This window comes from Xiphophorus maculatus, chromosome 17 (genome assembly GCF_002775205.1).
Source record: "Xiphophorus maculatus strain JP 163 A chromosome 17, X_maculatus-5.0-male, whole genome shotgun sequence".
NCBI lineage: Eukaryota > Metazoa > Chordata > Actinopteri > Cyprinodontiformes > Poeciliidae > Xiphophorus > Xiphophorus maculatus.
The window spans coordinates 17,206,451-17,350,629 of NC_036459.1; the positions used below are offsets into that span (position 1 = coordinate 17,206,451).

Here is a 144,179-nt window from a genome sequence, read left to right on the forward strand (position 1 = left end):
CTACTCTGTTTCTGCAGTACAAATTAAATCTGCAGTACACAGGGAAGTGGTTATTTCTGTTTTGAATATTCATTAGTGCGGGAGGTTACATTACTTCATAAATTAAATCATTATTTGAAAACTCCTTTTATATAAATGGATTATCTATGCCTGATTAAAAAAAAAAAGTTTTTGGTTATCTGAAATATTTAAGTGCGGCATGATAAAAACACGAATAATTTCATTGACACTGAAACGTTGCAAGCTTCTACAAGAAGTTAGATGAGGAGTAGTTTTAACCTCCATGAACTCTTGTTTCTAGCTAGTTTTTTATTTTTTATTTATCTACTAGAAATACCCTGAAATAAAAAAAAATAACACAACTGAACCTGAATTTCTGCTGGCTTTTGTTGTTTCTATACAAGATAGCACTACAACGCAGCCAGCTGCTACAGAAGATTAACAATTTTAAACCTCAATGACTCCTTGCTGGTATTAAGGAGGAAATTTATTAGGTTAGCTTAAATTTTGAAAAAAAGCATGGCTCTCTTTTCCTCCTGTTAGCCCGGATCGCAAGCGGATGCCGTCACGGCTGGAAAAAACAGACGGCGAGGCTCAATGACGTCACAGAGATACAGAGTTTAATTCAATAGAAAACACCGTATGAATTTAACAAGAAAACTTCAGAGTACAAAAATACATTCTTTACCTGAGACAAAAGAATTAAAAAGAACAAAGGATCCTTTGGAGACAGCTGTTGCTTAAAAGCATAACAGGACAGTTGTCTGAATTTTATTGTTGCGCATTCCCTTTTTCTAGGGAAGGCGTTTCTCTTTGTTAATATATGCAAATAGGGCGTACCTCTGTTTTGACCAACCAAGAGCGACCTTGGAAAAAAACTTAGACCTTCCCCTGAGTTTTAATGACAAATATCAAGAGTCATTTTAGTTATTAAAGTTATAAGTTATTTTCACAAAACCTATCTTGCTCCTCTGCAGTCAGCTTCTCCAAAGATTTGACCCTTTGCTTTATCACAAACAATAATGAGATAGAAGTCTTTTTAACCTGTAAAACATAACATTCAAATCATTCTCTTTTGATTCCGATATTGTCATAGTTAGTACATTTTCAAATACATTCGATTTACTAGATTAGTACTTGTAGCTTGGGTAATATACTTTAATCTAACACACTATTACTACCAATATTAAAAGGTATATCAGAAATTAAACCTTAAGTGTTCCCAAAATTCCTAAGTTGTGATCAACTCCAGATGCAGCTCTGAGCTCCTGGGAAACCCCTGACCTCTGACCTGTGAGCCGGGGAAGATATTCTTTATGGCCTACTAATTTAAAGCCTTTCAAGAGCATAGTGTTTTATTGCTGCTCTAAGTTACAACCCTGCCAGGAGAATGTTTATCTCTGATCGTTTAGCTTGCCTCAGTTTGTCCAAATAGGAATGTTGATCTACTTAAACACACATGGCATTAGCTTAACTATATTAAACAATCAAAAATAGCCATATTTCCTTAACACTGGAAAAGCTAGTTTTACAAGATAGTTATGTATATTTTGTTTTATGTTGGTAATATTCTAGTAGTAAAGGGCTGACATAAAAACAATGCAACTGAACCTGAATTTTTGCTCGTTTTAACAAGCTAGCATTAGCGCTATAAAACAGCCAGCTGCTGCAGAGGATTAGAAAAAGAAATAGCAGTAAAAAATCTCGATGGCTAGTTCTACAACATAGTTTTATATTTTTGTATTTCATTTCGGTACTTTAGTGAAACCCTGACATAAAATAAAAAAACACAACTGAACCTGTATTTGCAATATTTAGGTTCCGGCGCTAATGCTATACAAGCTAGCAGACCTATCTGCTACAAAAGATTAGAAAAGAGCAAAGGTCGCAGTTAAAACCTCCATAAACTTGCTGCAAAAGCATTGAATACTTCTGCGAATCACTGTTTCACTTATTGAATGATTGGAATGACTATAATTGGGGATTTATATAGTTTAAACGCATTTAAAGTCGACATTTTTCAGCTTTAGCGAGTTTTACTGGGAAAACACGAATATCAGCTAATTACATCACAGAGCGGCGAAAGGAGGCATTTCTGCACACTGCAAAAAACAATCCACCTCTTTTATTTAAACTAGGCAGGAGAAAGTGGTAGTAACATGAAAGTTTCTCCTCCTAGTTGTGTTTTTTTTTTCTTTTACTATAAAAACAAAAATCTAATTGCGTTTGGATTAGTTTTCTTTTTTTCTTTTTTTTTCACCAACGCTAAAGCGACCCGATCGTTTGAGAAGAGTTGGTGTTTTTTTTTTTTTTTTTTTTTTTTTTTGCAGCGTGTAGAGCGCCGTCGGTGCGCGAGGCAGCCTCCACATCACCCAGTTGCGTAGAAGAGCGCGGAGCAGCACGAGACCAGGCTCACAGCGCCTGACGCATCCCGCTTAAAGCACAAAGCGATGAGAGCCGGAGCGCAGGGGCCGGGGCTCCTGCTGCTGGACGGGGGACGAACCGGGCAGAGCTCCGGTGTTTAACGGGGCGGGGGGCGATGGGGAAACCGGCGGGGGTGATGAATTCTGCTGCGTTTTACTGCAAAACCCGGCAACTTTCAATCCCGGTCTGCTACTACTACTACTTCTTCTTCTTCTTCTTCTTGTTCTCTTTCTCCCACTCTGTGTGTATTTGAAGAAGCGCAACAGCATGCAGGTCTCCCCGAGCGAGGACAAGATCCCGGTAAGCAGCGGGGTTCTCCCCCATCCAGCGACCCACTCCTCCGCTTCCTGTTTGAGCTGCTTTTATTGGAGTTAAAAAATAAAATAAAATTAAAATAAACACCAGCAGCTGTACTTTTAATCTGTCTGTTTTCACTCCTGGTCGCCTTCTGATAGTTTCCCTTTAAAAAGTCCTTTTCACATTGTAGTTCGTAGTTGTGGTTTCAGCGCTGTGAAACGGTCCCCTCCGCCTCCAAACAAAATACTAAATAGTCTCGTAAATCCTAAATAACTAGCAAAAAGCCCATTAATGTATTTATTACCGTGGGTGTAAATTAAATACCGAAATAAATAGGAACATTGACTGGAACTAACAGTAAGCATAAAGACATGCTCTGATCCAGGATTTTTGGGTTCCGGTAAAAAAAAAAAAAAAAAAAAAAAACCCCAACTGTACAAATAGAAATTTCTGCTGATAATGCAAATTTTCTATGTAGAACGTCTTTAAGTCGATATTTCGCAGATGTGTTTATTTATGTTTATGCATTGACACCTCGTCATTTTTTGCCAAAAGTAATTTTTTTTTCTCTCTAAAGCATCTTTTCGAAAGAAAGGTGGAGATTTTTTCTAATCACTTCTGTCAATATGAGACTTAAGCCACTATTTTACATAGGTGACGATATTTTTATGATCTATTATGTTGCTCCAATTGCTGTTGCATTTATATTCGCAGCAGAACCAGAGGTGGTTCTAGACCAAATTCACCAGGAGGCCGGGGTCGAGGGAGGGGGGGGGGGGGGCAATGTTTTTTTTTTTTTACATAACAAAACAACAAAACAAAAGAAAAGGGGTAAAATTTCATCGTTTATTTTTAAGAGAGCCAAGGAGCCACTTGTTGCTCTGGAGTTGATTAAATTGTTTTGTTGAAGTTGTAGATTTCTCTCTATTTTCTAGACTGTACACATTCCTACTTTGGGTCAAAGTCTTCCAAAAGGTTCCAAACTTTCCCAAATTCTTTGTGCTACACGGCAGATGAGAGGCTAAAGCTAAAAATAAATAAAAGAACTGTTATTAAACCTGTATTACCATGATCTGACGCAAGAATGATGTCAGTTTCATGCTAAGCACTGGATGGGGATACTTCTTACTTTCCTCACTTTCCTTTGTTCCGGTTTTATATTCATTAGAATACTAACCAAAAAAACCCATGGTTACTACAGACCATTTATGACGTAATAAAACATAGTCCTGCTGTGGATCATTATGGGGGCCTTTGGGGAGCCCCGGGGGACCCATCTCCAAATTCCCCTGAGAGCTCCTTAAGCTTTGGCTAAGACAAACATCTGTGCCTCATAAGCGTTCTTGGTAACGGCTAGATCAGTCCTAGTGGGACTCTTCTCAGAAGTCTGCTTTACATATTTCCAGAAAAGGGGAACAGAAGCGTCAAACAAACATAAGGCCTCAGGGAAAATTTCAGGAGCTCAATTATGGTGGCAGCATGCATCCTGCACAGATGGCAGTTTTCGGCTCAGTGGGCAGAGCTCATTAACATACATATATGTTTGGTTTTTTTTAAATGCATTGCATTTAAATTTGAAATTTGAACTTCTTGGCTGCCAAGAGGAATGCCCAACTTTAGATCCAAATGTATGTGGGTGACATTTATTTTTATCCAGACCAAAACTGTGCAGGAACCATCTTTAATTCTTACATTTGTTCTGCAAATCTAGTTTCTTTAACTTATAGCTAAATCAGCTCGACATTAAAATCATATTTCCAGTTACTTGGTCATTAAAATGTTAAGAATTGACTTTCTTTTAAATTGTTGTATTGAACTTTCTATAACAAATAAAGTTGCTTACATTTTCAACCTCAACTGTTTACATGAACAAGTTTGAATTAGGAGTTTGTAATCCACAGGACGCTCACACACCGTTTCACATCTTCCCACATTTATTTTTGTGTGTGTAAAAGTGTGTAGACTTTAACGCACACACAAAAGCTAACATCAGCGTAGATACAATTTTGGTTGCTCACAACATTCTTTCAGAACTCCACACCTAAAAAGAAACAAAAGTCATCAATTTCATTTTATTACATTTTTTTGTCAAATAAAATTAGGGAGCTCAGGAAACTTAACCTCACCCCTGGAGACCCAATAGGCAAACTAAAAAAATACAACTAGACTTGCAAGAACGTGTTAAATTCAATGTCTATATAGCCCAGTTGGAACAATAGTAATAATTTCAACCAATAAGGTAGTTTTTAAATTTTCCTTCATTAATCATTCCATAGTCCAACAATCCAGGGATATATTCCTCTACAACCTTGTGACTAAGTAAAAATCCTTACATCAGGCTGGTGTCTGTAAATTTATACCTCCTGCTGCTTCCACGTTTAGTCTCCCTCTATACTTCCCCCTGTCTAAATAAAGACTAAAACAGGCAAAGGTGAGCTAACTGCCCACTCTGCTGCTGAAGGTTCTCACTTCATTGTTTTTGAGGATCTGCCAAAAGCCACTTGTGTCTGCCTGTGCTGACACAGCATCAGATGTTTAAGTTTGTTCAGTTATTACATAACTCCCCCGAAGCCTAAAGGTTTGGTTTTTCTATTTTTGAACAATTTGTGTTTGACTTGCACGCCTCATTACAACTACATCCTGACGGAGCGATAGCTTGGGACTGGCTTTACTGAGGCTCTGACGCGTCTTTTCACAGGTTGTAGACGCACCTTCAAGCCCTCAAGCCAGCAGCAAAGGTCTGTACTTCTGCGATGGCCTGCGGAAAGTGGACTACGTTCTGGTTTTTCATCCCCGGCGGCACGGCTCCCTGCGATGCACCGGCACTGCCTCGGTTTCGCAGGATCAGCTGTCCATCGTGTCAAACGGCAACTTCCCTCCGCCGTCGGGCTCCTCCGACGCAGCGGCCGGACGAGGAGCCGGCCTCCGCAGGGAGGAGGCGGCGAGCGTCGGGGAGGTGTTCATGGAGCTCGGAATGGCGAGGGGCACCGAGCCGATGGAGGCCGCCGACCACGAGATGCATCTGATCAGACAAGAGTTTGAGGCCAGCCTCCTGGAGGCTGGTCTAGAAGTGGAGAGAGATGGAGAGGTGGGTGTCCTGCTAATGTCCGGTTTTGGTTTTTGAGAATCTCTTGGAAAGATTCTTGCTCTTCTGTCCCTTCCTGTGTTATTGTTGTGTTGACACTCCTGTCTTGCATCTGAAACTGATCCTAGAGTGGCAACCAAATTGTGTTCTATTTGACATAACCTAAACTTATTCCTTCAGAATGTGTTTTCCAAAACTATTGGATGATTCAACATTGGGTGAACTAACATCAGCATCAACATCAGCCTCCCTCTACTTACAATAGTAATGGATTAACCCCTGGATTAGGGACCAGCGGACTGTACCATCCTTGATGTGCAACATCATGCATGGCATGGTCCTGTGCTTTCCAGGTCTTGTCGGCAACTGTTGCCAATGAAAACTTTATAGAACCTCACCAACCAATCCTCTCATGTGGTTAGAGCAACAGTCTTCTTGCCACATCAGTTCTTGAAGCCTGAAACCAGGTGTTTGGTTTTTTCTGCGTCACGTTCATCCATTTGCAACATTTAGTCAGATTATGCTGATTACAAAATGTGCTTAAGACATTATTTTTGGGTCAAGTTTAGAAGTTTTTTGTCTACCAGAGCAGTTCTGGTTTTTATAGGTCAAAGGTTTCAACCAAATACAGGTAAAGGCGTATCCTGGCCATACATGATGTCGGTCTGATAAATGTCTTTCTTGCTAATCGCTCTGAGCTGGAATATGTTTGAAGGCTTTCTTGCATCTGCAGTCGGTTTTTTGTCACCTCATGGAAGCTCTATTGAAGATCAACCTGGGCAGTCTGTGTCTGATCATAGAAGCTTTCCAGAGACTGCTGTGGGTTCTGTAATGACAATTTAGAGTGCTAATGACTTCCTTTACCATTTTGCAGTCTGGTTTCATGGTGAAGTTGCTTGGATAGATGGACCTGAGCATGTTGGTAGTTGTTTTGAATGTCCTCCACTTGAGCTCTTTGGATCTCATTAATGATGTTCACTCTCACTTGGGTGCTCTAACATTTTTCACATGAGTGTAAATAGCTTTTAATGCGATGAAATCTGGGCTGACGGTGATGATACGGGGCAGATTGTAATTTCAGCCAACACAGCTGCTGTTCGGACCTCGTACTGTCGATTAACTTACTCAGGCCTGAAACGGGTAATCTTATTTTGACAAGATCGCCTTCTCTGTGGTCCATTTTGTGTGTCTCTATGCCCTAACTTGGAACAAACGGTAAATAACACAAACACACTTCTTGTGAAGGTTGAGTGTAAATGGACCACCTCTGCACTCAAAAGTGAGTCATGTAGAAAAATTAAGAGTAACTCCCTTAACATTAGCATTTCATACCTGTGCTGCTAAACAAATATAAGTGTGTGCATGTCTAGAAGTATGCCGGTGTTGGCCAGCAGCCAGTTGGGAGTGTGTGTACTCCCCAGGGTTGTATTAATCAGACTGTTGACATGGCTGCTATGGAACCAAAGCCAGTAGAAGATAAGCTGACTGACTAATGGCTCCTTATCTCATCTCATGGATTGAGGTTTAGATTAGGTCTGTCATTCACAGTAAAGGAATACTTTCATTCTATTGTCTTTCATTTGCATATGGGAAAGGTAGCATTACAAATTTAGTTTCATGTTTATTTATCGGTGTTCCACCTGTGTATACTTATTGGATGCTCTGTAAACAACCTTGTGAGGAGTCGGGCTGCGACGACGATGCCAGCGATAAAATGTCTTAAATGTTGCTCTTTCTCCGATTTTAATTACTCAATATTAGAGCCAACACAGACTGAATGGCTTTGTTAACTTTCTCCACTGACATTGCCAAACTACAACCTTAGAGAGGAAGACAATTATAAAGACAAGGTAGAAAATCAATGTGATCATTCACGATTTTTCTTTCTGCTTGCTGACTGGCTCGGTTGAAGTTCAGCCAGAGAAATCCAGCTCAGTGGGAGAAATCCCATCGAAAGGAGATGAAAATCAAGTGAATTTGCATAGAACGCCCATGACTAGGTTAGCTGTTGGCGCTAACTGCTGTAGTTTCACTTGCTCCTCTCTGCTTTTGATTTGCCTTTTCACATCCCTTATCTGCCTACTTACTGTTTTTAATAAACAGGAATAGTTGTGTCCTCATCCAGCCGTATTTGAAGTCTTGCTATGACTGCAAATATGAGCAAATTGAGGTGATTAGCAATGCTAGGCAATCTTGTCTTCCCTAATTTTGAGAAATCTTAAAATAAATGTGTCGCGTCATATTTGTCCTCCGGGGAAACAAGAAGTGATTTAAAAAAATAATTTGAGTTCCGTTTATTTTTAAAGAACCCTCCCTACTCTATTAAATTAAAGTTTGTATTCTTCTTAAGTGTTGGTATTCCTACTGATATTAATTCTAATTTTAAGTAAAGGCTTTTTAGGCATCTTTATTAGGGAGTGTGTCAATAAATGTGGAGGGTGCTTCACTATTATTGCATTAATATATCTTGCTCCTGTCCACTCAAATATAATTAGTGGAAACCAACAAACCAATAGTAAATATATTTACATCACATTAGCTGCTGTCTGCTTAGCTTATGTTTGGTTTAGATGCATTTTAATAACCATTTTAGTTCCGAGGGATTAAGGTTAATCATAGAGCTGGGTCACAACTGTGTGGTTTAATGATTCTAAAATCGGATTAACACAAAAACAAGGAATTTGAAATATCAACTGCAGTTTAATTGAATGTCTATGCCTCAAATTGAGGTTAATAAATTAATAAATTAGAACTATTACAAAAGAAACAAGTCTTTCTTTGTAGCAGAGGTCTAAAGACACATCCCAAGGCAGAAAAACACACATTATTATTAATGAGTAATGTAGATCGACTTAAAAATTAAACAGGAAGCTCCAAGGATAATGCTAACTTTAACGGGATTAGCAGCTAGTGGTTAGCAGTTCAGGATTGTCTCATTCCTAAAAAAAATAATAGCATTTTATCTGGCATACTGTTTTTTATTCTACCTACCTGGTAACTAAAACGTTACCAGTTAAATCACCTAAAAGGAACTTTCTTAATCCTGATATAACCCAAAGGTGTTAGCCATCCTGAAGCTGGTGGCTAATGCCTTTAGCAGCTACTGGCTGGTGGGTCAGGATTGTCTCATTCCTCACAAAACAATACTTTTTTTTTTATATATATTTAACTCTACAACTGCTTGCCTAGTAACACGCTTTAAGTTTAAACTGGCTTATGAAGTTAAAAACCGTTAGCTTAGTAACACGCTGCAAAACATTTGAGCTGCCTTTAGTCGCGTCTACTAACTTCTCCTTTACGTCAAAGAATGCTCACAAAAAGAATGGATGTTGAACTTAAACGTGCGAGTTTGTAAAAGATTAACCTGCAGTAGTAAGTTGTCAACTTTTTATTCATTTGGTCATATCTCCAGGAAGTGAGTAAATGACAGAAAAACAGAATAAGGTGAATTTCTCAGATTATTAATGATGACATAACATCAGAGAAAAAAAAGCTGAGCAAGTAACCTCAATGTTTGTTTACTTGCCTGCATTATGGTTTGCTTAAATGAAACAAGTCGGCTTTTCGGTTGTGTAGTGTGTTTCACTCCGGATTAATACGGATACTGAAAAACCAGCTGGCACCACTTGTTGACAGAACCTGTGGATTAACACGATGACCTCTGCTCTCCCAGGAGCGTCCTCCTACAGATGAAAGTTAATTAAATAATTAAGAAGTGGAGCTTGGACTTTAATTGAATGCTTGTGGCTCAAATTGAGGTTAATAAGTCCAACCTGTTGGGACTAGAAACAGAACAAGTAAAGAGGAAATGTTTGCTGGGACTCATTGTTCATAAAATGTTCAACTAGTCAAGTAGGACTGTATATAATTAATAATAGCTAATAAATGATGTCTAATCTTAGGTACTTTTGTTTCTGTAAAGAAAGTGATTTGATTACCCTTAAAAACTGTGGCTGTTTTTGTGATTAAAAGGATAAAAATAAATAATGTGTTTTATAGCAAACAAAAATGTATATTGGATTTTCAGCCGGTTCTTTGTGCCATAAGTGTACATTTTCCTATTATTTAAGGTCAGATGTTTCCATATGTTTCACTATGAGATTATGTAATTGCAATATAATCTAGGTTTATTTTCAATGCTTTTTATACATCTTTTCCAGGGATAATGATAAATGTGGGAAGCGCTTTAATGTGTAAAGTTTGAGGGAAAAGTCTAAAATTCATTAGTCTTAAAGGGGCAGTATTATGTATTTTCCAGGGACATACTGCCATTTTATAGCACAATCAGTTCGCTTCAATTGTTATAAAAATACTATATATGCAATATGACAAAAGAATTGTGACTTTGTAATTGAACACCTTGAAATTGGGCCTGTGTCTCTTTAAGACGCTCCTGCTCTTTCTGAAAGTCTGCTTTGAAGAAGTCATCACAACATGGCTCCTCTATTGAGAGAGCGATGAGGGAGGGAGCAAAATTTAAAAGCGAAATTAATAAACTGATCAACCAGGTGCTAATCTTTCCCTTAGTAGATCAACACAAATCAAAGGAAAAACATTTTTATATTTAATCGTAGGAAGTACATGCTAGTACAGCATATGCTAGTCAGGGGAGTGAATCCTACACAGTACACAATACTTTCCTGCTAACATCGTATGTGTATGCACTTCCTCCATTTTGCTTATAGAGACCAGTTATCAGGCACTAAACGTAAAATCAAACATTTTCTTTGACTCCTCAGTAGCACAGCTGTTGTTGTTGATGCAGGCAGGTAGAGTGCGTCACCTCGGCATGCTGATTCTTTGTTTTTATTTAATATGAACAAGAGAATTCAGTGAAAGTGCAAAGAGATGATTGAAATAGACGTAATCATGATAAGATGCTTTAGTCACAAAACTACTGCTTTACAGAACAACATGCTCCTTTTTAACCACAATGCAAGGGTGCAAATTTATTCAGAAAATGGTGTTATGTAACACCTGAACTAGGAGCTCAGCTCACTAATCTTCAGTCTGGATATTTAAGGACAGTACTGATGCTGTGGTTGGCCTTAACTGACCCAGGGTGGAACAGTAAAGCAGCCAAACACGAATGCCTGATTAACCCCGGGCTGTCTGGACTGTTTCCAGGCTAACATTAAAGCTGCAGTATGTAACTTTTTACATAAATATGTTTTTTTTTTTCATATTCAAACTGTCAATATGTGACGACAGTTTGGTATGAGACAGATAATCTGTGAAAAAATCTAACTTGTCCACCTTCTCCCTGAGCTGATATTACTGTTTGAAGAAATGCAGTGTTCCTGACCAAAAACAACCAATCAGAGCCAGGAGGAGGGGCTTAGTGTTGTCAATCAACCTCCTGTACAATGTGGAATGTGCTAATGGCAAAGCAACAACTTACCATTACTGGAGAACTGTATCAGTGGCCCTGCTAACTGGCCTTAGCATTGGTGGAAAACTATGTTGTGGTGAACCAGCGATAGCTTAACAGAGAGCAAAAGGGAAGGGTTGAGCATAAGAGTGATTGGCAACACTAAGATCCTCCTCCTGGCTGTGATTGGTGTATTTCTGCAGTTAGTACTGGGAGAAGGCTTAGGAGCTCTTTTTTTTTCACCGATCATTTGTCTTTAATTGTACTGTCGCAACATAATGATAATTTTAACAAAATAATATGTACAAAATATACATATATTTTTAAATGAAAGTTGCATATTGCAGCTTTAATGTCATATGTTTTTAAGAACTGTTTGTTACATTCAGTGAACAATTAAATGATATTTGACACCTTAAAATTTGTCTGACTTTTTAAGAAGCTTCAACCCTTTCCGACACTCCCGTCATTATGTCATTACCAACAATGCTTCTCCATGATGCTGTCTAGCAGCTCAGAAGACACGCAATTCCACTAGGTGTTTGCTAATTGCTGCTGCCGCTAGTCTGGCGGAGCTTTGGGTAAATATGTGGCACGTTGCTTGAGCAAGTGTTCAGGCTTCCCTGACTGGTTGCCATGGGAGATTCAATGATTTCTCAAACATACATGAGACATTCAAGGCAACATTACAAGTATGATTTTGATGAGGAAATACAATCATAACATGATATTAAGCTTAAAAATGTTATTTTTTTTATAATACCGCCCCTTTAAGAGTTCTGTTTTGCAGGGTTCTCCTCATGAACCTTTTGGTTCCAACATCAGACCACTGGGATATACATTGTTTACTGACCCAATGCCAGCTTGCACAAGGGTCCACAAGTTTCAGCATTAACATTAAAGCCATAGTACATCAGGCAGTTACCAAAGCATCCCACAGTGAATCAAAACAGTAACTCCACAGGTAGCCATTGGCTCCAGCACTGGAAAATGCTCCCTTACAAATGACCCAACACTGTACACCGCTAATGCAGGGCAGTTGCAAGAAATGCTGTTTAACAACAACTTCCAAAATCACATCGTACAACATCCAACCCAGTCTCCACACACCCCCCCCCACACACACACACAAGCTGATCACCTTGTCATACTCGATAAAAAACACTTCCACATCCCTGGCTGCGGCCTAGTTACCCCCCCGGTCCTCCCTCCACAGAGATGAAGAGATAATTGGAAATCATGACGCTAATTAACCTTCTCCAGGGTAAGGGTATTTATATCCTCCCCTTTTTGACGGAGCGACCAAGAAAAAGGAAAATGAGGGTGAACGGCAGAGCCGGGCCGGGCCAGGCGAGATGAAAGCTGATTAGGCAGGTGGTAAGAAATGATGGGAGAAAATAGTTAGGAAATGGGAAGAAGGAACCAAGTTAAGGAACATCAATAATTCATTTCCCGTTGCCTAATTTTCAGATTTAAAAGAGGAACGAGCAAATGAGTCCGCTCCCGACTAGAGGTTCGGACTCTATAAATGTACAGTGGTACCAGTGGGTTAAATTGAAGCTGCAAGTCTTTTTGTGAGGAGCAAAAGAATTTAATTTATATATTGATTTATGCTGACTGACTAAAGAGCTTTTAAACTTGACCACATTCACATACGTTCTCTATAATGTTTGTGAATTCACGTGCATGAGTTGTATGTAATTCACATGCAACTCTAGAATTGGGTCCAGATCAATAGTTTAAGTAGTTGGTTCTGTTGACAATTGGGATTTATTGTGAAAACCATTAACTCTAATTAAAGATGTTTTGCTAACAAGCATGGACCTTAACAGATACTCTCCTTCCAGTCTGACTGAGATTGAGAAACTTTGCAATAAAGAAAGGACAAAGATCTCAGGCTCTGGATGTGCCAAACAGGTAGAGACATAACCCAGATAACTGGCAGCCTAACTGCAGTGAAATATACGGCAGCCCAAAAGGACAAAAAATAAATAAATTAAAAAGCCACAACAGCAAAAGCCACACTGGAAGCTACTTTAAAGGGTTTGTTGTACTAAGATGGAAGTTATGCTAAAACAGAGATCATGCTAAAGTGGATGGAATGCTAATATGAAAGTTATGCTAGTATGGAAGTAGCACTAAAACAGAAGTTATGCTAAGATAGAAGCTATGGTACAACAAAAGCTATGCTAAAACAGAGGTTATGCTATGCTAAAGTGAAAGTTAGCATAGCATACTCAGGTTATGCTTGCAAGGCTTTTTATACTTTCCATAAATTCTATTTTTGTTTGGATTTTGCTATTGTGTTGATGCTTTAGCATGTTGATGACCTGTCTGGGCCACCGTAGAAATAAGGCAGGACTGTGTTTTGAATTGTGGGGAGCTTTTGAGGGAGTGGTTGGACGGTTGTAATACAAGAAATATTAGATATTAAATTATATTAATATTAAAAATGTTTGTGACATTTTGTTTTTAGTCAAAACTTTTGACTCAATCCAAGGGGAAGAAAAGTGTCAAATCAGACTTTATTCCAAAAATCAACTTCATTCCAGAAGTTTCTTCCCTTTGGTCATTCTCAAATTCTTGTCCAACTTTCACAACATTCGTCTCAGTTGTGTTTTGTGTGGTGGTGAAGAACAGGCACATGCACAAAATGTACCTTTCTTTCAGTTCTAGCTTTGGCAGGAGGCAGAAATTGGTTGCTACTGGTTACAGATTGGTTAGAGCACAATAACACACTTCTCAAAATAGCGAAGTGCAGGCATCAACGCAAATAGCAGACTCCAAGCATTCACAAATAATAGTTTTTAGTTTGATCTGTGGTCTCCATCCGCCATAGATCAGGGTTTCTGTGCTTTTAGAGATTCCTTGTACTGAAATGATCCATAGAGGTGATTTTATATGAAGGGAGAGCAAAGTGAGCAGGCTCCCCATGTGGGACAAAAGAGAACATGGTTGTAAGTGAGAGAGATGTTAAGGGAAGGTCAGAGGAAGAGAGACAAGCAGTCAGTCATGAAAGCAGCAGAAAGCAGAGTTTGGGGAGGTGAAAGATCTCAGCAGAGAAGGAGTCCTGAGAGGAGAAAAGAACCCGGCTCAGATTTCCATTGTCGGCCATGCCACCTTTCTCCTCTCCTATCACTCGGCCCCTTCTACAGAAGCTGGAGGGGGTCTGAGAAGGCTAAGGTTACCTGGCCGCCGTCCCCCACTGCCCCTGCTGACTTTCATTTCTGCTTAGGCTCACAACCAAGACCATTAAAGCAGCGGCGTAGATTTTACAGGATAAACTTTCAGCACTGAATGCAGCGAATGCACACCACACTCTCTCATTATATATCTATACCCCACGGCGGAGCGCCGCTATTCAATCATGCACCTCTGTGGTCCTATTTTAGGCAAATAATTGTCACCTTTTGTTAATGCGTCTTATTATAATGACTGTGTGGGACAGACAGTTATTCATTAGCAGAAGAAGAAGCTAAATAAAAATGTGTGAGGAGCGGACTGCAACAGACAACAGCCTCAGGCGGCTTGGCCACAGCTGTCAGTCATAAATACTAGAGGAACAATTGCTGGGCAAGTTTGGTCCGCCAAAGAGTTGGAGTGGGTCAGAGCAAAGACGGCAATTCAGTTCAGTTCAATTTAATTCAGTTTAATTCAGTTCAATTTAATTCAGTTCAGTTCAATTTAATTCAGTTTAATTCAGTTCAGTTCAATTTAATTCAGTTTAATTCAGTTCAATTTAATTCAGTTCAGTTCAATTTAATTTAATCCAGTTCAATTTAATTTAGTTTAATTCAGTTTAGTTCAATTTAATTCAGTTTAATTCAGTTCAGTTCAATTTAATTCAGTTCATATCAATTCAGTTCAGATCAATTCCGTTCAATTCAATACTGAACTTCAGATCAGTTCAGTTCCAGTTAATTCAGTTTAGTTCAATTTAATTCAGCTCAGTTCAGTTTAGTTCTGTTCAGTTCAGTTAAAGCATAAGTTATGTATAGGACAATGAAATATTGTCATAACTGATCTCATCCCAGTATCTTCGTGGAGTTGCTGTTCATGCTTCAGCTTTCAGCACCAGCTGATCTAAATAAAGTTGCCCAGAGAGTTTTGTCCTGCAGGTAAGATATTACCTGCTTCCACCTCCTGAAGAATTCCTCTCAGCCGAAGCTTCAGTGGTCAGACATGAACTTGGAGCAGCAGGAACTTGAAGTGCATTGCGTTTTGTATTTAGGCCTCTTGCTAAAACAAAGTCTGCTATTTTGGAAGGCGAAGCAGCATTGACAGATGGTCTGTTAAGCCATTTCTGAGCAGCAGTTGGTTTCAGCCAAGCAGGCTGGTATTATATTTCACAGAACAGAAAAGTACATGCACACAAATATTTGCGAGGAATCAACTGTTTTTTGTGGGGGGAGGGAGTTTCAGCTCTAACGTGTCTGGGGACATTTGTTTTTTTTTTTTTGTTCCTGTCCAGTTTCTTTTTCAGCTCAGTTCAAACGTGAAACGCCTTCTTCTCTTTTCTTTGTTCCCTGTCGGCTTGGCAGACGAAGACCCACGGGCCCAGCTTCACTCGGATCCACGCGCCGTGGCCCGTGTTGTGTAGAGAGGCCGAGTTTCTCAAGATTAAAGTTCCCACCAAGCAGGTGAGACTCAGGTACACCTCTTGACGCAGACCGGATTCTAAAAACACGAAACCGGCGAACACGAAATGAACTTCCAGACTTCACATGAAGTGTTGTACAGTCATGATTTTCACATTTTGTCACATTTCAGGCACAAACCTTCACATATTTCAACTGGAATTTATGCGACTGACACAAAAAGAAGTGCATAACTGGAAAATGATACATGACTAAGTTCAGTTGAAATCTTTTATTTAAAATAAATGTAATTATGTAAAGTTAAAAAAGTTGAACTAAATGGAATCCATTAGCATCGACAAGAGCATCCAGGAACACAGCAGGCATCTAACTAACACAGCCAAGTTCTGATTTATGTTGGGATATATTGTATTTATATTTTAGATTATATTATTTTATACTTAATATTCCTATCTATTTATAGTTAGCCACAAGTCACATAGAAGAGACTTCAAACGTGTTGAAGAAAATACCAAAAGAGAACAAATGTTGCGCGTCAGCCTTAACACACCGTCTCTATAGTGAAACATGGCGGTGGCAGCATTATTCTGAGAGGATCCCTTTCTGCAGTACATCATTAATAAATAGTACCTTGTTTTGGGAACACAATGTTTAGGAGCTGCGAAAGACTTGAGAGCTTCACCATGAGGCAATGACTGCAGTAAACTTTTTAATTTGAATAATGAACTAAACTTAACGCACTGATTGGTGACTAGGATTATGTATATGATCAAATTTAAATAATTTTTTTCTAAAGTTCCTCGATTCGACTTTTGCTGTGAAATGGAGCCTTATAAATAAACTGGATTGAAAAAACATTACTTAAATGTGCTGATTTGTGTTAGTTTGTCACATAAAACCCCATTAAAATACATCCAACATTTTGATTGTAACTTGCGTTTAAATACTTTTGCGAAGTGCTGTCGATGTAGGTGACGTGTTGTTAAAAGCATTCTTATGCTTAAAGATAATTGAGCTGCAGTTATGTTTTATGGCAGAAAACGTGAGAGCAATTTTAGAATCCGATCCATAAAAACCCCCAAAGAAACTAGAAAGAAACTGTCTGATAAAGGACGATTCCGCTCAAGTACTTCTAGTGTCCAACGCTGAGTGACCAGCGTTTCTGTCGTCTTGGTTTTTCTCAGAGTTACGAACTCAAAGAGGAAAGTGGTTTTGGGTCCAGTATGAGCTCAGTGTGGAGGAAACTGAACCAGCCCTTTGAGCCCAAAGTACCACACCAGGACCACGGCAGCACCAAGTTCCTGTCCCACTGCTTCTCCAGAGACAAACTGCACATGTAAGTCTCTGTCCAACTGTCCGTCCGTCCATCCCTCTGTCCGTCCATCCCTCCATCTGCTATGTTTTGTTTGCCATATAGCCACAGTTGCATAGTATTAGTTACATTTACTGAGCTACATTTACTTGAGTAACTTTTAGGAGTATTTTTACTACATTGGACTTTTTACTTTTTTCCTCGAGTAATTTCGTTATGAAGTATTTCTACTCTTACTTGAGCAGCATGTCTGGATTCTCTACCCACTGAATAAAACACAAACATGTTTTAACCAAAAATTCACCAGATACAGAGACACACAGGCAGCTTTTACTAAAGTTTTCTATGTTTTTTTTATTGAAAAAAAACCCAAAAAACATAGGAAACTATGACTGTCTTGACTCTCCAAACCAGTCAAGAAACTGGTTTTCTTGACTGGTTTTGCCTGATTCTGTTATTTTTTTCTTACTTATATGAATTATTGTCATTTTGGTCCTTAAAATACCAACATTTCCACTTAACTTTATATTTTGGTCCGTTTGATGATGTAATTTTTAAATATTAAACAATTGATAAATTGATCAGTTACTCAGTTGAGTCATGTCTCGATCGGCTACTTTTTACTTTTACTTGAATGAAAACATGTTGAAGTAGTGTCACTTTCACTTGAGTATAATTTTTCGCTACTCTACCCACCTCTGCTTATAACCAAACATCGCCACGTTTGGATTCATCTCTTCGTCTCCTTAGCAACACCTGGTTGCTACGTCCTCCCCTAAATCTAATGGAATCAGCAGAAGTGACAAAACATCTACTCCGACCGTTTCTGATAGTTGTATCTAGTGACTGCTGTGAGGAAGCTTGAGCAGCCAGAGGTCAAGGGTTGAGGTTACTGAGTGAACAAGCAACCTGAGCATCAACCTGGACACTTGTTCAAATAAAGTATTCAGGACAAGCTTTGTTTCAGGTCGTCCTTTTGGTAAATCAACTCCTCTCTGCGTTTCCTCCGTCTCTGCACAGGTTTGAATTTGCTGTGGACGTATTTTATATCTGATTGGATATTTAAGGTGGCCCTGAGGTGCAAATCACTGCAACATTAACGAAAATGGAAAGGGTATGTCCCAGTTGGAGACCTGAGAGATCGCTGATTGGACAACAGTGCTTTTGAACCGGAAGTTGTCGCTTAAGCAGGTCGGCCCGTTGTTGCGATACGTTGTAGCGTCCGCCATATTGAAAGTGGCTTATCTACCAGCAAGCTAATACAAGTAAATGGACCGAACTTCGTAAAGTGCCGTTCTGCAAAATATTTCAAGTTAATGAATGCCACTGACACAATCTCTCACACATTATTATATAGGAATGAACAAAAAACAAAGGACAACGTTTCAAACGTTTTGATGTGATTATTTCATTGTTTTGGGGCAGAATAATGACATTTGATACAGCTGATTCTGATAAACCGTTTTTATTGATGGACACATACACATACCTTTACAGTGATGTATTCATGAACATATTAACACAGTTCCATAATTCAATGTACATTTGCTATTTCAAGATATGAATTAAAAAATGTAACGTAAAGGCAGTGGGTCCACTTTGTACAGTAAAACCGTTGAAGCTAGTCCACACAGCAGGTTTTCTCCACTGCCACTTTCAAGATGGCAGTGACGTAAGTAGGACTCAGTGTATACGTATTCATACCTATTGTCCAATCAGCGATTTCTCAAGTCTCCAACTGGGACATACCCTTTCCGTTTTCATTAATGTTGTAGCGCTTTCGTTAATGTTGTAGTGGTGTGCACCTCAGGGCCACCGTAAATATTTGACTGCTGCTCTTGACAAAAATAGGTTGAGGTCAGTTCATTTCTCAGGTTTCAAGGAGAACTTTTATGAGTTTTTAAGCATAGTCCACGTTTTCAATGAGGCTGAGAGGAGGCATTTGGGAGAATGTTAGCTTCCCTTATCCATTTCTAAAACCAACTTTCTTGCATGTTTCAGAATAATTTTGGAGCATCTAGGTAGGTCCAAATTGAAGTCATTTGATCAGATGAAAATGAGTTAATTAGGACACTTTTACCCTAACCCTAACGCTTCTGTAAGGAGGACAATGCTACAATCTCACTGGCCCTGTTTCCATCCAATTGTCATTTGAATTTTGAGTGAACTTTTAAAATGTCGCAAAAATGTAAGTACAAATTAGGCCCATTTCCATCTACTGGTTTGGGTTGAATCAACCAGGCTACACAAAGTGCAATTTTGTCTGATGTTAACGCTACGAATGACTTTAATAAACAGGAAGTAGAAGTTGCTAATTTAAAAATGGAGTACTCCTGCCTATCCTGGAGGTTTGGGCCGGGAAGGTTAGCTACGTCATAACTCATTCGGAAAATCTGACTCCATCTCCCCTGTGGCGTATTAACTCTTTTTCGGAAAAGCTAAAATCCACGTAAAGTTTTTTGCGCTTGTCTTTTTTAATGCACTTTGTAAAGTACCACGTTAAAGAAGGTTAAAGGAAACGGCAAACTTCAAAATAACTTACTCAATTTCGCAAAATAATTTTTTACATGAACGCTTGGAGTGTTTCTGAAATGAGTTAAAGTGCTAATGGGGAGATGGCAGCATTTGATGTAGCAAATGACTGATCCATGATAGTTAGCACCCTGCACTTCCTGTTTTGTTACAGCCATGCATTGCGTCAACATCTGACGAAATGACGCTTAGCGTAGCCTGCTTGGTTTGTTCCAAACCAGTAGGTGGAACATCGCCACATTTTAACAGTTAGCGATCGTATCTAAACGTAGCTGCTGTCACCGATGTCCAGAGTGGATGAAGAAACGAAGACAAATGATTACTTCCTGTTTCCTAAACTCCATTTGGACACAACTGGAAGCTCCAACAGGACAGGGATCTTAAAAAATGCCTCAAAACATGATTTGGAGTCTAAATCAGGTTTACTTTAAGCTTCACAACTTCAACTCTTTTCCAGATTTGTGGACAGAGAATGATTTAAATAAATCACATCAGACTCTACAGGTTCTGGTGTGGTGTTTTTACGTATCTATAAGTTTTTCAAACACAGCTAGCTTTGCTGTTGATTGACTAAATACAGTTTCAGATGAAGGTAATGGCACCTTATCTTTTTTTTCTTTCTTTCTGACTTCTAATTTGGGCTTGTCAAAACGGGATTAAAAGGCACGGAGAAATGCTATGAATGTTTTTAAATGAGCTTTAACCGTTTGACAGCTTTTTTTCTTTTCTTTTCTTTTTATTGTTCCTTAGTTGTGAAATGAAAATGGTTCCCCTCAGATTGGCACAGTACATTCACTCCTCCTACATAAACTCTCATCACTTGATTCAGGTGATTTCAGTACAAAGACACTCATCCACAATAACCTGATGGCTTTTATCTACCGGCTGTGTTTACTTCAGGTACAACATCACATCTAAGGACACGTTCTTTGACAACGCCACAAGAGGCAGAATAGTAAGTGTGTCTTTAATGAGTTCACCATGTGTTATAATCATTTATAAACCTGTGATGGAGTATAAAGGGTGAAGTGAAGGAAAAAAAATCTGTGGAGAACAGAGGAGTAAATGTTCCACAAAAAATTTAGAAATTTCTAGATTCATTTCACATATTTAGAAGAAAAAATATATATATACTCAAATTTGAAAAGTTGTGCATTTGCATGAAAAAGAGGCAATTTTCCATGATTGACGGCATCAACTTGTGATATTCCAACTAAAATGTTCTGTGATGTAAAATCAAAAATTTACATGAAAAGTTTTTTATGGAAATTCGTGCAAATTTGTTTATTTTGAAGTTGTGTTTTTTTTTTCCAATATCTGATTTTAAAATATTTAAAACGTAGTTTGTAAATGTATGCCTTCAGTCACGGAAAATTGTAATCTTTTTCTTCTCACGTTGGAAAATATTCAAGTTTTTCCCCTGAAATGCATTAAATTAGTCTGGAAATTGTAGAGCTTTTGTCAGAGATGTACTCCTCTGTTGCCACGTTCTATTTTTTCCATTACCCACAATGACTAGCTCTTTATGTATTTCCAAACTTGAAATCTTTTCCAGGTCTATGAGATCCTGAGGCGGACGGTGTGTGTACGAACATGTCAAACTGTAGGTGAGGAAGCTGGACTGACAGATGATGTTACTTTCCTTTGGTAGCAAAACGCTTAATGAGAACACCACCGCTTTGCTAGAATTTAGAGTAGTTTTCTGCCACAAAGCAGAATTAAAAAAAAAAAAACCTTTGTGAAGAAAGATAAAGTCTTGGGTACCCAAAAGTTGATATTTGAGTAAAACCAAATGAACCCAAAGCAGACAAACTGTCTTGTGATGTCGTTGCATCACAACCACAAACTGGGTGTTTAGTGTGACAGACCAACACGACCAGCTTCCCTGCTCCTGCATCTCCACATCATGATGCTGCCACCACTATTTTTCTAAAGTAAATACTACAAAAAATATACCACACTCTATTTAGATTCTGATTTTTATTTTACTTTTCACCTCCATCCATCCAGATTCAGTGTATTCAATCTGAAACAAAAGCATTCCCTCAGCACGATGCTGCCACCACCATTTTCCTAAAGTCAACTTTCTCATTTTCCCTTTACCTAAAATGCATCCCCTACTTTGTGTTGGTCTGTCACTTAATACCCTAATGAAATACCTCAGTATTTATTCCATTTAGCTGCATCTAGAGCTAGGCTAGGCTAGGTTAGCTGGGAATATTTCTCCCTGAATATTTCTATGCAAACAGTTGCTCGGTACCAACACCTCAGTTTTGTTTGACTCTCCACAGAAACACAGCAGCTCCTTAGATGTTCCACCAATATCAGGACTGTGATAATTATAAATATAATAATATTACCTTGCCGTTAGTGTTTGCTGTTGCTAGCAAAGCAGGAAAAAGCACCAGCTCTCCCAAGCAGCCGTGCTAGGAAGCGGGTTAGCTGCATGTATGACATGTACTGTACTTGGCGTTGACGTACTTTGTGCGAGCCGTGGTTCCTCTGTGGAGATGAGCTGACACCCTTTTCATGTCCAGTGTCCCCCATATGTCTGGTTGGCTGGCCCATGGCAGCAGACGGCCTCAGCCAGCAGGTTCTCACAGAGCTGCAGGGGAGGAACGGTAGAGAAAACAGAGCTTCATCTCTCTCTGACCTTGCTTTTCCTCTATTCCCTTCCTTCCTCGGCGCAGCAACACACACACACTCTGTTGCTCTGAACCATCTCCTCCACAAGTGGGTCACACTTCCTAGGTCAGCTAAAGATTGGAAGCAGGGGCCCCTGGGAGATGCGGTTGTTTCTGGCTGGCTGAGTGTGTGCTTATGCGTGAGGATGGGTGTTTCCTGGGTGTGGTGTTTGTTAACCACACAGGTGTTCTCTGCTTGATAACGAATCCCCTACCATGGACTAATAAAACTTACAGTGTCTTTGGACTGTATTGATTTTGCTTTGGATTTAGCCTGACTTATAGTGGAATATTTAGATCAACACATATTCATGTAATAGAACATCTTTGTCAACACCCAGACCGTCTAAATCTTCATCTAAATCTTATAAATAATATGCAGTAAAACGTGAAAATATATGTTCTCACCTAATCTGCCGAGTTTGAAATATTTTGCACAGAAGAAAACGACAAAAAAAATATCAAACATTATCCCAAAAAAACATAGCTATCATTTTAGTAACAAGTAGTCAGAGGTGGGAACATTCCTGCTAACCCGGTAATATGCTAATAGCAGAGCTAATTTTTTGTTAAGCGTGTTAGCTCTTTTGCCAACTTTGAAAACATTTAGCGCGCTGAGCTTCCACAAAATTAAGTTGTCCAAATCAATTCTGAAGTTCTATCTTACCTGACTGTTTTTGTACACTCTCAGTTTGATAAAGTTCAAAGCTTGTGTCAAAATTTAGGTTGTCTTCATGTATTTAGTTGGACATTCATGCTCTTATTTTGAAGTGGGTGCTTCAGTTCTGTTTCCTCACCTCATGTACTCCCCCCCCCCCCAAATAACTTTATTTCAAACAAACGACACACAGAAATAATATCTTAAAGCGATATATAACATATAAATTATGATGTTAAAATTAAATTGGTGATTGACAGTTGCAGTCTTTCAAGGGCAGAAATGACCTGAATTGAAGTTAGCACTTTAGCATTAGCTTCCGCTAAATACAGTGTTGGTTTAGCGCTTTAACATTAGCAGAACTGTAATTTGTACTGCCTTGTGGATGTTTATCACATAAAATTCCAACCAAATATACCGAAATTTGTGTTACTAAAGTTGAGATATAAACTCTTAGACTAGCGGTCTCAATCACTATTATGCAACATTAAATTGTGTTGTTTAGACAACATTACAGTGTTTGCAGATATCACAAGGTATGTCACAATGTGACTTCAGTTCAGTTCAATTCACAAATCTCCGATAGATGTGATGGAGTATCAAATGCCCTTCTGACACAATCATTTCTACATGCATCAGCTCACAAAACCCAATAAAATACAACAAGTCTTCTTTGAAAGCTCTTCAGAGATTGGAATAAAAAGTTGCAAAATTCAAAATATAAAGACGTGTCGAACTTGTCGACAAAGGTTGACATTTACATTTATGGACCGGGTCATTCATCGGACCGCGCCTGAAAAGCTCAATTAACAGAACTGCTTTACTATCTGTTTTTCACTCTGACCAGTGGTCTGAGTTTCTGATTTAAAACCTGCTCCTTTTAAAACAAAACGTGAGACGTGATGTGACCTGACCTCACCGACGCCCCTCCTGTCTTTTCCAGGCATCAGCACTTTGATAGCCAAAGGCGTATATGACGCCGCCTTCCCTCTTCATGACGTAAGTGTGAGCCGTGAAGTACTGACTTCAAAAACAATTTTCTATATCTTGCTGAAAAACCACATGTAATTCAGTTTTCTCTCATTTCAAGCGTGCTGAGATCGGCAGCAGAAACTGCCGGGTGGGATTTTGTGATTTTGCCGTGAAGGCAGAGAAGATAAATTCTTTTTCACAGATTATCTGTCTCATATTAAACTGTCACTATGTTGTGACAACAAGTATCTAAAAGGAATATTATTATAAAAGTCAACATATATTCCAATTTTTTCTTGTAAAAATTTGATCATTTCTCCTGATTGCATTTCTTGTAAAATAAACTATCAGTTTACATTTTTTGTATTTGCATTTGGCAGATTTCCTTCCTTCATGTTGATGTTTATTCATATAGATTTTTTTTTTCCATTAACAATCATTTGAGCTTTTAAGTGTGATTAGTTCTATTTACGGTGTTCTGGTGTTTCCTCATGCTTGTCCTTTTGCTCCGCAGGGCGACTTTAAGGTCACTGGACCCCTGGAGGAACGCACCGACAGACAGGTGCTGCCGCTCCGCTTTCACAGCTCTGCCTTTTCGTTCAGTTTGGCTTAACTCTCCGTTTCCCTCCTCCTCCCCTGTTTCATCTGCCCGTAAAAGAGACGCTAAACTTCGACACCGAACGTCGAACGCGACCCCGGCTGGGGCCCGCGGTTGGCCGCTCGCAGCTCGAATCCCGGCCCCGCCGGATATTTAAGCCTCGGTCGACGGAACGCACGGGCGTTTCCGAACAACGGCGGTTCTGTTCTCCTTTCGTTCGCATTCGTACGTCGTCCCATCTGCCTAACACCGGCACAGATTGGAGTTTAAGGCGAGCAAACGTTCCTCCGAGGCAGAGAGAGAGAGAGAGAGACGGTCTGTTGACTGTTGAAAGTCCAGACTGGAAATAAACCCGCGGTAAATAAATCTGTCCAAAGTAAACCACAACATAACAGAACAAGCAGGGATGGGAATGTAAATTAGGATAAACAAAACCTTTTTGAGTTGCTACAAGGGCTTTCATTTCAACCCAGCCGGCGTTATGTCTTAGATTTCTGCCTCGGTTTTAGAATTTAACATTTATTTAACAACTTAACCACCATATTGTTTTTTGTGCTATGAAGCTGATTGTAAAGAAGAACGAACGATTAATGTACCTGCTTTTAAACTCATAAGATGTATTATAGCATGTTTAGTTAGTATTAATATGATACTATTTCAGTTTTTTCTCTGTTTTCTCATGTTCTGTTCTAATGTTTTCTGAACATATCTGTGTTGAATTTGTTCTCAATCAACTGACCTGGTGAAATAAAACTAATTAAAAAATAAAAATGAAGGATAGCCCAGAGAACAGAGATATTTTACATACTTTGTATATTTAAAAAAAATATCCGATTGATACAGCACAAAAGAAAAGTTATGATCTACTTTATCGATGTTTTTGGCCTAGGTAGAGAAGACGGCTAACTCTGGTCTTTACTGGTTTGGAGGCCACGCAACCACAACTCCAAACAAATGTCTCAGATCAAATGGCCTAATCAAATCCCAGACCTGAATCCTACTGAGCTTTATCAGAAATGTCAGTGAAAAGCGGAAACTCGTCAAATGCGTTGAATTTTGTGGCAAAAAATGGCAAAATGGTTTGATCAGTTCAAGGTTTGCCATGGTTAAAGCCAGAATGCTTCTCCTAGATGCTGCAATAAGGAATAACATCACTAAGTGGATAAACCTGGAATATTTTGAAACACTTGCATGTCTGCTTGGAGGAACGGAGAAGTAATCACAAAGCCAAAGTGACTGTAGCTTCACTTCTCTCTCTGCGTTTCTGGGCGTCAACACAAAGCGTTTCTGGCGCTCCGTGTGCGGTGGATGCAGTCGAACCCGACACCGTGTTTCTGTCGGGCCGTCTTCCTCCCACCGTACCGGGTTTCACTCGTCTTCAGGATGGAGTTACTTACACTGCAGCTCCTCCGAGGCCCAGCTCGGCCAATCAGGAGGCGCCTGCCTCCGTATCAGCTGTGCCTCCGAAAAAAAATAAAAAAATGTTTTTTGACAACATACACCCACATTGACTTGACTCTGAATGTTTCTCTCTCTCTCTCTCTCTCTCACTCACTCTCTCTCTCTGTGTGTGGGTGTGTGTGCGTGCTGTCAGGTTCTCTTCGAAGAGTGGGCAAAGTACTCGGCCTTCTACAAGTACCAGCCCATTGATCTGGTCAGGTAATGTTGCAAAACAGAAGAGCCGGCTACACCTCTGAACAGGTTTCAGCTCATCCTACCAACTAGGAGGTGGACTGTCTAACTACCACCGTTTCTATGGTTATAGAAAGTACTTCAGTCAGTCAGTTGATATTTAATCATACTCAGAAATGCATAATTAATGTTTTCCCAACAACTAGCTAACTGGCTATTCCTCATACATTTTGACTTTTTTTCCAACTGAGTTCAGGTTTGTGACTTATTCTATTTATTTTTAAAGCTACAATCTGGAGATACGTAAAAAAAAAAAAAAAGCAGCTAATGGAAATGTCGATATTTTTCATGGGAAACTCAGACGTAACAGTCTTTTTAGTTCAAATGCGAGTTTATAAGTCAAATATTTCTTTAGCTGTGTTTCCGTTGACCATGTAATTGCGCAATTCGACATTTTGAAAATAAATCCACTTGATGAAAATGCGCTAATTTCAAAAACACTTGTTTTATGATCAAAGGTTATGGCTCTTGGATGAGGTGTTTTTTGTGTGTGTGTCCATATTGAAAGTGGCTCATTTGGCAAAATTGAAATGGAAGCACTTTTTTTTACATCACATGAAAAAAGCTTTGTGCAAACCATGAAGAAGAAGACGACAGGAAGTAGTAGGGAGGATGATGGCGTGACGTGTTTTTTTAATGACTTATCAAAAATACAAACAAACTTTAAGTCCGTTTCTTATTTAATTGCAAAATTGTGTTCTTTCGACATTAGCGGAATATTGATAAGGTTTTGATGAATATTTGTAATGGAATCACAGCTACTGACTGTCTATGCATTAAGCAGCAGCTTGGAAACCCATCAAACAGACACCCTACCCTAGGACTTAAAAGCGCTCTGTTGCTAATCTAGCTTATCTGAAAGAGTGATTGTTACAAACATTTTGATACAAAAACCTGAAATCTTTTTGGTATATTTACTTCCTGCTCTGGTTTTGACCAGCAGTGTTGCTGGCATGTGCACTTTTATCGCTATAAACACTGACAGACAAAGATCCGACCAGTAAATTCAAACAACATTCCTCCATGTAGAAGAAAAACAGAAGTATTAACAGAGCATGATTTATTCTTGATTTGTCCTGCACTGTAGAAAGATGAAACCGTAGATCACCTCCTCGTTTTACTCTTGGTTTTTTTTTTGTTTTGTTTTTTTGCTTCATGTAGATTTTTTTTCTTTCGCTCTTCCAAACCACCGGTCTTCCCTGTCCAAAATGCGAATATCGTTCTCTTCCAAAGAGTGTTTCCTGTCTTTGAGATATAGATGAAGCGTTGAGCCTCGTCTCAATAAGCTGACTCCTTGGTGAACAGTTCTAAACCGAAAACAGAACGCTCAGTTAGTGGCATAATTCTCACCCATGAACTGAGGAAGCCTTTTGGATGAAGGGTAACAAGAGGAGAAGTTAATTTTCCTTCCATTTAGACAAATAGTACATTTATAGGAATGCAGAGGTTTGCAAACTCATCCCCGTCTCACGTGAGCTTATCCTGTTTTTCCGCAGGAAGTACTTTGGGGAGAAGATCGGCCTGTATTTTGCCTGGCTCGGTGTTTACACCCAGCTGCTCATCCCGGCCTCCATTGTGGGAATCATCGTGTTTGGATACGGCGTGGCGACGGTGGACACCAACATCCCCAGGTACACTGCGAAAACCTCGAGTCGTTCTCTCGCAGATTTTAGTCGAACGCGTAAAACTCTTCCGTAAAACACAGGAAGAGTCTGAAAATGAGGGATCTCTTTTCAGCGAGCGCTCATGTTCACGAGCCACACTCACACACTCCACTAGACAGGGATTGCCCAGATACCTGCTGTATCTGGCTTTAGTCACGGCTGTGTGGGAGGCACACAGAAGGTACGGCTGGCAGTGTGCGCGCGAGTGTCATGGATTCAGCCCACACCGACTATGAACAGGGTCAAAGTACAAAAGCTTGTGTGGTAGTCAGGAGTTAAAAGTCCCATTCATTTCTTGTACGCACATGTAACAGACACGAGCATCTCTTAAAGTCTTTTTTTTTGCGGGGATTGTAATCACGGTTTCGTTTTCATGCTGCGCACAATAAGCGTTGGGACGCCTATCGGCGGGTTGAAGTTTACGCCCTTCCTTTCCTGCCTCTTTGCAGTTTGGAGATGTGCGACGAGCGTCTCAACTTCACCATGTGTCCGCTGTGCGACGGCGCCTGCGACTACTGGCACCTCAGCACGGCCTGCGGCACGGCCAGGGCTTCGCACCTCTTCGATAACCCCGCCACCGTCTTCTTCGCCATCTTCATGTCTCTGTGGGGTGAGGTTTTGGGTTTGTGTGGGAGTGTGAGGGAGACGAAAGAGGACAGGTTGGGTGAACGTGAAGGTGCTCATAAATATCTTACGTCCTCTCTCGCCTCAAGCGGAGGCGGACGCCTGTGGCGACAAGCTAAATCGGCACGGGAGTAAAGTTTCAGGAGTAAAAAAAAAACCGCACACAGTAAAAATGTACAGTTGAAGTCAGATATTTACATTTACTGTTTGAAAATACACCTTTTTAAAAAGAAAAAATCAGAGGTTTACATAAGCAAAGATTGCTGTGTGGGTGTCATTATTCTCCAGGAAAAACTCTCTGCACCCACAGGGGCTGAAATGCCACTCAGAAAGGAAGAAGCCATGATATAAAAACTCAGGTTGCTGTTTGCAGACAGACTCAGGGAGAAGAACTTACATTTTTGGTGATACATATAGTGTTCTGATGGAACTAAGATGAAAGTGGGCGATGTTTTGGTTTTGCCAAACAGATGTGTTCAGTTCCATAACAACCGGCATGGTTGTTATGGAACTGAGGCAGATTTTATTTACTCTGCAGATCCGATGGAAAGCACATATTGGATAAGTTATTTTCTATTTAGCCAGAGTGACTGGAAAAGCTACAGAAAGTTGGTCAACATCTGTAAGAAATAATAAATATCTCTCCATTTAGTATTGAAGATGATGTAAAAAAAAAAATTATCTGCCATTTTAGAACCTAAATAATAGACCAAACTTTAACAATGTTTCAATATCTTTTGAGTGGTCTGGAAACAAACTTTTTGCTTCAGTCATAATAAAATTAAATCTAAATTTGCTCGGGGTATGAAAACTTTTGGGCTTAATAAGAAGTTTAGTTTTTTTCCCATACTTTTCTTTTTTTTTTTAGCAGTAAAATCCTGTTTTTTAGTTTGTAGGCAGCAGAGTTTTTGATATAATGATTGACTGAATTTCTCTGTGTGTGTGTGCGTGTGTGTGTGTGCGTGTGTGTGTGTGTGTGTGCAGCTGTGTTGTTCTTGGAGCAGTGGAAACGGCGACAGATCAGCCTGAGTTTCAGCTGGGATCTGACGGGAATCGAGGAGGACGAGGTAAAAAAACCAAACAAAAAAACCACCAAACCATCTAGAAACTCAGACGTAGACATTCCCATACAGATCAGCTCAGATCTACAGGGATATTTGATGAGAACAGGGAGTCATGTGTGCGACTTTTATTACTAAGCACTAAATCAGCTGCACAGATGCATCATGGGAATGTTGCTCCGTAAACCAGCTCCCGTTTTGTTGTCAGGAACATCCCCGGCCAAAGTATGAGACTATCCTCCTGGAGAAGCGACAGAGGAAGCGGCAGCAGAAGAAGAAAAAGAAGAAGAAAAAGAACGAGGTAGGAACTTTAAAACATGATCGGAAAAGAATTAAATGTTTTTTTTCTCGTTACAGCCCCATTTTTTCAAGTACTTTATGATAGACACAAACCGCATAATTGCAAAGTGAAAGGAAAATCCTCTGATTTCTAGCAGCTCTCAAGTTCCGCGTTCCTTTGCATGAGTCCCCTTTACTCTCACACCACCAAATAAAAGTCCAACCAGTTGCTTTCAGAAAACGACCAAGCTGGTGTTTTATTATGCCACTTCTCATTCAATACTTTATAAAAATCGCCATTTTGACGCGAATAGTGCTGCAGGTCTTTTAGGTCTGGGGTTTGACTAAACCATTTCTAACACAAGAATATGCTTTAATGGAATTTTCTTTCCCCTTCACAAATACACTCCAACTTGTCTGCTTGCTATTTGGTTTCCTTAACAATCCCTTTAAAGGAAACCTAACTCGAGTGTTAAAGAGGCCAAGAAGCCATATTTAGGGCATCATCTATCAGCCAATCAGAAGAGACGTCGGTGTCTTATTCAAGTTGGAGCAACAAGCCCCGCCTACTTTGGTAGCGGCTAAGTATTTGGTGTTTTGGGCAAATTGTAGTCAGACATTTTACATAAGAGCTATGGATTCAACAGGTTGGAATGACACACAGCTTTTTCTGAACTGTGTGACGCTGTGAGGTCTCTGGTGGAGCCAGCTGCACATTGCCTGGAAAAAACAAAAACAAACCATCATCCTCCTACCACTCCCTGTTGTCTTCTTTGTCGTTTCCGGCAGCAGCAACATCCGGCTGTTGATCACGTAACTCGTGTGATGCGAAAAAATGGGTTTCTACTGTATGGCCATTTTGCAACATACATCGAGTTTGACACGTTTGAAAAACCACCACATCCCAGTGCAAGAACCTTCAAGCGAAAAAACAGAGTTTTGTTTTTGAAGTTGTCGCGTTTCCATTAATCAAATTTATTTTCATAATTTTGACTTGCGCACTTCTGTAGTTTGTGGGTGTGGGTTAGGGTTAGGATGAATAGGGGATGCCCTGCGGCTCAAACCTGGCCCCAGTGGCTGATGCGAAGCCATATTTGTGTGTTTGTGACTCGTCCCTCTGTCTCGTAGCCAGAGAAGCAGGAGGACGGGACAGTGACAGGGAAGGACAGATGGAGACAAAAACTGCTGTCTGCCATGGCTGCAGGAGTACCGGTAACCCTCCCTCTCTCCTCTTTTCTCCTTAGCATGCCTTCCTTCTTTTCCCTCCTTTTCCCCATTTTCCTCTCCCTTCGTTTCCTTTCCAGCAGGCTGCTGTCTCTCTGTTCTTCTCTTCCTGTCCCATCCTCTGGCTGCTGTGGTTTCATCTGCTCAGGTATCTGTTTCCTTTTGGGTTTTTTTCATTTATTATTTGGTTAACCCATCCTGCTGATGGTCCTAAATTTCCTATTTATCCTTTTGAGTTTTCAAACTTAGTGTTTTTTTATTTTCATGCAACACATAAGGCAGCACACATGTAGCCTGATGTTGTCAGTTGTTATTGAAGCTACCCACACTTTGATAACTGCCCACAGGCGACTTGCTCACTTACGAGGCCGAAGACAGTTTAAAATATCAATTCTGTAATCAGAAATAAGAAAAAAAATCTGAATTTGCAAGTTAAAACTGAACAAAAAACCCAACTGAGACTGAAAGTAGGGGTGGGCATTAATCATATTGTATATACTGGAATTTTCTTTTATTTATCATGACAATAGTAACTTCCAGTTAATGTTTCAAAACCTCAAAAAAAAACTCACTGTATTTACATTATCAACAACATTTCACAATTTGATTTAATACAGTGACTTTGTGTGGCTCAGTGATAAGATTCACATTTTTATGTCCTGAAGAAGTCTGTTTAAAATGTTAAGCTCTTTTTTTCCAAGAGGAATAGTTCTGTTAGTTTTTTGGTCTGTTGTTGGTAAAAGAAAAAAAAAGAAAACTGCAAAGAGGTAATATAGTTTTTTATCATCATCTTTATAGTCACAATAGCATCTTAAAATATTATGATAAAATTTTAAGTCCACATCACCCAGCCATAAACTGAAAGCCACAAAACTGGTTGGCGCATCTACATTTCGGTATATTCTGGCTGCTAACCAGAGTTAAGAAATATTTTTCGTAGAGGCTACCAAGTCATGCTAGGTTCTTATTATTGGTTGGGGACTCAGAGTTAGCTATTTTTGGTAACAGGAAGATGCTTAAACCGTCAGGTTTTTCAGTCAAGCTGCTACACTAGAGCAGGCAACTTTTTTATTACCGCGGACCGGTCAAGATTTGGCAATTTTCCTGCGGCCCGTCAGATAAGCCTTATTTTTTGCTATTGTTTGTTTTGTTTTTTTTGGTGGGGGGTTTGCCCCAATTTTCCCTTTATGACAATCTTACAACGTCCTGCAGTGTGTGGCGTGTTACGTGGTGGTGTGTTGAATATGCCCGATCAAAAATCGGGCATATTCAACATTGTCTTGGCCCTTTAATCGCAGCCTGTTGAACGTGACAGGTAGCCAATCAGAAAGCGCGGTGACGTAAGAACGGAGAGGAACCTCAAACAGTTGACATGGCAACTGAGAGTTCGGTGGACATTGGAAGTGATATGTGGAAATGTTTATTACTATTACTTACTACTAGTAATGTTTATTACGCGGTACCGGTCCGCGGCCCGGGGGCACTAGAGAGCTTAGCTTCAGCAGATGCTAATCGTTCAGCTTCTTTGCCTTTTCAATGTAGCTAAGTTTAGTCGTTTTTTTCCTCACACAAAAAAAAGCCATCAACCTCATTAGTTTGGACCCACTTGAGTGATATTGCTGTGATAGTGCTGTGGTGGCGCAGGGGGTTAGCACGCCCCACATTTGGAGGCCTTAGACCTGCGGACGTCGCGGGTTCGACTCCCGGTCCCGACGACCTTTGCTGCATGTCCTCCTTCAAAAATGGCGCCGGCTCAGCTGGCTGCCTGCAGACGCAGCTCCCGTCGTGTGTGTGTGTTAATCTGTGTATAAAAAATTCTTGCTGTAACTGCGAAATAATTTCCCTGCTGGGATGAATAAAGTAATTCGTCTTCTTCTTCTTCTTCTTCTTCTTCTTCTTCTTCTTCTTCTTCTTCTTCTTCTTCTTCTTCTTCAGGTAAGCATAAGTCAAAAGAGGTGAATTGACATAGTTCTGCCGTTAGCAAAATACTTTACAGCGAACCTGTCTATATTTTATGCTTTTGTTTATTCAGTCTGTGTTTTTATTGTATGTTCTGAACTAGAAAATGTTGTCAGAGTTCTGATAGAGATTCTATTAGTATGAAGGTCTCTATTACCTGGGAATAGCTAAACCACAAGACTCATGTTTATTGCTAGCAGTGCTAACCATGCTAATCGAGCTAAATGCTAATACAACAAGCTAGCTGTTAACTAATTTCAATTTAAATCGATTAAATGAAGACAATAAAATTAAACAAAGGTTAAAAGTAAACATAAAATCAAGTGCTAATATAAATTAATTAATGGCAAGAAGGTTAAATATAATTTTTCTGAATGCTGTAATTGGGACTCAAGCTTTTTTCAAAGGTTATTCAACTTGCCACTTTGTGAACATACAGTATATCACCTTACAGCATGTCAGTCAATGCTTATTTGTGTACAAAATAAAACAAAACAATAAAACAGAGAGAGATACAAGACAAAGAAACACAAAGCACAAGAGACTGAGAGGCTTGGGGAAGTGGAGGTAGGAAGAAAAACAGAGGGAGAGCGCCTGAGTGGGAGTGATGCATGCTCGGCAGGAAGCCAGGGGTAAGATTAGTGACCGTCACTATGGCGACACACAACTCTCCCTCTCACGCACACTTAGCAGCCCTTGTCTTTATTACCTGAGACACAAAAATTGTGTTATAAGTTCAAACCAAATTAGCTTTCAAAAGTCAGACAGAGCTGCATGTTTCACCGCTTTGTGGAATCAGTGCAGAACATTTTCAGCACTCAGTACAAATAAAGCCAGCCATCTATTTTTGGGGTCAGTCCAACTCATCTAAAGACAGTATTATGTTTAAGACAGTGGGGCAATTTTTTCATTCCAATTCACTTTTGCTCATTTTAGTGAGCAGAAGGGATTAAAGTTCACCATTCTAGATGTAAAGGGTGTTTTCAGACCTGATAGTCTGATGGACTTGGTTTGATTTATTAGCAAAATTGTAATACTTGTTAATTTATTAGCTGGTACGTTTTACTTCCACACTTCACTGAGTGAAATGAGCCAAACTACTTGAAAAACATTTTCATCCCCCCATCTGTGGTGGTGCTGCACAAAGAACTACTGAAGGAAACGACACAAAAACCTCTGAAGAAGACACTGAGCACAACTTTCTACTTCAGGAAATGCAAACAAAATGGAGTGGCGTCAGATTTTAGCGCTTGTAGGATTTCTCTTTTGTCTTTGGTGAAACACCACCAGTCATTTCTCCCGCTAGTGCTAGACTTGTTTGTTTTTGGTTGTATTTGCCCAGAATTCCCTGTGCTGTAGTCCACTTCCTGCTTTCAGAGCAGTCTCTGATCTTCTCGGCGTTCACATATGCATTCAAACCGCAGCGGAGTTCACTTCAACCGAGCCGAGACCGAGGTTTGTAGGTGTAGAGTTCGCTTTTTTTGTTCCACATCAGTTTGATTCATAACTTAAACTCTCTAGATTTTCTTTTTAGACTTTCAAAATTATGCATAAAAAAAATTTTATACTCTCAAAAACCAAGCATTTTGATATGCGTTTGTGCGCTTGTGAGAGCAACTATTGGTTCAAAATTTGACATGCCGGAGTGGTAGATGAAACAAATCTGCCCCCCAAACCCCCAATGAAGATTAGCAGATTTCTGTTAGGTCTCAGGATGAAATAAAGCAATTGTTTAGTGTTTACATGATGAAGGAAATGTTTATTTTGACTTCCTGTTTTGCATAAAAGGCAGCGCAGGAGCAGGCTGGTCAGAAAGAGAGCTAATAACAGAGAAAATAAAAAGCTGTCCCTGGGTCTCCTGGCATGAGAACTTTGTCGGGCTCTCCTCAGTGGACTCCACAAGCCAAATATAACACCTGACCTAATTTACTACCTCCCCCGCTGATGGCTGTCCCCACCACACACACATGCTCACACACACTCGGACTATAAATTTGTCTTTCCTCTCTTTTGACTTTGTCCTCTTGTGCCAGTTTCTCTTGGTTGTGGCTTGAGGATAAAAAAAAAAGCAAAAGCTTGAACTTCCAGTTTCCATTCAAATTCAATATAGCTGTTTACGTCCGTGTGAGGATGCTCTTCTGAGTGACAACCAGGCAGCTTCAAGTGCGGGTTGTACTGTCCCTTTATGTTCACTAGATGGCGGCGTTGCATTAGGAGTGATCGCCACTTGCTTGCTATTCCTGCTTATTATTATATATATATTATTAAATATGTGAAATTACTCCATGATGTGAATCAGGTCACATAAGTTGAGTTGACTTGAAACAAATTATGACTTTTTTGTTTGTTTTAAAGAAATTATCCCCAAATCCTGCAAATATGAGAACATTCTGTATTAAAGTAATGGCAATAGAGGCTCAGTTGAGACCTTTCTCTCTTGTTTCTGTCATTTTTTTCCTCATTATCTCTTTTGAAGTTACTTTTTATTAGAACTACGTCTTTATTTAGTTCTATATTTACCATAACTCTAGTAAGTACATTTTATTTACATTCCTTGACTTTTCTTCCATCCTTCCTTTACCTTCCACTTATCTAGCGCCGATTCAGCAAATAGAGGTCTGCGCTTGTTGGTTTGATTCTTCTGCATTTGAGCTGTGTTTTTTTGTTTTCTTCACTCCTGATCTTCCAGTGAAGTTGAACAACCTTGACCCATTGCTTGCCAAACTGGGAACTCTCTCACTCTTTTCTCTCCTCTGTCTCCCTCTCGTCTTTTCACTCAGACGGTCGCCGAGAAGTTGACGTGGAAAGACCGTCTCCCTGGATACTTCATGAACATTTCCTCTATCCTTTTCATGGCAAGTCGAGTGCAAGTGCTGTGCTGTCTACAATACACTTCCTTGGTATTCACCGTACGTTAATTAATTAATTATCAAAGCATTTACTTCTCGCTTTGCTGTCAGTTTGGACTGACGTTTTCAGCAGTTTTCGGCGTAATCGTCTACCGCATCACAATCTCGGCCTTGATGGCGATGAGCCCGGACCCCGAGACCAAGTCCAATGTCCGGGTGACCGTGACGGCCACCGCTGTCATCATCAACCTCGTGGTCATCCTGATCCTGGATGAAATCTACGGCGCCGTGGCACTGTGGCTGACTGAGCTAGGTACGGAAAGAGCCGCTGACCTCACATCTAAAGCCGTTTTCATTGGTGTAAATTCTCAGTTATGCAGGACACAAAAATCCTACATGTTTAAAATCAGGGCAACTCAGAAGAATCACACAAATATGGCTGTCTAGGTGGAGCATTACAGCTTTCCATATACCGTACTTGATATATATATATATATATATATATATATATATATATATATATATATATATATATATATATATAAAACCTGAACAAAAAAAATTCCTTTGAGTTTATTTTGAACATAATGGGCACAGACACAGAAAAAAACGGGGGGAAAAAATTGAGAAAGGTGGAGGAAAAGGTTTAAAGGGAATGAAGGAGATGAGAGTAGAGGAGAAAAACAAGAAAACACTGTACAAGTCTGCTTCTACATGCTTCCGATTTTAATATTGCTGTTATCGCCGATAACCAGTATTTACCAATATCATATAACGATATGATTTACCTTTTGACGCCTTAAGAATGGACCACACTGCTGACTTAAACTGAGTTTTATTTATCGGGCTGATACCAATATGTTAAAAAATGGCTAATATCAGCCAATACCGATGTTGGTGACAATATATCCAATATATTGCGTATTTTTAGTTATTTTTACTTGAGTAGGAGGCATAATTGGCACAAGTGGGAATCAGGATCAGAATAAATATTGGGGCGCGATACAAGATTTTCAGGAAATAACACACAATTTACTTAACTTATGCTTGGGAGTGGGTCGGTTTTCTTGCTGCTGATTGCAGTAATTCTTGAAATGACTTATCTACAGAGACCAATAAACTCTGACATTTTTTAAGAGTAAAAAATGTAAGTTTGAAGGGGTGGCCAACTGAACTTGAGCCCCAGAGGGACTAGTTTAAAAAAAATCTTAACACACACGCACACTGCAAAATATGTTTTTAAACATTTGTTTTACACAGTGAGCATGTGTCTGCATATTTGAGAGAAATGTAGTTTTTTTCTCCCGTCCTCTTCTTCTTCTTGGACAGTGTGATAAAACTTTGATGTTTTCATGCTCCAGCTCTCTCACCAGTCGTCCCCAGAGGTTTCTACGACATTCACATCGATATTCCCAACCCCAGAAATAGAGGCAGAATTCAGGCGTGTAAAGAGGGGGTGCGCTCGCGCCTGTGTGTGTGTGTGTGTGTGTGTGTGTGTGTGTGTGTGTGTGTGTGTGTGTGTGGAATCAAAAAGAGAAGTGCCAGTACGCTAACCTACTTCCACTGATGTGTGTGCTGCATCCAAATTCACCTCTGAAAGGTTAAGAGAGACCCTAAACCAGCAGCTCCGGCTTAAAAACCTCCCTAATGTCGGTGAATTAAAACTGTTCTCCAAAGACGAGTGAGGCAGATGGGGCTAAAAAGCTTTATTCACAAATGAAATAAAAATATGATTTGGGGTCAAGTTTTATCTTCAAAAGTCAATGTGCATACTAAAGTACTGTCCTCTTAAAACTTTACACAAACAGTAATATTAACTTTTTGTTTTCAGAGATTCCTAAAACGGAAACCAACTTCGAAGAGCGCCTCATCCTTAAGGCCTTCCTGCTCAAGTTTATGAACGCATACGCTCCCATATTTTATGTGGCTTTCTTCAAGGGACGGTAAGACACGAGTCCTCATGCGCACGTTCCTGTGTGTAGTGTGACATGATGTTGAGCTGTGGGAACCGTGTATTCATGCAAAAACATAAATTATTAATAAAGAAAAAAAAAAAAGGCCTGTCTTTGATTTTTAAATATTTATGTCATTCCAAGAAGAGTCTTTTCTTAAACAAGAAATATGTCTTATTTTTTTAAACATCTGCAAATAAAAGAAATGATTCATTAATTTTGGTAAAACAACAAAAACAAAATGCCCCATGAATGTTATCTTTTGTTTGCTGCTGTAGGTTTGCGGGTCGACCTGGAAGTTATGTGTACGTCTTCAATGATTATCGCATGGAGGAGGTTTGTTCCTGTAAAACCTTAGCTAAGAAGGTCAAGTATACGAGGATCCTGCACGGTTCTGGAACCGACCCTCTGTGTTTCCCTTAGTGCGCACCAGGAGGCTGCCTCATCGAGTTGTGCATTCAGCTCAGCATCATCATGCTGGGCAAGCAGCTGATCCAGAACAACATCTTCGAAATCGGGATCCCGTGAGTCAACTGCTTTCTTTTTGCTTTCTGCGGCATCGTTGGACCCGAGACTTAGAAGTCTGACGGTCTAAACCAGCCAAGAGGGTAGCTGTGAGACAAAACCTATGCAGAAGTATTCACAACGGACCGTTTTCACATTTTGTCACTTTACAACTACAAACTTTAATGCGTTTCATTGCGAAGTAGTGGATAACTTTTAAATGTAAGGAAAATGATCCAGCCATCCATCTGCTTTTTTGCAGTTTACATTTGCAAAGTTGCTCAAACTTTGTCAGCTTTAATGAAGACAGTGTGTGAACAACAGTTTCCAAGTCCTTCCACATATTCTCAGTTGGATTTAGGTCGGTACTTTGACTGCAACCACTCTAACACATGAAGATACTTTGACTTCAAGCACTAAACTGAAGCGGTGTGTGTTTAGTATCCTGTTGTTTGTCCTGCTTGAAGGGATTTTTCTATTTAAGTGCAGGATTCCACTGTATGTAGCTTCATACATTTTCCCATTAGAGCTAAACATCTTCTGTGGCTGCAGACGAAAAGCATCCTGCCACCCACATCATGTTATTATCATTGTTGCATGTTGAGGGTGCTGTGCATTTTAAGCTATTTTTCTGCAAACAAGACTTAATATGGTTTTCTTTCAATGATGGCTTTCTTCTGGCCGCTCTTTACAGTAAATCATCTGAATTTCAATAGCGTAGTCATGTTGACCTTTTGTCCCAGAAGGTAAGTCCCCATACACCAAAATGGATTCCGGTGGATGACTTGGGGTTCAGTGTTTTGCCAACAATCTGGACTTGAACTCAAAAACCTTCCGACTGTTTCCCCAGTGAGACAGAACAACTCAGTTCCTCTGCGAACATTAGATTCTAATACTTGTTCAACAAAAGGAGAAGATGGAACAGCTCTGTACCTTTGGCCTCTTGGCTGCTCTCCTTAAGGCACTTTGTTTTATTTTGTGGTATTCAGAGTAAAATTGTGTTTCTGACTGTAACACAACAATGTCTCTGTTGTTTCTGTGCACTTACCATGAAGCTCCCACTCACTCACCCATGCTCGATCACAGTATTGCACAAGATTCCTTCTAATAACATTTCCTCTGGGTCAGAACGGAGGTGCACCATTTTGTCTAATTATAGCTCTGTTTTTACAAGCAGATCCAAAGGGTCGGAGGTCAGCTTTGTTTATAACAGCACCTGGCCTGAGGCAGCCTTGTTACTGTTGCTATGACCCTGTGACCTGTTTGATTGGCCTCATCAAAAGTTCTCGTACGCGTGGTCAACGAGCCGTGACACACGCAACACGACTTATTACGTTCCGTCAAGTGGTCTGTGTCACATTCATATGCTTCAAAGTGTTGACGCCTGGTAGGCATCCAGTGGTTTACTGAGGAACTCAACATCAGAGTTCTGGTTTAAGAGGAATTCAGGGGTTATAGTTAAGCTGCTCAGCAAGCCTGTGAAGTCATGGCCAAATGTTTTGAGGCTGAAAAATGTGTCCTCTGGCTATAAAATGTTCAAAATCTTTTGATTTATTCTAGAGTATTTACTGGAATCTTGTTCAGAACTTGGATTTTACTCTGATGTGGTTTATATCATCTCCACCAAATTCTAATTAATGGTGGTCACTTCTTGTCTGATTAGAGCTCGGACTTGAACACGGTGTCTTGTCCACTTGAATTTTTAGGACTGACATGTTGTAACGTATAAGCACTTAGGGTTTGGGAAGCCAAAGATCCAAAATTCAAATGCTCTAATATTTGAGCCACTGATGAAAGCTCCACAAGATGATGCTAGTACTATTGTGTTTCAACAAAAGGATTGTGTGTTTTGGATGATGTTTAGAGTTAGTTGACCTGCTAAACAGTCACGAAGTCAAGGCCAGTTCTTCTGAGACCAAAACTAAGACGGCACCCTCCAAGGCTCAGAGCAAAACCAAACCTTCAAAAACCAGACCTTCCAAGACCCAATACTCGACATTCCAAGATCAAGATCACAACCAGACCTTCCAAGATCAAGACCGGATCTTCCAAGATCTGACCTTCCAGACCAAGTCCAAGACCGGACCTTCCAGGATCAAGAACGGACCTTCTAAGACCAAGACCGGATCTACCAACACCAAGACACTGGACCTTTGATAAATCAAGACCAATACCTGACCTTCCAAGATAAAGACTAAGACCAAACTTCCCAAAAACAAGAGCAGACCTTCTAAGACCAAGACTGAACTTTCTAGGACCGAGACCAGACCTTCCAAGACCGAGACCCTATCTAAGGTCACCAAGGTCAGGCCTTCCAACAATCAAGACTATTACCCAACTTTCTCCAAGACAATGCCAAACTGATGGCAAAGAGTGAGCTAGAGGAGAAGGATGCAAACCAGGTCTATTTTAGCTCAAGGGCAGAATTTTGAGCTTGAGCGTCCTGTTGCTAAATTGAACAATTATGAAAGAATGTTTCTCTTACATCAACACTTGAAATACACACCTTGGAACAGATTGTCTAAGACTGGAAGACTGAAAAAATGTTTCCTTCGTCAGTGAGTCTAGCTTTCGGCTGGGACATTGAGATGAGGCATTTGGCAAAAACATTATAACACTATGAATACATGTTTCCTTGGAGGTACAATGTCAGTTTTAGATGTCCAAATGTAAGTAAAAATCTGCATCTTAATAATCTATTGAGTTAAACAATGCAGTCACCATAAAAGCCACAAAGTTTTTAAGCAACACAAATTACTTTGCGAGTTGAAATCTTTTAACTGAACGTCTTGGTTTGACAGCTTCTAACAACAGATTCCCTTCACAGAACACAAATAAGGGAGAGTGTATTCTCAAGGCAACATATGGTTGCTAGGCCAGGCCTACGTATCCTCCCAGAGGATACATTTCTGTGGAATATTCACAGTGACGTCCTTCTGAGACCCAACATGGCTCTGAGATTGACTAACTTAAAACCGCCACAGTCTGATGAATGAGAAAACAGATGAAATGATTCTCACAGAGCCTCAGTTTCTCCTTCTCCTCTGAGAGGGATATAGATTGATCGTTTATGTAGGCACTGTAAAAAGAACAACCACACATTTTTCCACTTTCACTACAGGTTTTACAAGTTTCAAATTGATACAAACACCCAACCACACACCCACCATACAGCCTGCACACAATGTCAGACTTGTGTGACTTTGCACAGGGATTATTCACACTCAGAGAGAACACGTCTCTACTGTTTGCGCCGTTCAAATCGGAAGAATCAGAAGTAATGAAACCCCCCGTCTCCGTTTCCCCTGCTAATTTCTTTTGCACTGATTCAGGTTTGCATGTCTGATATGAGCCAGTCTTCCTGCCGTAACTTGCCTTTAGAAGCAGTCAGCCTCTGGTTGTTAGAGCGATGGGATTCCACTGAGATGTTTGCTTCTGAGGCGCTGTAAACATTTAGACTTAGCTCATGACGGAGTGCTGCAGACCTGCTATGATTCACTGAAAATAATGTCGTTTTACAGTTAATGCAGCATGTTGACAATGTTGACTTGAGCAAAAACACACATTACATGTTTTCCTGTTACGTCTCTGCTTTTTGAGTCAATTAATGTTCATGAATTTGAATACAAATTTTTCTTAGTATCTTGCAGGATAGGTTCAATCCACTAGGAACATACTTCAAAACTGTCAGAATCTTACGACAGCACTAAATGTTTTCTGGCCTTATGAGTTTTGTGCCTTATTTTCATTCTGTTAAAACGCGTAATGCCATGGCTGCTAAAAGTATCAGGGAAAACGAACCGTCACGGCTTTTTATTACTAAAACATTGTGTCAAAATGTGAAGAAAGGAAGTACCATCAAGCCCTGTTGTGTCTATGAGCTTTAGCATATTGATTGTGTGTCGTGACGAGGAAAGGTAACATTTTTGTCGGATGTAGAGACTGAATTAATATTTGCAGGGACATAACTGTTCATTTTCAGAAATTAAAAATGGCTTGACCATTTTGGACTCAAAGTTCAATTTGCCATTTACAGCTTGGGATTGTTACCAATTGGTCGAAATTGTTGAGGTGAATCAGTGTGAGGTAATCCTGACTAATATGGTTGATTTTACCGATTTAGCATGTTAGCATTAGCCTCCGTTAAATATGTGTTTGTGTAGGGCTTTAAGGGTTAACAGAGCTAACGTTTGAGTTAGTGGTATGCACAACTAAATTACTCTCATTTTATTTCATTTTCACTCGTAGCTTCTCGTTGTCAAATTGTAAAGGTAAATCAAGGTGAGTCAATTCTCACTAACGCGGCGATTTTATAGGATTAACGCACTAGCATTAGCTTCCGTGTAGCGCTGTAATGTTAGCGGAACATTCTGTTCATGCTTAGCGCTTCAGGGTTAGCGCAACTAACTTCATAGTTTCATAACTAACGTTTAATCGCTTTCACTCTCAGCTTCTCCTTGACAAAATGTAAAGATACATTTTTACAGTCACTTGAAAAGAATGTAAACGTTTGTTAAGTTCAGACCTTAATGAAATATTTGACCACTGCAAAGTTTCAAGATAATGTAATCAATCAATCAGTGTCAGTGCAGTTAGAGCTTCTGCATAGTCTCGCATGAGATCTGGTGATGTCATTAGCTATAACTGCAACATATATTACGTCACAAAGCTGCCGTTCTCATTACACAGGACTTTTCCGATACATTCAAACATTTTGCGGCAGCCTGGCTTAAACAAAGATTAGATTGCACATCCTACATGCCACATATAGCTCTGGAAAAAAAAAACTACTAAGAGCCCACTGCAGTGGACCACATTGAAAACCTCCTGGTTTTTCCACCAAATATTGATTTCTGAACACTTCCTGCATTCAAACATTAGTATTGTTGTTTCCAAATGAATATTAGCGTGTTTTCTCTGCATTAGTTGAGGTCTGAAAGCGCTGCATCTTCTCCGTTATTTTGACCATTTCTCATTTTCTGCAAATAAATATAAAATTTTTGCTTGGAATTTGGGAGACGTGTTGTCAATAGATCATAGGATAAAAGAACAATGTTCATTTTACTCAAACATATACTTATAAAAAGTAAAATCAGAGAAACCGATCATTTTAAGTGGTCTATTAATTTTTTCCAGAGCTGTATCTTCAGACACCATTGGAATACAAAGAGACACAGCAGCTTCATTCAGGCCACATTTCACCAAGCAAAAACCCGTTTTAAGAAAAACTGAGCTTCTTGACTCCTTTGGTTGCCGCAGGAAACGTCCTAAGCTACTATATTTCGTGCAAACATCAGTTCTCATAAAACACTTTACATAACATTCGCTTTACAAGTACCAGACTTTTTGTCATTGAACTTTTCTTTTTTAAGATGGCAACATCTTTAAGTTCCAAGATAATGCTAGCTTGAGTCTTTTATGAGAATTTCCATCTAACTGTGTGGTCTTACAGTCAGAAATACTTAAACCTCACAGGGAAACACAGAATCCCTGCAAAGCGGCATAGTTTTAACACTTGCGTTGAACAGTTCTCTATGTCGTTGGCTCAATCTGAGCAGGAAGTTGAAGAAGCTGATCCACGCGCTGAAGGAGAAGGAGACGACTCAGAAGGAGAAGGACGAGGAGCGGCCTCCCAAGCAGTGGAACCTGGACTACGCTCTGGCTCCGTTTGATGGCCTCACACCAGAGTACATGGAGATGAGTGAGTCTGCATTCACACACACACGCACACACACAGAGAGAGAGAGGAAACGGCCTCGGGGACAATGAGAAACCAACAATCATTTTAATTGAGTTTCCCTGAAGATCACAGAGAACTCTTACATAATCCGACCTCCTCCACACACACACGCGCACCCCCCTCGCTCGTAAACACACGCCGTCGGACCGAAGAGCTTATGGATCCAGGATGTTCTGGAATTGTTTGGATGGGAACCGCTTTTGAAACTGATGGAAGTTGTTTGGATCTCATTTCACTAAGCAAATGGTGAAATCTTCAAAAAGAAAAAACAAAGAAAGAGAGAAAACGGTAATAGATACTCAACCACGTATATGTGCTGCTTTCTGGAAGCTCTAAGTGAGCAGAGAGGCTCGGTGTTTACACCGAACCACAGTGTGTCCATGTCAGCCAGAAACCGCAGCGCATAAGCACAGGCAGATAAAAGCTTTCCTTTCCCCGATGGATACATGTTCATTGAGACAAATGACTTAACATCTCTCTAATGTTAGTTTTCACCCTCATGGTCTTGTTGTTAAATAGTAAATATGTGTTTTTTGCTGTCATTTGAAAAGAATCTCAACTTTTTGTTCAGGACAGACCTAAAAATAGTTTCGGTGAAAAGTGTTTTGACACTTTTTATTTTTGATCGTTTGCCACACTCAAATAATGATCAAACGAATGTTGAATTTTAACAGTTTATTGTTAATACACCTTTATATAAGCAGATAAAAAAAAAGAAAGTAATGGAGATTAAGATTTTCTTCCACAAAGGTGACCTGGTTGAGAAAGGCAGCAGCACACGGATAGTGGGCAAAGACAAATAAACTAACAATATATAAAGTGCAAACAACAAACAGAACAAAGCAGTTTCCATCTCATGATTCCATTTATAAAGACCTTACAATTGGGCTTCTGTCTCTTTAAGAAGCTGCTGATCTTTCTGAAACTCCGCCTCACATCACAACACATCAAATCACAAGTCATCACAACATGGCTCCTCTATTAACCCTTTAACATTTTTACCAGCGTTTCACTGACATGTGAAATGTTCAGCAGATGTGCAGTTCCACCAGGTGTTTGCTAATTGCTGCTGACTAGTCTGAAGGAGATCAGAGGAGGAGCTTTGTCTAGAAGGCGGGGCTATGTCCTCCCAGGCGTTTTTGCACAGATGAATGGTTGCCACGGGAGATTAAGGATTTCTCAAACATGTATGAAAGAATGAAGGCAACACTCCAGGTATGTTTCTGATGAGAAAATGACATCATAACATGACGGTAAAGCTAAAAAAAAGTCCATTTTATATAATTCTGCTCCATTAAGCAAATTTATTTTCATTGTGGTTTCACTGAAGTCCAAATCTTTTAGAATTGATTAGAAATTAATTTCTTTTAAATGGTGTTCCATGAGATGAGATCCTTGATCCTGCTGCATGTCGTCAGACAGGTTCTATTTAAGTAATTTCTGGAATGAACAGGTGTGGTTAGAGGCTAATAAAGATTAGCTCAGCTTTCCTATCTCATTGTTGATTTAACGATGTTGGTAATTACAGTTAATCCAGTGAAAGTTTTCAATTTCCAAGATGAAGGCATCATTTTAAACCTTATTCCATATTTGGTCTGGATGTTTTTGTCTGATATTAAAACATTTTTAATCTGAAACACTTAAGAGCTAAACAAAAGCCCCCCCCCCCAAAAAAACAGGAAATCCGTCAAAGGGTAAACACTTTTTATGTGTCTGTGTTTTGAACACAAGCCAAGAAAGTATTGCGATCTGTCAACAAGTATCCAAATCTCATAGGTTAACAGCATTACAAGTAACAACATGCAACCAAAGACTTTAGGAGGATCAGAAGAAGTATTTGTCTTCTCTGGGAACTTATCAGTCTCTGTTTGTGGAGGAGTTTCAGCCAACATTGCTTCAGTTTATTGAGGTTGAAGGTTATAGATTTCGGACAGTTTTATTCTTACGATCACACTTTCACATGATTTTTTTTATTTATTTTTTACATTTTTTAAGCCTTTTTTTGTAGAGAATCTGCTATTCTGTTGTTCTGCTATGTGACTCAGTTTGGACAAAGCTTTACTGTTTCTATACCTGCAGCTGCTGTTTCCTCAGAAATAGCCTAGAGGAATATAACTTGTTTGGAAGGGTTACCATGAGAACGCCTCATTTCATCAAAGATGAAATGTCAGAAATACCAGAGGAGACGTTTAAAAATGCTGCCCAGCTTGATTGCCGTAATGTTATGAGTTTTCATATTGTTCGTAAAGAATGCTGTAAATAAAATTCAGCCTATGCTGTTAAAGAGTAAATAGAAACGGATTTTTGAAAAATGATGCACCTCGTACTGGGTTCATTTGAAAACTTGACAACTGTGACGTGGAGTTGCAGTTAAATGAACCCCAAAACACCAGCAATGAAGTAAGAACGAAGGCCAAATTAGGGAGTCTTCTTACCTGATAGTCAGGTAAACTAGAACAAACTCGGACATTTCTGTTTCCAAAATTGAAAAATGTCACGTTTTGAAACTCAGAAATGTCCAAGTTTTTTCCTCGACAATTTCTGAGATTAATCTAAAAATTTCTGAGCAACTTTTTTTGACTTTTCAAATTCAGAAATGTTCTTGCTTTTTTTTTCTAGAACATTTTTTCTAGGTTAATCCTAATATTTCTGAGGTTTTTTGGGGTAAAATTTACTTCTTCTTTTTTTGTACAATGACGCCTGACTATCCTGTTGTGGTTATAGGTGTTTTTTGAGGGTATCTCAAGTATTTGTGGATTTGATCTATTTCTTGACAGCTGTGGACACAAACCTGTGAATATTGAGGGGTCAACTGTAGTTCAGTCATTAGAAGGACAATGATAACGAACACGGCAACAGCACAACCAACCAAGAAATGAATGAAGTTGCTACACTGTAACAGTCAAAGTCCAAACCTCAACTCAGCTAACATGCTGTGACCTCAGTGGACTGAAGGAATGTTTTCAACAACATAAATCCTCTATAACATTTCAAGATGGAGAATGACTTCTTCATTCAGCAGCCGGGCAGGATGAAGACGTTTGATTTAGTTGAAAGACGTTAAAACGGAGCGGTGACTGACGGTTCCATGCTGTCACGTTAAAAAAAAAAAGACGCCGCCACAGGTTGATATCTTTGATGCTTTTCTCCATGCTGATGGGGGTCAAAGTTCAGCAAAAGGACAGCAGAAACATCTAAATGTAAATTGGTGTTGTTGTTTTGTTTTTATTCTCCGAACTACAACGTGCAAAAACCTACAAACCCACGTGGCGAGGCGTTTTGTAACATGGGAACGTGGAGGTATGAGGCAAACGTTTCGGGTCTTTTAATTGCATTAAACATTTTACAGCTTGAAAAGTCAATTTTATGTGTTGAAAAGGGAGATTTTGTTTGACACAGCAGGGTGGGAGGAAATCCGCCTCGGGGCGCATCGCAGAATGTCAGAAATGTCTGCGCTCCGCATGGAAAACACACACACACACACACGCACACACACACACACACACACACGCCTTCTCTCTCTGACAGTCATGACTATGAGCGGACTGTTGCCGTTTGCAACAGTCGTTCTTCTACGTGGGGCCTGTCTGTTCCTGCGCCGCCTTTGTGTGGCTGGGCCGGACCCGGCGACCTCGGCTCAGGTAGACGGCGAGGTTACTCTGAGCCTGCCCCGTAGCGCTCGCTGCGCCGCTGCCGTATTCTCTTCCCGGCCGCTCTTTGTCTCGGCGTGGTGTCCCGAGGTGAAGCCGTCAGTCTCCGGCTCGCTGGAAATCCCCGTTCCCACACTGCTTAGGTTCCAGCGCTCCGGTCGCAGCAACGCGTCGGGGGGGCCCCGGCTGTCCGACTGCTGCGTCTGTCTCGGGTTTCCTTCTGGGCATTCTTAAGACGGAGGGGAACCGATCGTTAATCAGCCGAGAGAGACACAACGTTCTCATTGATCAGACATTTTTCCCCCGTTGGCAGCAGATGCTAAATATTCACGTTTATCATGGTGAAATCTAGCACCTGATATTTACCAGCAATATTCTCCAATCACTGGCAAGAAAGATCCAATCTTTTTTGCTCTTTGAGGGAGAACTCGGAGGAAACAAAACATTCACTTGTTTCATTTTGTAGCAGAAAAGAATCACAGATCCAACGCAGAGTTATTTTAATTTACAGCTGAATGTTTTTCCTTAAAAAACAAAACAAAAACGGAATCGTTCACATCTAGAAAGAAATCATGTAAAAATAGAAATTAAGCTTTTACTTTTTCTGTTCAATAAATTAGTACTTTATTGAAAAGTTAATTTATTTCAGGAACATTTTCACACATTATATAGATTCATTGCACACAGATGGATGTTGAAATGCCTTTATGCCTGCTAATTATTATAATTTAAAAATCAGAATTCATTTAAAGTTGAAACGTTACTTCAGACTAATGAAAGTAATATTTTGAATACAAAAATGATTATATATTTTTTTTAAATAAAAAAATATTTTTAATACCTGCTTAAATGTTGTCAATTTCTCAAAAGGTTATGAGCCTCTTCAGGACACATTCTGATTTATTGAATATGACGATGAGTGGCATCCTAAACATGTTCATGAGGGGTGTGTGTGTGTGTAGGTGTGTGTGTGTGTGTGTGTGAATTGTATCTGAATGAAATTCATAATTCTAATTTGGTGCTAATCTCTAAAGAGCTATTTCAGTGTTTCTAAGGACAGCTTAAAAGAATTTCAGGACCATAGACTGCAGAAAATCCATAATGTTGGACTTATGAAAAATATGACGAAGCAGCATGTTTTAGAAAATGAATCCTCCCATCTTGTTTCAGTGTTTTCATTTTAAATTCTTTCTTTGCGTGTTTTCTCCAGTGGAATAAAAGTTTCATGGATCTACAACTGTCTTTCCCATAACACAGTGAATTAGTTTTAAACTGTTTTAACAGAAGCAAATAATTATTGTTTTGTTTTGTTCTGCGTCTCTCCACAGTTATCCAGTTTGGTTTTGTGTCTCTGTTCGTGGCGTCGTTCCCCCTGGCCCCGCTCTTTGCCCTGTTGAACAACGTCATTGAGATCAGGCTGGATGCCAGGAAGTTCGTCACAGAGTTACGCAGGCCAGTCACTGCACGGGCTAAAGACATCGGTAAGCTCATCCAACTTACCAACAGACTGGTACCAATGTGTAAGAAAAAAAAGTTGGAGTCAAGCATAAACTCCCATCAGACCGTCAGTTTCGGGAACTGACAATCTGATGGGAATAATTCAGCTTAAACTATATTTTTGTCATAGAACATCCTAGTCAAAGGCCAGTCCTAAATCCAATTCCAGTCTGTGGCGATACTTGAAAGCTACTGTTCACACACACTCTTTGTAGCCTCCAAAGAGAGAAATGTTTTGGCTTGTAAGCAAAATGAACCTCGTGAGTTTTTCGTTGCGTCAGTTTTTCATATCGGTTTTAGTTTGCATTATTTCAACATTTTCATAACATCTCTAACATTTGGCCCAGTTCCACGTAACCGAGACTAAACCTCCGCCTGCGCGTGAGAGCCTCCTCCGAGCGCGGCTGACCTACTTACTACTCATTAATACTTCACACAACCCCACTTTAGCAGAAATATCTCTCAAAGTTTAGCAGACACACACTCAGAGAAACCAAGAACATTCTCGCAAACAACTTAGAAATGATTTCACCTGAATGAAAATACTCTAAACGATGATCACGCTGCTGTAAAGCTAACGTCACTGTTCTTCTTCTGCTGCTTCTCTCTCTCTCTTCTCCAGGCATATGGTACAACATTTTGAGCGGAATGGGCAAACTGTCAGTAATAATAAATGTAAGTATGAACATAACTGCAGTATTTTTATTAACAGTTAGTTTATTAAAGCTCTGGAAGCAACATCTCTATCACATAATCATACTTTAGCTTAATGCTATTAGCATTCAGCTCGCATTCCTTCCCAGTTCGTCCAGTCTCCAGGTTAAACAAATTATTTTCAAACACAATTATGCGATGTAATTAAATAATAAGAACTTGGGAGGAATCTCTCTGTTTTCCCACATGACCTGCTGGTAAATATTCTTAGTCATCGCTTCTTCAGCCAATGAGTCTCCCCCCCCCTTTTTAATAAAAAAAGATGATGATATTAAGAAGCTTAATGATCGAAACGTAAAATATCCTGAAGAACCAAATCCAAAGTCCACTAATAAAAGGACTTTGGATTTGTTAGTTGATGGTGATTTTTACGGATTATAAAAACATCAAAAAACCAACTTTGTGGCCAAATATTGAGCTCAGATTGGAGTAAAATGCATTTGCCTTGGAATTCACAAGTGGGACCATACAATAGCTAACTTCTGAAAGTGTGAGTCAGCTAGTCACCATTTAATATACGATGCTCTCCTGCTGAAGCGTTCAGAAATGTAAAACTGCTGAGGTCAGCTTTGGGCTGGGGATTGTCCAACCAACCAAATCCTTTTCTGTTTACTTTAATACTGAAGAGATTTCTGAAGGGTTCCAAATCAAAGGACAGGAGTTTGAATAAGGTGGAGAGATGGACGGAAGGACTGCACTCCTTCGTAGCGCTGTAAAAACAAGGAGATGGAATGCAGTGGAAAGGGAACGCAGGTCATCCGTCTACATTCAAAGTCCATTTAGGCTTCAGCAAATTTCATTTAAGTGTGAAGGTTTTAGTTTTGGAGCCCGTTTCCTTTTTTATTGTCGGCAGCTAATTTGTGCAGAAGACTTTTCCAGGTTGTGTAAATGTACTATTCTCCTTCATAAATCTTCAATAAGTGTCTTAAGTTTCCTATTGCTTTGAGCATTGCTTAAATTAAAGAGAGCCACAAGAACACCTCTTTTGGACTGGCAAAGAGAAACTGCCCACCATCAAGAAGTTGACTGGCCTTGACTTGAAGTGGCCCAGTTCAAACAAGACAGTGGCTGCGCTTCCATTAACCATAAAATTGCGTGATTTGACATCGAAAATAAATTTAATAGAAACACGACAACTTTGAAAAAAAAAAAGCCCCTCTAATTTTTCCAATAAAAAGTTTTTCGTTAGGATGAGGTGGATTTCTTTTGGTTTATTTGGCAAAACTGCATCGCAGGAGTCATGTGATCAACAACCGAATGTCGCCACTGGTGCAAAACGTAAAGAAGACGACCAGAAGTGGCTAGAGGATGACGACACGGCATGTTTTTTAATGACTTGTCACGTGAAGAAGCTTATTCATGTGTGATTTTTAATTGCGTTTCTTTTTTAACAGAAACACAGCCATTGCAAAAGTGAGTTTTTTTTTTTTTTTACATTAGCAGAATATTGACAACATTTTGCACAGATCTGTTATGGAAACCCAGCTGGTCTAGATAAGATCATGTCTAGTCAACGTTTTCAACTGGAAGACTTTTTGGACATCTTCTGGACACCAACGTGTTTTAGTCTCTATCATACTTTCACATTGGCTCTGTTGTGGATAGCTTTGTCCGTATCGTAACTTTAAAAGTTCTCGACCTTTTCCATGACTGACGCACAAAACCAGCCACAGATCAAATTCAATCCAGACAAAACGAAGAACCTCCATCCTCCATTATATTTTTTTTCATACAAATTTTGTCAAAATGAAGCTACTAGCAAAGGAATCACTACAGGTAGTTTGGTATGTTTGGGTCCACTAGGGTGCCGGTGCCAACTTCAAGATTGATTTAAGATTTTAAAGGAATAATCCCATAAAAAATGAAATAGTCTGACTGAGTTTTTTTCTCTGGTTAGGCCTTTGTGATCTCCTTCACGTCAGACTTCGTCCCTCGGCTCGTCTACCAGTACATGTACAGCCAGACGGGCACCATGCATGGATTCATCGACCACACGCTCTCCTTCTTCAACGTTTCCAATTTCAAGCCTGGCACCGCGCCACACAGCTCGGACCAAGGAGACATCACTGTCTGCCGGTACGAATCCCACTCAGGCCTCTTGTGTCTTATCAAATACTCCCAGTCGTTACAATGTTTGCCGTTCAGGAACAAAACACTCTTTACATGTATGACAAAGATCTTTACTTGTATTGTACCTTCAACAAAAATAAATATTAGAAATAGGTCAGTTCATAACATGATTATTAGCCATTCTAAAATAATGAGGAGTAGACGATGGATGAATGAATGTGATGACATGTTGAAAATGTAATTATCTTGTTTCGGTCGAGGGAGGAACCTTTTCTTAGTATTTGGAAGCGACTTTATTCAGAGAGACAGTTACGTGTCACAAGGAACCTCCAAGTCATTCTGTGAAGAAAACCTAAAAGTGATACTAAAAGCAAGGAAAATCTCGCAAATTTATGTGTATTCTGGTGTATTTAAAGGGCAATCGTCATAATCTGCAGTCCAGAACAGCTTTGTGCAGATGCTGAGTTGTCTAGCTGGTTTAACTGGAATTCAAATATTATCTAAAGCACATATTCATTGTACTTTAATTTTGAGTTACAGATGCAATCAATAAAAATAAACATGCATTTATTTAGTTTTCAAATGTTTATTGCATTAAATATACTTTTTATTTATTTATTTGCAATTCTGCTCTTTGGAACATAAAATAAGTACAACAATCTGCTATTAATTAGCATTGTTAGCTTCTCTGCCAGCTAGATGCAAACCACTGCTTACATGACTTTGTAGTCTTTGTAGTTTGTTTACTGGAGTTTTAAATTGGTGTCACTTTAATGAAAGTGGTTTGTCCTCCTTTAGCTCATATCAGTTTGAGTTTTATTGATGTTTCCTAAAAGTGAGGGAACAACGTCAACCCTTCATTCAGGCAGCCGACAAGCAGTGCGCAGCAACAGGTGGGGGATGGAAATGTTATCAAAATGACTTAAAAATGTCTGTGGTAACAGAACTCCAGGAAATTAGAATGTGCAATTCCCTAAAAACAAGATTATGACACTTTTGTTTTGTTTTTTTAACCACCATAACTTTTCTCAATAGTCTTAGAGTTGGCCACAGACCCGATGCTGCCTGTGTGAGCTGCTTGGGAGAAAATAACAACGGCATATTTTTGGAATGTGATGTGTATTGTGTTTTATATAGAAGCTGTACTTCACTATTTCTAAAGCTACAGTTATAATCCTGTAAGTGTTGGAACCTGAACTTCTAAAACTCAACCGGAATGTCTACTAATTTAATTTGCTGAAGCCCACTCTCCATTGTTAAGTCTCATTTATGGTTCAGTTCCAGCCACGTTGGGTGCCTCTCCACTGGCAGCGTATCCCTCACTATGTGGGTGTGAATACTTATAGGAACTTGGGCGGGAATGTGGGAACTTGAGCACACAGGATCTGTGGTCGAGACTCTTGAAGATGTCATTTTGCGTCTGTAACTTTGGGCGGCCAGTTTCTGAAAAGTCTCTCGCTATAATTGTTCGTTGCGAGTTGCTCCGTCCAGTTGCAACGAGCTATAAGTGCCGCCTTAGATCATCCAATCACGTAAATCCATGAGCCAATCAAGGAATGCAGTCTGCTGCCAATCGAATCTCTTGCGCACAATTCCTGGCCAGCACCACAGGTAGTTCCAACAAACATGGAGTTTAGCCTTGGCAGCTAGAGTCTAAATATGGTCTAGACCCTTTTGCGGAAAATACACACCGGGTTTATTGGGGGGTTTTCACCATAGTTTCTTCTTCGACTTAAAACGTGACTTCTAGCAACTTTCCACTGATTCCTCGGTTTTCTTTTCAGCTACCGACAACTTTACATCAACTGCAGATGTAACAAGCACCTTCTACATATGAAACAGAAAAGGTTTAAGGTTGAAAACACCTTACTGCCAACAGTACAGCTTTTTGAATTCAATAATGTCAATAACTGCCAAATACAGTCCACCATTGTATATTCCACACATTTTTGCTGGTGCCAATGGCAAGAATCTCCTTTAGAATGTTAAAATAAAGCACTGTAGTGGGAAAGGTCACGGATGATAGCGGCCACAGACAGCCAAGGCCGACCTGCAGTTACATAAGTCGACGAAGCAAGAATACCATCTTTGTGCTGGAGCGCCGTGATGCGTCACGCCAAAAGTATGACGAGACGCTTTACGCCTGTAACGGTTATTAGGCGTGAAATTGGTAGCAAATGTCCCAAGAAGGGTTTTTTTGTGTCCAACATGTTCATCTCTGTGTACAGCAGCTGTTTCTTGGTTCAAGAGCCAGTCATCCAGCTCTTGATGTCAAAAACTCCATGGAGTTAATGTCTTTTTATATCCCTTTTGTCGTCCCACGTTGATGTTGTGATTGTGGTTGTATGGATGAATATATGTCACAGGACAGGCGAATGAATGGATGCATGGTAGTGTCAAGCTGCGTAGAAAGGAAGGGCGAGGGGGCTGACAGCATTGATGAAATGATCAGATAAGAAGGCAAAGAAACTAGTCTTCTGTTATAACGAGGAAGAGATTAAGTACGATGGAAAGATACCGGCGTGGCAGAGAGCAGAGGAGGGTGGTTTTAAAAAGATAGCCGGTGTGACAGAACCGTTTCAATTTTTAATCAGATTTAAAAGCAGCAGTATGACAGACTAAATAATCATTTCCGCATCAGTGGACCGCACATCTCTTCAGTAATGTTGTCGTCTGAGCTCCAACGTTTTGTATTATTCTGGGATTTCACGTGACATTTTAGGTGATTTTTACGTGACGGTTGGCACAAAGTAGAAAGAAGCTTCTTGTGGCTTGAATTCAGTGCCGAAGGTTTTTCTAAATAACCTTGAGAACTGTTTATCATTTTTCCTTTAACTTCACAATTATACTGTCCTTTGCAGCACTCCCACAAAAGATAGGGAAAAATGTTGTAAGAATAAAGGAGTAGAAATGTGAATAATGGGGAATACGAGAAGCCTAACTAGAAGTAGGTCTTCTTGGAAAAAGAATACTTAAAGTCGTCATCTGAATCACGGAGCTAAGCATGGTGTGCTCCATAAGCCGTGGGCGTCACTCAAACAGCCAGTTACTTAATTTGAGTTAGTTAAAATAGATTACAAATGTGCACGTGTACATTTTAGACCCAATTAACCGCTCCGTGTGTGTTTGTGTGTGCTCAGCTTAAAGAGAGCTCTGTACTTGTAATTCTTCACTACAAGTTTTAGTTGGTGGTAATGAATCTGTAGGTGACGTTCATCCTGATTAGCTTAGAGCTACTTTCTAAATTACTGACAAACTGTTAGTGCGTCTGTGTACGGTACAGACTTAGTTAAGCTCATCTATCAACACTCTGTCTTTGAGCTAATTTACAATCGTAACAAACACTTGCCCTGTGGTTTGTGTTTTAGAAGGTTTTGTGCTCAGTTTGTACTCAAGTATCTTCAAGTGAGCTAGCTTAGCAATAGCATACCGAGATAGCATCGCCCATCTTCTCCATTTACAAGAAGCTAAGGATTTTAATATTCTTCCACCTTCTGTTCTAATATTACATGGAAACTTTGCTAGTATTAGAGGCTAAGCTTAAAAACTACATCTCAGAACCACTGAAAACAGTAGACCCAACCAAGAAAATAAAGACCCAAAGTGCGCAAAATGTCTAGAAAAGACATCTCTTAAGAGTTAATGTCACTAGTGGCTAACAGTTAGCAAGCCTCAGTATTTTTGCGATGATTTTACAGCATTCAGATGCTGTAAAAACCAACACAAAACAGAAACACATCGTTTTGGTCTTGTAGCTGTGTTTAGGAGTTCTTTCAGCTTGTTACTTGAGACATACATTTCTGTTTTCGCTCGCGCGTCGTGTCTGACAGATCTTCTGGGATTTATGAAGTAGGACGTTTGAAGGCTTCCCAAGAGTTTTATACTGGAGTTCTCATAAAGTGCGAAACATCCTGACCAGAAAGAACGTTGTTCTGCTTCCCACTGCCTCGAACGAAAGAATACATTTCTCTGTTTGGTGGATTACAAACAGGCATTTTTGCCCTTTTTTTTGTTTTGTTTTGTCAAGTATCAAAAATACTGCTACACAAATAGTTTAAAGCAGTGGTCCCCAACCATTTTATTACCGCGGACTGGTCAAGACTTGACAATTTCGCTGCAGCCCAGGGTGGAGGGGGAGGATACCGTCAGAAAATGCTTCTGCATGTTGGTGTTCCCGCTAAAGCCTTTTTTTTTTTTGTTGCCCCGATTTTCCCTATACAACAATCTTACAGTGTCCTGCAGTGTGTGGTGTGTTTTTTTGGTGGTGTGTTGAATTTGCCCGATTCAAAGTCAGACATATTCAAGTGGTTATGTTTAGTCAGTTAAAATGTTAACTACGAAAAAACATAACTCTCCTCCAAATCATAGTGCAGCAAATAGAGCGGCTGCTCCCGCCGTCTTTTATCAAACGCCTTTTCTTTTTATTACATCTTTTTTTGCTTAAAATGAGCCACAAACTATCACTGCTGCTTCTACATCGTCATCCGTGTTTGTTTACTCTAAATTTGCCTATGGTATATTGGGGGCTTTTACTGGATTGTCTTCAGGAATCGGGATGTTCGTGAGTGGAACCGGTTCGTGTGGTGTGTTGCTCCTGCCGTGTGGCTGGACACACGAACCGATCGAAGCTGTTGGACTTTTATCGGCTCTGTGGTCACTGAGGTTTGGAAAATCGGCCGACAATCCTTAAATCCTGCCGTGTGAACCAGACCTAAAACTCACAAGCTCTACTCCTCTCACCTCGTCTCGACCGCTGCCCTAACGCTCTCTGACTCTGGTCGCTATGGTAACATTTACATATCCCCTCAAAATATGATACAGATGGGCCACAAAAATTAACATTTTACTTTCGTGAAAATTCTAACTCATGATAACGACCAATGGGAGCCCTGAGCTTGTTTCTCTGCAACGAGACGGTTTCATTTGGGAGTGATGAGAGACAATGACACCGGAAGTGTTGCTTATGCACTGGGTGCTTGTTCTCTAGTGGAGAAGCAGTTTGAAGCTTCATTGCCTCATTAAAAGCCGGTCACCATGTCATGCAGAGCTTGGAATGTGGGAATCACCTGCCGGGATAAATCCATCCTCCTGTCTCTTCTCTGGGCCTTTTCCCTTCACAAAGAAACTTTCCAAATACATCTGATCTGTTTCTTACTCATTTTGCTGCTTGTGGCTCAATGTTGGCGCAAGACGTAACCGAGAGAATCCGGCTAAAGGATTTTCAAAATAAAAGATTCTCCAGACTCAAATAATACATAAAACGGAAATATTTAATTACTTCTTGCGCAGCCCGGTACCAATTGGTTCACGGACCGGTACCGGTCCACGGCCCACGGGTTGGGGACCACTGGTTTAAAGCATGGTGGGTCCTATTAGAAAATTTTTGCAAATGACCGTGTGTTTTTGGCAAGCAACTGAGATAGAGCTGTATAGCAACTTATGAACTGCTTCCTGTTTTCAACAAAAGCTTCTCCAGCAGATACAGGGTGACAGACACAATACAAAGTCCTTCCTGAAGTTTCTTCTTCTGGCTTCGTCGACGTCTATAAATCATTGTGTAAAGTTCGCTGCTCTGACATCAGGCTGCCTGTGTTTATGTTCTTATCGCCCTGAAGTCAACCGAGGGCCAAGCAGCTCTGTGAAGGATTATTGGGAGGTTTATTATTGGACATCTGTTCTTTGTGCATCAGGCAAAAATATTTACTCTTCATCTCATGAGCTGCAGAGATAAGCTCTGCTCAGAAAATTATTACCGCAGAACTAATAAGAGGGAATCCAGTAGGCATCATACCGCAGATTTTGGATTTTGCTCGACTTGCTAAATTATTTCCGCGTATGTGACATTTTGACGTGAGTTATTTACCCTTTTTCACATCCAAAAACCCCAGCAGTCAGATGTTAAGGGTTCACGTAACCCGTTTTCCTCTTTTTAAAACCACATGCTTTGTTGTTGTTGTTGCTGATTTGCATTATCTGAGACTGGCAGAAAATGGATGTCTGCCTTTTTCATTATCCACAAAAACACTTGTAAGAAGGCTTTTGGAATTAATCTGCAAACTCACATGCAACTTCCTTCAATTTGAACCTGGTGTTCACTTAGAGTTACATTTATGTTTTACAAATCACTGCTGAGATGAGAGAGGAAGCACGATATTGTTGAAGATCATCACTAGAGAACTAGGGTTACATTAACAAGGCCTCAAAACCTGCATCTCAGTATGGGCGCCATGGGGCATCAAGTAAGGTGACACAAACGAAGCAGAAGAAGCACCAGAAACTACGACAGCGTATTGTAGTTAGAAAAACAAGAGGAGTGCATTTCTGTCAAAAGAATCTCTCAAATTTTCTAAGAAAAACTTAGAAACGTCTGAGTTTGAAAAGTGGAAAATTGCTAGAACAAAACTCATAAGCTTTTAGGTTAATGTAAAAAAAATGTTTTTTTTTTTCAAGAAAGAAATGGGTTGTTTTTTTTCCAAGAAGAAACATTTGTAAATGTCTGAGTTTGAAAATTTGCTAAATAAACAAAAAAAAACAACAACCAAGTTTTCATGAGGCCCCCAAACTGATTAAAATGCTATTATCAAATAATAATAATAATTTGTGGGAAGCAAGTAACCAACTTTTTTTTTTTTTTGCCTAAAATATCTTTTGAAAGTAAATAGGTGGTGATTTTTTTCCCCTCCAAAATCACTTTTGGCAAAAATGACTTAGTCTGTTACTTTAGGAAGGCGACAATAATCCATACAGGTCTTAGCAAATATTTTATTTTCTAGTTGTTGGTTGTCCCTCCCCTTTCTGCTATCCTGGGCGACTGCCCTTATGGCCCACATTAAAAACCACCACTGGTCACAGAAACCGACTTGAATAAAATGAAACTGGTCAATTAATGTAGACCGTTCCCAGCATTACTAAATAGCTCGGGATTATCTTTCTTTCCTCCATCTACGTAACTATGGCACTAGAGCCATGAAAAAAATGATCTTAAAAACTATGGGACCATAAAACAGTATGGAGCATTACCTGTGTTTTTTTCTCCTGTCCTAATTCTGCTCTTTTCTTTTTTTGCTTGGAAAATCTCTAAATAAGACATGAGAGCGGATGGCAGATCTGTCATACCAAATGAAAACTCCATGCTCATCCATCAGGAGACGGAATCAGCCCTGACAGAAGCCAGGCATTCTGATAGGGTGTGTGTGTGTGTGTGTGTTTCTGGGATGGGAATGCTTTGACCCTTGTTTGTCTGTAAATATATTCTGGGATCCCAGGAGGCACGATGTTGGAAGCAGTAACTCATGAACACACACACCCGCACACACACATGAGATTCACACATTTGACCTTTAATCCATGAATTATAAAAACCCATAATCACATTTCAATTCAGTTCAAATCAAAAAAGTACTTTATTAATCCCAGAGGGAAAGTAAATGTTGTTACTCTTATTATACAATTATCTTGAAAGAGTTGTTACAGACGCTGATGGCTGTGGGCAGGAAGGATCTGCTATTGAAGTCTGTACTACAGCAGCTCTGAAGAGGCCTCTGACTGAAGACACTTGTTATTGTATGACAATTTCATACAAAGGATGGTCAGGATTGTCTGTAATTTTCTTTATCTTATGAATAATTCTTTACATTCTAAGAAATGTTTCTGTAATTTGTATGTCACCTCATATACTAAGAGAGAACTGTAAAATAACATAAAGCAGACACACATTTTGTTCTTTTTTACAATATTCATTACAATGAAAACAGATTGAATACTTAGCTAAGAGATGAACTCCAACAACCGAGCTGCAGATCTTAGCAATGCAATGTTCAAATCAAAAATCTCAGATAGAAAGATTGAAATAATATAACAGATGATGCATATTTTAAGCTGTTGTGGGGCGTCCTAATTCTTCACATCACTGTAGTTTGTGAAATGACATTACATTCCACAGGTAGCGGGGACACTTCCGCTAATAGGCTAAAACGCTAATAGCACTGGCGTTTTTTTGTGAACTTTTAGTTGAATAAAGGTCAACATCTGTGTTGAGGCGTGTTGAGGACTAAAGCCCCTTCTCTTGGCAATAGAGAAGGGGCTTTAGTTGCTTCTTCTGGTCACTTTCATTGTATCAGCCAATAAATCATAAAAATAAGACATCAAATCTGTCTATAGATACTTTTTGACTCCTCAAGAATTCCTCAGTGAGGCAATTTGTTCACATTCACATTCGTTCCTCCAATTGAATTTCAAGCAAAAAAAACCCATACAGGTCCAAAATGAAACACAGGCACCAGAGAACAAAGTATAGACATAAATACAACATCTAAGGACATTTTAGAACTTGTAAATTACGTCAAACTTAAATTGATTGTAGTCTTTTAGGGCAGATGGAATTTAAATTGAAGTTAGCGCGTTAGCTTTAGCACACACCAAATGCCGTGTTGGTGTATTTCTTTACTGTTAGCGGAGCTAATATTTATGATTAGCGCGTCAGGATTAGCATAACTAGCTTTTTAGTTAGCGGTGCCCACCACTCCTTTTGAGTTAGCTGTCTTTATAAAAAAATAAACAACTTTTAAACAAGCATGTTCAAAAGAGATAACTACAAAACCCAACGTCTCACTGATTCGTCTTATGAAACAATACGGAGTGAGATGCCCCAGTTGCTGTGGAAAACCTCTGTGATTGCGAAAAACACACAGATAGTCCTATCATTTTTTTCCTAACAGAAACATATGCATTTCCTCTTTAATTCAGTTGAGACAGTTTAGCTTGAAATGCTAGGAGAACGACAGGAAGTGAAGTCCAGGTCACATTAGAAGCCGACCTTCGAGTAAAACACTGTAAAATATTGTCCAGTGAAAGATGAATAGATTAAAGGAGAAAAAGAGGGGAGAGGAGCTCAGTCTCTCAAGAAACATTCCTCATTTATGACTGTATAAGGAGAAGGAGTCAGCCATCATAAGACCCTGCTACGACACACACACACACACTCTCACACACACGCTTAGTGTTCATCCTCCTCTCTGTTAGCTGCGTCCCCTTCATGTCGGCCTCAGTGAGACTCCTCACTCAGAGTGTTTTATCTTCAGAGGAATTTTTGCATGGCAGGGTGTGTACATGTGAGCGACGCTCTACGCTGCACCATGATCCGAGCGCTCACATTAATGTGACGTGGTTAACTGGTGAGGTCAGCCGCTTCCTGTGTTCCTGTCACCACAGCCGACTCTCGCCTAAAGAGTCTTTTAATTGTTTGCGTCGTGAGCGACTTTGTCTAAACCTGATGCCGCTTCATGTCGGGCCGCACAACCTTTTTTGGGGGGTTTGTTTTGGAGAGAATACGCTCTTGATTTAATACATTTGAGAAACGTGATTGATGGATGACAGAAGAAATGCAGGAGCTCTGTGATGTAAGCTGAAATGTTTGACAGTCATTAATCCTTAAAAGGGAAAGTAGTCCTTTTTTTTTCCTGACTTGGCTTGACAGGAAACATGAGTAGCAATAAAAATGATTGGAAACATAATTTTATATTTTAACATTTAATTCAAATCCTGTGCTAATGCCAGTGTAAAACAGTGAGTTACAAAAATAGATTATACAAGTTTATTGAGAAGAACAGCGTGAGAGTATGAAACAGTCCATTGCGGCCAGGTCGCAACAGGCCGGTGATGAATCAGTCTCGTAGTAAACAAGTGTGTGTACATCTAAAGCCCTTCTCCACAGATGTGGCTCTAACTGGCTCTTCCTCCGTCAGTCCCAGTCAGATTCATCTACATTTCCGTACATTGAGTGGCGCTTCTACGTTTTTAGGAACCTCTCCAAGACGTGATAAAAGTCTTGGAGACGCGCGCAAGACTTTTGCGTGATTGGTGCAGACTGCGTTCACTGATTGGCGTGTGGACTCCACAACGAGCCTGCAGTAGTTGGCAAGATGACGCGCTGAAAATCGATAACTCCATGGTCAAACCTCGAGATCCAGACCTTGTTAACAATTATGGCGGAAGAATGCATCCAGCGTCAAATTGGTCGACCAAGGGTACACGTAAAATGCCACCAACCAATGGTCCTGCTCTCTCATGGTCCCGCCCACATCCCCGCCCATATTCACGTCCTCATGGTAACGGACACATTGCCAGTGGAGACACACCCAACTTGGTTAGGACTGAATCAGATGTTAACCACCTTGACAATAGTGAAGCGGCTTTAGTTGCTTCTTCTGGTCCGTCAGGAGTCACTTTCATTGTATCATCCAATAAATCATAAAAAAAAGACATTAAATTTGTCTATAGATACTTTTTGTCTTGTTCGGTGGTGGTTGGGTTTCAGCCCTTCTTACCTTGGTCATGTCTCTGAGCTGTGAACATCTTGTATTCCAGGTAGTTGGCAGCTCTGGAATATGACAGAACTAGAATGTTAATGGCTTCTGGTAGCTTCACACTTGATTCTTCTCAAATCCTTGGCAGTTTGTTTGTGTCTTTTTTTTTCTCTCGATAAGTTTCCAAAATTAACTCAGCGATTTAAAGAGTTCTACATCCCGAAGAGAAACTTTTGATCGTTTTTGACTCTTAAGTCTCAACTAAATCTTTCTTTTGGCTCGTTTTGCCTGAAGAAAAGAAGCTGCCTAATAATTACACACACCTTAATATAGAGTGTTGACCTCCTTAAAGCCCCCACATACTCAGGCCTACTGTCCGTGGATGGTTAGGTCTTCATACTCGAGCATACTGATTACCTAAAATTCTCTCGTGCAAATTCCTTTATTTCACTCAATTGTTCTTATAATTCTGCATAATTCACCATGTCAATATTCGCGTGAATATATAAAGCCTGTTGCTGTTAAGCATTTTCGCTGACGTGTCTATCACTTTGTATTGACTGTTATCATGTTGATGTCAACTTTGAAACAACATGAACTCATATAACCCCTATTCTCAACCTTATCAGCCTGGTGTCACATGAAAACCAGTTCGATGTGAACACTGTTTCCACCGGGTGGTTTAGTGTGCGACACCGAGTACGCGGTCATAAAAATCTATTCTTGCGCGGACAATGTCCGGCGGACGTCCGCTTCGAGTCCACGTGGACTGAAGTGCGCCCGAGTATGTTGGGGCCTTTAGGCCACACCCCTCCATCATTACACAGACACACACCACGTGCTACACTTAAATCCACGTCTATTCAGAGAAAAAAATGTCTAAAAAGGATTAATCACACATAATACTCTAATTCTATTTTTCACTGTTTCTCTTGGCTGACTATCTGTAAACAAACAATATATCAACTGTTGCATTTTCATGCTTTTCATTTTTATCCTTCCAAGTGATTTTTGGCTGATTTTGAGACAGTTTGGATTTGTTCTCTGTGATTGATTTTCTTGGTCTTAACTGCTTCCTTTGTTGCCTCTCTTTGTATCCCAAATGCAGTAATTTAACTTAATGCTGGCTGAACGGTTTGCTCTGTAGAAAGCAATGTGTTTACAATGCCAGCCTTTGTTTCATAACCACTGAAACCTCTGTGTATTGATTACTCCAAGACGATTCGTTGCTCAAAGATTCTCTTATGGTTCTTTTATTCCACATCTCACGGGGAAGGACAGATACTTTTAGACATATTTGTTAAAACACAGTCTAGACGTTTTGTTTCTACTTCCCCATTCATACATACATAAACTTACTTTCTTAATGTTTTTATGATTGCGATTGTTTTTACCCTCGTCTTCACTAACGAAAGCTCTTGTACATATTTCAGGTCAGTTATGCACATTGATTTATTACTGGTTCGACTTATTTGGACAGTTTTAATGTGTAAACATAACAGTGCGGCGATTAAAAAAAAAAAAACAAGAACTGGCTGCACAAGTTGGAATTTATTGGGGGGGTTTTGACAATCACAAAGGCTCAAAATTAAGCAAACAGGGTTAACCACATACATACATTTACCTAAATATTTTAATAAGCGACTCTCAAAACAATGAGAAAATCAAGACAACACATAGAATTATATGTTTGCATCAGTTAGTGAACGTTATTGGTGCCTGTTTCTAAAACGCTGCTAATTCTAAGGTCACTAGTTCAAGCAGTTTGAGGTAAAAGCCAAGAATGCTGTACCAACTATCTAGCATGGTGGTGGTAGCATCATGCTGAGGGACTGATTTGGTGCTGCTCCTATTAAAATATTGGTACATTGCAAAAACACAAAATCTTACCAAGCATTCGTGTCGAGTTTCTGCTACAAATATCTTAGTGCACTTGAAATGCAACAAAACTAACTTAGACATAAGTTTTTAGGAAGATATAGGAGCTTGTTTTAAGTCAATAATTCCTGAATATTAATAAAAAAGAAAGAAGTTTCCGAAGATATTTGCACTAGAAACTAGACCAAAGGAATACTTGGTAAGATTTAGTGTTTTTGCAGTAGATGAGTCGGCATTTCAGATTTCAAAGACCTCTAGCTTTGGCGTTGGCTCCAAATGTCCTGAAGGTGTTCAGGACGTTACCTTTAGTTTATAGCTGTCCTAGTCCAATCTGATCCAATAACAGGCTTATTTTTTTTCACAAATATGTCTGTTTTCAGATGTAACGTGCTAGCTTGCAGCATGTGGTTTTAGCAGTCCTGTGTTAGCTTACCTGTGCTAACTAACAGGTTTTCTGTTTCCGCCCAGTCTGTATTTGTCCCTCAGATTTCCTCTCCTGAGTCTAACCGACCGACCGACTACACTCCAGTTATCGTGTAGCTTGAATAAGTTCACCTAGTTGAAGTTACAACGTTAAATTTCACTTTGCCATTGATAAAGTTCTCTTCATTGAACTGCTGTGTCAGCAGAGATGAACCGACTGGAGCTTAAACCTTTGGTCAGCTGAGGAACAGCCTGTTGGAGCTATAAATACAGTTTTCACTTGACTACTCTGTTTTGTCTTTTGTTCCTGTTTAATCATTTTTCATTGCATGAAATGTAAATACTTCATGATAAGTGTTTGGATAAGTGACATAAAACTCATAGATGTTTGTGTTCAAAGTGAAAGCATTCCATTGAGAAATCTAGAGATAGTAATCTCTAGATTACTATCTCTAGATTAGTAATCTAGAGATTACTAGAGATTTAAAGAGATTACTATCTCTAGATTTAAAGTTTTGACTATTCTTATCTTCTTAAAGTGGATAAGCAGCATTTTACTTTGAATTTCTTTCTTCTCTCTCTCTGTCGGCCTCAGACGTCTTCTTTTCCTTTCCACCCTTTTTTCCCCCCTTCTTCACTCTGAGCGCGTTGGCTCTTTCTCGGCATGCGTTTCAGGTCGTCTACTGTTTATTTTCGCCTGCACCGTGAAGATGATTTTACAACAAGGAAAACGAAAGAGAAGAATGCAAATGAAGTTGGCTGCGTTTAGAGCCCAGACGTCTTACAGGACGGTGGCCTGTTTGGGGTTTCCTGCTCTATTCATTTTATTTACTACTTTACTTTCCCTCTGGGTTTTAAAAACACAAAGGTACCAGTACGACTTGTTTGTGTTTCTTGTTTTAGGTACAAGGACTACAGGGAGCCCCCCTGGTCTTCTGATGCGTACCAGTTCTCCAAGCAGTACTGGTCCGTCCTGTCTGCAAGACTGGCCTTTGTCATTTTGTTCCAGGTATGGGTTTGTTGTGTTCCCCTAATGCCTGCCATTCACGCAGCAATAATTCAGAGAACACGCATAGCTAATGTGCTCACAATGTGCTCTTATGCACTAAATGATCTCGGACAGACAGTAAACAGCTTTTGTTGTCTGGTACGCAAACATGTGGCGACCAAATGTTAGGCTAAATGTTGTGGAATTATTACTCTAGAATGCTTTTCGCACACATTTGGCTGCTTAGTTTTTTTCTGCCAAACTATTACAGGACTTTAAGATGGAGATACAGTCCCAATTTCACTTTAAGACTCATTGTTTTTCTGGCTTTCCATCTGCAGAGGTGACGTCACACTGTGTGTATGAGAGCCAAGTCACCAGGGTGTAAATATGTCTACGGATCTATAATAACTCTGAAGAATTTTGAATTAATTTGAGATGCAACAACATTTAATTTTCCCTCAGGATCAATGAAGTATTTTTTAATTGAATTGAGTTGAATAAAACTGTCTTTAGTGTCTTATGTTAGCGGTTAGCATGATGTGCACCATTAGCTTACCTACCGTAAACAACTGTCTGTGTGCGAAATTACTATGGAAATTGTAGATCCTTTCATCAATTCTGGGTTTTATAAAAAGGCCGCTGTTGATTCCAAATCACACAATTTCCATAAGAGAAAACTTCTAAGAATGAAACAGAGCGACCGTACCCAGCATGCCAATGTTTCCTTTAAAGAGAACTCACATTTTTCACTAAAAGGTTTCGACACAAGGATGAGGTGGGTTCTCTATAGAAATTGGATTACTTTGCAAAACTGAAATGGAAACACTGTTTTTGCATCAAACGAGTCACATGATCAACAACCGGACGTTACTGCTGGCAGAAACCACGAAGAAGACAACGACAGGAAGTGGTTGGAGAATGAGGCCGCGGCCAGCTTTTCAGTTCTTGTCATGCGAACAAACTTATTCAGCTTTGATTTTAAGTGTGTTTCTTATGTAACAGTGACACAACAATTGCAAATTGTGGTCTTTCGACACTAGCGGAATATTGACAAGGTCTTGCACACATTTACAATGGAAACACAGCTAATGAGGAAAAAAGGTTCAGTTTATGTAAATACCTCATTTCAACTGTATGTTAACCCATGCTTCCCTCTCCCTCCCAGAACTTGGTGATGTTCCTCAGCCTCATGGTTGCCTGGGTGATCCCAGACGTCCCCAAGACCATCGTGGAGCAGCTCAAACGGGAAAAGAAGCTCCTGGTGGATCTGTTTCTGCAGGAGGAGAAGGAGAAATTCCAGCTCATCCAGAGCCTCTTTGTCAAGCCCAACAGCCAGTCGCCCACTGCAGGCCAGGCCTTCCCCGTTCTGGGCAAATACAGCACCCTGCCCTCGGGCCCCACGGCCGGAGACGGAGGGGGGCCGAGGGCGAGGTGCAGGGCCGCCAGCTTCAGTCAGTTCAGCGACAAGATGTCTTCGTTGCCCAGGAAAGAAAACGCAAACTCAAAGCACACGGCGGTGTGACGCGTTCCGTCCCGATCAGGGCGAGGTGGATTAAGCTTAAACGGGGCCTGTAAGCCAACGAACTCGGCCCTTTTCCTGTGTGTTACCTGTATCGTTTGTGTCCTGGTGTGTGTGACACGGTAGTACGGTGGTGAAGTCATCACAGGTCTCCTGCAGAAGTATAAACTGGTCCTTGCTGGCCTCATTGTGTGGATCTTTAACGGTCAGCCCTGAACGAACGGCTGTGTGAGTGTGCTGTTCCGACTCGCACGACTGTTCACCTGACAAAGTGTTGTCATTTTTTTCCGTACAAACTATTTAGTGAGGCACATGAGCTTCATAGCGTAGAGAAGCAATAATTACTATATTAGGTCGAATAAGTGATCAGGACCCTGGAAGAACTGCAAACTGACGGACTGCTTCGATAGGAAACACTAACCCACCAACAGACTGACGAACATCGTGGCTTAAACTTTAGGGCTGTCTGATCTGTGATTTTCCTACTTTGTGTATTTTTGTTTACAGATTTTGTAGCTCTCACGACATTCCACATTTTCTGGACTGTTTTTAATTCTCTTTATAAATTAGAAATAACTTTAAAAGCGGTTTACCCAACCGATCGTGACCGGTGATGACGGCTGCTGGTTGGTTCTTTCCGCCCCGCTCTAGGTACCGATGGAATGGGAAAATGCCAATATGGCACACTGTGGTGCCGTTCACCTCCTTCCAAGCTGTAGTATCAGAACTCCATGATCTGTGAGGCTGAAAATCTCTTCTGAGCCATAAGGAACTTTTGCTGTACTCACCATGACAATAATGCATGGCCACCTGTGAATGAGACAGAGCTGAACTATACTCACTGTGTTTATGCTAAATTAAAGAAAAACTACATCCACATTCCTTTATAATGAAGCAGTGGAGTTCTCCTGGGGTCAGGGTTCTGACCGATGACTTTATGTTGCGTTGGTGAACTTCAAAGTCTTCGATTCTTCAGAGACGCTACACAGGTTCTTCCAAGAATTCGCACCCCTCAAGTTTTTTTTCACATTTTGTTACATCGCATCCACAAATTTGAATGTCTATTAGGATCTTATGTGATAGAACAACACAAAGCAGTTCATGATCGTGAAGTGGAAGAAAGAAAAGGACACATTGTTGTGTTTCCTTGGAGCAAGAAGACGTTTTTCTGCATCGAGTTTGCATGCTCTCGCAGTTCAAGCATAGATTCTCTCCGGGTACTCCTACTTCCTCACACAGTCCAGAAACATAACTCTTCAGTTAATCGGTTTATCTAAATTGTCCTTAGGTATGAGTGTGGGCATCCATGGTTCCCTTGTTCTGTGCATTTGTGTTGCGCTGAGATGTACTGGGAACTCGCCTTGTAAAAGCCAGCCCCTAGTTCTGGACTTCGCTTTGTCCAGAGAGTCTGGGCTCTCGACTGTTGGGAAACAATCGCTTTACTGGAGGAGTGGACTTTTAAGCAACTGGATCTCATTTTACCCAGTCGCTATCATTTGGCTGTGACATATATGTAATGCTCTAGCTTGATCAAGCTTACCGGAAATTGTGTGCGCTGTAAACAACTCCGTGGGGAGTAATGCCAAGACATCTTTGCCAGCAATAAAATGTCTTAAACATTCGTCTCGCTCCGACTTTAATTGCTCGATGCGTCGTTCACTTCCTCCGCTGCCACTTCCTCATTTGCCAAGCTTCAGCCCTATAGAACCAGACTCTAGTTCTAAAATCAACTTTGTCCATAAGTCCTTCTGTTCGCTGATTGGCCCGAGTGAAATTCATCTGTATAATTCGAGCTCAATCGGAGAAACACTGAAGGGAGATGAGAATTGAGTGGAATTGCTTTGGAAAGCAATGACCAGACTGATCTGAGGGGTACTCCATCTTCTGCCCCAATGACCGCTGAAGATGACCCCCTCAAACAATAGATAGTTTGTCTCCAACAAACTATCCAAAGAACCATCTATCTGCAAGGCTTGTAAGGTGTGTCTCAACATCTAGAGGGTGATTTTTCTTTTTATACTTAAATATTATATTTCTTTCACTTCATAAATGACCTTACGCTGTGTTGGTCTATCATATAAAACCACATTAAAGCACTCTGACGTTGGTGGTTCTAACATGTCAAGTGTAGAACAGCATAAGGCATTTAAAGACTAGCAAGGCACTGTTCATCTGTTGCTTTTAGTAAGAGTTCTCTAGCAAACCATAAACTAACATTTTTACAGCAGTGGTTTTGAGAAGAATAACATGACACAATATAGTTGTTGTATGTTAAAGTGGAACTGAAATCTAAGCCGTAGTTTAGCTGTAAGCGCTAGAGATACCGCAGCTATTGTGAAGGGAAAGCTTTTCGGAACGGCAGCGACGCTCGTCAGCGTTCAGTCCATGAGGCCTTTTGGAGCCGTTGCAAGAGTGTTTTTATTGCTAAGCTTTATGATTAGGTATTCTACAAGCTGCGACAGAGCAGACGTTTTCTGAACAATTTCTATTAAGTTTTGTAAAGTCTGTGAAACGTTCTGCTGTACTCAGTATTCGTGAGAAACCTACCGTACTGTTTGTCCATGGAGTAATGTTAAAGCTAATTGTCCGATGTTATGTTGAAGTAGGCTCGTTTTACGACCAGGTGATTAGCTCTATAACCAATATTTAAACAAAGCTGAACTTTCCACTACTACTGCTATCTAAAAGGATCATTATTATGGAGAACATGCTCATTGACAACCGAGCGTGAACGCCCAGATGAAGGTCCGGAAATACATTGAATTGGATCCTGTAGAGGAGTATTACAATACCTAGGATCTTGGACCAAATGGATGAGAGGGTTTGCTGTATGGATACAGCAACGGCCTAATGGGCTCGACACGTGGTTAGCGACGAACCACACATAACGCAACAGCTTTCCATCATTTGGGGTGAACCTGACACACGGGACATGATAGCAGCATCAGCGGCGCCAACATTTTCCCAACTTCCTCGTGTCGCGATGCTAGCCTGCATTTGCTCTTCTACGTGTATGAGCTTGAAATTTAACACGCACGGATTTCGTTGGTCGCTTGGCTGAAGGAGAGCAAGTGCCTGCCTTATCGCGCAGGTTCCTTAGGAAATGAATAGAGAGGAAACGACATCCCCTCTGATGCATCAAGCCCATTATGTCTGGGTTCAGCACCCCTTTTGGCCTTGAGGACAGCCCATATATTTGGTGTGACACAAGTCATGCAATTCATTTCATGTGAGAAGAATAGCAAAAGCGTAGTCTGCACGGCTCACAGGGTACGCACTGTATCCCCGAGTTTGTGGGAGACCTTAATCTCTCTTGAAAATTGTGTCAGACTCAGACCAGTCCTTCCAAGTGCTCAAGATTTTTGTCAGTGAGTGTTGAGACGTCCCCGATCAATGAGACACATCAGAATGTAAGTTTAAGGGCATTCGTTGTTGTTCAAAGCACAAGGTAAGACTAACTAAGGTCACCTATAAGCCTAACCTGCATGTTTTTGGTCTATTAGAGAAAAAAACGGATGGGGTTTCTAAAAAAAAAAAAGTCAAATATGACCACCTTCCTAAAACAATGTCCTAGGTCATTTCTCCATAAAAGTGATTTTTTGGGGGGGTCAAACTCTTTAGTTCATTGGATGATTTTACACTAGAACTGCTGGTGCTGTGATAATGTTGACTTTTTCCAAACAAGGACTGGCTTCCATTCATTCCATTTAGTTTATGGTTGTTGACTCTTAAAGATTACTCCAACATACATATACTTGTAAATTAGACTTCATGTCAGCTTTCACAATGACTCAAACCAACACGGGGACATCTCAAACACCGAGCGACAGCTTGTTTCATCGGAGTTCAAAGTGAAGCTGAAGACAAACAAAGAAGAGAGACGTTTTTACCACCACAGTGTACCAGCTCAAAATGTCCTCACTGGAGTTTAAAAGGGAGGTAAGGGCAAATGAAAGAAGGGAAAAGTAGTTGGAGTGTGGATGAGGAAGTGATGGTGGGTCGTCCTTAACTCCACAAACTGCCGAAATGCTGTAAAACCTTCGATTCTGTTCCTCGCGCCTTGGTAACTGTTCCTTATTTCCAACTGAAGACAACATGCGTCTGTCCAGACAGGACTCAGTCACAGACTGTTATCTTTCCATGTATTGAAATCTTACTTTAGGAAATTGTGATAAAAGGTATATTTGTTATATAAGTTTCTGTTGTTGATCCTTACCTAAGCTGATGTACAAATTCCTAAATACAGATTTGTTAAATGGATTCAAGTGCATTTTTTCCCCCTTCTCTTATGTTCCTTTTTTTATGGAGATGTTGAAAAATATTGGGTAATTTAATATTTATAAGGTTACCTCTTAATAGCTCAAATTACCGAGTAAACTCAAAACCACAATCTGATCAATCTTTCCAACAATATGGAAGGATTTGTTGCATTTTTTTTTTCAACCGTCAAATAAACTTCTGAACTTGATGTTTTTTTCCCCCCTGATAAAAGGACAACGTTTTCATTTCTCTCTGAGTCTTCGAGGTTTCTGCTTCCTCGCCTGAAAACGAGAATGAAACCATCATAAATTCACGCCGCGGCCTCCGTGTGCGATTCGGTTCCAGATGTGAACGCGACATGCGGAACTCCGCAGCTACAGCATCGCATCGCGAGCTACTTGCTTTTACAGCGGGACGCTTTTAACCGCCACCAGCTGCCGCGGCGGCGCTGGCGGTTGAGCAAACCGACATCCTGAAAGTGGCATTCTGGGACGCGCATTCCTGACATTTACTGCTCTGTAGGAGGAACACTGCCATGCACTAATGAAGGAGATGTCATGTCCCAGGAACTGCTGGTATGTCCTTGTAAACTACATCTGGATGTACAGCAGTTTTCTTTTCCGTTCTGATATCCATCAGCTATTCGAAGATTTGAAAGAGTCACCTGGGCTGACGAACGTTTAGTCCCACCCTGTCAGTGACTGAAGGCATGTTAATATTTATCGTATTACATGAGACACCGACAGACTTTAAGCCGATAAGTGATCTTGATCTGTCCTGTTTGAAAACACAATTCGGAGAAACGGGATTACTTGGGTGTAGAGATGCAGGAAGTGGAAGCAGGAGCGAGAGGGAATCTTTAATAAACAGCAACACACGAGAAAGTATTTTCCCTGCTTTCCAAATTCACGTTTCCAAACAATTGGTTTTTATTTTTTAAAAGAACAAAACTTAAGTTCCCCGATTTGTGTTCACCGGTGAGTCAGTGGCTGCGTTTCCATTTACCGATGTGCGTAAAACTCTGTCGCTAACGTCAAAGAAAATAAACACAATTTAGCAACTGACGTGTTTAAAAGAAGAAGCAATTAAAGTCGCATGTGAATAACTTTGTTCAAGTGATGCGTCATTGAAAAACATGCAGCAGCATCGTCCTCCAGCCACTTCTTGTTGTCTTCCTCTCAAAAGACAAAGTGTTTCCATTGCAGTTTTGCAAAATCCACAAAATTCAATATGGCCGAAAAGCCACCGCATCCTAGCACAGAAACGTATCAAAAATAAAAAGATATATATATTTCTTTAATTAACATGTTCCCACTAAGTGAATATATTTTTGTAATTCCAATTTGCGCAAATATTTGCTCAGTGGAAACACAGTTATTATGTCTCAATAGGAGGAAATTCTAAAATACATGAGAAACTAAAGTCCCTGACAGCCGTCAGTCTGGAAGGAATTGCAAAGCTGTTTCCACCACAAATATCCACTGAGGGAGAAATCGTGGAACAGTGGGGAACTTTTCCCAGGAGTGGTCAGCCAATCAAAATTACTCAAAGGGAACATTGAGTGAATCACCCAAGAACGGAAGAATCCAGAGCAACATCTGAAGCTCGCCTCCGTTATGGTCAGTGTTCATGATTTAACACAGTGGACGATAACCGCATCCAGCACCAAAACCACCGCTGAGCAAAACAAAGCCCAATTCCAAACAAACATCCTGACCTGCAAACATTTTGGGGAAAATATTCTGCAGACAGACGAGGCTAAAGGGTAAAGCTAACAGCTTTTCATTACGTGGTGGTGGAAGGACCTGCTGCTGCTGGTCGACTTACTGTATATGTTAACACAGCACAGTGTTCACATTGGCCTCTGTTGGACTGTAGAAAAGTGGCTGTTAGTGTTTATTTGTTAATTAAAAAAACACACAATTCCAGACCCTTGCAGAATATTTAAAGCATTCTGCAGAAGAGGTTTATTAAACTCTGCATGGCTTTTTAAATTGAAATGATTGCATTTTGTATCTGTCTGGGAACAGAAGCCTACTCCTAAATGAGCCTAATTAGAAAGATGAGCGTCAGAAAGTGAAACGTCATCCGTCTCTACTGTTTCCCTGCCTTTGTGTTGGCGTTACATTGTTTCCTGCCTCCGGCTAATTCCTGGCCTGCCCAGATTCGTTTCATCCAAACTCCTCTTTAACTCTGGAAAACCAAACAGGTTCACCCAGACTGCTTCCTGCTGAAATAAAAGAATCAACCTGAACATGAAAAACAGAATCCTATATGAAACCCCACATCTACAATGACTGGTTTAGATATTTTTTAAATCATCCGTTAAGTCTGTGACTGGCGGCGTAGCGTAGCTTTCAGCTCAGCATAGATCACGCATTAATATTCACGTTAATATCCACGTCACAACGACTCGAGAAGAACTTGTACATGTTCACCAACACGTGTGTCTAATTAGCCCTTTGCATTCTTTCCCCCTTTTACACAGCAGGCACTCAGACGTGTAGAAACAAGAGAACGCAGGTTAAGCTCTTTTTTTAATTGCAGCGTTCCATCCGGCATCCCTACTTAGTACAACAGAGAAACACGACATGAATGGGATCCAGTAAGTGAAGCTGATATCATTTCAGAGAATGAGAGGCAAAAACATAGAGCTACTATAACTATGTGATGGAGCCGGAAAACCTAAACTCCAACCTACATTCTTTACAATCAAATCCAACCGGGTCCTAAAACGGCCCAGCAGAGGTTTATTTAGCTCCAAATGAAATATATAGTTAGCAGAATGAATACATTTAGCTTGATAGCTCAATATTTAATGAAGAAGCTTAATATCTAGTTTACAATCAAAATATTTAGATCTATCCTACATATTTAGCTGAATTTTTAAGCTTAACTAAAAATTTTGCTTACTAGCTAAATATTTAGTGAAAAAATATTTTGCTAACCAGGCAGTTAATTTGAAGCTAAATATTTAGCTAGGAAGCTAATTGTTTGACAAAAATATCTATACAAACAGCATATTTAACTCTCACTTAAATATTTAGCTCTGAGCTAGCTAAGTATTTAGCTTAACTAAAAATTCAACTTAGCCTACTAGCTAAATATTTAATAAAAAAGCTCAGTATCTAGTTTACAGTCTATTTAATTCTAACCTAAATATTTAACCGTGAGCTTGCTAAATATTTGGCTAGCACCAAGCTGTGATATTAATATTTTGCATAATCTATTTGATTATTTATCTTGCTAACTGGGCATTTAATATGAAGCTAAATATTTAGCTAGCAAGCTAATTGTTTGGTTGACAAAATATCTAGCATACAAACAGCATATATAGCTTTAACCTAAAGTATTATTTAGCCCTGAGATAGCTAAATATTTAGCTTAACTAAAAATTTAGTTTGAAGTTAAATATTAAGCAAACAAGATAAAGATTTAATTCTAGCCTAAATATTTAGCTCTGTGCTAGCTAAATGTTTTTAGCCTGTGTGTGTAACTTTACAAACGGCTCCCCATGACTTACTTGTGTTCATAAGTGGGTTTACTCTGGAGCTGACCAATCACTTAAAAACCGGATTTTTAATCTCTACAAAATGTGTACAAGTCTTCTCCAAGTCACTTTATAGTTTTGCACTTTTATGTATTTGGTCCAATATTCCTGTAACTTCTCTCGGCACACTTGACCTTGCTGTACACCACTTAACGTTTTCTGCCGCACCGATACGAGTTCTTTCACATGTCAGTCGGATTCATGACCAGGTCACACCTTAAACGCACACAGCTACGCTCCGCGCATAAAACATCCACGCAGATATACAGGTGAAAAGTGCTCTAGATGTGTGTTTGCACGTTTTCTACAAATAAAAGGAAGTGAGGACAAAGCAGGAACTTCAACACCCACGCTCCGCAGTATAGGGAGCCCAGCTGGGACACACCCTGCTGTCCATCCATCTGTGCAAATGCATTAACTTTTGAAGTATGAAACCAGGGCGCGTGGGTTACTCAGTCTTTCTAGAACTCTTCCAAAAATGATTTTCTTTCTAAACTTAGGTTTAGCCTCATCTTTGAACACTAGAAACTGAAATAAAACAAAGACAGATAACCCTGAAATGGTTTCTTTTATTATTATTTTTAGATTTTGTGGTCGTTCAGACTGGGGTTGAGTTTTCTACTGATAAAACGAATATTTTGGTTGCTTTGTTGTGAGACGAAGCATGAATATGTTGGGAAAAACTGCATGTTTCCACAGTTGATCACGGTGAAGAACACGTCAGGCTGTTACGCCGTAAAAGGCCCTGAAAACCTCGTTAGAGTTTATGGCATCTACAAGGAATTTGTTTGTGGTGATCAATGCTAAAAAAAAAACTAGCATCATTGTACAAGAATAAAGTCAAAATAAGGAGCATAAAGCCATGAAATTATGTGGATAAAGACAAATTGATACATGAATAAAGGACCATTATGACTTTATTCCTGGCTATGAGTTTGTTCTTGAATTTTCTTTTAGTGTGGTTAGTGTTCTTAGTGTGGCCCTATAAATGGTAGCATTTTATCTTCAAAAGCCACTTTCAATCTGATAAACCAGCCTGATCAGAACTCCTCTTCTAATTCACTGAGACTTTTTATCTCATCTTTGATTTTGACATTAAATTGAGGTTAAGAAACATGAACCGCTGACACTTTAATCACGCTGTGGGACAAGCCGAGGGTTTGGACCCACGATTCATTTAAACGTTCCTCTTTTCCAAACTCATCCTGAGTTCTTTACTCTTCTTTTGAAATAAACAATGATACACAAAATATAGATAAACATATAGGGTAGATATTGCTGCCATTATTGTTTTGTTTTTTTTTTATGTGAGAACTGGAACTAACACAGGCAAGGAGGAAGGGCTCAAGTAATGAAGGGAGGAAGGATACAAGGAAGGAAAGAAAGACTATCAGTTTTATCAGGGAAGGAGGAAACAGAAGTAAGGATGGAAGGAAGTATTTTAGGAAGAAAGGAAAGGACGTACAGACACATGGAAGACAAGATGGACACAAAAAAGCAATATACGTCCTCTATCTATTTCTGAGACTTTTATTCTGAAGTGAGAAAGGAAGTGACTGTTGAACAGCTGTTGTACGGACTGGGTCGATCCAGTTGTAAAGAATGACATTTTTTACGCTTTCCATCATGTTATATTGTTATTCCCTCATCAAAAACATATCTGGAGTGTTGCTTTGATTCTTTCACACATGTTTAAGAAATCCTTTTAATCTCCATGGCAACCATTCGGCTGTGCAAAACGCCTGGTTGGACCTAGCTCCGCCTTCGAGTACGAAGCTCCTCCTCTGATCTGCAGTTTCCAAGCTTCTGCCCTCCCAGCGACTCCTCCACTCAGCTCCTTCAGACTAGCCAGCAGCAATTAGCAAAGTCATCCGCTGAGCTCATTATAGGAGCTACTTCTCAGTGCAACGCTGAGAAGTGAAAAACGTTGCAAAAGGGTTAATAGAGGAGCCATAATGTGATGACTTCCTGAAGGCGGAGTTTCTGAAAGAGCAGGAGCTTCTTAAAGAGACAGAGGCCCAATTTCAAGAAGTTAAATTATGAAGTAAAATTTCTTTTAAGTTGTGTTTGATATACACAGTATTTTTGTAGCAGCTGAAGGTAACATAGTTAGTTTATAAAATGGAATTATGTGCACATAAACATATAAAGCGTTTCGTTTGCCGTATTTTGAAAGCTCAAAAACCTCGTGAACTCAATCTGTTGCCACATCTTTAATTTTCAGTATAATGTGAATAAAATGGCTCCATGTCTCATCAATGGAACGCTGTATGGAAACTTGTAATTTCTAACCTTATGCTTACATCATACAGTTACAGCTATGACTCTTAAAGAAACTCTTCACGCCTTCGCCCCGGTGACCTGGGATGCGTCTACATCCTGGTAACAAGCTGGTGGACGGCGGCGCCCTCCATCTCCTCCTCCTCCGCCAACACCTTCCTCTGGAATTCCTAAAGGACGAAACGGCAGAGCTGAGAAGTTAAGGGATTTTATTTTAAAGGATGTTTAGCTCTAAGCAGAATAGCAAAGATAACCAGAGAACACAGATCACAAACTTCAGTTTTTGTTATGGACATTTTATGTAACAAACCAACACAGAGTAGAAAACAATTCCAAAACGGATGGACAAGAAATTCTCCAATTCTCTTTGCTAAAATAGATCAAACTTATTCTAATAGCATCAACTTTCAGGTTTTGTCACAGATTTTAATTACCAGGTCTTGTTTGGACCTGGTTGAGCAAAGGAGTCTGAGGAGGAGTGAATATCCACCCAAACAATTCTAGAAAAAACAAAAAGGAAAATAATTGTTAGACCAATTTTTTTTTTTTGAGATTACTCTCAGAAATTTCCAAAGATACTTTCTCAGAAAAAAACCGGAAAAGATTAAATCTAAAGTTTTCTGAATTTTTTTTCACTACCAAAGTTTTGACTTTTCACACTCAGAAATGTTCTTGTCAGAAATGATAATCTCAAACATTTCTGAGACAAACCTCAGAAATTCTGATTTTTTTTTGCGTTTTTCAACTTTTTGGTCGGGTAGAAAACTCTTTGAATAAAAGGGAAACAAGAAAATGTGAAAAAAGCAGGGACAAGAGGCAGATTAAAATGTGAAGAAACAAAAAAAAAAAAAACCTCTTCCTTCTATTATCCAACGGCTCATTGATCTGTTATTTTATTCTTGTTTTAAGCGCCATCAAAGAAACGGTTACAATTTTCAATATGCTTGTTTCTTGTCCAGAACTAAACTTCATCATTTCCTTCTTGCCAGCCAGCCTGTCATCTTATCTCACTAAGTAAATCAGACTTTTCTGTTTGTTTTATTTTGTTTCTTCCACTCGTCTCTCACCCTGAAGCTGTGGAGTCTCGTCCGTCTGTCCTGCAGAGTCTTCTCCTGGCTGGACGTCACTTCTGCTACGTGCCTCCTCCACTGCTGCTCTCTTTCCTGAAACGCCAGAGTTTCACACAGGCACCAGTTCAACCAGTCAACAGCGATGAATTACTAAATATGCTGTTAAAAAGACAGAAGGAAAAACTTTGTGCGCCTCACTGCCCCGAGGATTACAAAATGAATGCCAAAAATCAAAACGATTCCATATTTGACCTGGACCATCGATGACCTTTCACTGCTGCACTTGTGTGATTCTTTGTGAACATGTGACCACTTTGTCAGAACGCTGGTTTCCTTAAACGTTTTAAACCACTTTGAATAATAAACTCAACTTAATGAACCGTTTGAAATCTAGGATCAGTTGGAATGTTTGTGTGACGAAACAAAATGACTTTTCTTTGTACAACATGTGTTTTAAGTTGGCACTATAGTGCATACATAATGACTTTATATTCATTGGTTTCCTGGCACTTTCTTGGCCGATTGCAGCTTTCTGTAAAAAGTCTGACCCACCGATTGGCCATTTTGGCCGACTCGGATTTTCGGGTCTGGAATGTCGCTAAATGTAGCAAAAAATTGTTGACTTGGCAACAGTGCAGTGACTATGGTAAACATGCAGACATGACCTGTTGGGCCGGACAGTCAGGCCAAAAGAGGACAGAGGTTCATCTTTAGATCTTTGACAAGCTAGATAAAATCGGTTAGCTTTGCATGTATTGGCTGATCACTGATCTCCCAAAATTAAGGAAATCTGGGCCAATTTATTGGTGCATATGGTATTTCACACACTTTGAAAAAAGCTGAGGTCTTATTTACACCTAAATAAAACCTGAGGTTTTATTTACACCAAGGTGCTTTACACCTTGCAGTTTGGCTCTTGGCAATAGAACCAAACTGCAGAAGAGTTTGGTTACATTGTCCTGCTCTATCACCTGGTTGTACCCAACATTCACCCACTCATCCAAGTCAGTTTTCTTTTATCGTACAGTTTGGTTGCTGATGTAACTACAGCAACCAAACTCAATCCTTCAACACTTTAAAACTCTGAGTGATGCTTGTAGAAGATGCCAGTCTCCTCGGTCCAACAATCAGCAAACACGTTCTGCTTCGCCCCAGGCTCCCAAACTGATGTGTAGTGAGAAGTGAACGGGGCTGCTGGCGGTTTACCCCTGACCTCACATTGGTCTCTCGTGGATCCGGTTCCCTTCTGTTTGTGTGCTTTTCAGGAAAATTAGTAAAAGACGGAGAGGACTGGAAATATGTTCTCCTTCTGTATAGAAGGACTTGACATGGATACATGTGAAATGGCCGGTTGCGATTGCTCTAAATGACCTTGGCCTGCCATCGATTAACATTTCTGTCATGCTGCGTACTTGTGTGTATGTGCGCGGGTATTTCAACAGCTGCAGAGGGTGGAGGAAGTTGATGTGAGCAAGGGAGACATTTAGTTCAATGTCTGTCACTTTAAGGCGGAAGGCTAGCTGACATACATGTGGAGGAGGTGAAATCAGGCCAACCTCCACATCCTCAAGCACTTACTTGAGAGCTACTTTTGCCAGTAGAACTTATTCTCCATGTGTAATAATGCAAACTTGTCTAATCTGTTCATGTGTGTGACGTTGATTTAGCTTCAGAACTGAAAAGGGAAAACTTACAACGGCTGCGGATTAATAAATAAATAAATAACACGTTAAACCTTTTTGCTGGGTTCCAACTGGGGCATTTATGGAATTTACTTTAAGGCGTCGCTCTGTCCACCCAGGTGTTTTGCACAGCTGAATGGTTGCCATGGGAGATTAGAGGATTTCTCAAACAAATCTAACTTTTAGGATTTAGGTCATGCAATCAATAGATGTACACCAATATCCACATATGAGCCTTATTGAAAAGAAAAACTTACACCGGTCAGCGTAAAACTGTAACTCCGACAGAAGGCTGCCCACAGCTGTTCTCTCTTCCTCCTAGAGACGGGTTATGAAAACCAAAGGTTGACGCATGTGGTCCTGGAGCCATGTCCGCCACTTCACTGCAGTTACTGAAATGTTCTTATTTGGAGTTTGCAAGGCCCGACCGTTGCTCATGCAACGACATAAATCCTGGGCCAATCAAGGAACACAGTCAGTCAAACCACTTGGCATGACAGGATCCGGTATCGGCCGAGACGAACTGAGGTAGAACCAGCTAAAGCCACGCCCATGGAGAATGGAAATAGGAGCATTCCAATTGGTTGCCTGTGTCGCTGTCAACCAAACTTGGTAAGGTAGTAGATTTGACATTAGGTCAGTTGGTGACTAATCCCGTTTATTGTGCGTTGCTCAATGAAACCCGATACTCACAACCACAGCCAGGACCCTCTCATACTGCAGCATCACAGATTCCTTTGCATTATGCAAAATCTTGATGTAAACTGAAGTAGCTCACCCTAACTGAGCTTGCTGACTGATTTATAATGTCAGTGTTATAATGTCTTAATCCAGTGTCAGGGGCTACGACATTGGATTAGTTATCCAGTGTCGTAATTATAGCAATTATCTATAATAGCAAAGGCAATTAAAAGTGTGTTGTGGAGCAAAAGAAGTACTCTGAATTATTTTATGAATGCTCAACCAACCTATCCTACCTACCTATCTATCAGCCTACCTTCCACCTGCCTACCACCCAACCTACCTACTTTCCTACCTACCTATTTACCTAACTACCTACCTACCTACTTTGTTTTGTGGCATAATAAAAAGTTTTAGGAATATGCTCTATTTACTCAATTTTTCTGTCCCCAGAGGGCTGGTGGAATTTTCTTCTCTCATTTTTGAAACAGACTATTCCTCTAACTAACCTTAAAAGTGCATTTCTAGCTACATTAGGTCTACTAATGTAGACCTAATGTAGACCTAACATAGGTCTACATTAGGTCTACAAGTTTTGCCAAAACCCTGAAGTTCCAATAGTTTGCGGCTGTTCAAATCTGGTTTAGATTTGTTGCAATTAGAAAGAGTGTAAAGTCTAAAGGTTTAGGTGGGAGTTTAACAGAAAGTACACTGACCTCGTTATGAGGGTAAACGTCTTTTTATTTCATTTGAGGCCCTAGCAGAAACATTGATGGCAACAGCAGGCCAGGTCCCTCGCCGGTTTAACACACTCCTGTCAGAAACGAGGCCTTCACAGCTGGTTTTTGTATGTGTACATTCCACATCCGTGAGGGTGACCATCTGTTTTGGCAACTGTGTATGTTATTTTGTTTGAATCCACACGCCAAATTCTTTTTTTCCACTAACGTGCCAACTGTGTTCCTGCCGCTGCTTCGTGTGTGTTCGTCTATGCAGGCGTGAACTACTGATAAGACTGATAAGACCAGACTGTGGGCCAGAGTTATCTTTCCATGGGAGTGAATCTGATTTAACCGGCAGCTATGAAGTGAACCTGGATGGGAAACTAACACTCTTCGATGCGAGTTCACTCCGCTGCAGGATTGTTCAGCCTGCTCCTTCTTGCCGCCTGGTTAAATCACCCAGGTATCGCCTGGGCTGGTCTCAGATCCTCAGAAACGTCTGATAATAAATCACTTTAAAAAGCCTGACAACCTCCTTACAGCTTTCTAGTTGAAGTTTTAAAACAGTGCAGACTTCTGCAAGTTTCAGCAGCTTAAATGTAAGGCTTTTGCCCAGAAAGCATAACCACTCTGTGACAGCTCGGTGATGGTGCTTTCTCCTTCTTCCTTACATCAATCAATAGAATGTGAGCGTCCAATGATTTTACAATGTAAATACCTAGAAATCATCGTTAGTGCTTTGGTGGTGCTTATCCAAACTTTACCTAATGTGTCTAGTACGTTTGGTTTGTTGATGAGGTGTAAACTCTGATGAGGGTCAAAAATAAAAACTCTGGTCCACCTAAAAACCTAAGTCTTGTTTCAGTTGACGTGAACTCTGGCGTGAATGCCAAGTGACTTCCTCCGAAGGCAGGAAGTGAACCATAGCACAAGGCATTCTGAGTAAATACAATCAAAACAAACGCTCAAGTTTTCGCGCTAGCGGGAGAAAAGGCTTGCAGTCTTTAGCCAACGACAGAAGACGACCACTAAAATCTGATGCCACTTCATTTTCATTCACATTTCGAGAAAAAGGAAGTTGTGCTCAATGTCTTTTTCAGAGGTTTTTGTGTTGTTTCCTTCATTAGGCCTTGGCGCAGCGCCCCCACAGGCGAGGAGGGTACAGGTTTTTCAAATGGCTTGGTTTGTTTAACCCAGTGCAGTGTGAAAGGGAACTGTACCAGCTGGAAATGCAGCAAATGTTTGGAGTTTTGGTGCCCAATTGGTCCCCAGTTGGTGAAAACACCCCAAATGAGCATCTGGACTATTTTACAATCTGTAGTCCAAAATATTAAATGATGCCTGGTGAGGCAGTAACTGGATCAATCCTCACTAACCTTGTGTTAATAAACCCATTTCCTGTTGTGAATTTGGGTTAGTTAGAGTCATGGAACTGATCCAGTTCATTCAAGTCACTTGGCTAAAATTTAAATTGCTTCCACTCTTGGTCCTGATGGCGACAATGAGCTCCTTACAAACCAGTTATTAACAAGAAGCTTCTGATGAAACAGTTAAGGGCTTCGATCCAAACTCCTGAGTGCTCTGCCTGAGAACCCGGCAAACTGCTAACTGCGCCGACAGCCAGAGTGATCTGTCATTACACCCATCAGCTTCATTTACTACTGCTTGGCTGCTGCATGCAACCTGTCTGTGAGTCTTGGCACAGTATGTGGTCTCTCATCATGCCGGTGATGACAAACAAGCAGTCAAGGTTTAGCTCATTCCACTTCATAACTGAAGCCGCCAGGTTGAGCCGAAGTTTGGAAATAAATACTGTTTGCTTTTACAGATGTACAGACTTGTTTCGTGTGTGTGTGTGTGTGTGTGTTTGATAACCTTCTTGCTGTCTTCCATTGCTCTGAGTCGTTCTTTTTCCTGCTGCTCCCATTCCAAGCGCCGGCAGGCCTGACGCACGCAAACATGGACGATCAGAAATGTCGACGTGGTGACATTTCATGTCCTGATTGGTGGCTGTCGTTTCTCTTACCCTCGCCTCCTTTGTGCCTTTCCAGTTTTCCTCCGAAGCTCCCCGGTCCTCTGGGGAACCTCTGGTCGAACTTCCTGACGCTCCCAGAAATGCGTAGTCCTCCTCTTTACACAAAAACCTCATTGACTAGAATTAGGCGGACAACTTGCTTCAGAACCAACCAAATATCTCAAAGTGTAACTTCAATGATGCCAATGCCAGATCTGGCATCAGACAAAATAAGTCAAGTAAAACGTCTTCTATATGTTGGACCCCTGACCTTGCTCAAATGAAAGGTATTTGGTGACAAACATTTGTGTTGCGTTTGTGCAGCAGTTTTTTGTGTTTGAATTCCTATCATTTAAAATATATATATATATTAGTAAATGTGTCCAGAGGTCATCAAAGGTCAACCAGCCAGTCCTCATTTACAAAAAAATCTAACAAAATGCGGAGCCAGTCAACTGTGCTGCGTTTGTACTGCAGCAAAATTTGTTTGTGTTGTTATAATTTTTAAGATTATAAATTAAATAAATAAAAAATTTGAAATGCCGCACAAAGTTAAAAACGCAGAAGTAGGCCAGCCTTCACATCATAACTTGTTGTTTATTTAATAATGGATTTTTATTTGATAGTATTAGTGGTGGAACTTGATTAGAATTTTTAATCAAGTCAATTGCAGCATCAGTAGTTAATCGCAATTTTTCACATTTTATTTATAAAGCTACATACGAACAAAATAAGCAACATCTTCAATTAAAAATAATAGGAGAGCAACCTCTCTGATTATTGTGCTTCCTTCATAGTAAGGCCACGGCAAGAGGCAAACACACTGCTGCACAGTCATTACAGGATTAAAGCAAAATTCATATGAGTTAAAGTTGAACTTTACACACCTTAGACATGGGGATACTTTGGAATCGTTTCACGTGAGTCATCGTTGCAGCAGATGGCCAAACAGCTCCCTGTTACACACACAGTTGTGATTTTTAATCTATTTTAAGTTGTAGAATTAATTCGAGCAAATCCTGAGCCAAAGAAAAAAAAATCATCCGCCCACCTGTTTGGCCAGACAAAGTGACGACCTCAGGGCTTCCTCTCTGATGTTGGGCTGTTGTGTGGATGTTCGCCCCATCTGATCGACCTTATGAAGGTTTTTGACCAATGACCGCACACTGCTTCCACTCCAGTCATTTCCTCAGCACAGTGGCAAAAGTGACACTTGTTCACTAATAAAAACTCAAGCGGCTAAAAGAGAGCATGGGTTCATTATGGTGGCATGTAGCAATATGCTAGCTATGCCTGAAGGCTAATAAGAAGGCATTCCTTTTTGTTTGTGACCTATATTACTAAAAAAAATCTAAGATTTAGTTTGACGTGATCTTTTTAGTCATTTTTTTATATTGTTTTTTATAAAAATGGATACAAATAAAAGTTGCAGTGAATTGGGGAAAATAATGATCAGGTATTGATCAGATTCATATGTCTTGGTAAATGAAATCACAGGTATCTCTTCACTCATCACGCCTTAACGGAGGTAACAGGATCTACAGCAGGTTGCTAACGGGGAGCATCCGGCCAAACAGACTCAAAGGGATAAAGAACTGTTACAATGGTGACAGCTTGAGAATTGTTTATGTGTAGAATTTCTTTAAAATAACGATGAAATGGTTTTGTGGCTGTCTTGAGAACGTTTTGAATTATCCTCTGTAACATTCTGGTTACCAAGGAAGTGTCCTCCCTACTTAGAGGAGACGCTCAGTCTACTTACCTGAAGCTCTTCCCTTCTACTATTCTGGGCATCAGTTCAGATGAAATGTTTCTGATACATTCAGTACACTCAAAGAAGTTCTTCAAGAACAAATCTGGAGGGGATAAAATCATAAAGGGCAAAAAGGCTGCACATCTTAAGATGAGCAACAATAAAAAAAAGTGTTACATTTTTGTAGATGGTCTTATATTCAGATAACACTGCAGTTTTGGGTCAGTCGGAGGAGTCTGCCCAGCTAACACAGGATAGCATGAGTAGAAGATTAGATGAGTGGAGTTAGCTTATGTCATGAGAACTCAAAACATGCTGGATATTACTCCCTTATTGCTTTTAGCTAAGGAGTGCGAAAGAGGCTTACTGGTGTTTGGGCCCTGTTCATTTGGTAGGTCACATCCAGCCGTGGTAGCTGAATCTGATCCGGTTAAAGTTAAAGACGGAGCAGGGTCATAACTTTAATACTTTGTTGGCATGACTGCATGGACAGTTCTCTGACCTCAATCTCTCCTTGGCCTGGCGGGGTGTGTGGGCGTGTGTGTGATTTGTTAGCAAAGTGCAGGAGCCGTTGCTAGACATTGTTTTCAACCCAGCTGTTGTTAGCCTGCGTACGTCTGGGTTGATTGTTCCACGATCCTCAAGGTGACGTTACATTTTTACATTAGGATTTGGAGTTAATCTGTTGCTTAGTTTTTGTAAAACTAACAACGTTCAAATATCCAATGCTGTAATGTACTCCTCAAACTGAGTTAAGATTAGCTTCAGGCATGTTTAGCATGTTGGGTAGTTTTACCGATGAACATGCCTCACTGTGAAAACCTTAAAGTAGCAAACTAAAAGTAAATGTAGTCAAATACCTGAAGCATGGTATAATTAATGGAAGCAGTACAACCAGCAAAGAAACAGACCAGAAAATATTTTCATTGTGTGTAGAGGCTAACAGTATGCTAACAATCTCAGTATGTTTTCTTTTGGGAAATATAAGACCCAAGGCTGAAAGTACGTCCTGTAAATGTTCTAATAATTACAATAATTTTGTTTCTTTTCATTGTTTTAAAATTACACAAGAGTTTAACTCTATGAAAAAGAGAGGAAGTTGTTAGAATGAGTGATCTAAAAAAGGGAATAATTCGCTACATTCCAGCTAATGCAACATTAGCTAGCTGTTAGCCTTGTGTTCTTTGGATTGAGGTGATTGGTTAAGGTTTCACTAAGGAGACTTTTATAAAGCCTCTTACCTTGAAGTTTGGCCCAACAGAAAGACTAAGAAATGCTAAATGATTCTTTTCTTTAATGAAATGAAATCAGCCGACAACAGAAACAAAAAAAAAACTAAAGAGGCTCTATGGCAGGAGTTACCGTTTGAGAAAGTTTTTAAAATCAAAAACTTACATAAAAAAGCCAGTTTAAGTTATGCAGACAGGACGGAAAATACCCTTATTCAGTAAAAACTATTTTTTATGCATTTTGTATCATGTCTTTGTGCTGAAATCTGTAACTAACATGTTACATAGCAGGTGTCCAGGACCTGCCATGTAACAGATTGGGAACAAATTAAAAATCTTGCAAACATTTAGTTGAGAAAAAGGATAAAAAATGTTAGAACCACTACGATTATTCATAGAAATTGATCAGCAATACCTTTTATACAACCATAAATTTCACTTTGTAGTCACTTTTAACACTCTTACAAATACCTCAACCATCTTGTTATTATGATACACCTGTACTCAACAGTGCAAATTTATAGACTTATTATAGTAAAAAAAAAAAAAAAATCATCTGAAATCTCACTCTGTACAGCTATAGAGGAATACAGAGAACCTGCAAAGTTTATCTGATGAACCTTTCATGAGAAACACATAGATTCATGTACATGCCTGCAAAAATTCCTGCATTTATCTCCAGATGAGATGTGACTATGCAAAAAAAAAAAAAAAACACAACGTTTTACTGTTTGGTTTAGTCTTTTGAATCTAAGAAAGGGTCGTAAAACCAGCTTGTTGAATTTCTTTCGACAAGCTTCTCACAATAGCTTGCTGTAATTTTGGCCCATTTCCTCAAGAGAATAATAACCAGACAGACAGTTCAGTTTCAGGTTTTGCTTCTAAAAACGTATCTTCGGTACTGAAATAACAATAGATTAGGCGTTTTGAGACAGCAAGACACAACAAATGTATGAAATAAACACAAAAACTTTCTCCCCAAAATAAAAGAATTTTATTGACAAAAAAAGAATTCAACCTTCCAGGTAAAATACTTTGATCTACAAAGTCACTGAACTAGTAACTCTCAACGAATCTACTAGCTAAAGCAAAAAAAAATAAAATAATGGAAATTAATAAACTACCAAAAGTGAAACAATAAAAAAAAAATACAAATATAAAATTACAAATGAGAATAGAACTAATAAAATGATGTAATGATGTGACTGTATGGGGCGCTCTGTGATTGTTGACAAACCAGATCTTTTTAAAGGGGCAGTAGTATGTAAAATCGATTTTTATTTCGCTTTACATCATGTGACCATCATGTGTTACTCCCTCTTCATCTAAAATATACCTGGATGTTTGAGAAAGCCTTTAATCTCCCATGGCAACCATTCAGCTGTGGTAGGACGTAGCCCCGCCTTCGAGACGGAGCTCCTCCTCAGTTTCCAAGCTTCCGTCCCACAGCTCCCCCTCTCCGGAGACACTTCTCAGTTCAACGCTGGTTGAAAACGTTGCTAAAGGAGGAGCCATGTTGTGATGACTTCCTGAAGGCGGAGTTTAAGAAACGGTTGGAGTTTTAAAGAGACAAGGCGTTAAGTTACAGTCAAATTTCTTTCACGCCATACTTGATATGTGTAGCATTTTTATAATAACTGAAGTTAACATGTTACTTGATTGTGCTCTAAAATGCCACTTTGTGGCTGGAAAAAAGGTGAAATTTGCTGTAGGTATGATGTAGAAAAAGGTTTAGTGTAATTTAATGTGAAACAGTGAGAAAGATGTTCGTCTTGGATGTGAAGATCTGGTTTCAACTGTAGATCCATCTACAAATATCAAATGTTTAGTAAAGAGCCGAATATAATATTTAAACTTTAAAAGTAGAACTGGAAACCAAACCTGGAGGAAAAATAACAATGTGCCTTTGCATGAAGTAAAACATAGTTAACGACATCTCTTTTGGTGAGACGAGCGTGAGGCCAGTGTTGTCTTTTTGAGGGAAAGATAAAGTTGACAATAGGGAAGAAAAGATAAACATCGAGTTTTATGACCAAACTGGGGCGTCCGAGCAGCGAGAGCCAACGATGGACTATTTCTGGCTCCCAGGTCAAGGTTCTGCTTGAGCAGCGACTAAAATAACATTTAGTCAAATACTTGTGGGAGCGCGGGTTCTGTTGAGAAGATCTCTCCTCACCGAGGCCGAGGGCTCTGACATGTCCCGCTGTCCTGCGCCGCGACCGTGACTGCGCGGCGGCGTGACCAGTCCTGTCGGAGTTGGCACGTAGAAAAATAATCCAAACGATTCTTAGATTTCAATGAGTTCTCTGCAAATTTTCTTTGAAAACAAACACAGAAAGTCCCAGCGTCCAGAGGTTAAATCATACAACACAGTTCAAGAGAATGGAGGGAAATATCCCTGTAGAAACAATTTGCAGCATGAAAAGTAGGTTTTCAGGGGCATTGGAGATGCTACATAAATCAGCGCTCTGGGAGCTAGTCAGTCTAAATGCATGAAGGAATTCCCAGCACACTGTAAAGTAGCAGCTGTTGTGGAATCGGATTTATTGGAGTGCCTGCGTTTGTGCTGCACGATGCAGGTTTTTGTCATTGTTTCTTATGTAATAATTACATTTGTAGGCCTTTTCTCACTTTTTGTAACATTGAAACATCTCTGTGTGCTTACTATGTTGAACGCATCAGTCTCTGACATCATCAGTAGAGCAGGTGTTTTAGTGAGCTAATCAATCACAGCTTGTTCAGACGATCTGCTCTTTGTTTGGGAAATGTTTTTTGGTATTGAGTCCTCCTGATATATTAGGGTAGCTGTTGTAAGTCAGTTGCTATGGCAATGAGTCTGAGTGTAGCGTAGACGGCACAGAAAGCTAAGAAAAATAAGAATACGTTTTTTTTCTGCGTTATTGCTGTGGCGCTCTGCATTCTTTACGTAGTTGTTCTTCCGCGGCTTTTTGCCCCCCAGCGTTCTGCTCACGCACAAAATGTCCGTAAGTAAACAGTATCACGCAACACGCCTGAAAACCCTCTAATCACTTACATTACATTTTTTTACAGAGTTTGTCCTGTATTGTTCTTTTAGGGCCATATCAAGCTTTGACCTTTTTTTGTTTTAGATTATTGTCCTTTTGCTTGTCGCTTGTGTGTAACCTGGTAAGCTAAAGGTTGACATGCCGGCGTGGAAAACGAAAGCTGACGCTGTTTTAGCCTCCGGGGAACTTCGGAGCACTTTCAGTGTTGTGAAAGTGAAAACAAGTCAGAAACATTCAGTGGGAAAGACCTGCGGACACACACACACACACACACACACACACACACACCCACACACACACACACGCACACACACACACGGCTGCAGCAGCAGCAGAGCAAAAAAACTAAGTCCGCTTTAGCATCCGCTGGAATTCCTATAAGTCAGCCGCCATAACAACAAGAGTCTTAGTGCCAACATCCATCCTGTTCATTTCGTTCGGCAAAGCCACAAATCCAGACATCATCTGGGTATTAGGATTGAACAGGATTTGAGGATTGTCTTTAAAAGCAATGGCTTCCAGCAGGAGAGAACTACATCCATATTTGGCCAGGTTGAGAAGTCTTCAGCTTGTCTTTTTAAAAAATGTCTCAATGAATCATCATGAAGCCTAGCTTGGCCTGTGCAGACCTTTTAAAGTAAACTCCTTACACACTATAGATAGATACTGTAGATAGATAGATAGATTAAAAAAAAATATCAACATGTATGGGTTCGTTAGGAGGACTTTTGTTTGGAATGGCCCAGCCAAAATCCACTTAAGAAACTGTGGCAACATAAAAAAATATATATGTTCAAAATGTAGTTCATTTTGAGCTTTTTCGTAAAGAAGAATGGCCGATCATTTCAGTCTGTGGCCCAGTTTTCGGATTTGTACTCTTACGAAAAATTGAAATGAAAACAATCTAGAGTTTTCCGTTACATTGGTTACAACGTGAGATAAGAGTTTGTGTAACGTCTCAATAAAGTAAAACTGAACTTGTATTAGTGATTTTTGTTTCCATGGTTGTGGGCCCCGCCCAGCGTTAATGATGTCACACTCTGAAGGACCTGGAACTGAACTTCATCTCAGACATATTATGACAGATGAGACAAAACTAATTCAAGATGAAGCTGTGAACTTTGCTCAGATATATTAGAATGAATTCGCTGCTTGTTAAGGATGAACTGGCATGTCGCTGTCGCTGCAGGGACCGAGTTGGGGGGGAGGGGGGGGCAGCGCTGCGTTCAGTGTCACATGTTCAGACTGCAGGGCAGCGACTGAACAGCTCAGCACACAGGAACATTTCGTTTCCTCTTTTCTGTGACCCAAGTCTTTCTGCTGTCACTGACTTTAATGTGGAGCTCACTCACTCGCTGCGTTTCCATTACAAACGTAAAAAAACCAACCTTGTTAATAAAACAGTTTAGCATTTGCAGTGTTTCCATTCAATAAGAAACGCAATTAAAAACCACAGGCGGACGAGCGCTGCGCCGCGCCGCCGTCCTCCTACTGCTTCCTGTCGCCGTCTTCTTCGTGGTTGGTGCCAGCAGTCGCATCCGGTTGTTAATCATGTGACTCGTGTGACGTGGAAAAAAAAGTGTTTCCATCACAGTTTTGCAACTCCAACCAATTTTGGTACGGCCAAAAAAAAAAAAAAAAAAACCCACCTCGTTCTAGTGCCAAAGCAAGAGTTTTCTCCCAAATTGGCGCATTTCTGTTAAACAAATGTATTTTTGAAATGTCAAATTATGCAATTATATCATAATTTGACATAAATTACAATAAACGATCATGAAATGCATGGGATTGAGTAAATATCAATCCAATGCAAATGTGACATTTCATAGAAAGTTCAGAAAACAATGTTTCTCTTTAAATTATTCAACCTTTTTAGACTCAAGTTGTTTTAAGATTGTTCAAACTTGTTTTGGCCTGAGCCTCCATTACCACTGGATTCATGCTAAATGGGTGTTTTGCTGCTGCAGTTTTAGCTGCTATTATTGGAACTGTTGTACATCACAACACATTGTTTGAAAGATCTTTCAAATGATACCAAGATCAATTTCACTATTTAAAAATAAAAAAACATAAATGCTCAATTCTGGGTTACTTCCACTGCCTTGGTTGACATTGAAAAAGCAACACAGAAAATTCAACACTAAAACTACCTACAAGATGAGTGGGTCCGAATGCATTCACAGTTCTAGTCATCACAAACAGAGAAAGCCAAGCGATGGGGACCAATACGGTACAACAGGACGCAGGATTACACAACAGTCCTAGGAAAACATCGGTCATGTTGGTAAGTTTCAGACTGAATGATAAGAACGACCAAACAGTCGATGCATTTGAAACAGCAAGACAAGCATAACAATTACAGCTAAAAGGGAAAGGAAAAGGATTTTGGAAATCACCCATCATATTTAATCGTCTGATCTCCGAGCCACAGGCCATAAATTCCTTCCAAATTATCTTTGAACAGTTGGAGATATCTTCAGTACAAACAGATCATTATAAGAGGAACAGAACTTTGCTTTTGTCAGGCATTTCGAATCTAACGGTCGAGCTCTACTCTAGACTGACGTCTAATTCATCAAACGTCGATAAATCTCTTAAAGGCGTGTCCTTGTTGCAATCCAAACACCTTTGTCCTCTGACCCGCAACCTGAAGCTGATCAACAGACTGCAGAATTATCTGAAAATCTTTAGATAGATTTTAGTGTCTTAGTGAAAGCTGAGAATCTCTGGGAGCATTCAGCAGAAATGGTCTGGAACCACAAAGCCTCGTTTTTCTGACATTGTGGAAGTTCTTTTTTTTTTCACCGCTCCCTAATGCTAAAAAAATAAAATAAAATAACAGTAACAATTTATTTAGAGGGATGTTCATAAGACTGACATGACACTGTCATAAACACGATATAACACGTGTCATGAAGATGAAGGAGTCTTCATTAATGTCTATGGCTGGTGTCATTAAGTGCCATTTGGTAAATAATGACACTTTTAATGCAAAGTTGTACCAAAAGTTGCATTAAAAGTGTCAACTTTGCATTAAAAGTGTCATTATTTACCGAATGGCACATCATGACAACAGTCATAGACATTCACAAAGACTCCTTCATGTTCATAACAGGTATTATGTCATGTTCATGAATGTATTATGTCAGTCTTACATATGCCCCTTCAAATAGAGAGTTACCAAAAAAACACATTGCCCTAACCCTAAAACCACTCACACGGACGGCGTTACCTCCTTTTTTTTAACCCTAAAGCTTAATTTTTCTTTACTAAACTTGTGTAATTGCCACTATATAAGTTGATTTGCCCATGTGTATTAAAAAAACAGGCACCTAAACAGGTGTTAATGAAGGAATGAGAGGAATAACCGCTTGAAGTCCAGCTAGTCCTCTTTACACCCACGTCTGCCAAGCCGTGTTGCCAAATGCTGGAAAGAATCCTATTTCCCGCTTTAATCCATTGTCCTTTCTTATTTGTCAAACATGCAACAGGGATGCGAGTTAAGAGCCTAAGACCCAGGTCAAGCAGCTTTACTACCACATCCAGCGGAGTAAGTTAAAAAAAAAAGCCATAAAATTTGCTTGGAGTGTTTAAGTTTTATGTCAGCAGGCTATGTCACAACCAGCAGGCTAATAAAAACTAAGGATTTGTGAAGGTAGAGAGGAGTAACAAGAAAAACATTGCTCATCTTTTCTATAAACTCTTGCAAATATATATATATATATAAATAAAAAAAACATTCTTGGCTACTTCCGCAATGACCTTTTACTGTGATTCCCAGATAATGCTGATTGGATCTCCAAGTTGTCACGGAGATTAGACAAGTTGGCGTTGTTGGCAAATTTAGTTGCCACTGTGACACCGAATTGCGGCGCTTGTAGGAAATCATCAAGAAAAGCGTTGGTACTTTTTCGTACCATTCTGTAGGTGTTTGTGGAGAGAGCTGCCTTTGCGGTTGAGCGCACAGGAAGCCAACCCGGTGGAGGTGTTGCTGATATGTTCTCCTCTGTAGCCTGACAAAGTGTTAAGATCCTCTTAGAGTGGAGATTACAGCCGCAAATCCCAGCTCTGCCTGTGTGCGCCTCTCCTTAAGACAGCTTTACCCTTCTGCAAAATTCCTGGGTCATTAGGAGTAACGCACTCTGCTGCTCCATCCCAACCGATTCACTCCGCCGTTTCACGTTATTACCAGGTCAGACACCTCCACAAATAGACCGCTGCTTGTTTGTAGCACAACACTCGCAAACAGCCCCTCAGTTTGAATCTTAAAGGATTTATATTTGCTTTGATGTTTCTTAACCGTTTACGGGACAAACCACACTCTTCTTGTAGTGGGTGACGAGGTCCAGGCAAAATTCCCATTGAAAGCTTGACCTTTTGTCTGGGAAGTAATAATAAAACTCAGTTAAATGGTTTGTTTCCTGCCCTGGGCCTGGCTTGTTACTGAACTTCCATCAGATTTTAATAGGGTCAAGTTTGGAGCCATTCCAGAAGATTAAGGTTAGCCTACATGATCAATTTCAAAAGCCAGTTTTGATGAGTGTTAGGAATCCCTGCTCGGACAGAGCAGCAGGTTGCGTTTTCCCCAAGATTGAACTGATTCAAGGTAAAGCTGAAGGATTTGGACCTTGTCCTCCTTTGTCCTTACTTCATCAACATGCTACAATCTTCCGCAGTAAAGCAGTAAACCCTTCCTTTACGCTGCTTGACAGTAAAGGATTCTTATGGCCATTGTTCGGCACACCTAACTGCATTAAAGTTTTCCAAAGTTCTTTCCAAAGAAATGAGCTCCAACATTTTTGATCAGAAGGCGTGATAACTACAAAAACCGTGTGATTGGACTGAAGCATTTATCCAAATATATTTGCTCCTGAAAAGCTTCTGCACCCAGTTCTTGATTTTTCAGTTCACTGAAGTTCTTTGATGTACAGGAATCACACTCAAATATAGAATTGTGTAAATGCATCACCGAAAAGCCAACATTATTAATTACGCTAGCCTTACCTTGATGTACAGTTCTGACTGCAATTGCACTATCCATGTTTCCATTAACGTATTTTATGTGCAGTTTGAAGTATCGCATTAGAAGCGGTTGATGGAAATGGCAAAATTCAAAATAACTTCTTCAACTTTGCTAAAAGGTTTTTTACTCTCAATTGAGGTGTTTCTTTTTTTATTTCCTCCTTTCTTAATAAAGAATTGATGCCCAAAAAGGGAGATGGACGCCCCTGTCCACTGGTAGAGTTTTGTGCCTCTAGCAAGGCACGAAACTGAACATTTCAAAAGTATGTTTTCTTGAAATACACTTTACGATTCTTTGGAGAAATACCTACTATCCTTTACATGTACTCATGGTGTGACCTTAGTCTCGTGATACAAGCAGGATCAGTATGGATTCAGCATTGGACTGATGGAGAGCAGATCATATCTAGCCTATTGAGGGACCCGGTGAAACCAAACGAAGACAGTCACATTTCCGTTCAAAGCTCCAAGCATATTGTGTCTTCTGGTAAACAGAGATCACCAGTGCTGAAGAGTGACTAATCCGGTGCTTGAGTTTAGATCAAAACTGCCTGCAGGAAACACGTGTTTCTAGTTCACACAGTTCAGTGTCATAATAGCAGAAGGCCCTGATGAAACGCTTACACCCTTATGCACTAATAAAACTTAAGTAAGAGCTTGTGTTTGATAGGGTGTGTGCAAACACTTTATGTTAAGGCACAGACTTTTACAGATCCTGGACATGTGGCAAAACATTTTAGTATTCGCTATTCACAGTCTGCTGTAAAATCGTCCTCACATTCATTGTTTTGGTTATTTCGCATGATTTGATTTATTTGAGCGATAATCTATTTAAGAAATTAGGTTGAGTTAGTCAAGCTTTGAACATTTGGTGGAGGAATGAAAACTTGTTTTCCCCTCTTAATGACAAAAGTAAGAAGTAAAGTGTTCAGCCGCAGCATGCTGTTGGGATTTTATGTGACAGACCAACATAAAATTGGTGCATAAATGTGATATGGAAGGAAAATTATGCATGGTTTTCAGCTTTTGATAGAAATACAAATCTTGCGTGGCACGCATTTATATTCAGGTCCTCTGATTGAATATTTTGGAGACTAGCAAACTGTAGTTGCTAGTTCTTGCTCGCGCTCTTGTGTAAAACGATTCAAGCTCAGTCAGATTTACTACAGGGCGTCTGAACATCAGCTTTTATGTCTTGCTACACATTTTCAATACGACTTGGGTTTCAAGAATTTTGTAAGACTTGAATCATGATGTAAAAGCATTGTTTAAGGTTGCTGATTGGCTGAAAGTTGAACCTTCGCCCCATTATCACACCTTTTCTGCCAAACGGGGTTCCCAGAAACACCAAACAAAAGACACAAAGACAAATTTAACACCTCATGAAAGACACCTGATGTTTTTGGATTAAATATAAAAACGTAACACAGCCTCAGAGATGAATAAGCACTGTGTCACCACGCTGTGATTAAGCAGCATCAATGGCTTTCCTTAAAGATGACATATGTTTTTCTTCTATTTTGATATAACCATTTGTTTTTAAATTAAGTTCAGCTTTTACATTGCTATTACTTAAGAAAAAAAATCTATTTTAGCCATAAAAACACTAGGTAAAAGTTCAAATGCCATAGATTCTGTACTGAATTGAAAAGTAAGACCAAAACGAAAACCACAAGTCTACCTCGGTTAGCGTAAGGCGTAAAGCCCTGTTTGCGCAACAATCCAATGAAAATTTATATTAACTCGTTTACACGACAATGTTCCAAGTACAATCGTTACTATGTAAACAACACAGCAACGGTAAACGTGGAAATGGTGTAATTCCCTCGCCACGCCACTAGCTGGTGCTATATTTTTTGAAAGTCAAACCTTTCTACCTGAAAACCAAAGGTCAAAATGGCAGTGAGTAAAGTATGTCTATGGGCAGACGACGAGGTTCAACTGTTGCTCAGAGTGAGTTTGAATGTGTAAAACCACAAAATGTCAAAGAAATGTTGACTGGGAATCATGACCCTCAAAGTACACGAATATATATAAAGATTACTTGGAGCAGGAATGGACGAGTGAGGCTAATTTTCTTTGAGCTGTGAGAGGAAACCGGCTGCTTAGGGCCCTGAATTTGGCTGATTCTGACCCCGTCACCGAGGAAACCACCCCTTCGAACTAACACAGTTCAACACCACATGCAGTGTGTGAATCAAACGAGGCGTCTACAGTTCACTACCCTTAAAATGTGCGTGTGCCATTTTGTAATTGTCCACATTCTCACAGTACATATTATTCTGTAACTGTCCTTATGTTTACCATGGAAACGTGGATAGAGTTTGTGTCATGTGCTAACTTGCTGCCAAGGAAGTTGTTAAAGTGAACATTACTGACTCAGGTGTTTAGTGACAACCTTATTGCAAATGTCACAAGCGGAGATGAGGTGTTGATGGATTTATAGCACTTTTAATATCCATAACAATGATTTATTTAAAGCTTATTTGTACTGGCATTGTTACAATAAGATGTAGAAGGTTACGTTGTTTCTGCCATTGTCTCACTAGGCAACGCGTTAAATTCTCGCCAGTGCTCAGATTTTAAACGTCTGAACCAACCACCATTAACGACACAATTGCCGACAAGGTCTTGGAAACATTATATATTTGGCCAGTTTTGTGGGGAGAAAAAAATAGCTCACAATAATAAGATAACAACATGTTTAGAAAGCGTTAAAAAATGTTCGTCTAAATACAGGACCAGTAAAAACATTGTGCTTAATCGTACTCACACAGAACAAATGGGTTTCTCTGGACACGCTCCTTAACCAGTACTGGATGGATTAAAGAAAAAGAAAAGCTTTTCCTTAGAAGACAGTTTTTATCTGTCAATGTCAAACTCCTCAATAACAGAAACCTTCGTTCAAACAATGTCTAAAAAGTCCTAAATCCTTTCAGACATACCAGGCTGGTTTCAAAGAAACGCAGTGAAAGTCAGTTGTCAGAACTCTGAAATATTGCTTTGCCTCTTAGAAACCACAGGGTGAAGAAACAAACATGCTTCATTACGCAGATCTCCGTGGAATTTGATAATGACTGATTCATATCGTTGTCAATCTTGTTGCTTCGGCTGCATAACTGAAACTGAGACCTTGTGCTTTTCTCCCTGCTCTTGAGCCATTTTCACTGCAGACATGAGACGTTTTGATTATGTTTTTCCTGCCATATTTGGTCTGGTCATTATTGAACTTACGGAAACAATGTATTTTCAATACTTTGTCTTGTTTCTAGCTACAAATCCCTTACTAAAAACATTGTGGCTCATTTATTGTACCTTTGAATTGACCCAAATTCCAACATTCCAATGTTCCTTATTGTGTTAATGACTGTCCATAAGAGAAAATTCAGCGATAACTATCATTGAGTTGTTAAATCAATGCTGCGCTCGGGTTGCACGCTCAGGGACCAACTTCCAGTAATTTCTGCAAACATTGCATCTAATTAGAGCCATACTCTCCAATGTGAATAAAAGAAGCTGAGGTAGTTGGAAACCCTGCACTGCAAAAATACAAAATGTATCAAGTAATTTTGGTCTAGTTTTTAGTGCAAATATCTTCATACACTTCAAATAAGACAAAACTAACTAATAAGTAACTTTTACCAAGATTCCAGAGCTTGTTTTAAGTGAAAAAAAAAAAACGCTTAATATTGATAAAAAAGGAAGTTCAAGTTCCACTAGCAGATTTTCTTACTCTTTTTCAGAATAAGTGTAAGAAATAATAGTGCAATAATCTGCCAATGGAACGAGTACTTTCTGTTGCGTTGCAACCTTTTGTATCTTATTGTATCAATGGCAGTACAGATACATTTTAAACAAACTTTTGTTATGGATTAATTTAAAAGTACTAAAAATCCATCAACTGCTCATCTGCACTTGTAACATTTGGCATAAGGTGGTCACCATCAATGTTTGCACTAGAAACTAGACCAAAAACACTTGGTAAGATTTTTTGAAGTAAAAGCATCATCACATAGTTGTCAACATGATTAATTGTAGTATTACCCAGTTTGACAAATCAACTTTGCCCCTGCTTGAAAAATGATGTTACATTTAATAGGGCCTTATTAATCAGCATTAACGTATTTTGTTGAGATTTAATAGAACACATTAACACACAATTGTGAACTGGAAGGGAAAATAATGCATGGTTTCGTATGAGTAACGCCAGCTTCCACTAACAGAGGTGGGCAGATCAATACAAAAATATCGATGACATTGAGACCAAGTCTACCAGTAATACCAAACGTTTTTGACTTTTAAAGCTCATAAATGTCCTTACGCTAGAAAATCTCTTAGATCAATCTCAGTTTTTTGGTAAAAATGTACTTTTCCTTTTTTTTTTTTCTATCTACAATGGCTTTCATACGCCATAATCTTTGACAGCAAAACGAAGAGTCTCACTGGCTGAGCTGTTGGTCATGGTAGTCTTTAATTTGTTCTTAAAAAAATGACCCGATTGTGCTTCTGTGTTACAATTTAATACTCAGGATTGTACACATGCCTGTGTTTGGTATGAAATTACCTGAAGGTAAGTAACCACATAAACTCTTTTGGTCTGTGAACTCTTAAGATGTGGGATTTAATCCTAACAATGTAAACAAGGTGAGAAATGAATCTTTCAGCGTGTTTCCAAAGGGAATTCCCTCAGCGCGTGTCTTCTGTGCTGGAGAACTCTGTGTAACTTTGTGGGTTCGAATTCACTGTGGATTGAGCTGGTGGCTGAGAACATCACAGTGGATGATTCATACTATTTTTATTCTCATAAGTTCTTTAAATAAACCCTCACATGTTACTTCCAGGCGGGCTTGAATCAAACCTTCCAAACAAAGAAATAAATATTTTAACGTTGAAAATCATAACTCCAAATGCAGTTATGTTGGATAAAATAATAAGTATCCGTCCTGATGAGTCTCGTTTGTCAGATTAAAAGTAACGTTTGAAATGAACTTTTACGCAGGAAGGTACTAAAGGTCCTGTGTGCCATTATGTGAAATCCAGAAGCTGACATCAGCACAGTAGTTCAGCACGAAAAACTTGTTCTTTTTTTTGGCAAATGTGACTTTTTTTAGAATATATGTTTGAGAGGTTAGAGAAGCACTTCTCTCAACATGTAAAAGATAAAAAATCCCAGTGATCTTTCTAGTCTTTATGCAGACTCCTTTCAGTTTTCGTTTTATGTTCATTAGACTAAGTATATTTCAGGATAGTACCCAACCTTTACTGTTAAAAAAAAATCTCAATCCCACTAAAAATGTTCAACTGTTAAATGGTGTCACGATAAGACAGCTAGTCAGACGGCACAATTAGCTAATTTTTGACAAATTAATATTAACTAAAAAAAAAAAAAATTATATCCAGGAGATAGAAAACTATTTAATTTTTCAGTTTTTCTCAACCAGGCCATGTTTTCTTCAGAATTTACACTGGCATCCAAAATGGCAGAATCATCTTCAGGCATAGTAACAGGGTAAATGTTTAGCTCATTGCTACCTGCTGATACCGTGTTTTCAGTCTGAGTTGCTTTAAATGACCAAAATCAACTATTTTTCCCTGTTGGGTAACTGTTAGCCTGTTAGCTAACACAGGTAAATTTTCCATTCAGTTTCTGTTTTATGTTCAAGTAGCTACATTTATTTATCCTTAACCCTAACTTTAAAAAAAAAAAAAGTTACTCATATAAAATTATTAGGTGTTAAACGGGCACACTTTTGAACGTTGTTCAAAATGGACAAACATGCCGAAGTTGCATTTGGGTAAAACCAAACCAAACACGAGTCACTTCGACCAACCATGAAAACTGTGAAATCAAAACAGATTCGGAAGGTAAGCCGTGAAAAGAAGAATAAAGACATTTATTATCCTCTTACATGTGTTATCTAATCTTTGGCACTGTAACAATTTGAAATGGGTCTTAATATATATATTTTTTAAATATTAAATTTCCAACTTTGGGATATATGGGCTTTTTATTCAAAGGATGAAACAAATGAGACCACAAGAAGCAAAACTTGACCGCTGGTCGACATCACGGCGAAGACACTGAAAAGGTTTCTTGTTACACATCTTGGTTGTCTCGCGACCTCTGATTGTGTCGCCGGTCTCGTGCGGGCTTCGTGTCGGGTCGGCGGGACGGGACAGGTCCCTGCTGATGGGTCGCCTTACTACGGACCCGTTGCTAAAACGTTTACGGCAACCGTTGCTGCCATGTCCTGCTACTCACACTTTCAGTGAAGGCACTTATGAAGTCTCGCTGTGAAGCACCTTTTCAGCCCCTAGCTTCGCATTATAGTCTTAAAAGTCAGGTTTACGCCTCGCTTCTTTTTTCTCATTTTCATTTTAAGGAATCTTCTGTCAATAAATAACACAAATATATTCATACATCATATAAAGATAGATAACCATGTATTCACTACATGCAATTTCATATAATTTAAATAATTTATATGTACAGTTCTCCGTTGCGCAGTCCTCGCCCTCTCGCGAGAGTTCTTTCGTTACAGCTTGCAGCACATTAGTTTGAAATCGCATTCAAAAGGACCCGAGACTTCTTCAGATGGATAGTTTGGAGCAGAACGTCGTGGTCCGCTACCGCCGCACCTAATCCTGTGGTGCGGTTCGCTGTGGAAATAAAATCCCAGAAAAAGAAAAGTGGACCTCCACTGGTTCTGGTTCAGAGAGACTTGAATTTTACGTCTTGCGTTTCCTCCTCGACAACGCGCAGACGCAGGAAGTGTTTATGCGTATCCACCTCCAGCCCACCATGCCGCTGTGGTCCTGCGTCAGCGCGCGAACAAACGTCTGCGTCGTCTTGCACTGAGAGCTCCAGTTTTTTTCGTCGATTCCCCGGCACTGCCTTTCTTTGGCTCTGGACGGCTCCTCTTCGCCTCGACAGTTCGTCTCGTAGAAAAACTGCTTGACCTCCCGCTTGTCGAAGGTTTTAACTTTGGCCATGACCGTCACGTTGATTCCCCGTAGGTCCATGGCGCTGGTTTTGTCCATCACCCACTTGCTCTCGCTGTCGCAGACGGAATACTCCCCGCGGTAACTCCGGTGTTCGGCCTGCCGCTTCTTCCGCGTTTTGTTTCCCGCCGCCGCTCCCTCCGGCCCGCCGCTCACGAAGTCGTCGGCCAGGTACAGGGGAGGCGGCTGGAGCGGCGGCCGGTCGCTCAGCACCACCCGCGGAGAAATGTATCTCTTGTGGTTCCGCAGAAGGTCAGAGTTCACCAGCGTCACCTGCTGCTCCACGGCGCCTTCGCTGCTCCCGCCGCTGCGGCCGCCCGCGCCCCACGGCTCGCCGTCCTCCTGGTCCTTGAACGGTACGCTTGGCCCCGAAACAGGGAGGATGGGATCGTGGTGCTTGGCGTCCCTGCCTCTCCCCTGCTGCCGGTGGCTCCCCGGGGTCCGCTCCCTCGTCAGGTCGGCCTGCAGCAGCTGGATTATGAGGGAGTTCAACGGGTCGGGGCTCGGCGGGTGCTGCTGCTGTCCCTTGTGGCTGCTGTTCATGCTAGATGCTTGAATACCATACAGGTACACAAGGGCCATCACATACAGCAGGATGGACATCACTAGATTCACCTGCAAAATCTGTGAACACATAAAAAGGGAAGAGATATAAGGTTTGTACCCTTAATATGTCCAACTGGGATTTTCTTTCATTTACAGAAGTACAGTTCCTTGCAGGAGTGTTTGTATCATTTTATAGCTTTACAACTAGCCTGGCCATTGCCTTCCTGTGCTTTTGCGCTTGATTAAAATCACACTTCGCAGGCAGTCTGGGCTTTCTCCCATTCACTTGGATTCACCTGGTAGAATTTCTACCGAGCCAATTGTTGAACAGAATCTAGTTATTGGTCTAGTTTCTAGTGCAAATGTCTTGGTACACTTTAAACAACACAAAACTAATTCACAAGTAACTTTTCACCAAGAACTAGGAGCTTGTTTTCAGTCAATAATTACTTAATATTCATGAAAAAGAACTAGTTCCACCGGCAAATTATTTCACTTAAAACAAAACATTTTTCCCTTGTTGGTTGAATTATCACATCATTGTGTGTAATAAAAGTGAGAACCTTTCTTTCCAGTTCAGAAATTCACACTATTTTGTGTTCATCTTTTAAATACTATGAAAAAACATGGAGGGTATAGTTACTTTTGTAAGACGGACCTTTTGAAGAAAACACCATTTATTTAGCAGTGGGTCTGATTTCCTTATTTGACTGTTTTCCAATAAGTCGTATTAAATCTAGGTCGTGAAAAACGGGGCTCAGAACACCTTCTACGTCATCAAACCGACTTTGTGCATTTTCATTTTCAAAGCAAGAGAATCACATGAAACGAAAGATTCGCATGGCTTTATAACTCTCAAGATCAGAGGTGATTTCAGCTTCAAGAGCATTTAAAACGGCTGATTTTTAACACAAATCCAAAAGACTCGCGGCACGAGGACGTGCCTTCGACTAAGCATACATGCTTGGGAATTGACATGTGGCAACTTGTGCGACATACCTCACTTCCATGAAACATCCTCAACTGAAAAACCTTTTGCCCGCTAGCTCTCTAAACGAGGCTGTTGACATTGTCTGTTCCAGCATCTTAACCGGGTTAAGTAACCTCGTCTGTCGCTGTTGTTTCCCACAAAACAATGCTTTCAATTCAGCACATTGTTCACAACGAGCAGAACAATATGATCAGAATACAACTTCAACTGGAGTTTATGTTTGGTTTTTTTTTTACTCCTCTAAGTTAAAGTTTGACCTGCTTTTTGTAGTCAGTTAAATCTCAATTATCTTAAGCGATGTCGTCAGGTAATTGTTCGTTTTTTTTTTTTTTTTACTTAATCTCACCAGCTGAAAGGTTGTTTACATGCGTTCTGGTTCTGAGAAACTTGAATTTTACATTTCTGAATTCTAGGAAAGGTGTTGGGGAAAAAAACATATCTGACTTTAAAAAAAAAATCTAATAAAATTTCACAACCACTGTTGACCCTTGTTCAAAAAAATTAAAAACAATTTAATAAAACAGAACTGTATTAGCATCTGGAATCATGAGCTTTGAAGTCATTCATCTCCATTAAGACTGGCAAAAAGCTAAAACGAGTGGCGTCCAAGCTTTCTGCCTCGAGGGCCAGAAATGTAAACACATAAAACTAAAAAAAAAACCAAGCTAAGTAAACCACTTTTTAAAAAACAGGCATCTGTAAATATTGTAAGATTAAAAACACAGAGTCTTTCATCTCTAGAAAAAAAAGAAAGAAAGACACACTGTTTTATTTGGCCGTGGTTAAGAAATGGTTCTGCCCGGGTTTTTAGAAAAACATCCGCTAATTAAAAACCTAGTTAACGAAAGATTAACACTATGTTCTGTAGACAACATTTTCCATTTAAAAGAATTGTAATTAGTCTGTATCTTGCGCTGTAATGTTTTTATTCCACCTCAACCTTTATTCCACCTAGTATACAAACCAAATTTATGCCAAACCAAATCTTTTTAACCTGTGGGAGGAGTTAGGGGAGTACGCGAGAACACCGGAGCAGGTAGGGGAAACTTCTTCACAGAAAGGCCCAGCTTAGATCTAAACTCTGAATCCTCGTAAAATGAGGGAACCACTGTAGAATCACTGCATTCACTTCAAAAGCATCACAAAAAGAAAGGAAATAAATATTTTAGGTGCTCAGTATTTAGAACTTTCAAAAAGTGCAGAAACAAAGCTAGCAGTTAATACTTGGGGCTTGTAGGACGCCACAAAGGAAATATTCTTTTTCAAAAGTTATTCGTCAGTTCTCATTTTGAGCAGTGATGCTTTTGAAAACAATTGCGTGATTTTAGCGTCCATGCATTGTAATGTAGGTTTTCAAATATGACCATATTTGCTTTCAAAAAGCAATCAAAGTGAAACACAAAGTGACAATACTCCTCCACGGCTTCAAAACCAAGGTAGGTAAAATATTTAAATGTCAATTTAACTTGCAAAATGTACATCTTAAAATATAAACGATACATAAATTCCCTCCTGCCATCTTATTAACTACCATCTCCATGCTATCAATATTGATGCTTAATGTCCACTAAGCAGTAGATCTAATTTGTGTTTAGGTGAGTTAGGAATGAGTCAATGTTAAGCTTATAAGTGATTCTGATCAATACAGAATAGATTAAGTGGTCTAAACTCATGCTTAAAACTAGTAATTCATTATCATCTAAAATATAATCTATAAATCAAGCATAAATGATAGGAATGATTAACTGAAACTCAAAACAGCATCGTCTGTGTAACAAAAATAATGTCATAGAATATTTTCTCCTGCTCATCAATCACTACATTTAGACTTCCAATAAATGACTTTAAACCAAATTTGGATGTTAAATAATCGCCAATTACATTAAAATAGATGCCAGATGCTTAAAATGGATTTTGAGCCATAAATTGCTTAGTAGGACCCTGCAGAGACCCAAAGCCTTTAATTTTCTTTAAGCATTATAAAATGGTGGTTTTCCTGTTTATTTGAGTCCAGTGGCTGCAAATGGAATTGATTCATTTGCAACTTGTGACCATCTAGTAATATTTTATCAAAGTCTGATGAGAACAGAAACAAGTTAAGAATTAATATTTGGTCAATTATCCTTTCCAATATATAGTCCTGATCTGAAGATATGGATGCAGTCTAAAATCAAAGTAGCATTTGACTTGGCATAGCTCCACCGAGAACTCTGGGAACATTTGTGTAGGTGTCCACTTCTAGTCCTCAAACGCTGATGTTCCTCAAGACTAAAACATGAATATTCACTTGTTTTAGATGTGTCCCATAAACACAGCTTATGTATTGACTAAATTAATTCCTTAATATTGAACCATTCATTTGATTTAGGTGTGTTGGAAAGACTAACACCTGCAATACACCAGGTCTTCAGGAACCCTGGTTTCCAAAACGGTCAACAGACATCTACCATGGAATTTAAACATTTTTCAATCTAATTTTGGTCTGAAACTCTTAATGCAGCATTGTAGCAAAACATTGGTGGATTAGACAGTTTTGTGCTTTGAAATCTTTGGGGATGGATTTAGGGGAAAGCTCCTTCCTGCTCCAGCGTGTCTCTGCGCCAGAGCACAAAGCATGACCCCCGAAGACACGGATGAGCATGTATGCTGTTGAAGAACCGACTGGCCTTCAAAGAATTCTGACGTCAAACCAACAAAGCATGTTTGGAATGGATCAGAGCGGACACTGCAGGCCAGTCCTTCTTGTCAAACGTCAGTCTTTCCCCCAGAAATTGTTCCTAGAAGAGCTGAAGCTTCTGTAGCCACGGATGGGATGTTACTCAACAATTTCAACGTGCACATAGACTTAACACTAACTGGTGTCTAAAAGTATTGAAATCAAATTCTTTCTTTCAATGGGTTGCAATAGAAAAAGGCATGGTAATTGCAGAGATAGCCAAAATGTTGCCTTGTTCCAGTGTTTCTTCATGAGAAAATGTGGCAAAGACATGATTTATATAATCACAAGAGGCAAACAGGAACAAGACGAATCACTTAAAGGCCCAGCTGTCAGGAGGTCCCTCACATTTCACCGTCAAGTGATTTCAGAAAGCCTTGTTTACAAGATAACAGCCGTGTACGCCACACTTAACTGGATAATTGTTCTGGGGAAAATGTATTTTTCATGTGATATTCAGATGGTGCCAAGACCTGAAAATAGTCCCAGAACTGGGTGAAACCGGAAAACAGGCCTTTGAAATCCCATACTAACTAACTACAAATGACTTGGATTCATTTACTGTGAACCGTGATGCTAATTTGAGTTGTAAGGAAGCACAGACCTTATTGAAGATTATTCCAAGGCGGCTCTCCAGCTAAAGCGCCGCCTTGATGAAAAGTACATAGAGCAAAAGCTACATCCTGCGTTCAATGTGCCACAGCTGAAAAAGAAACGCTTTTATCTGAATTCTCTTTCTAGTCGAGCCATAAAACGTCCCCAAAAAAGGTCAGAAGTTTATCACCGTGAAAAATAGCACTTTTCCCCCCTAATCAATAGTTTTCCAGTTTGACAGCTTAACCTGCCTGAGTTACGGATCTCTGCAGCTCCATCAGAGTTACCACATGACACAGTTTAGAATCTGAGCGTTCTGAAGGCACTTGAGTTTCTTAAGTTGACTCTTGGCAAAGGGTAATGAAACATTATGGTGGCCCAGAAGGGTCAGCAAAATTCAAAAGCCACACCACCATGGTAAAAAGCCACAATGAAGTTATGCTAAAATTAAATTCATGGTATGCCGAGACAGATTTTTGGTCAAATTAGAATTTTATGTTAAAGATATTTGCGAAAATATGTCATATTAAATAGAATTTAAAATGGAAGAGATCCTAAAGAAAAAATGATGATAAAGTATCAATTCTGTTTCAGCATTGCTGTCGTGGCTTTTGTTGTTGCGCTGAGGCTCTACGGTGACCTTCCTAGGCCACCGTAGAGCTCAAACCCACATCACACTTTTCATTAGCAAAGACAATTCAAAAACAAATATATATACAAGAGGAGATAAGAAACAACTCTACGAATCCCCCATTGGGGAGAAATTACTAAATACACCTAGAACTAAATGTTGGCCTATCGCATCAAAATCCCTATGAAATATATTTAATCTTGTTAAATCGTTTCACAGTGTGGACAGTTTTCTGCAGGGTGAGCAGAGGCTGCAGCTCCGTCACTGAATGCTGGATTTTCAGGTTTACTTTCCTCTCACCAATCATTCCTTTGACACAATGCTTAACAAAACAATACATAAAATAGAATCCAACTGGAATAAATCATCAGTGCCGCTAGCTTGATCCACAAGGAAGGAGGACATGCAGCAACCAAAAGCATTCAGCCATCTGCTTAGCAGCCTGTTTAAACACCATTTGTCTTCTGACAGAAGCAGCTTAGAAAGGTCCTGGCAGCAGAGACAAAGCAGGAAGGACCCGGCTTGTTCACGACAATGAGAGGCACAGGACCAGCTGCTCAGGTGGAAATGACTCAAAGCTCTTTTCTACATAAGATTGTCTGAGTAGGACCTTTGACCTTTGCCTTTTTTTTAAGTAGCAGATAAAGGAATCCAACAATAAAACAAGGAGACACGAAACAACTTGTCTGACGTCAACTCTCTTCGCCACCACACTGGTTACCGCGACGAAAAAATTGAGAACAGAATTTACAGCTTTCTTTTAATTTATGCGAGATCCTCACAAAGTAGCACATAACTGAGAAAAACTGTACTCCCTCCTTAGTCTGAGACCCCTAAATGCAATCCAGCCCAACACTCAGGTGGATTGACAGACCAGGAAAAAGAACATTAATGACGGAAACAGCAGAGAGGCTGAGAAAATACAGGAAAAAACCTGGAAGAAAGTCTGTTTAGATTGATGTCAACATGTAGAAACCTTTGAATGCATTTTTTCCCCCTCACACCTCAAAGTGAAGCGCCACGTTTCATAAACGTCTCATGAAACATGGTAACGTTTGTAGTTATATGGTGCTGGAATATGAAAAGATTCAAGCGATGTGACTGCATCTGCAAAGAACTTTAAATTGAATTATGACTCTGAAATCTTTCACTTATTTGTTTGACATTACGCTGCGTTCGGATAAATGGCTGGATGTTCGCGTCTAAAGGAAATGTGGTGAAAAATTCATGTCTGAAACTTCAAACGCTGGATTTTTATTACATATTTCTCTGCTAAAAGCAACATGCACAGTGAGAACAATGTGTAGGACAAATGCAATAAGTCTGAAAACTCAACTAGAATTCGCCTTTGAATTTGGCATTCTAACATAAGAAGGTAGAGGTTTAGAATCAACTCCAATATCAAAATCCAATATGGCGACTGGACATATAAAAGATAACAGAAGTCACATTAATAAAGTGCTTATTTGCTCTTTTGGTTCTGGTCTGACAGACTGACTTTCATAACTGCAGTGTTACACTGTTGACTCCACTTGACATGTATAAATGCATGTTTAAGTATAAATATAGAAAAAACTAGAAATTGATTTGGGTTTATTTCAAATAATCAACATGGAGATGGAACGGAATAGGGGGGGGGGAGTTTTAAAGGGAAAGAAGGACTAGAGGAGAGAAGAATAGAGAACACAAGAAAACATTCTACCAGTCTGCTTCTACACCTGCAGAAAGAGAGAAAAAACCCCAGAGAAACCACAGAGACAAACAACATATCACTTACAACAGCAACATCGCTGAAACACACTCTACTGGTTAATATAAGAGGTGTTTAGTGGCTCCCACAGACCAACACAGTGTGTATCTGGAAACACCGTGTGTGTTTTTTTTTTTTTTTTGACCGTGTTAATTTTGTAATTGCACAGAAACCACATCATTACTGGCTTGTTTTGGTAATAACAGTTCGCCTCATCGCAGAGCATGACACTTAGCAAATCTGAATAGACTTACCATCTCTTACTGTCAGCGATGTTACAGACGAGAAACCTTCATTTGCAATGAAAGTTCTCCAACGTTTGCTAATGTATCGTAGCAGATCCGGTACATGTACAGCACACAAACTGGATTTTAAGAGAAGATAAGGATCCACCTCCAGATTAGCATTCTGGGATGTGCTGCTAATCATACAACGTTATCTGACTTACAGGAAAATATGTGAAAATGAACAGGTCAGGACAGTTTACCTACACATCTTAAAACGAGATGAATAATAACTAAAACAAGCTTTCTTTGGTTCTGCAAAGTGCTTCAGTATGCTTCTTCAATTCCCTTCCACACTTACAAAAGTGACTCTTCCTAACAACGAACCAATACAACTCAGAGAGCTTGATTTGCCAGTTTTCAACGACTTTTGTAGCTTGGAAACGAAAAATTGTACAGCCTTTTTTTAAACAACTAGATTTTAGAGAAACCGCTAAGAAGATTCAGATCAAGACGAGCAAAACTGTAATGAGAAAGTACCAAACATTTGACCGCCTTTTGCTGTAGGTACGATACTGACCGTATGGAAGTATCTACCATAGAAAACGCATCAATTTAGTTGACTGGAAAATTTTGATTGATTGATACATATCTGTATGTACACAGATTTGAAGAAGAAGAAGAAGAACACTTAACCTCACCAGGAACCAGCTAGCCATTAAGTCTAGTATTCTGAGGGATACACACAGTCATAATTTTTTCTTTTCTATTCCACTCTATATCTGGACATAAAGTTCAGTTTTCTTAAAAAACTCTCTAAACTTAGCTGTTTAGAGAGCTGCTAACTGAATTAAGAAGAAAATAGTTCCTTGCATAGAATAAAAATGCTGAGGCGAGTTAATCAGCGTCAGTAACATGAGTTTAAGTAAAGCTGCACTGAAATTACAAAGGACTGATTTATATGTGCACTATTTGATGATTTATTTATTATCTCTAACTAATCTCATTTTGGCGACAAAGATGGCTACATAATGAATTAGTAAATGAAAATGACATATTCTTGGAGAACTTCAAAGTTCTTTTTCTTTATATAAAAAAAAAAGTCCCGATGGGAAAAAAATGAAATTATACTTTATTTATTTGGGATTACAAAAACTCCGTCTGTAGGTTCCAAACATGAAAAATGCCAATATATATATTTTTTTCTCTGACAGCTGGAGCGATTTAAATGTTTTAAATGTCACTCAGGGCTGATACTGCAACTGGTCATTATTCGATTTGTGTAATCATGTCGGCATGTAGAGGAATTACCACTGACCCTGGAAGACGACGCAGAAAACACACCCAACCCTCCATCACAAGACCGACAACAAAAACACACATCTAAGGTCAACACTGAACTGTTTCAGATCAGTTCCTCTGTTAGAGGACTTTTGTTGTGACCTCTAAGAGGGCTGGTATTAATGCTCATAAAACGGTAAAACGTTAACCAGGGTTATAATAGTTTTGGGGTTTTCATTATAGTGACTTTTTTGTCAAATTCAGCTAGTTTTAATTGGTTTAGTTTTTATAAGATATTATTAGTCAAATATGGTTTAGTTTTTTCATACTTTGGTTCATTTTTAGGTGCAGAATTCCAAAAATGTCAAAGTATTGCATTGTGATAATAGTAATGAATACTCAGAAGTATACATTTTCAAAAAATGTATTCAATTATTGTTGAGCAATCAACTGATTCTGGAGTTTTCTCCCAACTTTTACAGATTAGCATAATTACTGCCAGGAGGAGTTTTACCAACAGCTGACGTAGACCGCTTATCAATTCCGCATCAGTTCGAAAGGCTAATAAATACATCCATAAACACCAAAACAACTAATATTATATTTATACCTTCAGTATGTTTAAAATTTTTTTTTTTTATCAACGCACAATATAGTTAAATTTAGTATAGTTCCTCCAAACTAATTACAGTTTATTAACGAAGATTTCAGTTTTCATTAGTTTTAGTTAACTATAATAACTTTGACGTCAATTTTGTGGCACTCACAGGATGGGAAACCCAAACTTAAAACAGAAGGCCATTGATTAGCAGATCTTTAGTCTTTAATCTGAACAAATTAGATTTCCCTCCCCTCACACCTCCAACATGCCTCACTGGTTTCCCCTAGCAACTCTCAGAACTGTTCCACTTGTAGTTAGTTCTCTAAATAGAGGTGAGACTTAACGCTGACGCCAGGATTTCTAACTGCATTCAAAGCTTTGCTATGGTCATTTAACGGTAAGGCCTCGACTAACCCCTACACACACCGAGGCTGCACGCCCACACACACACACCTGTGAGAGGAGGGGCAGGTTTCTAAGAGAGAAGAGCATGTAGTGCTGTAGCAACATTGTCTCAGGCATGTAATAGGTTAGAGGCTAATGTTGTAGCTTCACACCATGTGAGCTTTTAACACCTAATTGATAGGATTGAAGCAGATAATCACCCTTAAGGTGGCAACGTGTTAGCAGGAACACTCACAGGTTTCCTGAGTTGTTGCACCGGCCTCGTCGCCGCGCTGCCTTGGCTAATGAGAGGTGACATAACTTGGGCTCCTGGGTTTATGTAAATCAAACATTGATATGGTGAGGTGTTTAGCATGTGCCAACACGTTCTGTGGAGAACGCCAGTGGAACGTGCCATAAAATAAACACGCAATTACCTTGAAGCATTGTTGGGTCGATGTGGATCACAAGTTAACAGCACATTCTCAGCTACCGGCGTGTTCGCGTGCAACGCATCATGAGAGTGACGTTATTTTATGCTTGAGCTGTTTTCAGTGTTTCAGTTCAAGCATAAAATAGTGTAGATTAAATTTACACTACTGGTTCAAATCTCTTCTGTATCTTCAAAGCATGCTGGTCACATGTATTCACTGTCCTGTTGCGCTTTAAAGGGGCAGCATTAAGTGTTTTCCAGGCACATACTGCCATTTTATAGCACAATCAATCAAAGTAACTATGCTAACTTCAGTTGTTATAAAAGTGCTGCATGTATCAAATACGACTTAAAAGAAATTTTACTTTGCCTTGAAATCGGGCCTCTGTCTCTTTAAGAAGCTCCTGCTCTTTTTGAAACTCTGCCTTCAGGAAGTCATTACAACATGGCTCCTCTATTAACCCTTTTGATGAGGGAATAACATAGTAACATGACAACTAGCTAAGAAAAGGTCGATTTTACATAATAGTGCTCCTTCACAGCATACCTTTACTGTTGTTTGGCATTTTCGGTTAGTTGGTAAAATGTTGTTAATGTATATTTGCAAAACTTTAAACTTCTCACATAACACTGTTCAGTCCTTTTGCTCAAAATGGGACGAGAGTAAACTACAACCTTACCAACATAGGCTGGCAGAGCATTAATCAGGGCAACAACCAAGATCTCCAGGGTAACTCTGGAGGAGCTGCAGAGACTAACAATTCAGGTGGAAGAATCCATCAACTGAGCAACCTGAAGCAGGTCACACAACTTTTACTTCTGCAGCCAGTTCACTTACACCAGTTAAACTCTAAATGTCCAGCCTTGCGGTTTCATTCAGCAAACGTTGAGGTTTTTCTTTCCAAGTAAATTATTAACACACTGAAAAATAATTAGCAAATTCCTACGGTTGCCGTCGTAGATACGAAATTTACCGAATTCTGTAGCGCCGGTGGCAACACAAGTCGCATCATGTCACCAATCCGTGTGTGTGTGATTCCGGGATGCCTTTGTGTGTAGCTCTTAAATGTTTGCTGAATCCTACAGAATGAATCACCACTCCTCCAGTGAAGCCAGTGCACCTTTCACATGCTTCCTCCTTGCAGCAGAATGCAGGTGCCAGTCTGGTGAGCGCAACATTTTTTTTTTCTTGTTTGCACTAGTGCAGCAAAAGATTCATGTCTTTTTTTCTTGCAACATAATCTACTTTTGTTTTTTTCCTCACTTCAAGGTCAGCGCAAGTAAAAGTGAGCAAAGGGAAGGATCCTCTCCTGTGACTGTCTCTGTCTGTCTACGCAATAGATGTGTTTCCATTATAAAAGTGCTCAAATCTTTGCCTATGTTCTCCTAATGTCGGAAAAACTCAATTTTGCAACTGCAGCGTTTCCACCTTATTTCCAATAAGAAATAAAATTTTAATTGCAAGTGAATAAGTTTGCTCGTGCGATAAGTCATTAAAAATCATGAATGAAAACAGTTGGTTGAGATATATTAATAATTCAGTCATGACGTCTCATCGTCTATCAGCCAATCAGAGGAAACGTTGATGTCTTGGAAGAACAAGCCCCGCCTCCTTTGGAGCGGCTTCATATTTGGTGTTTTGGGCAAATTTTAGTCGGACGTTTTACAGTCATAGATTCAACACGTTGGAATGACACACAGCTTTTTCTGAACTGTGATGCTGTGAGGTCTCTGGTGGAGCCAGCTGCACACGGCCTGACAAAAACAAAAACAAACCATCCTCCTAATGCCACTTCCTGCCATTTTCTTTGCTGTTTCTGCCAGTAGTGACATCCGCCTGTTGATCATGTGACTCCTCTGATGCGACAAAAGGGTTTCCACTGCAGTTTTACCAAAATTTTTTTTTTCAATTTTAATTTTTTCTCAAACTGCTGTGTTTCCAGTAAGCAAATGTAATTTTAGAATTTCAATTTGCACACTTCTATATTGAATGGAAACGCAGCTAGTCTCTGTATGTTCCAATTGATACTGTCCAATTAGTAAAACAGTTTAGTACAAGGTTAAAAAAGCAGGAGTGTGACCAAGTATGTTCCATTTTGACACGGTTGAAAAACGTCCTCCTAGTGCAACACCTTTTTATCGGAAAGCGTGAGGATTTTTTTTTTTTAAGTTGGCGTGTTTTCATTACGCAAATTTATTTTCGTAATTTCTACCTGTGCAAGTTTAGTGTTAATGGAAACACAGCTAGATGCATACGTTCAACATGATGTGATCTATGAAGCATCAGCTGCAAAGCAAGAACTGAGCACACCAAGGCCTGTAACACATGCAGGATCTACAAGTGAGCCAATGTGCTGCATTTATTAACAAAAAACATCTAGTCAAAGCTGGATCAGAGCATTAACCTCCTGAATGGAGGAAATAAAAAATGAAACCTCTCCTGGTTACTTCACCGTTTCCTGTAACAGGTGTTCCTCCCTGTTTTCACTGATTCGCCCAGGAGATCCATGGCAGACAGTTATCAACCCTATGAGAGTCTAACATGACAAACACCGATGACAATGTCCAAACTGACCAAACAAAATGATATCTCAACACAATATGTGCTGGGATACATAACGGTCCACCAAAATTGACCCCATCATTACAACATTTTCTTTTTGGATAAGTTAAAGCTTATTGTGACTGTTGAACAGGTGCTTCTTTTTTTTTCTTCAAAATTTATGTTTGTGCTACAATTTAGCTAAAGTTGAACGTCCTAGGATGTGTTGTGGTGGTGCAGGGATTAAGCACAACCCACATATATATTGGGTTGTGCTTAGTCGTTAGTCCTCGACGCGACTGTCACAGGTTCGATTCCCGGCCTGGCGACCTTTGCAGCATGTCTTCCCCCTTCTCTCATTACCCACTTTCCTGTCAATTAACTATCAAATAAAGGCCACTAGTGCCAATAAAATAAAATAAAAACTCACTTAAAAAGTTGAACGTCCTTTCAAAGTTTGAACATGTCTGAACATGCCTACTTTCTGCGGCTCTACGCCTTTAATCAGACGAAGCCCAACCCGACGCTTCTGCTGTTCCTGGCTAAAGATGGATTACTTCTGTTCTCAGGATTCGCTTCTGCTGATTTACGTTGGAATTGGAATGAAGCGAAATACAGCTGAAGAATGTAAACGTGAAGCAACCACTGAAAGCCCAGAAGGTGTGATCCGCTAAAGCTCTGGGAGGATGGAAATCCTTGACCCATACCTTGGGCTGCGACTGACCAGAAGAATCACCTGGTTCTGAGAAACAAGTTTCGTAGTTGGACTCGTTGACAAGCCAGATAAATAAGCCAGTAAACACAATCAGTCACTTCCATCTGGTCATCTGCCCAATTATTAAGAGTTGAAGGGACTAATATGACATTCTTCTGTAAAAGAGGCAAAAGTTGATATCTTCAAATGTGTGTGTAATCTGTATCTGCTCTGTAAAAAACACGCCAACGTATCACATGTTCTAAGAATAAGTTCTTCTGATGCCATGATGATGTTGGTGATGGCTCAAAAGGATTGACCGTTAATCTAAAATCTGGTTAAAAGCAATCTGAAGAAGTTTTCATTGAAATTTTTACTTTATTACTTATTACTTTATGCAGAATCTATTTGAGTTCTGTAAAGGCAAAGAAGGAAAAGTCAGAGAGATGGACAAGATAGAACCTGATTGGCTAACCGTTAGCTACTAAAAATGTGAATTCCTACAAGCAAAAATAGCTCCTTCTTAGTTAAGAATACAAAGTCTTAGCATTCTCAGCTTAGAATTAGCTAAGCTTCAGCTAAAAATGCTAATTCTTGGCTAATTAGAATTAGCTAAGAATTTGCAATGGTAGCAGCTAACATTAGCTTCTAAGAAAACAGGAGAGCTTTTTCTGTTTTCTCTAGTTAATCTAAAATATTTACTGTGACAAATTAATGCTTATTCTTTTAAACACAGTTGGAGATTTATAAAGCTTTGTATTTAGCTTTTGGAAGCAGCGCTAAGTTCTCTGCATGAATTTCATATGAAATATGCATAACAACCTCAGTCTCTGGGTGAATCAAACCTGAAAACCTGAAACACTCATATCGTCTTCCAAGCAGTTTGTAATATAAAACCTTTCTATTCGTTAAAATAAAATGTTCTCATAAATTTGGGTAAAATCGTTTCTCAATCTCTTGAATCCAATAAAACATGCATCATCTCGTCCCGTGAAGAAGATGTCATTACCAAATAGATCATTACCATTATTATTGGTTCACGAAACACAGAACATCTATCAAGAACATTGCGCACCATGTTAGAACAGCTACTGTGGAAGCATAACCAAACACTCGTAAAAATATCGGATTTTCTGACATTCAAATAAAGTCACAAACTATAGCCGATTCAAAAAAAAAAGAAAATATCCTACTTACTTTTGATTGCCCCGGTAAAATGTGGATATTATCATGAAAGAAATCAGTTTATTGGCAGTAACGGGAGCAAGTTGGCACACATCGGTCTAGTTAACACGGTGGTGGATCACAGCAGACTGGCATAAATCTGGCAAAGAGGCAACATTATCAGTGCTAATTGGAGTAGTTACTTCACCACAGGCTGCTGGAGGAATATCTCAGAATCGCTGTAAAGATACTGTAAACCACGCCTTGGGACATTCCTAATCAAAGGATTTTCTTTGGCAACACAAAGAATCAGTCTTCAAAAAACAATGCTTGCTTGTTCTTACTGTTGAATCATAATGCTTGAAGAAGGTTTGCTTGTAGTTTACCTTCTCTGTGTGAAGTATGAACATGTAGGCCCTAACAGCCCTCAGAAGGTTGTGGTCTAGACTGTTAGGTTATATGTCTTTTGGCAGTGAAGTGCTGACAGGACGGTTTAATTACTACGTTCATATAAAGTTTCCAACGTGCAGCAAAAAAATAACAGAATTTTCAACATCCAGGTGATTTTTCTGGGTTATTTGTTGAAATGTTCAGTTCAAAACCGTATCATCCATCAATTAAACCATCCAACTAGTCAAAGGTCCAACAAGCTAACCAACGAGTCACAAAACTAACCAAACAAACTGGACAACCAATAAAACGCTTAACCAACTAATCAGCCCACCACCCAGCCAAGAAGTCAAAGAACCAATAACTGAGCAACTAGTCAACCAACCATCAGATAACCAATCAACCAGCAATCCTAAGGTCCTAGTTAAAGACAACAATTAGGCCAAGTGTGTTTCAGTGTTTTTACAGGTTGTATATTTGAAACTCAAAGATTAGTTCCTGGTTCCTTTGACTACACCTAACCTCACCTGAAGTAGACGCACTTATCACAATAAAACAAACTTCAATGTGTTAAGATAAATAGATGAATAATTGGCAATCTCCTGATAATGGCATTAAAGAATAATTTGAATGTTTCCAGAAGGAAGTGTGGATCACGGTTCTTACTAACCCAAAATCTCAAAGGATTTAGAGATGTTGGGTTTGTGACCAACACAACTAATCAGTTTAACCTCTGAACCGAAGGTGGCCAGCTTGGTTAACTTCTCCAGATGCAGCTTTAAATTAAGAACCAGCTGTTTATTAAACTCAGTAAATATTCAGCAGCCGTGAATATTAAGACAAAACTTTCCCTTTCCCTCTAGTCATAGATTGATTGACTTGCAGTTTGTTTTTTTTCCGGAACAAATCTGTGTTTCTGTTGGATTTTACCCTCCATTATTTGACTTATTTTTGTCATGTTCAAGCTTGACTTAACTATGAATCTTAGCTTTTGGTTGTTCATCCTAAGCATGTGAAGGCAGTCGCCCCAAACAAATTAGCGATGGATGACTGAGGTCAGAGCAGAAGCAAGTCTAAACCAGCGATCCTACCAAGGAACTATATTTTATTAAGATTGATTCATCACCACTCAGTGCTTAAAAAGAAAAAAGGCAAATCAATGGAATTTAAATTCAAAATGTTACATCTCCAACTGCATGTCACTTCTTACAGGAAACATGGTAGCCACATTACCAAATGCTACTGATGTCACAAGTTTACTCTTGATGCCTATGGAGTCAATATGTAATACCCTTCTTTTATTTTATTTAGAAACCCCAAAATTCACTTAAATTCATGGTCTCAACAGCATTGAGGCAGATTATTGTACAGATCTGAAAGTCTGGATTCTCACAACCATTAAGATGAAGCAGATCAACTTTTGGAATAAGTTTTGTTTGAAAGTAATAGAAATAGGATGAGTTCTGAATTATCAACGATTCCTATCGAAATCAGAACGTGAACATGCTAATGCTAGTCTTCAACTTCAGGAAACTACTGTAAAACATCATTGTAAGTAAGAAAAAGTTGCATCTACTGAGAGTCCTAGCTGCATTAGGAGGATAAAGCTTTAGACAAAATAATAAAAAAAAAAAACTAAATAGATTTCAACAACATCTTAATTGTTGCGCGGACCCAGATTTTCAGCGTCGTCAAGGAGTTCTATCAAAACAGAGGCTTGACATTCCAACAACAGCCAACAAAATCACCAGGAGTGAGACGTTTATTTAAAGATACTGTAACCTGTACGAGTCAAAGTCTGATGTATCTTTGAGGACAAATTTTAAAGCTGTGCATGTTTTCGATGAAGTATTCTTAGAACATCTAAGGTAGGTAAGTTAAGATAACACATTGTTTAGCTTTCTTAGGCTTAAGTTTAGCTTAACTTCCTTAGTTAAGCTTTATAGGAAGGACTAAACTCACAAGAGTATTAAGTGACTTAGATCAGTATTAGGAACAAAAAAATAATTATTTCCAGACATTCCTAGTCTGCAGCTGTTGGAAATCTTTCTGTATTACAACGGATTAGATTTATGTAATAGACTGAGCAAACCTGAACCGAGTCTGACTGTACTGAACTGAAATAAATGTTACTAAAGTAAATCAGATTGAGTTTCAAAATGTGATTTGAATTATTTAAATGAGTAATTCAGTTAAATATTTTTGAATCTATGAATCTACATATTTTAGTTACAACAGTAACTCAAATCTGTTTTATCTTTATTTACATATTTCTAAATGCTAAATATAGCTGATCTGTGATTTCAATAGAAACGACAGACTTATAAACTTAAAAATAAAAGGTGAATGACTGATAGCAACTTTTATACACAAGTTTGGCTGCATATTAGGAAACCTTGGTAGGAAGCTGAAGGTTTAGCTACGGTTACTTCTGTTGGGGATAAATCTCTCTTGATGAGGCTGGATTGGTGGTCAAAGTCACATACACTTCGATTTTTAGTCAATTATATGTTACAAAGCATTGCTGATGTGAAATAAGTTAGTAGCCATCATAGCACACATAAAGAGCCAATGATAGAAATGGCTGGTCTTATCCAACTGAGGCAATATTGTAAAAGTGTCACATTTCAAACTTTTGAACCCAAAATAGATATTAGACCAGTAATGAAACCCATGTGTGTTCTGTACGGCCCTAGTCAATATTAATTATCATCAAACAATAACATTATACAGACACACAGCTTTGACCCTCTTGTTGGAGTTTAACTTTCCTTGGGGGGTCTCCACTGGAAGTTGTTGCATCAGGAAAACCACAGCTGTACCATTTCGAGGCCATGAGAGGGATGATGGCGTTGCCACGGAGAACCCGGTAGCAACCCCCACCTGCCCGTCCACCCGCCCACCCCCAGTCGTGGTCGTTTGCAGGCTTAGCGCTGTGAAGCAGCGTGCCAAACCCGGCAAATCCTCCAGAGGGATTTTCACCCTGCCATGTCTGAGCCCGATCCCTGCTGTCCGATTGACTCCAGATGTTTCTGCACATATAAGCCACATCCAGGTCAGTCTGCAGCGTGATCTCCAGCCAAGCATATGCCCCCACAAATACTAATTCTTCCAACAAAGACAGAATATTAAAAAAAGAATAAAAACCCTGTGAAACACTGTATGAGTCAGAAGTGATAACCCTAATCATCTGTCATCTGAGCTGTGGAGGGGAAGCATAGCTCTCCACTGTGCTACATAGAGCTTAACGAAAACCCCCAAAATTCTGTTACATTCCCCAGTATGTCTTAAAAAAAAGACTGAGATACATTTTTGAAATGTCAACTTTTTTAAACATTGATGCGTCTTGATACCCGTAACCGGCACATGCCTTCTTTTGTCCATATGGTCAGCGTAGTTAGGAGTATACAGTACGTCTATGTTTATAAGACCCACAGAGGGTCTACCAGTAAAGACATTCTATGTTGTAACTCTACATTATTTTTGTCCTATGCTGTAAATTTCCCCTTGCTGTACAGTCTATTGCTTCCTATTTTTTATTATTTTATTTTATTTTTTTACTTTTATAAGAATCTGAATGTTTCCATAAATCTGTCAGGGCACATTTACCGTAACTAAAATGCTAGTTGTGCTAACCCTAAAGCACCAATCATAAACATTGACTCTGCGAGTGCTAAAGCGCTACACCAACACAGCATGAAGCAGAAGCTAATGCTGGAGGGCTAAAGTGAATAAAAGTTATATTTGCCTTTGAAAAACTACAAATCTCAAGTAAAAATGAATTTTGAGATAATGTACATGTTCTATCATGCCCCTAGATATTGTATTCATATTATTAAATTATTGAATGTTATTTCTTCAAGTAATGGAGGGTAAAAAAAAAAGAAGAGAGAACGTGAGAGGAAACAGAACTGCTGCGTAAACGGCCTTCTTTTACTTCCAAATAACAGCTTGAATAAGCGCTTGCTACTTGAAGGATTTTGAGAAGTCGATGTCAAACTTTATTCAACTGATAGTTTACAAAACAGCCAAGTAAATTAGCACTTTAGAAAAATGTAAGCAGAGGAAACTAAGGGCAGTAAATATTTTCAAAGATAGCAAAAGTGTTAGAACTAAACAAAAAATGAGTTCTGCTTATTAGCACATTAGCAGGCATGTGCCTCCAACTTTATTCTATTCTATTCAGTTCTATTCTGATCACAGTTCGTGTGTTTTTGAATTTATATATATATATATATATATATATATATATATATATATATATATATATATATATATATATATATATATATATATATATATATATATATATATATATATATATACAGTACAGACCAAAAGTTTGGACACACCATTTAATTCAATGAGTTTCCTTTATTTTCATGACTATTGACATTGTAGATTCACACTGAAGGCATCAAAACTATGAATAACATGTGGAAATATGCACTAAACTAAAAAGTGTAAAACAACTGAAAATACGCCTTATATTCTAGTTTCTTCAAAGTAGCAACCTTTTGCTGTGATTACTGCTTTGCACACACTCTGCATTTTCTTGATGAGCTTCAAGAGGTCGTCACCTGAAATGGTTTTCACTTCATAGGTCAACCTGCCCTGTCAGGTTAATAAGTGGGATTTATTGCCTTATAAATAGTCATGAAAATAAAGAAAACCCATTGAATTAGAAGGTGTGTCCAAACTTTTGGTCTGTACTGTATATATATATATATATATATATATATATATATATATATATATATATATATATATATATATATATATATATATATATATATATATATATATATATATATATAAACACTGCCAGAGTTGCCACAGTGGTGATCTTGGTTAGAATATTAGAAATTCATTCAATGGATTTATTTTTCTATTCAAAATCCATTTTCTAAGTAAAGGCTCAACTAAAGGTAAGTGGATATTTTTGTTTCAGATGAGAGAAATGATTTCACAGGGTGTCCAAAACATCAGCCATCTGTATGAATCGATTTTTCATACACATGAGACCATAATGAGACTCGTACTGATTTGAAATGTACGTTTCCCCATCAAAGCCTCAATAAAAATTGCAGTATTTTGTTGGCAAAACTTGATCTGTAATTGACAATACGTTTGATCCGAGCGAATACGACACCCCTAAGTGTACATGGATGAGCCTGCTAAGGCGCGTAGCTCACCCTGCCACCTCCACCTCTCACCACCCCGTCTTTGAACCCCACAGGGTGTCAGGGTGAGTGCAGGGAAGGGCAGAATTCCAGTCATAACAGTGAATTACCCTGTGAATGTTTCGCAGCCCTGAGCCAGGTGACTCATTGGCATTCACGGCTGATTATCTCCTCAGAAAAAAATAAAATAAAATTTAAAAAACGGGTTTGTGCATGTGTTGACGCAGAAAGAAAGTGGCTTTGTTTCGGTTTTTGTGCGCCTCAGAGACGGAGGGGAGAAAGTGAATCCACAGCTTATGCAAAGGGACGTTTCTGCGGAGGTTCAGGTCAAAGTGTAACGCGTGAGGACGGAATGTTCATCCGTCCACACACACACCTACAGGTACATTTCCTTCACCTATGTCAAAACTCACACCTTGGAGTAAGAGTGGTCTGACTTTAAAAAGGAGGCAGAAGACCAATGTCCTGTTGACTCTAAACGCTGCAAACCGTAATGAGACTCATACGGATTCAGTTACAGTGTAATTTTTAACCAGAGATGATGACAAACATGGCACCGAAGTTACAAAAGGGGACAATTTAATGGAGAATTGCATCAACTCATATTCCGTCGCTTTCAAACATTAGATTGTGTAACAGTGAGTTTATGGGAACGTCTGTGTCTTGGACAGAGTTTGGACTTTATAGCTGCTTTCTGTCCGTCAGCAGGTTCACCCATTAGCAGAAACCAATGCTAAGTTAGCATAAATAAGCACATATTCATACTGTAAATGTTTCAGACAAGACTAATGGATGTCAGACTGCTTTTTTCTCTACTAGTGATTTATAATTTGACCTTATAAATCACATTTTTACTTTGGAAAAGTCTGAAACTGCCCGTGGAGTTGAACGATTTCACCTTTCAGGATTAAAAGAAAACCCAAGAACAATTTCCTAATAAGAAACATAAAGTGACACCATAAAAAAAAAACATACTGCTCTACGCATAACGTTTACAAAAGTCCACCATATTCAGTTGAAGTCATTTTTAATGCAGTATAAGAAACTTTTTTTTTTCTCTGACATTGAACATTTTACAAAAAGTCCTTCTATTTGGTAAATACCACAATAATAATAATAATAATAATAATAATAATAATAATAATAATAATAATAATAATAATAGAAATTTTAAAAAGATAATTCTTTCTTTAAAGTCTGACAGCCATAAAGAAAAAGGAGATTTCAGCCTACCAGAATTATTCCAAGATTGCATCAACGACTCAGACAGGAGGTAAAAGTTTGTGTTCCTGATTCAACAATAAGAATTAGACTGGGTTATTATAAAACAGTTCTGTGGCGAACGGGTGTGTGTGTGTGTGGGGGGGGGGGTATCATGCTGTGTGGGTGTTTTTCTGTAGAAATTTCACAATGTAGTAGGAGTCTATCATGACTCCTAGTCTATCATGACTCCTACTACATTTCACAAAGTAGTAGAAGTCATGACAAATAAAAAAAAGAAAACTAAGACATATCGAAATAATGAAGTAGCATCTCAAAAAACATCTAGAATGTAAAGCTTCGGTGCAAATGGGTCTTCTACCCCTAAAACATACAGATAAATGAGCGACAAAAAGGTTTCAGGACAACAAAGTCAATGTTTCTGGGAGTCCCTGATGTCAAGGCGAGAAGCTGACTCAGTTAAAGCATCTCTGTCTTGAGGAATGAGACAAAATTCCAGCAAACTACAGAAACCAAAGAAGAAGAAAAAACCCGCAAGGAAAGGAAACGCAAAACGTCTGAGCTGGATGATACGTTTTAAAGGCAATTCTGACAAATATACAGACGTGTGTAAACTTCTGAGTTTAAGGAAACTTAAAGAAAATTCTCAAAAGTTTCTGTATTACTCTTTCATTATTCTGGTAATTAACAAGTAATAAGAATCCAAACTAGGAAATATTTATTCTGATTTAGTGTTGGACAGTGAAAAAAAAAAGGTTGTTTTTTTCCCCACTGTGTTGAGAGGATAGGAAAATATCGGATATCGACATTGACCCAAATGTTCATATCGGTTCATCCATAGCTTTGTGAACCTTTACTATCTTTACTTTGAACAAAAATCTGAAATTGCTGCTGATGAAATGACTCAATTACCATTGAGAACAGAAATAATAACTATTTGTAACCTGTTCTGTTATTTAGATTTTGAGTAACACACTGGATGTCAACTATTGTGAGTGTTTTACCGACACTCAGATTATATTAAACTGGTTAATTTGTCAGATTATCTGTTAGGGTAGCTGGCCTGCAATCTGCTGCTTTACAGTAATGCCAATTGTAGAGGAATGGGTGTAGTAGTCACTGTAGTACCCAAACTGGCCAGTAGGAGTCACATCATGTTGTCAATCTGTGATGTATCCTACATGCTTTGAAAATCACCTGAAAACTTTAGTATTAAATGACGTTAACACTGCACTGTTTTTTTTATGCAACAGGTGATCAGCAAATAGCAAAGCTATAATCTGAAAAGCAATATTGTGATGTAATGATAACGTGGTTAAGGTCGTCTCTATTCATATTAAAACACAGAAACGCTCTTTCTTGTAAAAGTCAATTCTCAATCAGTCAATCAGTTTTGGGAAAATTTTGGTACCACATCTGTGTAGAAACGCAGGTGTCGTGCGTTCCCATCTACAAATTGAGTCGGTCTGAAACCTCGAACCTCAGTCAGTCACTCAGATTAGATAATATCGTCATTGAACAGAACGCCGCATCATCCCCCGTACAAGTTAAATCATTTTCTGGTCCTTTATTCTCCATGGATTAAGACTGTCATTCTGGGAAGAAACACTCCCAGCTTCAGGTTTGTGTTCATTAGCAGTGACAGTTGCTTTTAAGTGGCCAAGTGAAGCAAAACTGTGAATACAAAATCCATCTGTCACAGAACCAGACATGCTGGTTAGCTAATAGCCCAAGAGAGTTTAGTCACTTTTTTTTTTTTGTTAGATATGTCAGGAAAATTCGGAGCCAGTCAGAGATGATCGGAGGATGGATGGAACTAAAAGCAGGGAAGACAGAAGGAAAACCTGTTAGAGGTCGAAGAAGAATTGAGCCTGGGGCAGATATTCACCTTCCAGCCGCAAAACAACCCCAAACATTCCTGGTGATGTTGTCTGAACTTGAGCTATTCTGCACAGAGAGATGGGGGGGGGGAAGAATCAGGATCTAGATTTGCAAAGCTGGTAGCAATACAAACAGAACTGCTGCTGAAATTTCAGTAAAAGCTCAGAGGATTACTTGACGTAGGTAAAAAGTTCCTGGGCAAAATGCAGCCCCCGCCCCCCCAAAAAAAACTTCAGGGGTTTGAATAGTTTTGCAATTACTTTCTGTACTAACAGCATCCGGATCCCCGACTGTCACTTTCCAAATGTCTCTTCTGAAGCTCTGGATCTCGAATTCCCATTTTGTCAGCGCTGCCAAGTTGGACACAGATCCTTGTTTCTTAAGGAGTTTTTTTTTCCCCCGAAGCACACAGTTTACATGTGCTACAGAGAGAATCAGGAATAGGTTACTACCCCTTGACAGCGTGAAAGAGATCATCATAACATAGCACAGCGCGGGAGAAAACATATTTCTGCTGTCGCACTTCAAACAGAGATGGCGATCTCAGAAGTGAAAGCAGCTGCGGGATTGTTTGTGTGGCGATGCGAGCTGGGAGTCTGTTCGCACTCAAGCTGAGAGTGATTGCCACAGTTTGGTCTATTGGATAAGCAAACATGGTGGTTATTGGTTTAGTCCTTGGGTGAAAGAGAGGAAGTAACAGAAAAGTGAAGGCCCTTAATCCACATTTTTCTTCTCCAAACAGGCCGGACAGACGCAGTATGGCTGGTTGGGGTAACGTTTCCGCCTGGGTTTCTTTAGGTACAAAGGAGAGGAGGCCTGTGTTACCTTGATGTGGTTCTCTTTGTACTCTACATCTGACAGAGAGCAGCATGACTGACACCCCACACACCTACGCTGATCAGTGGTAAGGGTCTCCCCTTCTGGCTGGCCTCTTTTTGAAATGGATCTTCTGCTTCTTTTGATGTTTCTCAACCCCTTTGATTTGCAGTCACATCTAGACAAATGTTAGATTACGTCCCACAATCCCCCCCCTCCCAACTCCATCCCCACCCATTGAGCCCCTTTCCAGCCGAGCCTCCTGGTGGGAGCGCAAACAAACACGGAGCTCAGGAGCAAGTTTGACGATCGGGGAATGTCCTATCTGCAAACTCGGTAAGATGGGGTAAATGGATTGCCAGCAAAGGTTGTGCGAGGTAGAAGAGGGACAGAGCAGTAATAGTTTACCAAACAAAATCAGACAAAGAGATCAGGGGAGCTAATCCAGCATCAAGCCTAATACAATCACTGAAGCAGGAATAGACTGCAGGGCTCAGCAGAGGCTTTGGCTTGTGTGTGTGTGTGGAGCGTTCCACCATCCTGGACGCACACACACCACTCACAAAACTCACAAATGGCTGTAAAACTAAAAAACACCATTATGTTTTACTTGAATGATGGTAAACTGGAGTTCTTGATTGATATATACAGTATTGCTACTTCTTGAGAAAACTAAGATTTCATTAGGATTATTTTGCATTGTTACAAGCCGTGGATATTGACTCTTAACTAAAGAAGTTTCTCTATGGCTCATTGTCATAAACAGAAAACGTCTCGTCTGTCAGAACAATAGGTCTACTTTAATCATTGATATTGAAAGTTTTTCTACACCAAGATGACAATCAGAAATGTGTAATGTGTGGAACTTCGTCTGTCATCCATCTCATGTCATTTGGTTTGTAGAACACATGTCCATGTCCATGACTGGTTCAGTCACGAAGGAGCTCTGTGGCTGCCTGTTCAGTGAATAACTGCTCAAGAATCAAGGCAATGCCAGCAACACGCCCTAAATTTGCATGTTACGCAGAGTTTCTTCCTGTTTATCTTTCTGAACTAAGGAACACTTTCCCCAACAACACGATCTGACGGAGTGACATCTTCTGGTTCGCCGCGTTGCCAGATCGATTTCTGCAGAGAGAAACAAAGAGTCCACCAGCATCTGCTCAGGTGTTTGGTAGGTGGTCTGACGTTGGGAGACCCAGCAGGGTCTGTGGCCGCTGATGGTCCTGACTAATTCACATAGCAGATCTGGGACGAGGCCACACTCCACCACCGACTAAGGAGGATTGTGGTCTTACGCACAACTCAATCTGTATTCTCTTGTGATTGTGATCTTGCTAATCTCTAGAAAATCCTGCTGTCTCTCGTGCCAACTTGCAATAGGGGTTAATGGAGGCAGAGCGGGTTACTGCACCCACCTCCTCCACCGCCCCCGGGGCAAACAAGCAAGTTGGGCAAGAGCCATAAAATCAAACAGAACGTTACGTAGACACTAAATGCAAATCCGAAGATGCACCTGTTTGGCATATTACTGTTAAATTCTGTTCAAGAGCAAATGAGTCAATCGCATGACGTGTCAATGCTTTATAGACGGCACACTGTTTACAATCCTCCCTCAAGCAAAGGATGCACCACATTTCCTCACACAAGACAACAACCTAGATTGACAATACACTCACATTTTTATACAAGACATTATTGAAGCCTGTCTGTGAATTTGTCCGTAATTCATGGAGCTATAAAGAATGTGCAAAATATAATAAAATTATAGCGATGCATGCTGTGCTTGTAAAACTAGTCTAGGTAATTTATATGAATTTGTTTATCTATCAAATCTTTGTTTTCCTGAATAAAATTGGCTTTGCCCTTTCAATAAGAGACAATAAACGACACATAATATGCCAGAGTTAGCCATGAAAGCTTTCATCTGCCGTCCCTCAAGGTACAATCAATTTAAAGATAAATTTACATTCTTACAAAATAAGAAAATAGAAATAATGATAAATAAAAAGCATTTTTTTATGTAAAAAGAACATATCAAGTTACAAATTTAAAAAGACTAAAAAGGCATAGAGCACAAACGTTTACCACGATACAAACAATACACAAAAAATAAAATCAAAATCACATGATCGCATGTGACCTGATTTGCACGCTGCGCTGGAACAGCTGGCGGCGTCAGACAGAGCTGCTTCCAGAGTTCATCTCATGTTAGCTGAATTATCAACAAGTCCTATCAAAATGCAAAGAAGCCATACCAGCATTAGCCTAGCACTTAAAAATACTACTCCTTGTGAACACATTGTCGGCGGGAGCATGTGCCGAGTCAGATTTAATTTCATGTTAAACACATACTGAGTATCAGAACGAAAACAATACTGATGATCAAATCCCAGGTTTTTTACAGTCAACATTAAAACATCCATGTTTGAATTTGCACAAACACAAAACTCTCTTAATTGCTGCGATTTGCTTGCATGTATGAAAGCTGACATTGGGATCATGCTGCATCCACATGATCCCTTATTCAATTTACAACAAACCCAAATGTTCTAATCTTTTTTCTTATTAGCCTCTCCCTGTCCATACGACAAAATGCCAAAGTTGAACATGATTCAGTTGTGGATCTTCATCACTTCTCTCATGTCCCATCCTCACTCACACCGTTCTGCTGTCACTCATGTGACATTCAACGAGGAGGCCCACCTAAGCCGAGTGCACTTGGTGGAGCTGGAGAGGCAAGTCGGGAGAAAAAAAAATAATTAGCACCACTGTGGAAAATTACAACAGCAGAGCTTGTATTGTACAGTAGTAGAAAACCCCTCAATGGGCATTCCTTTCAGCTTTTAGCAGTTAATGAATCCCTGGAGAACAGGGCTCGCCGCACCAGTCTGCACAATAAGTTCAAACGTTACAGTGAAATATAATCCTAGACGGCGTTGAAGGACAAGAAGACTACATGCGACTGTGCATTGCTCCACCCTAAAGGGTTCCAGTGAAACAAACACATTACAAACACTAATCCACATCACATGGCTGGAGACGTAGCTCCTCATTTGGTCTTTGTCAAACGAGGTACAAACAAGAAAGTCGAAAAAATTACCGGCTTTGCTTTCTAGTTCCCTAAATAACTCAAAGCAGAGAAAGTAAATCCAATAACTGAACTAAGAGATTCAGGAATTAAAAAAAAAATTGGTGTGCAAGCTTCTATCATTAGTGCGTTTTTATACAGGATGAAGCAATTAGACAGCAAATATTCCTCGCTAAGCTATGAAGTGTAAAGCGCTCCCAAAAACAAGACTCTACTCGTCTGATTTGAGGATTTATGATTAGATTGAGCTGCATGAAAATGTTTGAGCTGCAACGCAGTTATTATCTCGGGTCATCGAAGGTGTAAAAACCAGCGAGTTTCGGGACACAAGCTGCCTTTCCGTTGATCATAAAAGATGCGCAAATTGGAATTCCAAAGATAAAATGTTTGCTTAATGGAGACACGTCAATTTTGAAAAAACTCAATACAGTAAAAAATGAAAAAGTTTAGAATGAGGTCGTTCTCTAATTGGTGCATCTTGAAAAACTGCAGTGGAAACACTTCTATCACATTACATGAGTCAGGCGATTAACAACCGGATGTTACTACTGGCGGAAATGTCGAAGAAGACAACAGGAAGTAGTTGGAGGATGATGGTGCTGCTGCGTGTTTTTTAATGACGTATCGCATGTCACACTTATTCACATGTGATTTTAACTCCGTTTCTTATTTACTGGAAACACTGCCATTTCAAAATTGTGCTTTTGTCTGACATTAGGGAATTATCGGCAAAGTTTTGCGCACATTTGTAATGGAACCTCAGCTGCTGTAAGCTCTTCTTACCAACTAAGTTGCAAGATTTTCATGTCTGAGTTTAAGCTTACACACGTACAGGAAGAAGATGGGAAAGGATTTGTTTGAGCCATGTAATAAACTGGTGAAGAAAGGATGTTTAATTGCCTTTCCTGTGCATTTCTTACAAAATAAACACAAATGACTAAATGCTTTGTCAGTTCGTTAATAGTTGATGCTTTGCCTGGATTTCCAGTGTCGCTCTTACTGAAACCTCAGCAAAACGTTTAGGCTGCAAAGAAAACAAGGCACCTGGAAGGAAAACGCCTCGGGTTAAAGAAATGTTAAAAAAATCCTAAGAAGGACCATTTATGGTAAAAGCAATATTAAGGTTTGTGTTTTGAACTTGACTTTTAGCTGGTTATTCATCTGTGCAGTTAAACAGTGAGAATAAATTAGTTGGGGTTTTTTTGCGTGAGCAAAAAAATTCTAAATTTTCAGTTCAAGTTACTGCTAGACAATGGCTACAGCCACAACTGACTTGTGATTAAAAAACATTTTAAGTTGTCTTAATAAGTATTAGGCAAAGAAAAAAAAACCTTTATTGCGTTGAAACATCATTAGTTGAATTCAAGCGTCGTCACTGTGTCATAGATTCATTAAAAACTGCTGAATATGCCACGTTTACAGATCATAAACAACTTCTTGAAAAACCAATTTGTTTAATTTGTCATTAAACTTTTCTAACTTCTTTCACGAGCTATCTGTGCTGCGGTGCTAGTTTGTACATAAGGAGAAAGAAATCGAAATGTAGCTTCAGCTGTGTTTTTTTCTTCTTCATATTTTAAAATTTCCACATCAAATCAAAACCTAATTTTCAAATTTAAGTCACTCTGTTGTAATTCCCTGAATATGTCAGCATTGATTTGGTTTGTGGTTTATTGGTCTGTAGTGAACAATCAACAGATCTGAAGGACATTAAGTCAATCAGCAGCGCCAGCATTTCAAAAAGGAAAGCTAAAAATGACACAACTAACACATTTAAAAGTCCTACATGTTTTCAGAGGCAAAATGTTTCATACTAGCCAGAGATTTTCACAGATAGTTGAGATTTATGATTGATCTCGACATTAAAACGACGTAGAATGCGTAAATTAAATGAGAGCTACGTGCTACACTTCCAATTCAATTTAGTTTACTTCCACTGCAGGAAGTCCCATCGTTTCCAACGTTCGACCGAGTCACATTGATTAATGCCGTCAAATTTCTGCTTTTCAGAGGAAACGAAGTAAAATTCAGAGTGAAGACATTTTTAACTTGACTTCTTGTCATAATCTTCTCAAAACGATGCTGTTATGTTTTTCTTTTGGCGGCAAAAAAACACAACATGTAGCTGTAATGGCTTCCCCAAACTTTTGTTTGGAGTAAAAAAAAAAAACAAAAAAAAGTGATTGCTGGAAAATTTGTAAAATATTGGTTGAAACCAACGATGGACCTGCGGGTATGTACATTCCTTCAGTGTTACAGATTTAACTAGTCACACTGTTACATACATTAGATAAAAGGCTTCCTGTGGGACGGACTGCATCCCATAAATCTCACTCCCTTTTCTTGCTCCATCGTCAGAATGATGTTAAATCTTGACACGAAACCCATTTCAGAGTCGCTCTCCGTGACTCTAAGCGCCCGGGGTTCTTTATGTCTCGGATGTTTTTGTAAAACAAATGTTAAGAAATTCACTTGAAGCCCACTGTACTGAACTGTTGATAATGTGGAGAAACAGCTGTGTTTTGTCCCAATTCACCAAAACCTAAACCGATTATGCTAAAGAAATTAAATGAACCCTACCTAACCCATTTTGTGCTGGAAACAACTCAACCCTAACCCTTAAAGATTCTTCCTGTTTTTGTTTTGTTTTGCTTTTTGATTATCAAACTAATTTTAAAACCACTTCAGTCAGTTACTTCAGTATCTTGACTGATCCATAAAGAAGCTGTAACACATCAGCATCGGGTTAAGGATTACTTTTTATTTTACATAGAGATCCGTTAGTTTGGATGACATTTTTCACTTAATTAATAAAATCACAGCTTGGAATTACAGTCCATCCTTGACATTAACATTTGTCTTGCTAAACAAACAACAAAAAAAAGAAAACAGAGGTAAATACTTATTGACATAACTTTATCTAATTCAATGTTAAATGGCGAGTGACATCGTCGTGGTGATCAAAACCTACAACGGCGTATTACCGCAAACATTTTCCAATTTCAACGTTTTTTCTAAAGAATTTTTGAAATGAATCTCAAAATTTCAGAGTTACTTTGCACAAATTTGTGACTTTTCAAACAATGACATTTCTTTTTTTCTTTATTTTTTGTACCCCACCAGGGGGTCTTTTTTGTGGACTCTAGTGTCCCTTATTTTTTGAAAGTAGGCAGACAGGAAAGGGGGAAGGAGAGAGGGGAAGACATGCTGCAAATGTCGCCGGGTCTGGAAGTCAAACCCGCGACGGCCGCGTCGAAGACTCAAGACCTCCAAACATGTGTCGCGCTAACCGCTACGCTACCTCGGCATACCCAAACGATGACATTTCTAAGTGTTTTCTAGAAAATTCGTGAGATTAACCTAAAAAATGTCAGTATTTCTTGGCAGAAATTTGCTCCTCTTTTTCTATTTACAACAACCTAAACATGCCGTTGTAAAGACCAAGATGTCTCACCGCAAAAACTAAAATCAGCCGGGCAACCCACCACACCAGTTTCCTGTTCTGTTTCCCTCCAGGTACACATTCAAGCCAGGATTAGTATTATGTCAGAGTTAAGGTCAAACCAAATGTGCGGACAAGTGTGGCGGGTTGGATTTGTGCGGGGTGAGCTTCAGAACGCGTCTAAAAGCAGCAGGTTTCGCCTCCGGGTCATCTGAACATCTGCCGGCTCAATTATCAAAGGTGGGTCCATCAGTCTAACGCATGTGTCACGCCGAGGTGTCTCCTTCTGAGGAGATAATGAAGTGGGACTTCCTGGGCCGCATCTGAGTCCGTCTGCAGTCTGTTAGCACGGTGCTTTAACTCAAAGGAAACTGAAATACCTTAGATATAGAATGTCAGGTGTTGCCGCAGTGAGGGGTCAGCTGGGTGAAACATCAGCAGGAAGCCAGCAGGTTGGAGGTTCGAAAGGGCAAAACGGGAAACTTCTGGCCACAAATGGCACCTTTCTTATTGGGTCGGTATTAGATGGGCTAAAAAAACATAGCATATCTACAGCGGCCCTGAAGTGCAAACCACATCAACAAATCACTCAACACAAGTAAAAATTGAAAAACACAACATATTAAAAAACACAACATTGGCTAAGATCAAGAACAAGTTAAGAAAACACGACAAAATTAGGTGGGAACTACTAGAAATTAGGGAAACACAACATCCTTAATTTGTAGCCGTTGCTCATCTACAAATTAAGATAAATTGTAGTTGATGTTTATGAACAACTACAAATTAAAAAAATCACAGTCTGTTGGCGTATCGTCAAAAATGATGTTGTCCAATCAGCAATCTCTTTGATTTCCCACTGGGAAAATTTACATTTTGCTACTGCTGTTGTGTTTTTGAACATATGGTTGTGTTTTTCAATTTTATAGCTGTGTGCAGTGACTTGTTGATGTAGTTTGAACATCAGGGCCACCGTATATGTCAGTTGGTTTAGATTGTTTTTAGTTTTTTGTACCATCTGCAGATTAAAAGTCGTAGTTGTGATTGCTTTATGGTCAATAGACTGAATTTCTACAGTTCCTTTCCAGTCATACAGACTGACCACTCAAAGCGCTTTACAGTGCCGTGCTTCACACACCACATACGTAATATGGGGTCAACTGCCTTGCCCAAGGACATACCAACGGGAGAAATCTGGAAATGAACCTACAACCTTCCGATTGCAAGAGGACAACTAAGCCACATTCTCCAACTGCCTAAACATGAGCAATTGAGTTTTTTCAGTAAGGATTCATCCCATAACAAGTCTCATTCTCAACAAGACTCTATATATCCTCGTAACCTGCATTTGCATGGCATGATAAATTGGGTTATGTTGGAATTCAGGCCAGGAATTGGCTGTATCAGGGTCAATTACTTTATGCAGAGGTCAAGAGTACAACAGAGAGAGGTTGGATGTAAACGGAGTTGGAAAACCAGGGAAGGTAAAGGTCCGGACGGCGGGTTTAAGGGATCACATGTTCCCTGTCTGTTGTGTCACTGGGAAAGTGTGAGAAAAAGACAAACAGGGAGACTTTTGGTCGTTGCAGTGCTGATGACCCCAGACTGGCTGCACAGAGCTGTGTCCGATCACACTTCCACTCATCCACATCCTCGCACTATGTTTTGTTCTAACTAGTCATAAGAATGTGCAGCGCATAAACACTCCGCTAAATGTGTAAACCATCCCACAGCAGCCGGGACCGTCAGACTGCAAAGCATACAGTATAGGAGGAAAGAGCGAGCAGTAGGGGAAGTGTCGAGAACATGCCGGGAATTTCACCTCCGACTTCCGCAACACTTAGGAAAGCGCAAAAGATCGGGTCAGAAAGCCTTAAAGCTCCGTCATAATTTAGGCTCTTGACCTTACGTCGCATCAACACAAATCTTTGTATTGTTTTAAAATACTCGAGTCCCACTTGACTTTATTATTAAGAGCCGCTGGCGTTCTGAAAAGCAAAGGCAGCTGACAAGAAACAGGGCTGAGTGCTTTCAGAGGAGAGATGGCTGAAGCCCTGCAGAGCAGCAGGAAGGTTAGACTTAGACTTTGTCATTTTTCTGCCAAATGTGATTTTGGCAAAAAAATTGTAACATTTTTTTGCATTGTTTTAAATGAGAAGGTCATACAACTGACAGCGATTGTCATAGTAACACTCATATACTTCGGTGGAAGTAATAATAATTTCATCTAAAAGCGGCAGCTGTGTAAGGGTTTATAAATACGGCTTACATGTGAGCCACTGTGAAAGTTAAACTGACATTTTCTAATAAACATCTTCTTTGGTTTCCGACTTATTTGACTAGGTGTTAGCATGAATGCTAATCAGCTAAGGAAGAGAGTTATCTGTTGCAGTGGAAATATTTACCACTCCCATTTACAACATTCCCATTTTCCAAATATCTAATCTGATCAATCAATATGAAGAGAGACATTTAAGCTCTTTAAAATATAAAAATAAAAATGTTTGTCCAGTCTGTCTGATTGCAACGTTTCTCCTCATCTTTTTTCTTTGTGTAGATTTTTGGAAGGGGTTTAATGAAGGAAGAAATATAGCAAAGAGTAGCGGCACAAAATTAGTGACTTTTCCGATTTCACAGCCCACACTTGGCTTCACCTCAACAGTTCATGCATCCATCTTCTTCCAACACATTCTCATTTCGTTCCTTCATTTTCATACCTGTACATTTATAACCCTGTACTGAAGTCGTGGTGTATTAGAAAACAAATAGATGGACTGATGAATTCTCATTTAATTCAGTCGTTCTAAACTCATTCCTTCGTCTGTCTGTCTGTTCTGACCAGAGTGAACCGGACCTGACCTCCAGCTATATCCCAGACCTCACTGACCATTACTCCCTTGTATCATGTCCATCAGGCTAACCCTGTTTGAAGCTGGGACTTCAGAGCGCTCGCCCCAATTGGCTCCTTAAACTGCTACTTAAAGGGGACTTCCCCACCGAATGAGGTCAAAAATCTTTGAAAGAGATCCAATTTTCCTGTCATGATCAGCGATCAGCTCAAACCGCTTCGCCTCGTCTTCAGACGTTTTCCTCGCAAATGTCTGGACGCGGGGGTCGTGACCTCGTGCAAGTAAACGCGCCGCACGCTGACCCGGCCGGACGTGGAGCGGGCTTCCGTCACACGCGAACAGCACCTTAAACAAAGACAAAGCTTCAAAGCCCAACCACATGATAACAAATGCGTCCATTACTGTAAAGTTCAGAGTCTGACATCGGCTCTTCTGAGAACGAGTTTGCACTGCTCTCGATCTTTGACCTTTGACTTCCTGGCACAATCAGTTTGAAAAGTTACACCTTCTTTTTTTCTCTCTCTCTTTTTTCAGACTGAAGGATTTACAGCCTCATAGTGCCTTGGTAAAGTATTCACACCCTAAAACCACAAACGCCGGCACATTTGATTCAGACTGAGTAATTGTGAAGCGGAAAGAAAATTATAGTTTTTATTTTTTAATTATTATTAGTTAAAGAAAATTTAAAAGTGCGGCATGCTTTTGTATTCAGCACCCTTAACTCTGATGTTTAAATCAGACAGAAGAGGATTGATTGGTGAAATAGTCAAACTTCTTGATGACACTCAGGAGTGGCTGCATCATGCTGCGGGAATCATTTCCTCAAATTAGATTGGTGTTAATAGTAAGTGAGCCATTAATCAATATTTCATGTATATTCGCTGGATGATTTTAATTATATCTGACAAACTCTGGTGTTCATTACGTGTTTCATAATTGGTGACGTTTTGATGATGTAAAGCACTTTGAGCTGCTTTGTTGCTGAAATGTGACATGCATACAAGCCTGACTTGACTTTTCCTGCTGAAGAAGCGCGAGCCCACAGCATGATGCAGCCACCGCCGTGTGTGTTTCTATCACCCATCATCAAACACAGGTTCTTATCCAGAGGAGGCTGAATGCCAGCACATGCTGCAGTTGTTCAGGTTCCCATTTGTTAAAAATGTGAGCATGTTCTCACTGGCTGTTTAGTAATTTGACATTTTGAAAATAAATTTGCTTAATAAAAAACAAGGCAATTAAAAAAAAAAAACTTTATTCAAGAAAAAGTTTGGGTTCTAGGGTGAGGTGGGTTTTTTTTTCTTTCTTTTTCTTTTTGCTGTATGGAAATTGATTTAAAACTGCAACGGAAACGCTTGAGTCACATGAGCAACAACCGGACGTCATCACAGGCGCATTTATCTTTTTTATTACTTGTAGCCTGAATAAATTTATTAATGTAAACGCCACTTATGTTTACATTACTTATGCGAAACTTTTTTTTTGTTACATTCGCGGAATATTGACAAAAGAAACGCAGCTCCGTGTTCCTCTATTACATAAAATGTCAACAATACAACACTAATGTCCGCGGTGCGTGTCAAACACCTCCCATTAGCTCCACCCTCGTCGTATTGACTCCCCATTTTGTTTTCCTTCCATCTGTTTATCTAAGTGACTCTCACGGTGCTTCAGGTACACAGTGCCTCCCTCTCTCTCTCTCTCTCTCTCTCTCTGCGCCAGACGGAAGCCATTACCGGATTCAAGTGTTCATAAAGTTACATTATTGTTTCTCTTCCAAGTCAACTCCATTCGAGGCATCTGCAGCAGCAGGAAGGCTCCCGACAAAGGGCCCCACAGCGCCCACTCAGCCGCACATACTGCAGATTGGGGATGAAACTGAGGGGGGGGGGGGCAAAAAAAAAAAAACTGTTCCAACTTTCACTTATTTTAGACCGTTTTTATTGTTCCGGTCATGTCCCACTTGCTCCAAATCGCTGAACTCCCCCAGAGAACGTTCAGTCGGATCATTTCTGAGCGGGACTCTTCTGCATTCGCCAAACAATTATGCACGCATGCGGTAGGAGGCGGCGCGGCTGAGGAGGGGGACAAATAGCCCCCCCCCCATTGAAGACATAGCCCGCCTTTGTTTTGGGTCTCATCTGTTACAGCTCAGCTTTCACACCTACAAACAGGCGCACGGGGGCCCCCCGCAATTAGCGCGTGGGGAGCCCGAAAGGCGCAAGTTGAGCCGCTTTGGTGCGCGCTCCCTGCAGCACCTGCCTTCCGACTGCTTAAGACTTTTAAGAACTGTTGCTGACATTCATGTGCATGTGTCGGTGTGTGTGCGTGTGTGTTTGGAAATACCCATCCCTTTTGTCTACCTGCGCACAGTCAGAGAGGCGAGTACAATGAGTGCGTCCGCGCTGCGCTGCCTTCAGGGAAGCGCACGGCGCGCGTCTCACGTTCTGCTCCGTTTTCCTACTGGAACTCAACTGTGACCTGCAGAAATGAGCGGCTCTGCCCGTTTCTGAAAGGACTAAAATGTAAAATGTGACTTTAGAGCGAAATATACAGTCTCTGAAACTTTTTCAGCCTAAAAGGGAAAAAAAAAGAAGCTCCAAATCTGCCTAAAACGCAAAGAGCGCGTCTTTGGAAACTTTGGAAACGGAGCTGTTGGGAGGATTCGGTTCATTTTCTCTGTTTCTGCTGGATCAAATTTCTGTCTTGAAAGTAAGAAAAAAAGAAGAAGAACTTTGTGCACAGTAAAAAGCACCACAATTGAGGGTCGGAGGGGATGGAGAGAAAAAGTGCTCCTACCGTAATAAAGGTAACCATAGCATCGGCGGGTTAGTATCCAACAGAGTCGACATGAAGCTGATTAATTCTCACACAGAAGCTTTTGGCGAAAACTTCCCACTTTCTGAGGACTGCCGCCTATCAGTGCGCCACACTGGATCTGTGCGGGAGAGGAGAGGCTCTGGGTGTGCGCAACTCTCTCTCTCTCTCTCTCTCTCTCTCTCTCTCTCTCTCTCTCTCTCTCTCTCTTTAAGGACAGATGGCTGTTGGCGCAGGAGAGTCTCGCTTGCATGCAGCTCTGGCCGTTGTGTCACTGGAGAGCCTGCTGACATGAATTAGGACACCGAATTAGAAACGTGTGTTTGGAGTGAGGGCGTGCGTATCGGATGAAACCAAAAGTCACGCACGCACGTGACCTTTTATTTATTTATTTATTTATTTATTTATTTTGTATCGCAAAAGGTGAAAAGTTCAAAGTTTCGAGAAACAACAACAAAAACACAACACACACCTTACGGCTGACGAGCTTTTCCAGAGCGACTGGCTGCAGGGGCGATCGGAGATCGTTGGAGGCCCCGAGCTGTGACTTATGGGAGGCCAACAACAGAGACTTACAAAAAAGTAGTGCAGTACACACACACACACACACACACACATGCAAAATAACATTTTGCACCACTTTGTGTTGGCTCGTAACATAAAGTTGGGCTCTTCCTGATCAGAACTGATCTACCACATGTATCTGCAGGACTCTTTGCTTTTCTTGCTGCTTTATGGATTCATGATGGACGTGTTTGTTTATTTATTGTCACACAGATTGTATTGTTTCTGAACGTAGAGAACATCTAGTGTTCCTTTTTCCGTCTCATCTGAGAAATACGTTTCCAGCCTCCTACCTGGTTAACAAAAGGGTTTCTTTTTTGTAAATATACAGTAATGCCTTTGAAAGTCCTCTGTAGATGCACAATGCGTACAGTATTACTAATTCATGATGCAGGATGTTAGGCATTCGTGTTGCTTGTGATGGGGATACTTGATAACGTTTTCTCTTTTTAAACCCTTTCAGAAAAATTACAAAAGCATAATGACAAATAGATCTTTAACTCCTCTGGTAACTTTGGAATCAGTAGAAAATATTCAGTTAGTTGCAGATTTCTGCTTCTGCTTTTAAAGGGACAGTATTATATGTTTTCCAGGCAAATAGTGCAATTTTATGGAACAATCAAGTAATTTTGTTGACCTCAGTTACTGTAAAAATGCTACAAGTAACAAATATGACTAATGAAATTTGACTTTGTAATTTAGTAATTTAATGCCTTGGGCCGCTGTCTCTTTAAGAAGCTCCCACTCTTGCCGAAACTCCGCCTTGAGGAAGTCGTCACAACATGGCTCCTCTGTCAACCCTTTGCCAACGTTTTTACCAGCTTTGCTCTGAGAAGTAGCTCCTACAATGAGCTCAGCAGATGAGCAGCGCCACCAGGTGTTTGCTAATTGCTGCTGGCTAGTCTGAAGGAGCCGAGTGACGGAGGAGTGCGTTGTGAGGCAGAAGGTTGGAAACTGCAGCTCCGAGGAGGAGCTGCGTCTCGAAGGCGGGGCTAGGTTCAACCAGGCGTTTTACACAACTGAATGGTTGCCATAAAGATTAACGTATTTAAAAAAAAAAAACATTCATGAAGGAATCAAAGCAATTCTCCAGATTTGTTTTTGATGAGGGAATAATATAATGTAAAACAAAAAAAAGGACTATTATATATAATACTGCCCCTTTAAATGAGGGTTTTAAACTTTAACTATAAGCTGTACATCTGCTTACACTCAGACACTTTTACTTGACACACTTTTCTTCCCCGAGAATTATTGCCACTCTATTTCTTTTCCCTGCGTATGACTAAGCATTAGTCATACATCACAAGACGTCCCTTAATGTAGCACTGTAAATGTTTTATCATTACAATGCTAACATTTTTAGCTAGCAGGTCCTGGAGGCTCCTTCACAAAACATGAGAACCGCGTTACTGCCCCGAACCGAATGGGAAGTCATTAAATATGGAAGAGGAGGGGAAGTTTTAGTGGGACGGAGCTTGGAAAGGAGATGAATATCTAAAAAATGAACAGGAGATGAAAGAACATGCTGAAAAGGGAAGATTAATATTAATAGCGCTCATAATTCTGTTAGAAATTAAACTGCTAACTTCAGCAGACAAGAGTTTGGGATACATCGAATGCATACAATGTGATGTTCATCCATCAAAAGCAACGAGAGTTCAGGAGACAGACCTGCATCAAACTCTGGTACCATCAACGATGTAATGTCCATTTATGTGTCTGTGGAGAAACCAGGTCTAAACCAATCAATGCCAACAACGCAGGGAGCATCTGATGGGGACTCAATGGCTTTATGACGGTTTCACATTTCCACGTTGATGGTTGATGTCGCTTTAAGGTCTTTACCTGGTTAAGGTCGACGCCCGCCCTGTGGCGGGCATGAGGTCATGTTTCTGTGTGTGTTTTTTGCTCCAATGTGATAATAAATTTTGTCAAAATGAAACAAACACTGTAAAATCACAAAGTTTAGGATGTTCTGAAAATAATGATACCAAACAAGGTAAGGTAAATAGTTTTTATGGTGAAAATATAAGGGTATATTCAAAATTAGACCAAAACGGCCATTTAGACCCAAGACTCCAAAGGGTTAGGACAGCTGGCCATCAGTAGTGTTTCAACATTTTGAACTCTTTATATGTGCTGCTCTGGCTGACGTAAAGCAAATCTGTTCTGTTGATTTACAACTAATGAAGTTACGATCCAATAATTCCGATGGTTGTTGTCCATATTCCGAGTGAGTGTTGTAATTAGCCGTGGTTGGAGTTTGAGACGGTGTTAGCGTTCAGGCTGCACCTATAATAATCTGTGGCTGTGTTTCCATTCACCACATAACTGCACAATTTGACGTTTTGAAAACGCATTCGCTTAATAGAAACATTACCAATTTTGAAAAGAACACATTTTTAGAATAAATCTTTTGAAGCTTGGATGAATTTTGTTGTTTTTTTTGGCGGGTGGGGGATATCAAAACGGATTCATTTCCCCCATCACACGAGTCATATGACCAACAACTGGTTGTTACTACTGGCGGAAACCAGTAGTAACAACCAGTTTTTATATTAAAAGAATACTGACAAGGTTTTTCACACATTTACAGGTAGTGACATAAGGAGTAAAGTACTATCAAGATTACTGTAATTAAAAGTAACGTAATCAATAGCTGGACCCAAACTCTTACATTGAAGTGTGAGGTACTAGTGGTAAATGGGGGGACTTTTTTTTTTTTATAAAGTATGACCTTTCGCCCCTACTGATTTTCCCTTTACCTTGCCCACTCTTTGTTTTAGATTCATATTTTCTTAACGTGGAGATTTAATCCATGTTAAATCTCCCCGTCCCCAAATATGATTTATATACGTTACATAATTAATGAGGTGAAGTTTGGATTTGCTGCCGGTGGCTGAAACCAGGGGCGAAGAGGAGCTTTTCTCTCAGCTCAGCTGCCTCCCAGACATGTAGACAAATATACAGCGGAAGTAGGGAGCAGTGTGGTCTGTGTGTGTGTGTGTGTGCGTGTGTGTGTGTGTGTGTGTGTGTGTGTGGAGGGGTGAACACACCACCTATGGCTCTGACAGAGAGGAACGTGTTTAACAGTTCAGAGCAAACACAGATCTCCCATTGAGGGGATGTGTTTGTGTTGACACGAGCTCATAATGGACCACTGGTCTTCAGGAAGTGGCGTGAGGACCGTCGGGCTTCCTCTGACAGTGGGTGGGTGCAATTATTTTTCCTTTCGGGGTGTTTGTATGAAGAAGTGAAGAATAACAGTCAGCCATAAGGTCCTTGCTAATGAGCTTACAATTTATGTTTCCACAAAAGTAAAAACACACGAATACATGTAGAACACACTTGTTGACACTCCTGCTTTTAAGACCTTGTGTGAACCTGTTTTGCTAATTGGACAGTTTCAAGACTTCTGTAATGTTTCATAAGTTTGCTATAAAAATGAAATATAAATACTAAACATGACTTAAAAGAAATTTGACGTAGTAATTTAACGTCTTGATATTGGGCCTCTGTCTCTTTAAAAACCGCCTGCTCTTTCTGAAGCTCCGCCTTCAGGAAGTCATCACAACATCACTCTTCTATTGACCACTTAAAAACGCTTTAACCAGCATTTCACTGAGAAGAAGCTCTTGTGGTAAACTCAGCAGATGCTCTGTTTCCACCAGCTGTCTGCTAACTGCTGCTGGCTAGTCTGAAGGAGCCAAGTGGGGGAGGAGCTGCTCTGTGAGGCAGAAGCTTGGAAACTCAGAGCTCAGAGGAGGAGCTGCGTCTGGAAGGCAGGAACGTTGCACAGCTGACTGGTTGCCATGGAGATGAAAGGATTTCTGAAACATGCATGAAAGAATCAAAGCAACACTCCACATCTGTTTTTGATGAGGGAACAAAATTAGAATACGACGGAAACCTCAAAGTCAATTTTACATAATACTGGCCCTTTAAATGAGTTTATTACTGAGAATGTATCACCTTTATAAAAAAAAGTTATATGTCTTATACAGATTACAAACATGTATTTGTGTAGTTTGCCAGTTAGTATTTAGTATGACGTAGTTTAAGGGCTAGCCAAGCCTCCAGGTTTCCATGGCAGCTACTCCTTATATCCAATCTCCTGCTTTCTCTCAATCACAGCAACAGTTCTTTCCTGACTTTAGCCAAGTACATTTAGTTGCGAAATGTAATCAAGCCTCAGTGAAAAGGTTTGGGGGGAGGAGTGTGTGTTATTGGCGAGCAGAGCACCGCGCAGCAGCTTTCCTTTCCTAAGCTCTTCATCCCGTCTTCCTCTTGTTGTGGCTCTTGTCCGTCGGCCATCCTATCTATCCATCAAAATGGGTTTGCTTTAACTCGGCTAATAGGCCGCAGATGCCGATCCGCCTGCAACATCTACCATATCTCAGTAAACACTAATATTTTCCACAGCACCTACGCGACAGCGAGACCCAGACGGGCCAGAGAACAAACACACTCAACATAATGATGGCATTTAAACGGCAAACAAAACAAAAAAAAAAAGAGCCAGTTGTGTACATCTAAAGCAAACACACTGGCTTTTTTTTTGGAAAGCCATAAAAATGTTATCAGAGGAATTAATTAGGATGAAAAATCTACCAGCACAAAGTTGTTGTTTTTTTTTCTGCGGTTGATCCGAGTTCATCATGTTTTTCATTCCCACACAGTTTTTCTGGCAGCAGAACCCGCCGCTTATTTACTCCCAGCATTCGAATATGAAAGAATGTTCAGCTGGCAGTGGTATTTACTAATGTTTATTGATATTAAACATGAGGCGATCAGGTTGTTTTCTAACAAGAAAAAGAGCTGCAGGATATTACTGACACACGAACCCTTTTTTAATTCATAGCTTCTTTTCCCACCATTCTGTCAGCTTCTGATGTAATGTCGGCATCTTCCTGTAAGGAGTCTTGTTACGTAACATGCCCCTTACTGTCTGATTCAGAAATCTTCTTTAAAAATCAGATTGTAACGAGTCCTCTTACCTTGTTTATGTGAGCACGCATGTTTATTCTATTTTGGTACTAAACCCTGTATTCAACTTTCCAAAACTGGATTTTTTTTCTGGAGAAGACACGCTTCTCTTAATCTGCTACTTGGGCTTAAGCTGAAAAAAAAACAACAAAAAAACCCCTAACCTTAGAAAAATCCTAAAGAAAACCAATGGTTTTTATGTCAAAACTGACTTCAAGATTTTATTCACCCAGACAAAATCTTTAGTATTAGCAACAGGCTAGCAGAATGCTACCGCTACCTCCTGCTAATGTGCTAATAAAGGAGCTAATATTTTGTTTAGCGTAAAGTTAGCGTTTTTGCTAACTTTGAGAACATTAGCACAACTTGAGTTCATTTCTCCAGATACTTTCTAAAGTGTCAGTTTACTTCACTGTTGTTCATGCTCTTATTTTGAAATGGGTGGAGACTGCTTACCCAGCAGTCCTGTTTCCTCTCATTATGCCTTCCCTCCCCCGAGAAACTTTATTGATAAAACAGCAAGTACAGAACAACTGAAGGAATTAGGCTTACAGGAGAATACAACACTGACATGAGAAAACAACCATGGGAACAAGGCGCTGGTTTTTATCTGGCTACTCTGGGACGGTTCAAACCAGAAAATAGTTTTAGGATGCAGAGAACGTTTAGAAAGTTGAGAATCTTAAATGATGGCGAGGCAAAGTGTTATTAATGTGAATATTAATAACAGCTACTAGAATCCCTGACTGCTGTTATCAAGATGAGTCTGGTAGCAGATGGTAAACCCCCATAACCTAAAGTTGAAACAGACCGTTATCTTTGTGTAGTTCTTTCTCCTAACTCAGTGGTACCCCAAGGGTGGGGCACGCTCCCTGGGGGGCGTTATGGATGAAAAACAAACAAACAAAACAGTGTTTCACTGTAAAGATGAAGTCTAGGTGCAAATTCAAACTGGAAGACTCTTTAGCC

At 39.8% G+C, this 144,179-nt stretch overlaps 2 protein-coding genes across 4 annotated transcripts; one reads left to right on the forward strand and one right to left on the reverse strand.

Annotated features, from left to right (window-relative positions):
* The first annotated feature begins 2,373 nt into the window (after window positions 1-2,373).
* Window positions 2,374-71,401, forward strand: LOC102228840 (anoctamin-1). 3 transcript variants are annotated; one of them, XM_023349895.1, is made up of 26 exons: window positions 2,374-2,724; window positions 5,420-5,809; window positions 15,719-15,817; window positions 16,960-17,111; window positions 20,520-20,574; window positions 21,175-21,226; window positions 22,157-22,240; window positions 23,905-23,960; window positions 24,448-24,495; window positions 26,126-26,190; window positions 27,720-27,854; window positions 28,337-28,497; window positions 29,496-29,578; window positions 29,781-29,873; window positions 30,980-31,063; window positions 35,815-35,889; window positions 35,995-36,196; window positions 37,715-37,826; window positions 38,114-38,171; window positions 38,259-38,359; window positions 43,898-44,040; window positions 49,058-49,210; window positions 49,849-49,901; window positions 51,838-52,016; window positions 65,519-65,624; window positions 66,772-71,401. In XM_023349895.1, the coding sequence occupies exons 1-26, from the start codon at window positions 2,692-2,694 to the stop codon at window positions 67,126-67,128; spliced, it is 3,129 nt and encodes a 1,042-aa protein (XP_023205663.1). In that variant the 5' UTR covers window positions 2,374-2,691; the 3' UTR covers window positions 67,129-71,401. The 3 variants fall into 3 exon arrangements, with proteins under 3 accessions (XP_023205663.1, XP_023205665.1, XP_023205664.1); XM_023349897.1 differs by lacking the exon at window positions 30,980-31,063; XM_023349896.1 differs by lacking the exon at window positions 22,157-22,240.
* A 28,890-nt stretch (window positions 71,402-100,291) lies between these two features.
* Window positions 100,292-137,805, reverse strand: ntf3 (neurotrophin 3). The gene is made up of 2 exons (XM_023349805.1): window positions 137,640-137,805; window positions 100,292-102,040 (listed from the first exon to the last, which is right to left on the reverse strand). The coding sequence occupies exons 1-2, from the start codon at window positions 137,655-137,657 to the stop codon at window positions 101,144-101,146; spliced, it is 915 nt and encodes a 304-aa protein (XP_023205573.1). The 5' UTR covers window positions 137,658-137,805; the 3' UTR covers window positions 100,292-101,143.
* Between the last annotated feature and the right edge of the window lie 6,374 nt (window positions 137,806-144,179).

What these genes read in the sequence shown, in the direction of transcription:
- LOC102228840 (XM_023349895.1), top strand. Translation starts at nt 2,692, where the DNA reads ATGCAGGTCTCCCCGAGCGAGGACAAGATCCCG. An exon ending in TCCAGAGACAAACTGCACAT is followed by an intron (nt 17,112 to 20,519) that starts GTAAGTCTCTGT and finishes TGTTTACTTCAG; the next exon opens with GTACAACATCACATCTAAGG. An exon ending in GGAGACATCACTGTCTGCCG is followed by an intron (nt 52,017 to 65,518) that starts GTACGAATCCCA and finishes TTCTTGTTTTAG; the next exon opens with GTACAAGGACTACAGGGAGC.